We start from the raw sequence: 144,179 nt of genomic DNA, 5'->3' as shown, positions 1-144,179 counted from the left end.
CTATCAAGGCGGTCAGTTGAAACATTCACACCGAGCTCCAGCAGACAAGAGTCCTTTGTCTCACCCTTGTCATTCCACAGATATATAAACCCTTTTTCCTAGTTCCAACAGACCTCACTACCTCTGAGGATGCTTGCCACAGATGCAGGCGAAACGTCAGGAGAGAATGCCTCTAGACCATGGCCATATAGCCCGAAAAAACCTACAACAACCCAGAGATTTCGGCCATGAAAGCCTTCGACAATACATTCAACATTTTCTTATGACTTTATTTTCCAGGTCACCAGACTGGGCCACAGCAACATATGTCAGGGCACTGCTAATAATAATAATAATAATAATAATAATAATAATAATAATGTTGTTGTTGTTCATTCGTTCAGTCATCTCCGACTCTTCGTGACCTCATGGACCAGCCCACGCCAGAGCTCCCTGTCAGCCGTCACCACCCCCAGCTCCTTCAAGGTCATAATAATACCCTTAATATAATAATAATAATAATAATAATAATAATAATAATAATCAACACTTCCCTTTTGTCTTTCTTTCCTCCTCATTCCGTGTCTTGTTTCTTTGTTTCCTCCTTTTCCTTTTGTTTATTTACCTCCTTTCTCCTAAACTGGGACGCTATCTCTTCCCAAGATTGCAACTTTCTAGGATCCAGTCTTCCCAAAGTCTTTTACTCTTCTTTCCAATCCAGGTACTGTATCCCTGCAGACTGAATCGAAGCCATGTCGAAGATCTCTCGTGCAGCCAAAACCGTACAAAAGGTGGACCCTGGAAATGTCATCCGGGCCATCATCCGAGCGGGACAGGCCGTTCCGGGACCGCCTTTGGGACCTGTCCTTGGCCAGGTATGTGTGGAAGACAGCAAATATGCAAACGCATAATCATCATCATTATTATTATTATTATTATCATCAAACTGTTATGGAGCCCCTGTGCTGGCAGGACTAAAGACAAACAGGTCGCAGGTTCGAATCCGGAGAGAGCATGGATGAGCTCCCTCTATCAGCTCCAGCTCCTCATGTGGGGACATCAGAGAAGCGTCCCACAAGGATGGTAACACATCAAAAACATCTGGGCAACAACCTTGCAGACGGCCAATTCTCTCACTCCGGAAGCGATGTGCAGTTTCTCAAGTCGCTCCTGACATAACAAAAAAAAAAATCAAACTGCTTGGCGCAGTGGGTTAAACTTGTTGACCGAAAGGTCACAGTTTTGAATTTGAGCAGCTGTGTGAGCTCCTGTTGTTAGTCCCAGCTTCTGCCAACCTAGCAGTTTGAAAACATGCAAATGTGCCTAGAGCAATAGGTACTGCTTTGGTGGTAAAGTAACAGTGCTCCATGTAGTCATGCCGGCCACATGACCTTGGAGATGTCTATGGACAGTATGTGGAAAAATGAATAGTGGCAGTTAAACAGCACTGTGTCATTGTTTTATTGTTTGCTTTATGTTTTATTATTTGCTTATGAGTTTTACTGTGTATTGTATGTTGTTGTTGTTGGCGGCCTTGGCCTTTGTAAGCCGCATCGAGTCCTTCGGGAGATTTTGCGGGTTATAAATAAAGTTAATAATAATAATAATAATAGCATATTCTGAGGATTATTTCTGCATTGGATTTATTAAAATATTCCCATCCAAACCCAAGTAATGAAAGTGGAGGCATTATTTTTCATTCAACCCTCGTACTTTCTAGTTTCACGTAAAGCTGATTGTGGCAGTTGAATCATAAAAAAGAAAGACACCCTTGACATGTTCAGAGGCACTCTCTTTATTGCTTCACATATTCTGGGGCTGTAACCTTCTCGCTGATTCAAATACAAGTCCAACCTAATCTCAGTTGATTGGATTAGTCAAATTGTTGAGTTTCTCGTGTGATATTTGTTGAGAAACAGGCTTTTTTGGGGCAGTTTTGGAAACAGAAAAAGCTTGTTGCAGGACAGGAAAACAATGTCTGTTTCCTAGGCACCAGCATTGAAGTTTTGGACTTCTTCTACAGTGCAAAGTAGCGTATACGTTACCAGAGTGTTGTTTAGCTGTGCAAAACACAAATTCTGTAAATCAGAAGAGGGGAAAAATATCCTGAAAAGGAATGTACAAAATGCAAAGTGACACAAAGGGATTAGCATGATATACATTGTACGGCCCGAGATGGAGACCTGACTTGTTCTTTCAACCAATGTGATTTATAGTTGTTTTTTTTAATGTATCTCTACTTGATCATTGTTGGCTAACGTTGAAATAGCCAGAGTTTGGAAGAGTTTGCTTTAGTGCAGCGTTTCTCAACCTGGGGGTGAGTCGCCAAAGACCATCAGATACATATATTTCTAAGGCAGCAAATCACAGGAGCTGTCTTCATAGACCTGTCAGCAGCTTATGATACTGTGAACCACCGCCTCCTCCTGAGAAAAAAGTATAATATCACAAAGGACGACCACCTCACCCGCCTCATAGGAAACCTGCTACAAAACAGGAGCTTTTTTGTTGAGTTCCTGGGCCAGAGAAGCAGATGGCGGAAACAGAAGAACGGCCTGCCTCAGGGGAGCGTCCTTGCTCCATCCATGTTCAACATCTACACAAATGACCAGCCACTGCCAGAAGGGACAGAGAGATTAATCTATGCTGATGATTGTGCCATCACCGCTCAAGCAGGGAGCTTTGAGATGGTAGAACAGAAGCTTTCCGAAGCTCTAGGTGCTCTCACTGCCTATTACAGGGAAAACCAGCTGATCCCTGATCCATCTAAAACACAGACATGTGCTTTTCGTCTCAAGAACAGACAAGCATCCTGAGCTCTGAGGATGACCTGGGAAGGAATCCCACTGGAGCATTGCAGCGCACCCAAATACCTGGGAGTCACTCTGGACCGTGCTCTGACCTACAAGAAGCGCTGCCTGAACATCAAGCAAAAAGTGGGTGCCAGAAACAATATCATACGAAAGCTGACTGGCACAACTTGGGGATCACAACCAGACACAGTGAAGACATCTGCCCTTGCGCTCTGCTACTCTGCTGCTGAGTATGCATGCCCAATATGGAACACATCTCACCACACTAAAACAGTGGATGTGGCTCTTAATGAGACATGGCGCATTATCATGGGGTGTCTGCGACCTACACCACTGGAGAAATTACACTGTCTAGCCGGTATTGCACCACCTGACATCCGCCAGAAAGTAGCAGCCAATAGTGAAAGGACCAAGGCAGTGACATCTCCAGCTCATCCCCTGTTTGGATATCAGCCAGCACGTCAATGACTTGAATCTAGAAATAGTTTTCTAAGATCTACAGAGACACTCACTGGAACACCTCAGCAAGTGAGAGTCCAAAAGTGGCAGGCTCAAACCCAGAACCTCAAACAATGGCTGATACCAAATGAGAGACTCCCTCCTGGGCACACAGAGGACTGGTCGACTTGGAAGGCGCTGAACAGACTGCGCTCTGGCATCACGAGATGCAGAGCCAACCTTCAGAAATGGGGCCACAAAGTGGAATCCACGACATGCAAGTGTGGAGAAGAGCAAACCACTGACCACCTGCTGCGATGCAACCTGAGCCCTGCCACATGCACAACGGAGGACCTTCTTGGGACAACACCAGAAGCACTCCAAGTGGCCAGATACTGGTCATAGGACATTTAATCAACTACCAAGCTTGCAAACTTTGTTTATTTTTTATCTGTTTGTTTGTTTTGTTCTGTTAGAAATGTAATACAATGGACTGGTTGCCCTGATACGACAAATAAATAAATACATCATTGATGGGGTTCAGAACCATAGAATCATAGAGTTGGAAGAGATCTCATGGGCATTAGGATGGTTGAGAATGCTCTTTGATGGTAGGTGAACTATAAATCCCAGCAACTACAACCTCCAAATGTCAAGGTCTATTTCCCCTAAACTCCACCAGTATTCACAATAGGGCATATTACTGTATATGCTCGAGTATAAGCCGACCCGACTATAAGCCAAGGCACCTAATTTTACGACAAAAAACTGGGAAAACATATTGACTCGAGTATAAACCGAGGGTGGGAAATGCAGCCACTACTGGTAAATTTCAAAATAAAAATACATACCAATAAAATTACATTAATTGAGGCATCAGGAGGTGAAATGTTTTTGAATATTGACATAAAGCTGTAATTTGAGATAAGACTGCCCAACTCTGATTAAATCATTATTCTAACCTTCTTCAATGTAAATATACTTACGTATCTTTCCAACAGTAATAAAGAGAGTAAAATAATAAATGTAATAGTAATAATAATAAAGTAAAATAATGGAAATGCAATCATAACAGTAATAATAGAGTAAAATAATAAATGTAATAATAATCATAAATAGTGTAAAATAATAATAATACTAATAATAATAATAATAATAATAGGGTAACATACTGTATATGTAATAATAATAAAGTAAAATAATTTTATGTATTATTTTACTCTATTATTAATAACTAATAACTAAAAACAGAGTAAAATAATAAATAACCTTGACTCGGGTATAAGCCAAGGGGAGCTTTTTCAGCCTAAAAAGGGAGCTGAAAAACTAGGTTTATACTTGAGTATATACAGTAAGTATTAATGCCAAGTTTGGTCCAGATCCATCATTGTTTGAGTCCACAGTGCTCACCTCTGGATATAGGTGAACTACAACTCCCAAACTCAAGGTTAATGCCCATCAATCTCTTCCAGTATTTTCTGTTGGCCATGGGAGTTCTGTGTGCCAAGTTTGGTTCAATTCCATCATTGGTGGTGTTCAGAATGCTCTTTGATTGTAGGTGAACTATAGATCCATGCAACTACAACTTCCAAATGTCAAGGCCTATTTCCCCTAAACACCAGTATTCACAATTGGGCAAATGGAGTAATCATGCCAAGTTTGGTCCAGATCCATCATGGTTTGAGTCCACAGCGCTCTCTGGATATAGGTGAACTACAACTCCCAAACTCAAGGTCAATGCCCGCCAGACTCTTCTAGTGTTTTGTGTTGGTCATGGGAGTTCTGTGTGCCAAGTTTGTGCCAACCATCTGTGTGATGGTTCAATTCCATCATTAGTGGAGTTCAAAATGCTCTTTGATTGTAGGTGAACTATAAATCCCTGCAACTACATCTTCCAAGTGTCATGGTCTATTTCCCCTAAATTCCACCAGTGTTTACAATTGGGCATATTGAGTATTCATGCCAAGTGTGGTCCAGATCCATCATTGTTTGAGTCCATACTGCTCTCTGGATGTAGGTGAACGACAACTCCCAAACAAGATTAATGCCCACCAATCTCTTCCAGTATTTTCTGTTGGCCATGGGAGTTCTGTGTGCCAAGTTTGGTTCAATTCCATCATTGGTGGAGTTCAGAATGTTCTTTGATTGTAGGTGAACTACAATCAAAGCAACTACATCTTCCAAATGTCATGGTCTATTTCCCCTAAACACCAGTATTCACAATTGGGCAAATGGAGTATTCATGCCAAGTGTGGTCCAGATCCATCCACACTGCTCTCTGGATGTAGGTGAACTACAACTCCCAAACTCAATGTCAATGCCCACCAGACTCTTCTAGTGTTTTTTATTGGTCATGGGACTTCTGTGTGCCAAGTTTGGTTCAATTCCATCATTGGTGGGGTTCAGAATGCTCTTTGATTGTAGGTGAACTATAAATACCAGCAACTACAACTCCCAAACGACAAAATCAACCCTACCAGTATTCAAATTTGGGCATATCGGGTATTTGTGCCAAATTTGGTCCAGCGAATGAAAATACATCCTGCATATCAGATATTTACATTGCGATTCATTACAGTAGCAAAATTACAGTTCTGGAGTAGCAACAAAAATAATATTATGGTCGGGGGGTCACCACAACATGAGGAACTGTATTAAGGGGTCGCGGCATTAGGAAGGTTGAGAAACGCTGCTTTAATGTGCCTGGTGCCATTTCCTGCATTAGGAGCAATGATCTCGTAATACACATTGCTAACACGTCCATGAGGAGGGGCAACGGCCGACATATTCCAAACCAGCTCAGCTCTGATTTCTCCTTTTCCGATTCAACTGCTTTCCTTTTAACGCCCTTCTCTTGGATGCCAAGAGTGCCAGGCAGAGGTTCTGGATCAGAAAGGTGCTTCATGGTCCACTCCATAGAGACTTAAGCTGAATGTGCTGGGCCGTGCGCAACGCTCTGGAGGAACCGGGAGTTGCCGAATCGCGAGGGGAGGATTGCTGTGCATGTCCATGATGCCAACTTTGGGCTCTGACCGGGCAGTGGCTGTGGAGCTGATGGCATACGGGTTGCGTGTGGCAATGTGTTTCTCCCTCCTGAAGATGCCTGGGCGGGGATTTGACATGCAGTTGGTCGTCTGTGATGTGTCTGGCACATCCTTGAGGCGTGTGCCCAGGACATACTTCCCCTGCCGTTCCAATGTGTCTCTGGAGCTGCGGACTCTGTCTGTGGGTTGGTTTGTCTTTCTTGTGCCGCCGATGGTGCTGAAGCGCGGCGCAGCATTTCAAAGCGATGGCGAGGACGTTTTTCCCCATGAAGATGGAGGAGATGCGCTGGTCGCGGCAGAGGAGCAACAGCCCGCCACGGATGAAAATGGTGGCCACATTGACGCTGGCCAGGCTCAACAGCGGGTACAGCGTGTCCGGCTGCGGACCGCACACGCCCAGCTCATTCAGCGACACGCAAGGCAGGACGAGCAGCAGCCCGTAGCAGTAGAAGAAGGTCAAGCCTTCGGCCCACAAGGGCAACACCCGCCCTTGTGGTTCCCACAAGCTGGCCTGGATCTCCAGCACGTCCAGCAGGTCCAGCACCACCCAAAAGAGACGCCCACGGAGTTCATCTTTCTTCCGAAAACTAGCAGCAGCCTGGGCTACCAACTCGGCGGCTCCTAACACCGTGTAGAGCGCTGGGATGCATACGGAGAGCAGAAGGGTGAGGGTGCGCCGGGCCAAGGGGTCAGGCACCCGGACCTCCGTGGCGTAATGCTGGTAGATGAAGTAGAGCTTGATCTCCAAGGCAAAGGCGAAGAGGAACCACAGGACCATGGCATAGCCCCGCTGGGCCTGCCGGGCCTCGCCACCCACCCACGCCGTGGCGTAGCGCAGCGCCAGCAGGAAGAAGAGGTCCCCAGCCAGCGCCAAAGCTCCAACTCCTAACCGCCGGGCCCCAGCACTCTGCTCCACCAGGTAGACGTCCATGGCTCCCATGGTGCAGACGATGACCACGGCCACCACACAGGTGTGCGGGGGGTGAAGCTCCATGGCTCCCTTTGGAGAGAAAGGAGAGCATATACAGTCAGAATGGCACTAATAATAATAATAATAATAATAATAATAATAATAATAGTAATAATAATAATAGGGTTGTTGTAGGTTTTTTCGGGCTATATGGCCATGGTCTAGAGGCATTCTCTCCTGACGTTTTGCCTGCATCCATGGCAAGCATCCTCAGAGGTAGTGAGGTCTGTTGTAATGTATTTTTTAATTTTGGTGCTTTTAAGTGTCTTCTGCTGTGTTTTTCGGTGTTTTTATGAGTGATGGTCACTCGTTGGCCTGAGAGGTGTATTGTGTCCAAATTTGGTGTCAATTCCTCCAGTGGTTTTTGAGTTATATTAATCTCACAAACAAACATTACATTTTGATTTCTATAGATATTATTTTTATTTATTACGAGCCATCCCCTGCCACATGTTGCTGTGACCCAGTCTGTGTATATCTACTTTGTGAGTGTTATGTGTGTGTATATATTTGTGTATATGTGTGTTTGCGTAATATATATGTGGTTTTGTGCATGCCTTGTAGTGTATTTTTATTTTTTTGGCTTTTTAAGTCCCTTCTGCTATGTTTTTATGAGTGATGGTCACTCATTGGCCTGATAGGTGTCTTGCGTCCAAATTTGGTGTCAATTCATCCAATGGTTTTTGAGTTATGTTAATCCCACAAACGAACATTTGTAGATGCTCTCTGATTGTAGATGAACTATAAATCCCAGTTACTACAACTCCCAAATATCAAGGTCTATTTTCCTCAAACTCCATCTGTGTTCATATTTGGACATATGGAATATTCATGCCAAGTTTGGTCCAGATCCATCATTGCTTGAGTCCACAGTGCTCTCTGGGTGTAGGTGTACTACAAGTCCCTAATTCAAGATCAATGTCTACCAAACCCTTCCAGTATTTTCTTTTGGTCATGGGAGTCCTGGTCCAGATCCATCATTGCTTGAGTCCACAGTGCTCTCTGGATGTAGGTGAACCCTTCTAGTGTTTTCAGTTGGTCATGGGAGTCTTGTGGGCCACGTTTGGTTCAATTCCATCATTGGTGGAGTTCAGAATGCTCTTTGATAGTAGGCGAACTATACATCCCAGCAATTACAACTCCCAAATGACAAAATCAATTTTTTTTGAGTGAAGGACATACATTGGGTTGTTAGGTGTATCATGTCCAAATTTGGTGTCAATTCGTTCAGTGGTTTTTGAGTTATGTTAATCCCACAAACGAACATTACATATTGATTTATATATAAGATTATTCTGTTGTTGTTGTTGTTGTTTGTTTATATCGATTATTCTATTGTTGTTGTTGTTATGAGGTGTTAGTGAGGGTATGCCTGCAGCGATGCAGTGTGTTAAACCATTTTTAGGCTTTTTTTTTTGAAATGGGGGAGACAGGCAACAGGAGGTTAATGCTCCTCTTATGTCACTGGAAGGAGAAGCGCATCTGTTTCATTCCCATTCATCTGTCTCCTTTTTTTTTTGGAAAGGGGGCATGGGGGGGGGGGTCCCGTCCGGTTCCCGTTCAGGATTCTTTCCCTCCCCTCTTTGCCAAAGGAAGGCTCAGCGACCGTTCCTCCCCAAACAAAACTATGCCCACCCCACTTCTCCCAACACCCCCTCCCCTTTGCCCAGTACCTGCAGGGATCATCGGAGGGGGGCTTTGCTTCCTTGCGATGGTGGCTGGTGTGTCTGCCTCTCCAGACGGCGCAAGACGGAGATGGGGCCAGAGGATGGATGGAGGCAGAAAGAAAGGAGGAAGGGGCCCCCCGATGATGCTCCCTTTAGGAGGAGCATCCCTCTGAGTCATCATCCTCAACCCCCCCCCCCTTGTTTTTCCCTTTCCGAAGCCAGCAGGAAGGAGGAGGAGGAGGATGGATGGAAAGCTGCACACTTGTCTGATCTCTCTTTGAGTTTCTTCTTCTTCTCCCTCTGTCCAAATGGGGAAAAATAAGAGATTGTTCAATGTATCGTCGAAGGCTTTTACGGCTGGAAACACTGGGTTGTTGTGTGTTTTCTGGGCTGTCTGGCCAAGTTCCAGAAGCATTCTCTCCTGATGTTTGGCCCACATCTATAGCAAGCAACCTCAGAGGTTGTGAGGTCCCTCTGATGTTATTTGTATAACTGTGTATTTTACTTTCCTGTATTATATTTTGGGTTTGGCCTCATGTTAGCCGCCCCAAGTCCCCTTTGGGGAGATGGTGGCGGGGGGTGTAAATAAAGATGATGATGTATTGTCAAAGGCTTTCATGGCTGGAATCACTAGGTTCTTGTGGGTTTTTTCGGGCTATAGGGCCATGTTCTAGAGCAGTGGTTCTCAATCTTCCTAATGCCGTGACCCCTTAATACAGTCCCTCATGTTGTGGTGACCCCCCAACCATAACATTGTTTTTGTTGCTACTTCATAACATTTTACTACTGTTATAAATCATAATGTAAATACCAAATATGCAAGATATATTTTCATTCACTGGACCAAACTGGGCACAAATACCCAATACACCCAAATGTGAATGCTAGTGGGGTTGGGAGAGGATTGATTTTCTAATTTGGGAGTTGTAGTCGCTGGGCTTTATAGTTCACTTATAATGAAAGAGCATTCTGAACTCCACCAGCAATGTATTTGAACCTAATTTGCCACACAGAACTCCTTTCTTGTAGTTTTGCTACCTGGCTTGATAGCAGTCTGTGCAAAAGGGATTTAGGAACCTTAGTAGAGCACAAGAGGAATTTGAGCTAACAGTGTGATGTGGCAGCAAAAAAAGCCAATGCAATACTAGGCTGCATCAGTAGTAGAGTGGTGTATAAATTGACATAAGGTATAGTCCCACTCTATTCTGCATTGGTCAGACCTCACCTGGAATAAGGCTGTGTCTGGTTTTGGGCAAACGATTCAAGAAAGATATGAACAAAAGGTGTCCAGAGAAGGGCAACTAAAATGGTCAGAGGTCTGGAAATCAAGAAGCCCATATGAGGCAGCTGGGAATGTTTAGCTTGGAGAAAAGGAGGTGAAGACCTTTGTAGGTGAACCCCAGGGATCCACCAAGGAAAGCCACAGTGCAAACCAATGGGAAGGAAAGATTTAATTATCTACATTCTGGCTTGGTTTGGTTGACCGGCATCCTCAAAAATGTTTGTTTGTTTCCTTTCCAGAGAGGCATTGCTATCGGACAATTCTGCAAAGATTTCAATGAAAGGACCAAGGACATCAAAGAAGGGATCCCGCTGCCCACACGCATCACGGTGCGGGTAAGAAGAAATGTTTCACTACGGATTTGGTGGCAGAACATTGAACACATTGCGGGTGGCTTGTCTCGTTTCTAGACTTTCACCAGGAAATAAAGTAGCCTTCTTTTTTTAAAAAAGGACCTTAAAACCTGGCTCTTTTGCTGCGCCTTTGATGAGTAGGTATATAATCCTACATGATTGCTCAGTCTCAAAGTTCTGTCATTGGAGTATACGTCCCCCCCTCATGGGAAAGCTTGATTCCACAACTCCCGCTATAATGAGCCCTCCTCCATAAATTACCTGCTTCTCTCTTTTAATTAGTTGTAATCAGTTTGTCTTTTAATCATTACATGTAGCCCGCCCATTGTTACTGTGCTTGTGTATATTGTGATTTTTATATTGTTATGTATTCATGTTTTATGTAACTATGTTGTTATTGTTTATTGTTCGCGTTTTTGGTTGTGTTTTGGTTTTTCTTTATTGTAATTGTCATCTGGCCTCATGTAAGCCGCTCCGAGTCCCCATTGGGGAGATGGTGGCGGGGTATAAATAATGATTATTATTATTATTATTATTTGAATTCATTTATGATAAGATAAGCCTAATTTCCCCAAAATTAAGCCCCAGTTAATGGCTGTGAATTCCGGAGCAATCCACAACCCCAGTCCAAATGGCCTATGTTTGAAGACACAAAGTCTTCCTCTGGTGCGAAAGAACTGGTTTGAAGGCGCTTGAGACTTCTCAACATCATCCAGGTTGATCTGAACATGAAGCATAAGTCTCAAGGGTAAGAACCTCCGAATTGGTGCTGAGAGGTAACTTAATCAGGGGCTTTTAGAGCCAAGTCTCTCACGTTCATCTGATAGAAAGTTTGAAGGTGGAATGAAAAAGGAAACACTATCCTGCTCCAGGAAGAGGTGGAGCCAAACAATTGAGCTGAGGAAGCAGTATAACTGGTGCAAACAAGATTGATTAACAGCTATAAATAACCAATCAATCCAACTATACATTTACAGGGTAAAAAGGCAAAATCAGGCAGGATACAACAATTCAAATCTTGCAACTTACAGTTCTACATATAGGTGGCGCCACTCGTGCCGGCACAGTTAAGACCGTCAGACAGAGAGACACATTTACAGGTAGTACATCCATTGCAACAAACAACAGACATATCAAATTATATATTATTTGAAACACAAGATGAGTCCACAGCAAACAAGGTCACTCTGCTGGCTTTTGTATTGGATCACACATCGGACACTTCCCAAGTGTCTAGGACTGTGTCATGTATCGGCAAATAATGCGTGCAGATTCAAACAGGGTGGCCTTTTACAGCTGGCAGCTGGTTATTTTGTCAGCGCTGATTGTGTTTAAGTGCAGGCCAAGGTCTTTAGGCACTGCACCCAGTATGCCGATCATCTCTGGGACCACCTTGACTGGCTTGTGCCAGATTCTTTGCAGTTCAATCTTTACATCCTCGTATCGTGTCAGCTTTTCCAGTTGCTTCTCTTCAATCCTGCTGTCACCTGGGATTGCAACATCGACAATCCAAACTTTATTTTTTAACACAATCATGAGGTCAGGAGTATTGTGCTCCAAAACTCTCTCAGTCTGAATTTGGAAGTCCCAGAGTAGCTTGGCGTGTTCATTCCCTGTAACTTTTTCCGGCTTGTGATCCCACCAGTTCTTTGTCGCAGGCAGATGGTATTTGTGGCACAAGTTTCAGTGGATCATCTGAGCAATGGTGTTATGCCTCTGCTTGTAGTCTGTCTGCGCAATCTTCTTGCAACAGCTGAGGATGGGATCTTTCGTTTCGTCTGCTTCCTTGCAGAGTCTAGACTAGGGATCTGTCATCGACTTTTCAATTCTGGCTATTATTATTGGTGTTATTATTATTATTAATCTAACACACACACACATATGTATATGTATATATGATTAAATATAAATACATATTCCTAACCAAAAAAAATAAGACATCCCCCAAAATTAGCCCTAACATGTTTTTTGGAACAAAAATTAATATAAGACCTCAGTCTTATTTTCAGAGACGTATGTCTGTATCTATTATAAAGGACACCTAACAGTCTGAGTGCCCATCAGCCCTACACACACACACACACACACACACACAAAACCCCAGCAGAACAGACTTTAAAACCCAAAAAATACACAATATAAACATATACACTTGCATTCATATACATATACACATGCACACATTCATACACACACACACATGTATATATATATGCACACACATACAAAACCCCAGCAGAACTTTAAAACCCAAAAAATACACAATATATACATATACACATACATTCATATACATATACACATGCACACATTCATACACACACACACACGTGTATATATATATGCACACACACACGCAAAACCCCAGCAGAACAGATTTAAAAACCCCAAAAATACCCAATATATACATATACACATACATTCATATACATATACACATGCACACATTCATACACACACACACACATATATATGTGCACACACACACACAACCCCAACAACACAGACTTAAAAACCCAAAAAATACACAATATATACATATACACATACATTCATAAAGACATGCACACATTCATACACACGCACACATATATGCACACACACACACACACACAACCCCAGCAGAACAGACTTAAAAACCCCAAAAATACACAATTTATACATATACACATACATTCATACACATGCACACATTCACACACAGACATATGTGTATATATATATATATATATATGCAGAAACCCACACAAATATACACGCACATACATATATACATGCACACACATATACATATACACATGCATACACACATATATAGACAAGCACACACATATACACAATATGCATGTATACATATAAAGACACAAATACACAAATATATACACACACATATATACACCCATATATATATATATATATATATATATATATATATACACACACACACACATACAAACACACATATATAAGGTAAAGGTTGTCCCCTGACATTAAGTCCAGTCATGTCTGACTCTGGGGTGTGGTGCTCATCTCCATTTCTAAGCCGAAGAGCCGGCGTTGTCCGTAGACACTTCCAAGGTCATGTGGCCAGCATGACTGCATGGAGCACCGTTACCTTCCCGCCGGAGCGGTACCTATTGATCTACTCACATTTGCATGTTTTCGAACTGCTAGGTTGGCAGAAGCTAGGGCTGACAGCGGAAGCTCACGCCGCTCCCCGGAATCGAACCTGCAACCTTTCGATCAACAAGCTCAGCAGCTCAGTGCTTTAACCCACTGCACCACCAGGGGCTACCTGGGTTATACACACATATATACACACACATAAACTCATATATATACACACACACAAACTGGGCTACAGCAACGCGTGGCAGGGGACGGCTAGTAATTATATACATTCAATTGCTATTACTCATGATGGCTATATAACACCCTGATACTGAATCAGAGAAGGACACAACTTGAAGATATGCAACAACTACAACAAAATTTCCTCTTTTGTAGGAGTTACAGATAGGTCCGGAATCCCCCACAAAGATGGATGAATAGCCACAATATTTCTTACTGGCCTTTCCAAATCAATATCATTATTTGTGTAGAAAGAAAGCCAGCAGTTTTGTTCCTACAGTATACCTATCTGTCTTTCTTTTGCCAGCCGGACCGATCGTACGACATCCAAATAAACAAGCCAACGTCGAGCTATTTCCTGCTGGCAGCGGCCGGGATAGAGAAAGGAGCCACGAATCCAGGTAAGAGAGGGTTGGAGCCTTCTTTGGAAGAGAAAAATCCAGGTTATAAATACATATAATAAATTTATTGTTGAAGGCTTTCATGGCTGGAATCACTAGGTTCTTGTGGGTTTTTTTCGGGCTATAGGGCCATGTTCTGGAAGCATTTCTCCTGACGTTTCGCCTGCATCTATGGCAAGCATCCTCAGAGGTAGTGAGGTCTGTTGGAATTAGGACAATGGGTTTATATATCTGTGGAATGGCTGGGGTGGGGCAAGGAGCTCTTCCCTGCTGGAGCTAGGTATGAATGTTTCAACTGACCACCTTCATTAGCATTTGAAGGCCTGGCTGAGTCTGGGAAAATCCCCTGTTGAGAGGTGTTAAGATGTGCCTGGTTGTTTCCATCTTAACACCTCTCAACAGGGGATTTTCCCAGGCTCAGGCAGGCCTTCAAATGTTAATGAAGGGGGTCAGTTGAAACATTCACACCTAGCTCCAACAGACAAGAGTCCCTTGTCCCACCCTGGTCATTCCACAGATATATAAACCCATTGTCCTAATTCCAACAGACCTCACTACCTCTGAGGATGCTTGCCATAGATGCAGGCGAAACGTCAGGAGAGAATGCCTCTAGAACATGGCTCTATAGCCCGAAAAAACCCCACAAGAACCTACATATAATAAATATCGGCAGCCCCCAAGTTATCAACAATATTGGTTCTGTAGGTTTGTTTTTAAGTTGAATTTGTATGTAAGTCAGAACAGGTACATTTTTGACGTGTAACTCTAGCCAAGAAAATATGTATGTGTGTATATATACATATACATACACATGCACGCGCGCGCACGCACATACACACACATATATAAATAAAAATGTAATGTTCATTTGTGGGATTAACATAACTCAAAAACCATTGGACGAAGTGACACCAAATTTGGACACAAGACACCTTCACTCAAAAAACTGACTTTGTCATTTGGGAGTTGTAGTTGCTGGGATTTCTATTGAGAGGGAGGAAAAAAGCAAATTGCCCAATTCACACACAAAACGATCTCCAAAACTCTTTGATTCTATGATTCTATGTGTGTGAATGTTGAGTGAAAATGCAATTCCCCTTTTGTTTGTTTGTTAGCCATGTAATTGTACATCCAATATAGTTGCATAGAATCTGTATGTCTGTATGCCCAATGTTCTTTGTCTAAATGTTTTTCTGTAATCTGATGTACCCTCTCACACTGGAAATTGCAATGCTTTAAAGTTATTGAAAAGTCATTCATGACCATCACTAGGGTTAGATCAACTTCAGCCTTGCAGGGATTGGTTTGCCCTTCAAGATCTCTGGTTTTGCCCTACAGGGCATGAAGTGGCCGGGATGGTGACCCTGAAGCACCTCTACGAAATCGCCCTGGTGAAGTCTCAGGACCCGGCTTTCGTGCTGCGCGACATGCCCCTCGAGAAGGTCATCAAGTCACTCATTGGGAGCGCAAGGTCCATGGGCATCAAAGTGGTGAAAGAGTAAGTGCTGAGGAGTCTTGCAGATTGGGTAATAATAATAATAATAATACTTTATTATTATTATTGTTGTTATTATTATTGTTATTATTATTATTTGAAACACAACAAGATGAGTCCACAGCAGGCACTCTGCTGGCTGTAGTATTGGATCACACGTCGTACCCTTCCCAAGTGTCTATGACTGTGAGATGTATCAGCGAATAATGCGTGCAGATCCCATTAGGGTGGCCTTCTGCATCTGGCAGATGGTAATTTTGTCAGCGCCTATTGTGTTTAAGTGCAGGCCAAGGTCTTTAGGCACTGCACCCATTATTATTATTATTATCTATCTACTTTATTATTATTATTGTTATTATTATTTGAAACACAACAAGATGAGTCCACAGCAGGCACTCTGCTACCTGTAGTATTGGATCACACGTCGTACCCTTCCCAAGTGTCTATGACTATGAGATGTATCGGTGAATAATGCGTGCAGATCCCAGTAGGGTGGCCTTCAGCATCTGGCAGATGGTAATTTTGTCAGCGCCTATTGTGTTTAAGTGCAGGCCAAAGTCTTTAGGCACTGCACCCATTATTATTATCTATCTATCTATCTATCTATCTATCTATCTATCTATATAAAGACCTTTATTTTCATTACTTTATGTTTCAGATCACCAGACTGGGCCACAGCAACACGTGGCAGGAAACAGCTAGTTGTTGTTGTTGTTGTTGTTGTTATTATTATTGTATTGGTGCCTTAAGGACCCCAAAATATCAACATTCTACATTATCTTGGCCTGATATGTGGGTGCATTCATAGGGAAAGGTACTCTCTGTTACAGGTGGGCAGAAAAGTGGCAAGAGAAAAGTAGAAAATGGGAAACAAAGAAGTGGGTTTTACATAAAGCAAGCAGTTTGAATTCTCATTTATTATCTCTCTTCTTCCAACGTCCGAAGCCTCGATCCAGAGGAATACGGAGCTTTCCTGAAGCATCGCGAGGAAGTCTTGGCAGCCGAGGCCGAAGCAAGAGCGGCTGAGCTGGCGGCGGCTGGGAAGAAGAAATGAGTCCCTCGGCTTCGCGTTCTGCAATGCGGACCCCTGGAAAACATGGACCGTTGGCGGTTTCAGCTTGGGGCTTGTCCCCACTTCCTGTGTGCATCAGGAGATACAGTCTCTCTGGTTTAGTTTGCTGCAGAAGAAGGCAGGAGTTGCACAAAAGGAGAATGTCTGAAATGTTAGCTCTCACGTGAGGTTATGCCTCGTCCGAACCTTTTAATTAAAAACATTGGGTTGTAATTATCTCTGCATATGTGTTAGGCTTGTCTTTCCAATCTGATCAAGGCTTGGGGTGTTTGCATCTCTCCAAACAGTTGCCATCCCTGTTCTAAGAACTTTCTGTTCAGTGTGATTTATTTTTTTTTTTTGTCGTGTCAGAGCAACCAGTCCATTATATTACATTTCTAACAGAACAAAGCAAACAAACAGAAAAATACACAACTTGTGAGTTTGGTAGTTGGTTAAATGTCCTTTGACCAGTATCTGGCCACTTGGAGTGCCTCTGGTGTTACTGCAAGAAGGTCCTCCATTGTGCATGTGGCAGGGCTCAGGTTGCATTGCAGCAGGTGGTCAGTGGTTTGCTCTTCTCCACACTCGCATGTCGAGGATTCCACTTTGTAGCCCCATTTCTTAAGATTGGCTCTGCATCTCGTGGTGCCAGAGCGCAGTCTGTTCAATGCCTTCCAAGTCGCCCAGTCTTCTGTGTGCCCAGGAAGGAGTCTCTCATTTGGTCTCAGCCATTGATTGAGGTGCTGGGTTTGAGCCTGCCACTTTTGGACTCTCGCTTGCTGAGATGTTCCAGCGAGTGTCTCTGTAGATCTTAGGAAACTATGTCTAGATTTAAGTCGTTGGCGTGCTGGCTGATACCCAAACAGGGGATGAGCTGGAGATGTCTCTGCCTTGGTCCTTTCACTATTAGCTGCTACTTCCCGGCGGATGTCAGGTGGTGCAATACCTGCTAAGCAGTGTAATTTCTCCAGTGGTATAAGGCGCAGACACCCCGTGATAATGCGGCATGTCTCATCCACTGTTTTTGTGTGGTGAGATGTGTTCCACACTGGGCATGCATACTCAGCAGCAGAGTAGCATAGCGCAAGGCCAGATGTCTTCACTGTGTCTGGTTGTGATCCCCAGGTTGTGCCAGTCAGCTTTCGTATGATATTGTTTTTAGCACCCACTTTTTGCTTGATGTTCAGGCAGTGCTTCTTGTAGGTCAGAGCACGGCCCAGAATGACTCCCAGGTATTTGGGTGCGCTGCAATGCTCCAGTGGGATTCCTTCCCAGGTAATAATCCTCAAAGCTCGGGATGCTTCTCTGTTCTTGAGATGAAAGGCACATGTCTGTGTTTTGGATGGGTTGGGGATCAGCTGGTTTTCCCTGTAATAGGCAGTCAGAGCACCTAGAGCTTCGGAGAGCTTCTGTTCAACCATCTCAAAGCTCCCTGCTTGAGCGGTGATGGCACGATCATCAGCATAGATGAAACTCTCTGTCCCTTCTGGCAGTGGCTGGTCATTTGTGTAGATGTTGAACATGGATGGAGCAAGCACGCTCCCCTGAGGCAGGCCGTTCTTCTGTTTCCGCCATCTGCTTCTCTGGCCCTGGAACTCAACAAAGAAGCTCCTGTTTTATAGCAGGTTTCCTATGAGGCGGGTGAGGTGGTCGTCCTTTGTGATATTACACATTTTTCTCAGGAGGAGGCGGTAGTTCACAGTATCATAGGCTGCTGACAGGTCTATGAAGACAGTTCAGTGTGATGGAAATGTGTGTAGTACCAGAGAGTGGCCAGCAGGTGTCAGCCATGTGCTGTTTACTTTTCTATTCACCTTTTGAAAGGAAAATATCTAACCATCCATTCAACCTGCTCTCTTTTATACAATCAGTCCAAATAAAGCCCTATCTGTACTGCCATATAATGCAGTTTGAAACTGCATGTATATGGTCCGTGTAGCTACAGTGTACTTTAATTGCATTATAAGTTTACTCCAGCCATAGGATGTTATTTAAGTGCATTGAGCTGCATTATATGAGTCCAGACCAGCCATATAATGCACCTTGAGTGCATTGAACAGCATTATATGAGTCTACACTAGCTGTATAACACAGTTTAAGTGCATTGAGCACTTATATGAGTCTTCACTGGCTATATAATGCAGTTTAAGTGCATTGAACTGCACTGTATGAGTCTTCATGGCAATATAATGCAGTTAAGCATATTGAATTGTCATTCCACAGATATATAAACCCATTTTCCCTACTTCCAACAGACCTCACTACCTCTGAGGATGCTTGCCATAGATGCAGGCGAAATGTCAGGAGAAAAATTGCCTCCAGAACATGGCCATATAGCCCGGAAAAACCTACAGCAACCCATATTGAATTGTGCTACATTAGTCTACACTGGCCATATAATGCACTTTGAGTGCATTGAACTGCATTATATGAGTCTGCACTGGCCATATAATGCTGATTAAGTGCAATGAGCTGCATTATATGAGTCCAGACCAGCCATATAATGCAGTTTGAGTGCATTGAATTGCGTTATATGAGTCTACAGTAGCTATATAACACAGTTTAAGTGCATGGAGCACTTAGATGAGTCTTTATAGCAATATAATGTAGTTTAAACACATTGAATTGCATTACATGAGTCTGCACTGGCCATGTTATGCAGATTAAGTGCATTGAACTGCATTATTTAAGACTGCACTGGCCATGTTATGCAGATTAAGTGGATTGAACTGCGTTACATGAGTCTTCATGGCCATATAACACAGTTTAAATGCATTGAACTGCATTATATGAGTCTACATTGTCCATATAATGCAGTTTAAGCACATTGAATTGCATTACATGAGTCTACACTGGCCATATTATGCAGTTTAAGTGCATTGAATTGCATTACATTAGTCTGCACAGGCCATATTATGCAGATTAAATGCATTGAGCTGCATTATATGAGTCTACACTGGCCATATAATGCAGTTAAAGTGCATTGAATTGCATTATATGAGTCTACACTGGTCATATAATGCAGTTAAAGTGCATTGAATTGCATTATATGAGTCTACACTGGCCATATAATGCAGTTAAAGTGCATTGAATTGCATTACATTAGTCTGCACAGGCCATATTATGCAGATTAAATGCATTGAGCTGCATTATATGAGTCTACACTGGCCATATAATGCAGTTAAAGTGCATTGAATTGCATTATATGAGTCTACACTGGTCATATAATGCAGTTAAAGTGCATTGAATTGCATTATATGAGTCTACACTGGCCATATAATGCAGTTTAAGCGCGTTGAACTGCATTATATGAATCTACACTGGCCATATGATGCAGTTTAAGTGCATTGAACTGCATTATATGAGTACACTGGCCATAAAATACACTTAAAGTGTACTGAACTGCATTATGAGTCTTCATGGCCATATAACACAGTTTAAATGCATTGAACTGCACTATATGAGTCTACACTGACCATATAATGCAGTTTAAGCACATTGAATTGCATTATATGAGTCTACACTGGCCATATGATGCAGTTTAAGCACATTGAACTGCATTATATGAGTCTTCATGGCCATATTATGCAGTTTAAGTGCATTGAACTGCATTATATGAGTCTACACTGACCATATAATGCAATTTAAGTGTCATATGAGTCTATACTGGCCATATTATGCAGTTTAAATGCATTGAACTGCACTATATGAGTCTTCATGGCCATATAATACAGTTTAAATGCATTGAATTGCATTATATGAGTCTACACTGGCCATATAATGCAGTTTAAGCGCATTGAACTGTATTATATGAGTCTTCATGGCCATATAGTGCAGTTAAAGCGCATTGAATTGCATTACATGAGTCTACACTGACAATATAATGCGGTTTAAGTGTTATATGAGTCTACACTGGCCATATTATGCAGTTTAAATGCATTGAACTGCATTATATGAATCTTCATGGCCATATAACACAGTTTAAATGCATCGAATTGCATTATATGAGTCTACACTGGCCATATAATGCAGTTTAAGCGCATTGAATACATAGTTCCTCCTATACTCCCAATTCCTATTGCAAGAAGTAATATTAATGCATGTAAATGTAGCTATAGCTGAATAATATATATGGTAACATAGAGTAAAATAAAGCATGTTTAACATAGCCAGTGCACAATATAAGCTCATACAAAGCATGGCTGGTACAAAAAAAGTAACTTTTCCCCCAAATAGTTTGACTTGTGCCAAAAGGAGCTGAATAAGATGCCTTTCAGCCCCAAACCCGCCTCCTCATTTGAGCTCCAAGATGCAACTCTTGTCTAAAAAGGAACATTGATGCTCGGGATGCTGGTTGTATGGCGTTGCCGTGGCAACGGGATGCAGGGGAGGGAGAGGATGGTCCATGACGCCAGCCTGCTGTTGCCTAGCGACGGGCATCTTTCCCTTTTCAGGGTTTTTTTTTTCTTTTTTAGGCTTTTCCCCTATTTTGGCAGCAAAATCCAGAATGCAGCTCCGTCAGCCTTCACAGCCCCCCCTCCTCCCGTGAACATATACCCCACGCCACCAGTTTCTCTTAAAGGCGCAGGACTTTAAAAATCCTTTTGCTGGGTTCAGACTTGGGGTAGCGGCTACCCACAAATAGCCCTCATTTGTGCCCTCTTTATGGTACATCCACCCCTCCACCCCCCAAAAGCATCCGGTGGCTCATGCGTGGCCATATGTCGAATGAGCCATCCCGGGTCCCAGTCACCCCGAGTGATGAGGGAAAGGATGAGAAATAAAGGGGGCGATGGAGACTTTTAATAGACGCCATAAAGACAGAATTGGTCCATAAGGAAAGAGGGGGCAGATCCCAATATTGGGGGCCAAAACTTATTTGGTTGCTGCAGCAAGGACTGGGATGATGATGATGATGATGATGATGATGATGATGATGATGGCCAATATGTATATGTGTGTGTATATTATATATGTGTGTGTGTGTATAGAATCATAGAATCAAAGAGTTGGAAGAGACCTCATGGGCCATCCAGTCCAACCCCATTCTGCCAAGAAGCAGGAATATTGCATTCAAATCACCCCTGACAGATGGCCATCCAGCCTCTGCTTAAAAGCTTCCAAAGAAGGAGCCTCCATCACACTCCGGGGCGGAGAGTTCCACTGCTGAACGGCTCTCACAGTCAGGAAGTTCTTCCTCGTGTTCAGATGGAATCTCCTCTCTTGTAGTTTGAAGCCATTGTTCCGCGTCCTAGTCTCCAAGGAAGCAGAAAACAAGTATGTGTATGTGTATGTAGGTATGTATGTGTAGCAGTGTTTCTCAACCTGGGGGTCGGGACCCCTGAGGGGGTCGCGAAGGGGTGTCAGAGGGGTCACCAAAGACCATCAAAAAACACAATATTTTCTGTTGGTCATGGGGGTTCTATGTGGGACGTTTGGCCGAATTCTATCGTTGACATGATTCAGAATGCTCTTTCATTGTAAGTGAACTATAAATCCCAGCAACGACCAACTCCCAAATGTCGTCTATTTTCTCCAAACTCAATCAGTGTTCACATTTGGGCATATTGAGTATCCATGCCAAGTTTGATCCAGATCCATCATTGTTTGAGTCCACAGTGCTAACTGCATGCAGATGAACTACAACTCCCAAACTCAAGGTCAATGCCTACTAAACACTTCCAGTATTTTCTCTTGGTCATGGGAGTTCTGTGCGCCAAGTTTCGTTCAGTTCCATCATTGGTGGGGTTCAGAATGCTCATTGATTGTAGGTGAACTATCAGTCCCAGGAACTACAACTCCCAAATGACAAAATCAATGATCCCTCCAACCCCACCAGTATTGAAATTTGGCATATTGGGTAAGGTAAAGTAAAAGTTTTCCCCTGACATTAAGTCCAGTCGTGTCCAAGTCTGGGGGTTGGTGCTCAATTTCTAGGCCAAAGAGCTGGTGTTGTCCATAGACACCTCCAAGGCCGACATGACTGCATGGAGCTCCGTTATTGGGTATTTGTGTCAAATTTGGTCCAGTGAAGGAAAATACATCCTACATTATGATTCATAACAGTAACACAATTACCGTTAGGAAGTAGCAATGATAATAATTTTATGGTTGGGGGTCACCACAACATGAGGCACTGTATTAAGGGGTCGCGGCATTAGGAAGGTTGAGAAACACTGCCATAAAGAGAGAATTGTCCATAAGGAAAGAGGGGGCAGATCCCAAAATTGGGGGCCAAAACTTATTTGGATGCTGCAGCAAGGACTGGGATGATAATGTTGATGTTGATGATGATGATGGCCAATATGTATATGTGTGTGTATATTATATATATATGTGTGTGTATGTATATGTATATATATATGTATGTATGTGTAGTAAAGGTTTTCCCCTGGCATTAAGTTCAGTCATGTCCGACTCTGGAGGTTGGTGCTCATCTCCATTTCTAAGCCAAAGAGCCGGCGTTGTCCGTAGACACCTCCAAGGTCATATGGCCGGCATGACTCATTACCTTCCCGCCAGAGCGGTATCTATTGATCTACTCACATTTGCATGTTTTCGAACTTATTATAAATTATAAAGCCCTCCAAGGTCATTTATTTATTTATTTATTTATTTGCTATATTTGTATACCGCCGTTTCTCAGCCTAGCCGGCGACTCAACGCGGTTTACAACATAATATAACAATCAACAATATACAGTTAAAAGCATAAAAAACATAAAACACAGTTCATACATCAATACCAATCCAGTTCAACTCTTAACTAAAAACGTGATCCAGTTCGTCGTCCATGTTGCCAGTCCTTTAGTCAATTACCATTCTTTGCACTGTGTTAACCAAATGCCTGCTTAAACATCCAGGTCTTCAATCTTCTTCGGAATACCATCCATGAGGGGGCTGATCTTACCTCCAAGGGCAGGGCGTTCCATAGCCGCGGGGCCACCACAGAAAAGGCCCTGTCTCTCGTACCCGCCAGCCGCACCTGTGAAGCAGGCGGGATAGAAAGCAGGGCCTCCCCAGAAGATCTAAGGGTCCTGGCGGGCTGATAGGCTGAGATACGTTCGGATAGGTAAGTTGGGCCAGAACCGTTTAGGGCTTTAAAGGCCAATGCCAGCACTTTGAATTGAGCCCGGTAGCAAATTGGCAGCCAGTGGAGTTGGTGCAACAGGGGGGTTGTATGCTCCCTGTGCTCCACTCCCGTTAGTATCATGGCTGCCGAGCGTTGGACTAATTGGAGCTTCCGAGCTGTCTTCAAAGGCAACCCCGCGTAGAGAGCGTTGCAGTAGTCCAAACGGGATGTAACCAGAGCGTGGACTACCGTGGCCAAGTCAGACTTCCCAAGGTACGGGCGCAGCTGGCGCACGAGTTTTAACTGTGCAAATGCTCCCCTGGTCACCGCCGAAACCTGGGGATCCAGGCTCAGCGATGAGTCCAGGGTCACACCCAAGCTGCGAACCTGCATTTTCAGGGGGAGTGCGACCCCATCCAGCACAGGCTGTGACCCTATGCCCTGTTCGGCCTTGCGACTAACCAGGAGTACCTCTGTCTTGTCTGGATTCAATTTCAATTTGTTCGCCCCCATCCAAACCGTCACAGCGGTCAAGCACCGGTTCAGGACCTAGACAGCCTCCTTAGTGACAGGTGGGAAGGAGTGACAGTGTTGGACATCATCCGCGTACAGATGACATCGCACTCCGAAACTCCGGATGATCTCACTGGCCCTTGCTCAGGGTCAACCTAAGTCTGAAGTCACACAACAACAATCTTATCAGCCAAAACCAGGCCCACACTTCCCATTGAAATGCTAATATGTTTATATTTGTTAAAATTGTTCTTCATTTTAATTACTGTATTGTTTTAAGTGTTTTTTTTGCACTACAAATAAGATATGTGCAGTGTGCATAGGAATTGATTCATGTGTTTATCAAATTATAAACACATGAATTGAAGGACTGTGACCTGGCCCTCTGTTTAAAAAGTTTGTGGACCCCTGATATAAAATAATAATATCATAGTATTATTAAAATAATAATAAATAACCCAGTAATCCAGGTATTACCATCCTTCCTCTCTACGTTAGAATTATAAATAGGAATAATATAATAATAATATAATATAAAAGTTGGCAGAAGCTGAGGTTGGCAGAAGCTGGGGCTGACAGTGGGAGCTCATAGAATCCTAGAGTTGGAAGAGACTTCATGGGCCATCCAGTCCAACCCCATTCTGCCAAGAAGCAGGAATATTGCATTCAAAGCACCCCTGACAGATGGCCATCCAGCCTCTGTTTAAAAGCTTCCAAAGAAGGAGCCTCCACCACACTCCAGGGCAGAGAGTTCCACTGCTGAACAGCTCTCACAGTCAGGAAGTCCTTCCTCATGTTCACACCGCCCCCTGGATTCGATCCTGCGATCTTTAGGTCAACAAGATCAGCAGCTCAGTGGTTTAACCCACTGCGCCACTCGGGGGCCCATAATAATAAATAATAGTAACACAAAATAATAATAAATAATAATAACACAAAAACACAGTATGTCACAGCAAACGATAATAATAATATATTATTATTATTATCATTATTATTATAGAAATAAAAGTATTATTTTAACACAAAAACAGTATGTCACGGCGAACGATTTTATATATATCTATATATATATCTATATATCTATATATATATCTATATATCTATATATATATATATATCTAATATTATTATTATAGAAATATTATTTTTATACAAACACAAAAACACAGTATGTTACAGCAAACGATAATAATAATAATAATAATATATTATTATTATTATTTCTATAATATTATTATTATAGAAATAAAATTATTATTATTATCGTTTGCTGTGACATACTGTGTTTTTGTGTTAGTATAATAATAACAATAATATTTCTATAATAATAATATTAGATTATATATATATATATATTATTTCTATGATATTATTATTATAGAAATAAAATTATTATTAGTATTATTATTTTACTAACACAAAAACAGTATATCACAACAAACGATAATAATAATATATTATTATTATAGAAATAAAATTATTATTATTGTGATTTTACTAACACAAAAACACAATATGTCACAGCACATGATAATAATAATATATATTATATAGTATTATAGAAAAAATTATTATTATTTTACTAACACAAAAACACAGTATGTCATAGGAAATGATAATAACAATATTATTATATATTATATTTTATTATTATAGAAATAAAATTATTATTATTATTTTACTAACACATTATATATTATTATTATAGAAATAAAATTATTATTATTATTATTTTACTAACAAACACACAGTATGTCACAGGAAATAATAATAATAATAATAATATATAAATAAAATTATTATTATTATTATACTAACACAAAAACACAGTATGTCACAGCAAACAATAATAATAATAATAATAATAATATATATTACATATTATTGTTATTATTATTATAGAAATATTATTATAATACTAACACAAAAACACAGTATGTCACAGCAAACAATAATAATAATAATAATAATAATATATATTATTATTATTATAGAAATAAAATTATTATTATTATGATTTTACTAACACGAAAACAGTATGTCACAGCAAATAATAATAATAATAATATATTATTATAGAAAGAAAATTATTATCATTATTACTAACACAAAAATACAGTATGTCACAGCAAATGAAAATAATAATATTATATATTATATTTTATTATTATAGAAATAATATTATTATTATTTTACTATCACATATTATACTATTATTATTATTATTATTATTGGAATAAAATTATTATTATTATTATTATTATTATACTAACACAAAAACACAGTATGTCACAGCAAACGATAATAATAATATATATTATATATATTATTATTATTATAGAAATATTATTATTATTATACTAACACAAAAACACAGTATGTCACAGCAAACATAATAATAATAATATATTATAATAATATATATATTATTATATAATATATATAATAATAATAATATATTATTATTATAGAAATATTATTATTATTATTATTTTACTAACATATTATATATTATTATTATAGAAATAAAATTATTATTTTACTAACAAAAACACAGTATGTCACAGCAAACATAATAATAATAATATATTATAATAATATATATTATTATATAATATATAATAATAATAATAATATATTATTATTATAGAAATATTATTATTATTATTATTTTACTAACATTATATATTATTATTATAGAAATAAAATTATTATTATTACTTTACTAACAAAAACACAGTATGTCACAGCAAACAATTATATATATATAACAGAAATATTATTATTATTTTACTAACACAAAAACACAGTATGTCACAGCAAATGATAATAATAATTATATATATTTTATTATTATAGAAATAAAATTATTATTATTATTTTACTAACACAAAAACAGTATGTCACAGCAAACGATAATAATAATATATATTATATATTATTATTATTATAGAAATATTATTATTATTATACTAACACAAAAACACAGTATGTCACAGCAAACATAATAATAATAATAATAATATATAATAATAATATATATATTATTATATAATATATAATAATAATATATTATTATTATTATAGAAATATTATTATTATTATTATTTTACTAACATATTATATATTATTATTATAGAAATAAAATTATTATTATTTTACTAACAAAAACACAGTATGTCACAGCAAACAATTATATATATATATAATAGAAATATTATTATTATTATTTTACTAAGACAAAAACACTGCATGTCACAGCAAATGATAATAATAATTATATATATTTTATTATTATAGAAATAAAATTATTATTATTATTTTACTAACACAAAAACACAGTATGTCACAGCAAAATATTATTATTATTATTATTATTATTATTATTATTATTTCTGTTGCCTCCCACCCCAATTGAGAAATGCGTAACATTTTTGCTTCTATAAAAAGCCTCTTTTTTCCCTCGCCTTTTTTGCCCCCATGATCCTTTTGCTTTCTATTTTTTTCCTCTCCTGGACCATTTTGGCAAAAGAGACGGAGAAGCCGTGGGTGGGTGGCCATGGCAACGGCTGAGATATTCCTTTTTGACGGATGGTTACGTTCCTCCTTTGCACTCTTTTCAGCATCCCTCCCTCTTCTCCCTCCTTTCGCCGCGCAAACAGCAATATGGAAATAGATCAGGAATCGGTTTTGTAACCAAAGTTGGGGAGGTCACTGAGGAGTGAAGGCGAAGGCGATCGGCATTGATCGCGAGCGATTGAGTTTGATTCCAAGGGATCCTGTGCCTTTAAAAGTGCCGGACTTGGGTTCAAATCCCCGCTTGAGCGAATCACACTCTCTCAGCCACAGAAAAAACAACAACAGAAGCCAATGTTGTGTGTTACTTGGTTGTGCCACTAACATATATAATAGGAAGATGCCCCTGAGCATGTACAGAGTGCCTTTCTAACCCTGGTTTTCTCTTCAGAATGGAGTTGGGTTGGATGACCTTCGGGGGTCCCTTCCAGCTCTTGTATCAATAATAATAATAATAATAGACAATGATGGCGAAGTCTCCTTCTCTGGAGTTTTCTAAGCAGAGGCTGGATGGCCCTCTGTCGGGAGGGCTTTGATGGTGTCTTTTTGCCTGGCAGAATGGAGTTGGGTTGGATGACCTTCAGGGGTCCCTTCCAACTCTAGTATCAATAATAGGGCTGAGAGCGGCGGTTAACAAATGCAGCAAATAATAATAATAGTAGACAATGATGGCGAAGTCATCTTCCCTGGAGGTTTCTAAGCAGCGGCTGGATGGCCCTCTGTCGGGAGGGCTTTGATGGTGTCTTTTTGCCTGGCAGAATGGAGTTGGGTTGGATGACCTTCGGGAGTGCCTTCCAATTCTAGTATCAATAATAATAATAATAATAATAATAATAATAGACGATGATGACAAAGTATCCTCCTCTTAAGTTTTTTAAGCAGAGGATACATGGCCATCTGTCAGGAGGGCTTTGATGGTGTCTTCTTGCCTTGCAGAATGGAGTTGGGTTGGATGACCTTTGGAGGTCCCTTCCAACTCTAGTATCAATAATAATAATTGATGATGATGACAAAGTCTCCTTCTCTGGAGGTTTCTAAGCAGTGGCTAGATGGCCATCTGTTGGGAGAGTTTTGACTTCCTGCCTTGCAGAATGGAGTTGGGTTGGATGACCTTTGGAGGTCCCTTCCAACTCTAGTATCAATAATAATAATAATTGATGATGATGATGATGATGATGATGTCACCATCAAAGCCCTCCTGACAGATGGCCATCCAGCCTCTGCTTAGAAACCTCCAGAGTAGGAGACTTCACCACCACCACCACCACCATCATCATCTATTATTATTATTATTGATTCTAAAACTGAAAGGGAATCCCAAAGGCCATCCAACCCAACTCCATTCTGCCAGACAATAAGACACCATCAAATCCCTCCTGATAGATGGCCATCCAGCCTTCTTGCCTGGCAGAATGGAGTTGGGTTGGGTGACCTTTGGTGGTCCCTTCCAGCTCTAGTATCAATAATAATAATAGTAGTAGTAGTAGTAGGAGACAATGATGACAAACTCTCCTTCTCTGGAGTTTTCTAAGTATAGGCTGGATGGCCATCTGTTGGGAGGGCTTTGATTGTGTCTTTTTGCCTGGCAGAATGGAGTTGGGTTAGATGACCTTTGGAGGGCCCTTCCAACTCTAGTATCAATAATAATAATTGATGTTGATGACGAAGTCTCCTTCTCTAGGGTTTTCTAAGCAGAAGTTGGATGGCCATCTGTCAGGAAGGCTTTGATGGTGTCTTCTTGTATTGCAGAATGGAGTTTGGTTGGATGACCTTTGGAGGGCCCTTCCAACTAGTATCAATAATAATAATTGATGTTGACGAAGTCTCCTTCTCTGGAGGTTTCTAAGCAGAGGCTGGATGGCCATCTGTCAGGAGAGCTTTGATGGTGACTTCTTGCCTTGCAGAATGGAGTTGGGTTGGATGACCTTAGGAGGTCCCTTCCAACTCTAGTAACAATAATAATAGATGATGGTGATTACAAAGTCTCCTTCTCTGGCATTTTCTAAACAGAGGTTTGATGACCATCTGTCAGGAAGGCTTTGATGGTGTCTTCTTGCCTTGCAGAATGGAGTTGGGTTGGATGACCTTAGAAGGTCCCTTCCAACTCTAGTAACAATAATAATAATTGATGTTGATGACGAAGTCTCCTTCTCTGGGGTTTTCTAAGCAGAAGTTGGATGGCCATCTATCTGGAAGGCTTTGATGGTGTCTTCTTGCATTGCAGAATTGAGTTGGGTTGGATGACCTTTGGGGGTCTTTTCCAACTCTAGTAACAATAATAATAATTGATGTTGATGACGAAGTCTCCTTCTCTGGGGTTTTCTAAGCAGAAGTTGGATGGCCATCTATCTGGAAGGCTTTGATGGTGTCTTCTTGCATTGCAGAATTGAGTTGGGTTGGATGACCTTTGGGGGTCTTTTCCAACTCTAGTATCAGTAATAATAATTGATGATGATGATGATGATGATGATGTCGTCTCCTTGAGAGGTTTCTAAATATGGGCTGGATGGCCCTCTGTCAGGAGGGCTTTGATGGTGTCTTCTTGCCTGGCAGAATGGAGTTGGGTTGGATGACCTTAGAAGGTCCCTTCCAACTCTAGTAACAATAATAATAGATGATGATGATGACGAAGTCTCCTTCTCTGGAGTTTTCTAAGCAGAGGCTGGATGGCCCTCTGTTCAGAGGGCTTTGATGGTGTCTTCTTGCCTTGCAGAATGGAATTGGGTTGGATGACCTTAGGAGGTCCCTTCCAACTCTAGTAACAATAATAATAGATTATGTTGATGACAAAGTCTCCTTCTCTAGAGGTTTCTAAGCAGTGGCTAGATGGCCATCTGTCGGGAGAGCTTTGATGGTGTCTTCTTGCCTTGCAGAATGGAGTTGGGTTGGATGACCTTTGGAGGTCCCTTCCAACTCTAGTAACAATAATAATAGATGATAGTGATGACAAAGTCCCCTTCCAACTAGTATCAATAATAATAATTTATGATGTTGATGAAGTCTTCTCTGGAGGTTTCTAAGCAGAGGCTGGATGGCCATCTGTCGGGAGAGCTTTGATGGTGTCTTCTTGCCTGGCAGAATGGAGTTGGGTTGGATGACCTTAGAAGGTCCCTTCCAACTCTAGTAACAATAATAATAGATGATGGTGATTACAGAGTCTCCTTCTCTGGCATTTTCTAAGCAGAGGTTTGATGGCCATCTGTCAGGAAGGCTTTGATGGTGTCTTCTTGCCTTGCAGAATGGAGTTGGGTTGGATGACCTTAGGAGGTCCCTTCCAACTCTAGTAACAATAATAATAGATGATGGTGATGACAAAGTCTCCTTCTCTAGAGGTTTCTAAGCAGAGGCTGGATGTCCATCCGTCGGGAGGGCTTTGATGGTGTCTTCCTGCTTCGAAAAACAATGGGATCCTAGTTGTAGTTTCCCAACTATTGTCTCTTTGGATGCAAAATTGTCCTTCGAATCATGGCGTTGGGAAGAGACCTGGTGCGCCATCCAGTCCAACCCCAGCAGTAAAATCGCATTCAAAGCACCCCTGGCAGATGGCCATCCAGCCTCTATTTTTGTTACCTTTCTTCTGGTTGCGAAACGCATCTTCTTGGAGAGTTTTGTTGTGTTGGAGAGTCTATTTATTCTGATGCTGGCCCTGGCTAGGTGGCAGCATATAAATAGCTTGTTCCTTTGGGCTATTTAAAGCAACAGATGGAATAAAAGGCTGGAGCAAGGAGTGGGAGCTCGTTATGTAACAGGGCCGCGACCCCCAGGATGGAGATACTTCCTACGTTTGGAAGAAGAAGGCCATCTAGTCTGAGCTAAACCAGGTACAGGCAAACTTGGGCCCTCCAGGTGTTTTGGACTTCAACTCCCACAATTCCTAACAGCCTACCGGCTGTTAGGAATTGTGGGAGTTGAAGTCCAAAACACCTGGAGGGCCCAAGTTTGCCCTTACTAAAGCAGAGGGTGGCTGGCCATCTGTTGGGAAAGCTCGAATGGTGTCATCTTGCCTGGCAGACGGGGTTGCAATTGATTGCCCTTGTGGTCTCTGCCAATATGATTAAATAATAATAATAATAATAATAATAATAATAATAATAATGATGATGATGATGGTGATGCATGGCCATCTGTTGAGAGGGCTTTGATTGTATCTTCTTACATCCACGAATGGCGCTGGACAGGATGGCCCTTGGGGGTCCCTTCTAATAATAATAATAGCGGATGCTTCTCTGGATGCTTTTAAGCAGTGGCCGCATGGCCATCTGTCAGGAGGGCTTTGATTGTATCCTCTTACATACACAAATGGGGTTGGACTGGATGGCCCTTGGAGGTCCCTTCCAATAAGAATAATAGTTAATTATGATAATAACATCTGCTTCTTTGGATGCTTTTAAGCAGAGGCTGTATGGCCATCTGTCAGGAGGGCTTTGGTTATATCTTACATACACGAATAGCGCTGGACTGAATGGTTTTTTGGGGTCCCTTCCAACAACAACAACAACAACTGCTAATGATGCTGATAAAGTGTATCTCTGGATGCTTTTAAGCAGAGTCTGCATGGTCATCTGTTGGGAGGGCTTTGATTGTATCCTCTTGCATACACGAATGGGGCTGGACTGGATGGCCATTGGGGGTACCTTCCAATAATAATAATAATAATAATAGTTAATAATGATAATAACATCTACTTCTCTGGGTGCTTTTAAGCAGAGGCTGCATGGCCATCTGTCGGGAGGGCTTTGATTGTATCTTCTTACATACACTAATGGGGCTGGACTGGATGGCCATTGGGGGTCCCTTCCAATAACAATAATAATAGTGGAAGCTTCTCTGGATGCTTTTAAGTAGTGGCTGCATGGCCATCTGTCGGGAGGGCTTTGATTGTATCTTCTTACATACACAAATGGGGCTGGACTGGATGGCCATTGGCGGTACCTTCCAATAATAATAATAATAATAATAATAGTTAATAATAATAATTGTTAATAATGATGATAATGTCTACTTCTCTGGATGCTTTTAAGCAGAGGCCACGTGGCCATCTGTTGGGAAGGCTTAGATTAAATCTTCTTATGTACAAGAATGGGGCTGGACTGGATGGCCCTTGGGGGTCCCTTCCAATAAGAATAATAATAGTTAATAATGATGATAACGTGTACTTCTCTGGGTGCTTTTAAGCAGAGGCGGCATGGCCATCTGTCTGGAGGGCTTTGATTGTATCAAAGCCCTCCAAGAATGGGCCTGGACTGGATGGCCCTTGGGGGTCCCTTCCAACAATAATAGTAATAATAATAATAATAATAATAATAGTTAATAATGATGCTTTTAAGCAGAGACTACATGGTTTTGGTTGTGTCCTCTTGCATACACAAATGGGGCTGGACTAGATGTCCCTTGAGGGTTCATTCCAATAATAATAATAATAATAATAATTGTTAATGATGCTTTTAAGCAGAGGCTGCATGGCTTTGATTGTATCCTCTTGCATACACAAATGGGGCTGGACTAGATGGCCTTTGGGGGTCCCTTCCAATAATAATAATAATAATAATAATAATAATTGATAATAATAATAATAATAATTGTTAATAATGGTGCTTTCAAGCAGAGGCTGCATGACATTGATTGTATCCTCTTGCATACACAAATGGGGCTGGACTGGATGACCTTTGGGGGTACCTTCCAATAATAATCATAATAATCATAATAATCATAATTGCTAATAATAATAATAATTGTTAATAATGATGTTTTTAAGCAGAGGCTGCATGGCTTTGATTATATTCTCTTGCATACACGAACGGGGCTGGACTAGATTACCTTTGGGGGTCCCTTCCAATAATAATAATAATAATAATAATAATTGATAATAATAATAATAATAGATAATAATAATAATAATAATTGATCATAATAATAATAATAATAATAGATAATAATAATAATAATAATTGATCATAATAATAATTGTTAATAATATAAATGGTTAATAATTATGCTTTTAAGCAGAGGCTACATGGCTTTGATTATATCCTCTTGCATACACAAATGGGGCTGGACTGGATGGCCTTTGGGGGTCCCTTCCAATAATAATAATAATAATAATAATAATAATAATTGATGATGATAATAATAATAATAATAATAATAATAATTGTTAATAATGATGCTTTCAAGCAGAGGCTGCATGGCTTTGATTGTATCCTCTTGCATACACAAATAGGGCTGGACTAGATGGCCTTTGGGGATCCCTTCCAATAATAATAATAATAATAATAATAATTGTTAATAATGAAGTTTTTTAAGCAGATGCTGCATGGCTTTGTATCCTTTTGCATACACGAATGGGGATAGATTGGATGGCCCTTGGGGGATCCCTTCCAATAATAATAATAATAATAATAATTGATAATAATAATAATAATAATTGATGATAATAATAATAATAATTGTTAATAATAATAATAATAATAATTGTTAATAATGATGCTTTCAAGCAGAGGCTGCATGGCTTTGATTGTATCCTCTTGCATACACAAATAGGGCTGGACTAGATGGCCTTTGGGGATCCCTTCCAATAATAATAATAATAATAATAATAATAATAAAAATAATAATAATTGTTAATGATGTTTTTAAGCAGAGGCTGCATGGCTTTGGGATAATGATGTTTTTAAGCTTTGATTGTATCCTGTTGCATACACAAATGGGGCTGGACTGGATGGCCTTTGGGGGTCCCTTCCAATAATAATAATAATAATAATAATAATAATAAATTGTTATTAATTATATTTTAAGCAGATGCTGCATGGCTTTGTATCCTTTTGCATACACGAACAGGGCTGGACTAGATGGTCTTTGGGGGTCCCTTCGAATAATAATAATAATAATAATAATAATTGTTAATAATGATGTTTTTAAGCAGAGGCTGCATGGCTTTGATTGTATCCTTTTGCATACACGAACGGGGCTGGACTAGATTACCTTTGGGGGTCCCTTCCAATAATAATAATAATAATAATAATAATAATAATAATAAATAATTGTTATTAATTATATTTTAAGCAGATGCTGCATGGCTTTGTATCCTTTTGCATACACGAACAGGGCTGGACTAGATGGTCTTTGGGGGTTCCTTCCAATAATAATAATAATTGTAGTAATAATAATAATAATAATAATTGATAATAATAATAATAATAATAATAATAGTAATAATAATAATAGTTAATAATGATGCTTTTAAGCAGGGGCTGCATGGCTTTGATTGTATCCTCTTGCATACACGAATGGGGCTGGACTAGATGGCCTTTAGGGGGTCCCTTCCAATAATAATAATAATAATAATAATAATAATAATAATAATAATAAATAATTGTTATTAATTATATTTTAAACAGATGGTGCATGGCTTTGTATCCTTTTGCATGCACGAATGGGGCTGGACTGGATGACCTTTGGGGGATCCCTTCCAATAATAATAATAATAATAATAATAATAATAATTGATAATAATAATAATAATAATTGATCATAATAATAATAATAATAATAATAATAATTGTTAATAATGGTTCTTTCAAGCAGAGACTGCATGGCTTTGATTGTATCCTCTTGCATACACAAATGGGACTGGACTAGATGGCCTTTAGGGGGGGTCCCTTCCAATAATAATAACAATAATAATTAATAATAATAATAATTGATAATAATAATAATAATAATAATTGTTAATAATGATGCTTTCAAGCAGAGGCTGCATGGCTTTGATTGTATCCTCTTGCATACACAAATAGGGCTGGACTGGATGGCCTTTGGGGGTCCCTTCCAATAATAATAATAATAATAATAATAATAATTGTTATTAATTATATTTTAAGCAGATGCTGCATGGCTTTGTATCCTCTTGCATCCACGAATGGGGCTGGACTGGATGGCCCTTGGGGGTCCCTTCCGACCTATGGGCCACAGGTATGGGCCCAGAGTGGGCTCCTGGTGCCCCCCTCCCGGCTGCATCCCTTGCAGTCTCCCTGGCAATGGTGATGATGAGTGCCGGCGACGCTCTTGGCCGCCCCCACACTCTGCAGCAAAGGGACTGTGCATGATTACACAGGCAAAAGCCAAGCAGCGCATGTGTGCGCACACCAGGCTGGCTATATTTAGCCCCCGGGATGCTGTTTTTAGCTCCCTTTTTGATTCAGAACCCCAAAATTAGCAACAACGAAAAAGTGTGGGGGGAATGATGATGCCCAAGGAGGATGTGTTTGTGTTATTTTGGACCTGAGCAAAGAGTGGGAGGAAAGAGAGAAGGTGGGGAAGGAAATGGGGAGTGTGTGGGTGGGCTTCTTGGGGTCCCAATCCCCCTTCTCCCCACCCAAATGAATAAATAGAGGAGACTCACAAGAGTGTGTGTGTGTGTGTGCCACAAGGGCAGTGAGTCACTGTCACAATGCAAGGTGATTCACCCAGATGGAGGTCAAGCTGGGAGCAAGTGGGACTCCTTGTCTGGCCCCCTTTGCCTCTTGCCCCATAGGGTCCTAGGGTTGGAAGGGGACCTCCAAAGGATATCCAATCCACCACCCTTCAGCCAGGCAGGAAGACACCAGCAAAGCCCTCCTGACAGATGGCCATCAAGACTCCAAATTATAGAATCCTAGAGTTGGAAGGGGACCCTCAAAGGACATCCAATCCACCTCCTTCTGCCAGGCAGGAAGACACCAGCAAAGCCCTCCCGACAGATGGCCATCCAGCCTCCGAGTCATAGAATCCTAGAGTTGGAAGGGGACTCCCAAAGGACATCCAATCCGTCCCCCTTCTACCAGGCAGGAAGACAGCATCAAAGCCCTCCCAACAGATGGCCATCAAAACTCCGAATCATGGAATCCTAGACCTGGAAGGGGACCCCCTAAAGGTCATCCAGTCCACCCCCTTCTGCCAGGCAGGAAGACGCCATCAAAGCCCTCCTGACAGATGGCCATCCAGCCTCCAAATTATAGAATTCTAGGCCATCCAATCTACCCTTCTTCTACCAGGCATGAAGACAGCATCAAAGCCCTCCCGACAGATGGCCATCAAGACTCCAAATCATAGAATCCTAGGGTTGGAAGGGGACCCCCAAAGGACATCCAATCCACCTCCTGCCAGGCAGGAAGACACCATCAAAGCCCTCCTGACAGATGGCCATCCTGCCTCCAAATCATAGAATCCTAGGACATCCAATCCACCCTTCTTCTACCAGGCAGGAAGACAGCATCAAAGCCCTCCTGACAGATGGCCATCAAGACTCCAAATGATATAATTCTGGAGTTGGAATGGGACCCCCAAAGGACATCCAATCCGCCCTTCTTCTATCAGGTAGGAAGACAGCATCAAAGCCCTCCTGACAGATGGCCATCAAGACTCCGAATCATAAAATTCTATAGTTGGAATGGGATCCACAAAGGACATCCAATCCAACCCACTTCTGCCAGGCAGGAGGACACCATCAAAGCCCTCCTGACAAATGGCCATCAAGACTCCGAATTATAGAATTCTGGAGTTGGAAGGGGACCCCCAAAGGACATCCTATCCGCCCTTTTTCTATCAGGTAGGAAGACAGCATCAAAGCCCCCCTGACTGATGGCCATCAAGACTCCAAATTATAGAATTATGGAGTTGGAGTGGGACACCCAAAGGACATCCAATTCACCCTTCTTCTATCAGGTAGGAAGACAGCATCAAAGCCCTCCTGACAGATGGCCATCAAGACTCCGAATCATAAAATTCTATAGTTGGAATGGGACCCCCAAAGGACATTCAATCCACCCCCTTCTGCCAGGCAGGAAGACACTATCAAGGCCCTCCCAACAGATGGACATCCAGCCATCAAATCATAGAATCCTAGGCCATCCAATCCACCCTCCTTCTAACAGGCAGGAAGACAGCACGAAAGCCCTCCTGACAGATGGCCATCCATTCTCAAAATCATAGTATCCTAGGCCATCCAACCCACCCTCCTTCTACCAGGCAGGAAGACACCATCAAAGCCCTCCCGACAGATGGCCATCAAGACTCCGAATCATAGAATCCTAGAGTTGGAAGGGGACCCCCAAAGGACATCCAATCTGCCCCCCTTCTGCCAGGCAGGAAGACACCATCCAAGCCCTCCCGACAGATGGCCAGCTGTTGCTGTTGTTGTTGTTGTTATAGAATCCTAGAGTTGGAAGGGCCATCTAGTCCAGCCCTATTCTGCAATGCAGGGAGACACCATCTATGCCCTCCCGACAGATGGCTAGCTGCTGTTGTTGTTGTTGTTGTTACAGAATCCTAGAGTTGTAAGGGACCCCAAAGGCCATCTAGTCCAGCCCTCTTCTGCAATGCAGGGAGACACCATCAAAGTCCTCCCAACAGATGACCAGCTATTGTTGTTGTTATAGAATCCTAGAGTTCTAAGGGACCCCGAAGACCATCTAATCCAGCCCTATTCTGCAGCGCAGGGAGACAGCATCAAAGCCCTCCCGACAGATGGCCAGCTATTGTTGTTGTTGTTATAGAATCCTAGAGTTGTAAGGGACCCCAAAGGCCACCTAGTCCAGCCCTCTTCTGCAATGCAGGGAGACACCATCAAAGCCCTCCCGACAGATGACCAGCTGTTGTTGTTGTTATTATTATTATAGAATCCTAGAGTTGTAGGGGACCCCAAAGGTAATCTAGTCCAGCTCTATTCTGCAATGCGGTGGGCTACCATCAGAGCCCTCCCAGCCAGCTGTTGTTGTTGTTGTTGTTGTTGTTGTTGTTGTTGTTGTTGTTATAGAATCCTAGAGTTGGAAGGGGACCCCAAAGGCCTTCCAGTCTAACCCCATTCTTCCATCCATGTTGAGTGACCCTGATGCCAGGTTTGGGGGATTCTGTAGGAATTTCCTGCAATGCAACTGTATTATGACCATCGCAGTAGCAGTTTGAGGGTGTGATTGAAAAGGAAAGGAGGGAAATTGAGCAGGGAAGCACCGGAGACGAACCCACGGCGCATTTCCATATCCTCTTTTTAGTAACAGGAGGGCTATAAATAAGCTCCCTGGTTTGGGGGGTTTTCCCTGCCAGTCAGCCGGGAATTGCAAAGGGAATCCAGGGCAGCAAAGAGAGCCCAAAGCACACCGGAGATGGGCCCACAGCAAAGAAGATCCTGATTAGACTAATAGGATTCCCTTGTGACTGACTTTGTGCCATCCTATGGCCATCTATCAGGAGTGTTTGTATGGTGTCATCCTGCTTGGCGAAGAGATGGATGGGGTATCTTCATCCTCCAAGACCAATAATAATAATAGATAATAATGATTGTGGAATCTCCTTCGCTGGGGGTTCATAAGCAGTGGCAGGATGGCCATCTATCAGGAGTGTTTGGATGATGTCAAAGAGATGAATGGGGTCTCTTCATCCTCTAAGACCAATAATAATAATAGATAATAATAATGGTGGAGTCTCCTTCGCTGAGGGTTTATAAGCAGAGGCAGGATGGCCATCTATCAGGAGTGTTTGGGTGGTGTCAAAGAGATGGATGGGGTCTCTTCATCCTCTAAGACTAATAATAGATAGATAGATAGATAGATAGATAGATAATAATGATGGTGGAGTCTCCTTTGCTGGGGGTTTATAAGCAGAGGCAGGATGGCCATCTATCAGGAGTGTTTGGGTGGTGTCATCCTGCTTGACGAAGAGATGGATGGGGTCTCTTCATCCTCTAAGACCAATAATAATAATAATAATAATAATAATAATAATAATAATAGATAATAATGATGGTGGAGTCTCCTTCTCTGGGGGTTTATAAGCAGAGGCAGGTTGGCCATCTATCAGGAGTGTTTGGGTGGTATCATCCTTCTTGGCGAAGGGACTGGATGGGGTCTCTTCACCCTCTAAGACCAATAATAATAATAATAATAATAATAGATAATGATGATGATGGAGTCTCCTTCGCTAGGGGTTTATAAGCAGAGGCAGGATGGCCATCTATCAGGAGTGTTTGGGAGGTGTCATCCTGCTTGGCCGAAGGGACTGGATGGGGTCTCTTCACCCTCTAAGACCAATAATAATAATAATAATAATAATAATAATAATAATAGATAATAATGATTGTGGAATCTCCTTCGCTGGGGGTTCATAAGCAGTGGCAGGATGGCCATCTATCAGGAGTGTTTGGATGGTGTCAAAGAGATGGATGGGGTGTCTTCATCCTCTAAGACAAATAATAATAATAACAGATAATAGATAATAATAATGATGGTGGAGTCTCCTTCGCTGGGGGTTTCTAATCTGAAGGGACCCCCAAGCATCCACTATTATTATTGCTATTGGAAGAGACCCCCAAGGGTCATCCAGTCCAGCCCCATTTATGTAAGAGGATACAATCAAAGCCCTCCCAACAGATGGCCATACAGACTCTGCTTAAAAGTATCCAGAGAACCTTCAGCAGAGGAGACTCCACCATTATTATTATCTATTATTATTATTATTATTATTATTATTATTATTATTGGTCTTAGAGGATGAAGAGACCCCATCCATCTCTTCGCCAAGCAGGATGACACCATCCAAACAGTCCTGATAGATGGCCAGGATGCCTCTGCTTATAGACCCCCAGAGAAGGAGACTCTACCATCATTATTATCTATTATTATTATTATTGGTCTTAGAGGATGAAGAGACCCCATTCATCTCTTTGACACCATCCAAACACTCCTGATAGATGGCCATCCTGTCTCTGCTTATAAACCCCCAGCAAAGGAGACTCCACCATCATTATTATCTATTATTATTATTATTGGTCTTAGAGGATGAAGAGACCCCATCCATCTCTTCGCCAAGCAGGATGACACCATCCAAACAGTCCTGATAGATGGCCAGGATGCCTCTGCTTATAAACCCCCAGCAAAGGAGACTCTATCATCATTATTATCTATTATTATTATTGGTTTTAGAGGATGAAGAGACCCCATCCATCTCTTTGACACCATCCAAACACTCCTGATAGATGGCCATCCTGTCTCTGCTTATAAACCCCCAGCAAAGGAGACTTCACCATCATTATTAACTATTATTATTATTATTATTATTATTGGAAGGGACCCACAACAGCCATCTGAGGATGCTTCTTACTGCCTGGGAAAATCATCATCATCATCTTTAATTACTTATTAATCGGCCTCCATCCGAGATGCTCCAGGCGATTTACATAGCAGAAATTTTACAGGATAAAACACATACATACAAATATTAACATTAACATGGATCAAATGCTCTAGTAAATAGCCAGGTCTTAAGTGCTAGGATAAAATCCTTTGTTTTGGCAGTGTTAGCTGGCCCAGATTGCTGACCCTTTTGCTTTCGGCCCTCTCCCTGAATGCCCAGACATAGGAAACGTTGCATCAATGGCTGGCTTTCTCAGGATGGTTGGATTGCATAAACTGTCTGTCTGCATTGCAGGAAAAACGCTCCCATTGCATAACCGTGTCTACATCCCTCTTCCAGCTTCATTCCCTCCTTTTTCTCCTTCCTTTCTTCCCCTGTTTTCAATGCAAAGCACTCCTTCGATGCAAAGACTAATGCTGCCCCTCGAGATGTGTCCTCGGGGGTCTCTCCTTCCCGAAAATATACCAAAACGAGGGGCCTACGGTTTGCAAAACCCTCCTGCCGCTGTTTTCCTCCCACTCTCTTTGCCGCCTTCCCTTATATGGCATCAGAGATGGTGCCAAAGCCACGGCATTGTATTCAAGGTAAAGAAGAAAAGGGGAAGGAAAGCACCCCCAAATTGGAGACGCCTCTATTTTTGGCCCATGCTATTTATTCCTCCACCGATTATCTACCTATTTATGCAACCCAGAACTTTTGCAAGAGGGAAATCCTATATAAAGGCGAGCTGAGCTCCTGGTTTGTTTACTAAAGGAAGAGAAGAGATCGAAAAGTATGAATGGAACTCAATGAGAATATGGCTTCATTGTTGTCAAATCAGGATTGACCTAGAGCGACCCTAGGTGACCTCTTGGAAGCTCAGGTCAGCCATGGCTTCATTTACACAAACAATCAGCCGCTGACAGATGGGACAGAGAGTTTCATCTATGCTGATGATCGCGCCATCACCACCCATGCAGGAAGTTTTGAAATGGTTGAACAAATGCACTTACTGCCTGTTACAGGGAAAACCAGCTTGCTCAATCAGTGTTTAACATTTACACAAATAATCAGCCACTGACAGATGGGACAGAGAATTTCATCTATGCTGACGATCGCGCCATCACCGCCCAAGCAGGAAGCTTTGAAATGGTTGAACAGATGAAGCTTTAGGTTCTCTTACTGCCTGTTACAGAGAAAACCAGCTTTCTCCATCAGTGTTTAACATTTATTCCAACTATCAGCCACTGCTAGAAGGGACAGAGAGATTCATCTATGCTGACGATCGCGCCATCACAGCTCAAGCAGGGAGTTTTGAAATGGTTGAACAGAAGCTCTATGTGCTCTTATTGCCTGTTACAGGGAAAACCAACTTTCTCAATCAGTGTTTAACATTTACACAAACAATCTGCGACTGCTAGAAGGGATAGAGAGTTTAATCTATGCTGACGATCACGCCATCACCGCTCAATCAGGGAGCTTTGAAATTGTTGAACAGAAGCTCTCCGAAGCTCTTACTGCCTGTTACAGGGAAAACCAGCTTACTCCATCAGTGTTTAACATTTACACATTCAGCCACTGCCAGACAGGACAGAGTATTTCATCTATGCTGATGATCACGCCATCACCACTCAATCAGAGCTGACAAAATTACCACCTGTCAGCTGCAAAAGGCCACCTTACTGGGATCTGCACGCATTATTCACAAATGCATCACACAGTCCTAGACACTTGGGAAGTGTACGAGATGTGATCCAATACAACAGCCAGCAGAGTGTCTGCTGTGGACTCATCTTGTTGTGTTTATAATAATAATAATAATAATAATAATAATTGGTGGTGGTGGTGGTGGTGATGATAATTATCAGCAGATGAAATATACCCAGAAACTAGATTAACATTTGATCCCCCAAAATGAGTTTTGGCCAGTGCTGTTGTTGTTGTAATGGCATATGTTCTGTATCTCCAAAACTAGAGCTGATAGGGGAATCCTGGTGCCATTTTTTGGAATCAGCAGGCCAAATATACCCAGAAACAGGGCTAATATGATGGCCATGTATAGATGCATGAGAGGAAGTCATAGGGAGGAGGGAGCAAGCTTGTTTTTTGCTGCCCTGGAGACGTGGAACAATGGCTTCAAACTACAGGAAAGGAGATTCCACCTGAACATGAAGAAGAACTTCCTGACTGTGTGAGCTGTTCAGCAGTGGAACTCTCTGCCCCGGAGTGTGGTGGAGACTACTTCTTTGGAGGCTTTGAAACAGAGGCCATCTGTTGGGGTGGCTTTGAAAACAATTTCCCTGCTTTTTGGCAGAATGGGGTTGGACTGGGATTCTATGATTCTTTGATTTTCTATGTGGATTGGCCAGTGTTGTTATTATTGTTGTTCTAGATTACAGCATATGATTCTATGATTCTTTGATTCTATGGTCTATGGCTCTATATGTGTTGGCCAGTGATGTTGTTGTTGTTATAGCGTATGACATATGATTCTATAATTCTTTGATTCTATGATTCTATAACTCTTATGTGAGTTGGCCAGAGTTGTTATTGTTGTTGTTATAGTGTACAACATATGATTCTATGGTTCTATAGTCCTGTGACTCTTATGTGTGTTGGCCAGTGTTGTTATTGTTGTTATAGCGTACAACATTATTCTGTGATTCTATGATTCTATGACTGTGTATTGGCCAGTGTTGTTATTGTTGTTATAGCATACAACATATGATTCTATGATTCTATGGTCCTATGACTCTATGTGTGATGGCTAGTGTTGTTATTGTTATAGTGTAAGACATATGATTCTATGGTTCTATGACTATGTGTGTTCACCAGTGTTGCTATTTTTATACCGTATGACATATGGTTCTATGGTTCTATGACTATGTGTGTTGGCCAGTGTTGTTATTGTTGTTGTTATAGCATACGACATATGGTTCTATGATTCTGTGATTTTATGACTCTATATGTGTTGGCCAGTGGTGTTATTGTTGTTGTTATAGCTGTTCGCATATGGTTCTATGGTTCTATGGTTCTATGACTCTATGTGTGATGGCCAGTGTTGTTATTGTTGTTGATATAGTGTACGACATATGGTTCTATGATTCTATGACTTTATGTGTGTGTTGACCAGTGTTGTTATTGTTGTTGATATAGCATACAACATATGATTCTATGGTTCTATTGTTCTATGACTCTATGTGTGTTCGCCAGTGTTGCTATTTTTATAGTGTACGACATATGATTCTATGGTTCTATTGTTCTGTGACTCTATGTGTGTTGGGCAGTGTTGTTATTGTTGTAATAGTGTACGGCATGTGATTCTATGGTTCTATTGTTCTATGACTCTATGTGTTGGGCAGTGTTGTTATTGTTATAGTGTACGACATATTATTCTATGGTTCTATGACTCTATGTGTGTTCACTGGTGTTGCTATTTTTATAGCATACGGCATATGGTTCTATGGTTCTATGACTCTATGTGTGTCAACCAGTGTTGTTATTGTTGTTGTTATAGCGTACGACATATGATTCTATGCTTCTATGACTCTATGTGTGTCGGCCAGTGTTGTTATTGTTGTTGTTATAGTGTACGACATAGTCTATATTTCCAAAACGAAAGCCAAAAGGCTACAAACGCTGCCATTTTTGGAATCATCGTGTCAGATAGGCCCAGGAATAATTGAGTCCCCGAAATATATGTTGGGCAGTGTTATGAAAGAAAGGAAAAAATGGAGAGGGAAAAGAGCGGTGAGCAAAAATAGATGAACCTGGGCAATGACAAGCCTTGTTTTGTAAGAAGGAAGGGGAGAGAGGGGATCCCGGTGTGATGAGAGTGTATTTCTGTTCCTGGGAAGGAGGGGAGGGGAGACGCGGCTGCGTCCAGATCTGATAGGCCGCCTTCTCCTCTCTGCCGGCTTCATCATCTCCTTTCTTGGGCAGCCTCCTCCTCCTCGGCCCCCCTTTTCTCCTCCACGTCATTGGGATCCAGTGACGTCGGGTTCCCCCAAGCCCCAAAAAAGGGAGGGGAACCTCTCCCTCCATTGATCCGAAGCACATCTTCCCTCCCCGCTTTCCTTAACATGCCAGTGCCCACTCTTTCAGCAGCCTATAAAAGATGGGAGGCAAGCGTGGCTCTCCAACAGATCCAACCGGCATCCGAGAGAGACAGACAGAGAGACAAGAGAGGAAGAGCGAGGCGACGAAGGGAGACGGAGGAGCGCTAGTCGCCGGAGCCTTTGGCAGCCGAGATGTACCGGTCTACGAAAGGCGCCTCCAAGGCTCGGAGGGACCAGATCAACGCCGAGATCCGGAACCTGAAGGACCTGTTGCCCATCGCCGAAGGGGACAAGCTCCGGCTGTCCTACCTGCACATCATGTCCTTGGCCTGCATCTACACCCGCAAGTCCATCTTCTTCTCCAAAGGTGAGTTCAGAGGGTTAGGGATCCAGGGATTGGAGGGAAAGCGTCTTGAAAGTTGGGGAAAGATGCTCTCTGAGAAGCATCCTTCCTTTTGGACCCTCTACTTGGGATGAAGGTGCTCAACAGGTCTCTGCTCTCTCCATGGACCCGGAGACCGCTCTCCATGGTCCTGAAAAGACAGATCATGCTCCATGGACTGGAGACTGCTCTCCATGGTCCTGAAGGATAGGTCTCTCACTCACTCAATAGACTGGAGACTGCTCTCCATGGTCCTGAAGGGACAGGTCAAGGTACATGGACTGGAGACCATTCTCCATGGTCCTGAAGACACAGGTCTCTCTCCCCATGGACTGGAGACCGTTCTCCATGGTCCTGAAGGAACAGGTCATGCTCCATGGACCGGAGACAGGTCTCTTTCTCTCCCACTCACTCACTCCATAGACTGGAGACTGTTCTCCATGGTCTTGAAGAGACAGGTCTCTCTCCCCATGGACCAGAGACCATTCTCCATGGTTCTGAAGGGACAGGTCAAGGTCCATGGACTGGGGACTGCTTTCCATGGTCCTGAAGACACAGGTCTCTCTCCCCATAGGCTGGAGACCATTCTCCACGGTCCTGAAGGGACAGGTCAAGCTCCATGGACTGGACACTGCTCTCCAAGGTCCTGAAGACCCAGGCCTTTCTCCCCATGGACCACAGAGCATTCTCCATGGTCTTGAAGGGACAGGTCAAGCTCCATGGACCGGAGACTGCTCTCCATGGTTCTTAGGAGACAGGTCTCTCTCTCTCTCTCTCCCCCCCTCTCCATGGACCAGAAACTTCTCTCCATGGTCCTGAAGACACAGGTCTCTCTCCCCATAGGCTGGAGACCGTTCTCCACGGTCCTGAAGGGACAGGTCAAGCTCCATGGACCGGAGACTTCTCTCCATGGTCCTGAGGACACAAGTCTCTCTCCTCATGAACCGGAGACCATTCTCCATGGTCCTGAAGGGACAGGTCAAGCTCCATGGACTGGAGACCCGAGGATACAGGTCTCTCTCCACCTCCATGGACCGGACACTGCTCTCCATGGTCCTGAGGAGTCAGCCTCCTCTCCATTGACCAGAGACCACTCTCCATGGTCCTGAAGGGCAGCTATCCTTGCTCTCCATAGTCTTGAAACAGTTTCTTAACCTTAGTAAACTCTTTGGCTTCCAATGCTTACCTTTTCCTTCCCTCTTTCTCTTCCAGATACCACTGCGGAGAGCCTGGAGAGCCTACTCTCGCCCCAAGATTTGGAAGACTTCATGCAGACGCTGCCAGGCTTCCTTTTGGCTTTCACCGGAGAAGGGAAACTCATCTACGTCTCCGAGAACGTGTCCGAGCACCTGGGGCACTCCATGGTAAGGCTCTCCCGGGCACTTATATTGAAGGGGTTGTACAACTGTAAATTGTATACAAATGCAATGCATGCTCAATCGTAGAGTAAGGTGGCTGCTTCTCTGAGTAATGGCTACGAATGGTAGTTGGTTGTTCTTGGCTGACCGTTCCCTCTCCATCCACAGGTAGATTTGGTGGCCCAAGGAGACAGTGTCTACGATATTATCGACCCAGCGGATCACTTTGTGATGAGGAACCAGCTGGCATTGCCGTCCCCTGTTGATACCGGTAGGTTCTCTTTTGTAAACAAGAGATTTCAGGGAAAGGAGGAGAAGGAAATGTAGCCTTCGAAAGAGTCAAAATCAAGGAAGTGCTTGATGAAGAGTCCAATGGGACATATTGGAAGGGAAGGATGTCCACGTAAAGCTCAGTTCAGATTATTACTAGTATTAGTTTTGCTATTATTATCACTACTATTACTATTATTATTATTATTACTAGTATTTGTATCCGGATCACAATTAAAAACCATGCAGGGAAAGGAGAAGAGTTGAATAAGGATGTATTGGAGGGGAATGATGTCCATGTAGAGCTCAGTTCAGAGTTTTATTACTAGTATTAGTATATATTATTATTATTATATTACTTATATTACTATAGTAATATTAGTTTATTATTACTACTAATAGTATTAGTATTAATACCAGTATTAGTATATACTATTATTACTACTATATTATATTATTTATATTACTATAGTAATATTGATATATTACTAATAATATTATTTTTACTACCAGTGTTGGTATTAATACTAGTATTAGTATATACTATTATTATTATTACTACTACTAGTAGTAGTAGTAGTATTAATAATAGTATTAGTATGTACTAATATTATTACTAACATTATTATTAATAGCATTAGTATTAATACTAGTATTAGTATATGTTAATATTATTATTAATAGTATTAGTATTAATACTAGTATTAGTATATACTATTATTACTACTATATTATATATTTATATTACTATAGTAATATTAATATATTACTAATAATATTATTTTTACTACCAGTATTGGTATTAATACTAGCATTAGTATATGCTATTATTATTATTATTACTACTAGTACTATTAGTATTAATAATAGTATTAATATATACTAATATTATTGTTACTAACATTATTATTAATAGCAATAGCATTAATACTAGTATTAGTATATGCTAATATTATTATTAATAGCATTAGTATTAATACTAGTATTAGTATATACTATTATTACTATTGCATTATGTTATTTATATTACTATAGTAATATTGATATATTACTAATAATATTATTATTACCACTATTTGTATTAATACTAGTATTAGTATATACTATTATTATTATTACTAACCTTATTATCATTAATAGTATTAGTATTAATACTAGTATTAGTGTATGCTAATATTATTATTAATAGTATTAGTATGAATACTAGTATTAGTATATACTAATATACTATTAGTATTGCTATTACTACTACTATTAGTGTTATTATTATGGAGCCCCCAGTGGTGCAATGGGTCAAACCCTTGTGCCAGCTGAACTGCTGACCTGAAGACCTGAATGTCGGCGGTTTGATTCTGTGAAATGGGGTGAGCTCCCATCTGTCAGCTCCAGCTTCCCATGCGGGTTCATGAGAGAAGCCTCCCACGGGATGGTAATACATCCAGGCATCCCCTGGGTAACGTCCTTGCAGACGTCCAATTCTCTCGCACCAGAAGCGACTTGCAGTATACTCCCAATAAAAAAAAACGTTGTTGTTGTTGTTGTTGAATAAGAATGTTTTGGAAGGGAATGATGTCCATGTAGAGCTCAGTCCAAAGAGTGGTGAGCAAAAGTCCAAATTCACCGTGGAATAGACTAGGATGACTTGGAACACAATAAAGACTTATTGTTTAGGATCCAATTCCTTCACTTTAGGGTTCAAGGAAAAGGGTCTATAGGGGAAAAGTTCCTAGCTTGGTGTGCCTAGAACAGAAAGTGAGATAATAATAATAATAATAATAATAATAATATATTAATAATAATAATAACAATAATAATATATAATATAATATATAATAATAATAATATATAATAATAATATATAATAATAATAATAATAATAATAATATAATAATATAAAAAGTTAATAGAAGTGCTCCAGGAATAATATACCGACTATATACCTGACCTTTCAATATCCTTCTCTCTTTATCTAAACAGAACGGCTCTTCCGATGCCATTTCAACACTTCCAAAACCATACGGCGCCAAAGCGCTGGCAACAAGCTGGTCCTGATCTGCGGCAGGTTCCACCAGCCACCGTTGGGCTCTTACTGGTCCACGAACCCGGTCTTCACCGCCTTCTGCACCCCGTTGGACCCCAAACCCAGGATGGGCCAGAACTCCTTCTTCCTGTCTGCTTTCGAGAGCCGGCACACCAAAGACCTGGCCATCGTGGACATCTCTGAAAGGTAAGGAGAACATAGAAGACCTCTTCCTGGTCCAAATGGGGAAGCGGTTGACTGACCCACAGCCTGTATTGATGGTCTCTTTTCTCTGACCTTTCTCCAGTGTGGTTTTCCATTTGGGTTTTGAGAAAAGCGAGCTCTTTTGCAAGTCCTGGTACAGCCTGATCCACCCCGAAGACCTCAGCCACGCGTCTGCCCAGCATTACCGACTGTGTGAGTATCTTAGATCCCTCTTGGCAAGCCATCAACAACATATTTACAACATGGGAGGAATGCAATGGTCTAATGTTCGGTGCTTTTCCTTCTTCAGTGGGCGACACAAGCGAAACGCAGGCCGAAATGGTGATCCGGCTCCAAACCAAAGACGGCGTGAACTGGATATGGATCTATTCGCTGCTCCGTCTGGAGAACGCCGACGTCCCCATCACTTGCCACAACTATATCATCAGGTAAATAGGAAGAAACTTGTCTCTGATGTATTGCTATATCGAGCAACAGGTAGAACAGGCAAGATTTGGCTGTCAGGACTGTCTGGCTGTGGACAGAATTGTTTATTTACTATTTATTTACTTATATACCGGCCTTCTCACCCTTGGAGGGGACTCAAGGCATCTCACAAACTACGGCAATAATTCAATGCCAAATTCAAACTGTAACATAACAATAACACACAATACAGTAGAGCTTGCAGTCCTCAGCAATCCCTTTGCAGATAGTCATTCCAAGGGTGCCAAGGAGCCTAGAGGTTGCAACATCTTCGGCATCAAAGGTTAAGAAAACTAAGAGTTGGAGAGATAATACTGAATTACAGTAGAGTCTCGCTTATCCGACATAAATGAGTCGGCAGAACGTCGGATAAATGAAAATGTCGGATAATATGGAGTCTCCTACTGTTACCCATCCGACACGGCGCTAGACACCTTGAATACTAACAACAGGGACTCAAAGAGTTGAGGCAAGGCAACGCCTCAGGGCTAGATGGGCCCAGCAAGAAGTGCCCGGATGCGGAAGAGGAGCGTGGAAATCACAACAGGAAGGAGGGAGGACACTTCCACTTCCGGTCCTGCCTCTTTTCCCACTTTCCTCCCTCCTCCTCCTCCTCGTCTTGCCTTTTTCACTTATTGGGAATGGATCGAGAGTTGGATAATTCTCCTTTAGTGCTGGGGGGAAAGGGTTGGATAAGAACAGCAGATAAGACAGTTAGACCACACCTGGAATATTGTGTCCAATTCTGGGCACCACAATTGAAGAGAGGTATTGACAAGCTGGAAGGTGTCCAGAGGAGGGCGGCTAAAATAATCAAGAGTCTGGAGAACAGGCCCTATGAGGAGCGGCTCAAAGAGCTGGGCATGTTTAGCCTGAAGAAGAGAAGGCTGAGAGGAGACATGTGAGAGGAAGTCCTAGGGAGGAGGGAGCAAGCTTGTTTTCTGCTTCCCTGGAGACTAGGATGCAGAACAATGGCTTCAAACTACAAAAAAGGAGATTCCATCTGAACATTAGGAAGAACTTCCTGACTGTGAGAGCCGTTCAGCAGTGAAGTCTGTTATATAGAAATGGTACAGTATTTCTAGCAAAAGAAAAAGAGGATGAAAGAATCCATTCCACACTCTCCTGTGTGACTCAGTCCGAGTATCTGCCTATGTTGTATGGGATTATTTGACTAATCTATATTAGGAAGAACTTCCAAACTATAAGGAGAGCTGTTCAGCAGTGGAACTCTCTGCCTCGGACTGTGGTTGAGGCTCCTTCTTTGGAAGTTTTAATGTCCCTGGCAAGCCTGAGCTCGTTTTGTGCTTTAGCCTTGCAAACCTTCTCCCTACAAGAATTGGCTATTTGTTTGAATTCTTCTTTGGTGATTTCTCCCTTTTTCCACTTCTTGTGTATGTCTCTTTGGAGTCTCAGATTATTTGATTAATCTATATTAGGAAGAACTTCCCAACTATAAGGAGAGCTGTTCAGCAGTGGAACCCTCTGCACTGGAGTGTGGTGGAGGCTCCTCCTTGGGAAGCTTTTGAACAGAGGCTGGATGGCCATCTGTCGGGGGTGCTTTGAAAGCAATTTTCCTGTTTCTCAGCAGGGGGTTGGACTGGATGGCCCATGAGGTCTCTATGATGGAATGTCGGATTAGCGAATGTCGGATAAGCGAGACTCTACTTTATTATAAAACCGTAAAAAACATATATATTTCAATTATATAGTATTTCAAATTATTAAAACATATCGAACATAATCCACGAGGTCTCTTCCAACTCTATGATTTTATGACGGAATGTCGGATTAGCGAATGTCGGATAAGCGAGACTCTTACTTTATTATAAAACCATAAAAAATATATATATATTTCCATTGCATAGTCAGAAGTGTAGCACCAACTGAGCTTTATAAATGTTCAACCAATTGCTTTGGATAAGCATAGGAAATAGTGCCGAAGTCGGTACCTTTCTCACGATCCCGGCTTCCTTCTCTCTTCCCAGTGATGCCGAAGCCTGGTGCCTGAAGCAGCAACTTGCGGCCGAAGAGACCCAGGCAGCCTTTGCCCTCGGAAGCACGCCGGCCTTCTTGGAAGGCCTCCTTTCGCCAGGGCAACTCTCCAGCCCCGACCAAGTCTTCACCCCAGTGGCTGGCACCCCGACCAGTACCGTGACTGCTCCGTCTTTTGAGTTCGGCGGTCCCGAATGCCCTCCGACGTTCGCGGAGACCTCGTCCGCCCTGCCTCCTGAATCGACAGAGCCGGGAAATATCTCCTCCATGGAGGAGGCCCCTCCCGGCTCCACTCTGAGCCTCTTCGGCAAAGGCCCGGCCTTCAGCTACATCATCTACGACCAGACGGCAAGGCGGGACAACCGCAGGTCCAAGGACTTCGCTTGCACCCCTCCTTACACGCCGCATCAAGGGTCAGCCTTCTTATTCGGAACCCAAGACCCGTTTGTTTCCGGTCCAGCTCCGGTGATGACCGTCCCGGCGACAGTAGTGCCCACCACGACCACCACCACGTCCGAACTGTTCTTCCCCCAAGAACAATGCAGTGTTCTCTATGAGAAGTTACCGCCGACGCCGGACAGCCCCGGTAATGGGGACTGTACCGTGATGACTTTGCCCGAGATCCGGGGTCCCCTGTATATCGACGTGCCCATGGTACCCGAGGGGATCCTGACGCCCGAAGCCTCGCCCGTCAAGCAGGCCTTCTTCAGATATTCTGAACAGGAGAAGAGCGAGATCGAGCGCCTGGCGCGGCACATCGGCAGCCTGGCCGAAGCGTTCAGCTCCGCCAAGGAAACCCCCGCCCCGAGCGTCCCGTCCGGACTGAGCCTCAAGGACTGGAGGAGCGTAGACTTCTCCTCCTTGCTGGTCCTCCACAACCTCAACGACGATGACCTCCTCCTTGAAGAGGATGTCGATGACACCACCTTCGAGGCCCTCCTCCAAGACCTGTCCGCCTCTCTGTTCGAGAAAGGCGAGGCGGGCCTGCGGTGCCCACACCTCCACCCGTGCTGCAGCGGGAAAGTCGGTCCGGGCGCCGAAGAGGGCCACCACCCGGGGGCTTTGGCTCCCTCGCCCAGCCAAGTGGACCGGCCTCCTCCGGAAGAGCCGTGCTTTCTGGAAGAGCTGGCCTCCTACGAAACAGCCTTTGAGACACGTGCCTCAAACTCTCCCTGTGACGGGTTCGATGAGTTGTATCAACTCCAGAGCCACATGCCAGACGGCTTCCATGAAGGTGAGTCTGGGGGCCACGCTCCAAAAAGTGGGAATTCTTGGGCGTTGCATGCTGAAACTCCCGGGTTCTGGTAGCCCCATGGATGGGACTTAGGGGTCTCTCCAAACTCGGGTTGTATTCTCCTTCGCTGGAGGTTTCTAAGCAGAAGATGGATGGCCATCTGTTGGGAGGGTTTTGGGGTGTCATCCCTTAAGGCAGAATGGGGCTGGACTGGATGACCTTTGAGGGTCACTTCCAACTCCAGGATTCAATAGGTTCTGTTAGCCCCATGGATGGGACTTAGGGGTCTCTCCAAACTATGGGGTTGTGTTCTCCTTCACTGGCCATCTTTTGGGAAGGCTTTGGGGTGTCATCCCTTAAGGCAGAATGGGGTTGGACTGGATGACCTTTGAGGGTCACTTCCAACTCCAGGATTCAATAGGTTCTGTTAGCCCCATGGATGGGACTTAGGGGTCTCTCCAAACTCTGGGGTTGTGTTCTCCTTCGCTGGAGGTTTCTAAGCAGAGACTGGATGACCATCTGTTGGGAAGGCTTTGGGGTGTCATCCCTTAAGGTAGAATGGGGCTGGACTGGATGACCTTTAGGGATCCCTTCCAACTCCAGGATTCAATAAAATAATAATAATAATAATAATAATAATATATTATTATTATTATTATAATTATTATATATTATTATTAATAATAATAATAATAATAATAATAATAATAATAATTTGATCATAGTGATTATGATGATGGAGTCTCCTTCTCTAGGGATTTCAAAGCAGAGGCTAGATGGCCATCTGTCAAGAGGGTTTTGATGGTGTAATTCTTCAAGGCAGAATGGGGATGGACTGGATGACTTTTGAGGGTCACTTCAAACTCCAGGATTTAATAAAACAACAACAATTTGATAATACTGATTATGATGATGGAGTCTCTTTCTCTGGAGGTTTCTAAGCAGAGACTGGATGGCCATCTGTCAAGAGAGTTTTGATGGTGTAATTCTTCAAGGCAGAATGGGGCTGGACTGGATGGCCCTTTGGTGCCTCTTCCAACTCTAGGATTGAATAATAATAATAATAATAATAATAATAATAATAATAATAGCAACCTCATAATCATAATGAGGAAGGAAACTCTTTTGGAGGCTTTTAAACATAGACCGGATGGCCATCTGTTGGGAGGGCTTTGATGGTGCCTTCCTGCCTCAAGGGGGTTGGACAGGATAGCCTTTGGAGCCTCTTCCAACTCTAGGATTGAATAATAATAATAATAATAATAATAATAATAATAATCTATACTAATTATATTATTATTATACTTATGATAATAATAATAATTGTACTTATCTTGTTATCTAATAATAATAATAATAATAATAATAATAATAATCCCTCAGTTCTTGTGGGTTTTTTCGGGCTATATGGCCATGTTCTAGAGGCATTCTCTCCTGACATTTCGCCTGCACCTATGGCAAGCATCCTCACTACCTCTGAGGATGCTTGCCATAGATGCAGGCGAAACGTCAGGAGAGAATGCCTATAGACCATGGCCATATAGCCTGGAAAAACCTACAACAACCCAGTGATTCCGGCCATGAAAGCCTTCGACAATACATAGACTGGATGGCCATCTGTTGGGAGGGCTTTGATGGTGCCTTCCTGCTTGGCTCAATGGGATTGGACGAGATGGTCTTTGGGGTGTCTTCCAACTCTAAGATTCAACAACAACAACGATAATAATAGTAATAAGGGTGCCGTCATGTCATTCCTTTGCTTTTGAAATGTCATTCCTTTGCTTTGCTTTTGCCTTCCTTTCCACTCACCCTCCTTTTGCCTTTTTTTCTCTTTCTCTCCTTCTGCAGATGGAAGCGAAAGTGACCCTTCGTTCTGAAATAAGTCCGTGACTTACTTCTCTAAGTATGGCATATTGTCATATCCAGTGGACCTTCTTTTTTGTGTGTGTGTGTGCCGGAAAACAAAACTTCCAGAAGAAATGTATTTCCCCGCAGCTTTTATATATATATATATACATAAAGAAAAAGAAGAAAAAAACACCCCAAAATAATATATATATATGTATTTTGATTCTGAGACGTCGACGCTAGCTGAATCCGCAGCTACGCAGGGAAAGGACCATTGTGAAGTGGACTTTTGACACCTCTTAATTCGTATTCACTCGTAGTGAATCCTCTTGTATGTAATTTATTAAGAAATATCTAACCATTCGGGAGGGGAACCAACCTTGTGCCGAGAGGCTTCCGGCGGCTAATTCAACGCAGAGTTGGAGCGAAGCCGATGCGGAGCCGTTTTGGGCACATTTTCCCTTCCGCGAAACAAAAAAAGACCAAGAACGTGTAGGTGGTACATAGAACCTACTATAGTAAGGGCCCATGGCTGGTGATTGTGATACTTCATTTTAATATATATATATATAAGTATGTATATATATGCTCCTCTTTTGGCCAATTGCATTCCCAAAGTCCAAACCTCATATCGACCCTTTTTGTGGAAAGGGTTCGTGTCTTCCTGCTACTATTATTGGCCGGAATCCTATTATTATTATTATTATTATTATTATTATTATTATTTATTAATTTATTATGGGGACTTGGATCTTCATAATGAGAACTGGAACTGGGAATGTATTTGGTACATTTATAATGTATTTGTCATTCTGCTACTATTCTTGGTCGGAATCCTATTATTATTATTATTATTATTATTATTATTATGTCATTCTGCTACTATTCTTGGCTGGAATCCTATTATTATTATTATTATTATTATTACTATTATTATGTCATTCTGCTACTATTCTTGGCCGGAGTCCTATTATTATTATTATTATTAAATTTATTATGGGGATTTGGATCTTCATAATGAGAACTGGAACTGGGAATGTATTCGGTACATTTATAATGTATTTGTCATTCTGCTACTATTCTTGGCCGGAGTCCTATTATTATTATTATTATTATTATTAAATTTATTATGGGGACTTGGATCTTCATAATGAGAACTGGAACTGGGAATGTATTTGGTACATTTATAATGTATTTGCAATTCTACTATTCTTGGCCAGAATCCTATTATTATTATATGTTATTATTATTTTTTATATCATTTTACTTTATATTATTATTTTGTATTATTATTTTGTATTAATATTATTTATTTATTATGGGGCCTTGCATCTTTGTAATGAGAATTGGAACTGGGAATGGATACAGTACATTTATAATGTACTAATATTCTAATATTGGCCGGAATCCTATTATTATTATTATTATTATTATTATTATTATTATTATATTTTATTGTTGTTGTTATTTTAAATTATTTATTATTTATATTATTATTATTATTTTATATTATTATTTATTTATTATGTGGATCTTCATAATGAGAATTGGAACTGGGAATGTATTCAGTATGTTTATAATGTATTTGCCATTCTGCTACTATTATTGGCTGGAATCCTATTATTATCATCATGATTATTATTAGGACTTTACACCTTCATAATTGAAGTTCGGAAGTTTTATAATGTATTCAAACATTTATTAATGTATTCATTTTTCTGCCAATATTATTGGCCGGAATCATATTATTATTATTATTATTATTATTATTATTATTATTATTATTATTATCATTGCTTTTCTGCCGATATTATTGGCCAGAATCATATTATTATTATTAATATTATTGACAATAATAATACTGTGTCATCGAAGGATTTCATGTCCGGAATCACTGGTTTGCTGTGAGTTTTCTGGGCTGTCTGGTTATCTTCCAGAAGCATTCTCTCCTGACATTTGGCCCTATGCTTGGATTGTGTTGCATAGAGGATTCCAGCCAATATTATTAAGGAACGGCTTTGCTTCTTTTCCCCAAATCTACCTGAAATTCAGGGCAAGCCAAAAACAAATAAGTATATTAATGGACTTCCATTGTGGGATTACCCGCAGTAATATTGTTCTCTTATTTTTGCACTAACGAAATGACACTATTTATTGTACTTATCCTGGACGAACCCCCATTGAACAACACATACGATTGTATTCTTAGTCCCACTACCACCCATATGGGTCTTATATGGTCAATGTAGATCACTATAATGCAGTCGTGCATTACAGGGTCAGTGTAAAGCAGGCATGGGCCAATTTTGGCCCTCACTCCAAAGAGACATATACAAGAAGTGGAAAAAGGGAGAAATCACCAAAGAAGAATTCAAACAAATAGCCAACTCTTGTACGGAGAAGGTTTGCAAGGCTAAAGCACAAAACGAGCTCAGGCTTGCCAGGGACATTAGGAATTGTGGGAGTTGGAGTCCAAAACACTTGGAGAGCCAAAATTGGCCCATGCCTGGTGTACATCCATATATTGCGACAGATTTGCACTTTGGTGTTCCAATGTTGTAAACACATCAAACGACGACAACACCGCATTGATAATAATGTATATTTTGTAAACAAAAGCAACTATATATATGTGTGTGTGTTTGTATATATTTATATATATATATACATAAGAGTGGGTTTACTTTTTCATTCCAATGACGACTGTCTCTCGGCATTCATCGTGTCGTGCAAATCTCGGACCCGAAATGAGGTCTAACTGTGAACTATTTTTGGAATAATAAAAATTAAAAATTTCGAAAGGAACAGCAAAGAGAAATGTCTTTCTTGAAACACAAAAGGAACACCTCAGCAAGCGAGAGTCCAAAAGTGGCAGGCTAAAACTCAGAACAATCCATGGCTGATACTGAATGAGATTGCAAACATAAAAATTAACTGCATATCAATTTAATGCAGTTCGGTGCATTATAGGGTAGTGTAGGTACATATAATGTAGATCAGTGACAAGCATCCCGAGCTCTGAGGATTACCTGGGAAGGAATCCCACCGGAGCATTGCAGCACACCCAAATACCTGGGAGTCACCCTGGACTGTGCTCTGACTTACAAGAATCACTGCTTGAATATCAGGCAAAAAGTGGGTGCTGTAAACAATATCGTACGAAAACTGACTGGCACAACCTGGGGATCACAACTAGACACAGTGAAGGCATCTGCCCTTGCGCTATGCTACTCTGCTGCTGAGTATGCATGCCCAGTGTGGAACACATCTCACCATGCTAAAACAGTGGATGTGGCTCTTAATGAAACATGCCGCACTATCACAGGATGTCTACACCCAACACCGCTGGAGAAATTATACTGTTTAGCTGGTATTACACCACCTGACATCTGTCAGGAAGTATCAGCCAATAATGAAAGGATCAAACTATTGACATCTCTGGCCTATCCTCTGTTCGAATATCAGCCAGCACGCCAATGCCTTAAATTAAGAAATAGTTTTCTAAGATATACAGAGATACTTGCAGGAACACCTCAGCAAGCGAGAGTCCAAAAGTGGCAGGCTAAAACCCGGAACCTCAATCAGAAGACTGGGCAACTTGGAAGGCGCTGAACAGACTGCGCTCTGGCACCACGAGATGCAGAGCCAACCTTCAGAAATGGGACTACAAAGTGGAGTCCATGACATGTGAATGTGGAGAAGAGCAAACCACAGACCACCTACTACAATGCAACCTGAGCCCCACCACATGCGCAATGGAGGACCTTCTCAGAGCAGCGCCAGAGGCACTCCAAATGGCCAGCTTCTGGTCAAAAGACATTTAATATTATGCCAAATTTTTAAGTTTTCTGTTATTTTTAATACATTGCCATTGTACCCTTTGTTTGCTTCTAATACGATAAATACACATGCAGATTGGTGCATTATAATATCAGTGTAGGTCGATATAATGCATTTCAGAGCATTATAGGGTCAGCGTAGGTCCATTTCATGCAGTTTGGTGCATTGTAGACTAGTATTGGTACTTATAATGCAGATTGGTACATTATACAGTTAGTGTAGGTCAATATAATGCACTCTGGTGCATTATAAGGTCAGTGCAGGACAATATAATACATTTCAGAGCATTATAGGATCAGTGTAGGTTCTTATAATGCAGATCAGTGCATTATAGGGCCAACGTAGGTTGATATAATGCAGTTTGGAGCATTATAGACTCAGCATAGATCCTTATAATGCAGGTTAGTGCATTATAGGCTCAGCATAGGTCTTTACAATGCAGATAGGTGCATTATAGAGTCAGCGTAGGTCAATTTAATGCAGTTTGGTGCATTGTAGTGTAGTGTAGATACATATAATGCAAATTGGTGCATTAAAGGGTCAGCGTAGGTTGATGTAATGCAGTCTGGCGCATTATAGGCTCAGCATAGATCCTTATAATGCAGGTCAGTGCATTATAGGGTCAGTGTAGGTCCTTATAATGCAGATTGGTGTATTATAGGGTCAACGTAGGTAGTGTAGTGTAGATACGTATCATGCAGATTGGTACGTTATAGGGTCAGAGTAGGTTGATGTAACACAGTTTGGTGCATTATAGGCTCAGCATAAATCCTTATAATGCAGGTCAGTGCATTATAGGGTCGGTGTAGGCCTATTTAATGCAGTTCGGTGCATTGTAGGGTGGTATAGATACATATAATGCAGATCAGCGCATTATAGAATCAGTGTAGGTCGATATAATGCAGTTCGGAGCCTTATAGGGTCAGTGTAGGTCCATTTAATGCAGTTCAGTGCATTGTAGGGTAGTGTAGATACATATAATGCTGATCAGTGCATTATAGAATCAGTGTAGGTCGATATAATGCAGTTCGGAGCCTTATTGGGTCGGTGTAGGCCTATTTAATGCAGTTCAGTGCATTGTAGGGTAGTGTAGATACATATAATGCTGATCAGTGCATTATAGAATCCGTGTAGGTCGATATAATGCAGTTCGGAGCCTTATAGGGTCAGTGTAGGTCCATTTAATGCAGTTCAGTGTATTATAGGGCCAGTGTAGGTAGATATCATGCAATTCGGAACATTATAGGGTCAGCGTAGGTTCTTATAATGCAGATAGGTGCATTATAGAGTCAGTGTAGGTCCATTTAACGCAGTTCGGTGCATTGTAGCATAGTGTAAAAATATATCGTGCAGATCAGTGCATTATAGGGTCAGCGTAGGTCCTTATAATGCAGATCGGTGCATTATAGGGTCAGTGTAGGTCCTTATAATGCAGACTGGTGCATTATAGGGTCAGTGTAGGTCCTTATAATGTCGATTAGTACATTATAGAGTCAGTGTAGGTCCTTATAATGCAGATTGGTGCATTATAGGGCCAGTGTAGGTCCTTATAATGCTGAGCGGTGCCTTATAGGGTCAGTGTAGGTCCTTATAATGGAGATTGGTACATTATAGAGTCAGTGTAGGTCCATTTAATGGAGTTTGGTGCATTGCCGGGTAGTGTAGATACATACAATGCAAATCAGTGCCTTGTAGAGTCAGTGTAGTTCAATAGAATGCAGTTTGGAGCATAATAGGGTCAGTGTAGGTCCTTATAATGCAGATTGGTACATAATAGAGTCAGCGTAGGTCCATTTAATGCAGTTCGGTGCATTGTCGGGTAGTGTAGATACATGCAATGCAGATCAGTGCCTTATAGAGTCAGTGTAGGTCAATAGAATGCAGTTTGGAGAATAATAGGGTCAGTGTAGGTCCTTATAATGCAGATTGGTGCATTATAGCGTCAGCGTAGGTCCATTTAATGCAGTTCAGTGCATTGTCGGGTAGTGTAGATACATGCAATGCAGATCAGTACCTTATAGAATCAGTGTAGGTCAATAGAACGCAGTTTGGAGCATAATAGGGTCAGTGTAGGTCCTTATAATGCAGATTGGTGCATTATAGGTTCAGTGTAGGTCCTTATAATGCAAATTGGTGTATTATAGGATCAGCGTAAGTTCTTATGAGGCTGATTGGTGGATTGTAGGGTAGTGTCGATACATATAATGCAGTTCAGTGCATTATAGGGTCAGTGTAGAGCCATATAATAAAGCGTTTGGGTGCATTATAGGGCACCCATCACATTGTTTTCCTCTCTCTGATACCTGGGTGCCCTCTGCTGGGTTAGGAAAGGAAAACAAACCAGAAATTTAATGTCATTTTGGCGGGGAAATTGACAAAAGCGGAAGAAGAAGAACAAGGGGATTTCCTTTTTTCTTCTCTGCTCCAGCATGTTAGCCTGCTAAGAGCCATGGATAAGGTAAGGAGAGCAAAAATAATGTCAATTAATATTGGGGTTTCCTTTTATGGGTCTCATTTGGAGAGAAAAGTGGAATAAAATAATAATAATAATAATAATAATAATAATATTTTGAAGTCGAAAGAATAGTCTGCATACTAGGAATGCATCTACACAGTAGAATTAAACCAGTTTGACAGCACTTTCACTGCTATGACTTAATTGGGGTTAACAGTAGACCCTAGGATTGGGGGGCAACCTCCTTCTTTGGAGGTTTGTTAAGCAGAGGCTGGATGGCCCTCTGTTGGGGGAGCTTGGATTGTGCCTTCATAGCAGAATGGGGTTGGGATGGATGCCCTTTGGGGTTCCCTCCCAACTCTAGTGTAATCTAGACTGCCTGGGAATCGAGTGGAGGTTCCCTCTCTGGAGGTTTGTTAAGCAGAATCTGGATGGCCATCTGTTGGGAGGGTTTTGATGGTGTCTTCTTGCATGACATCAATTGGGTTGGGCTAGATGACCTTTGGGGTTCCCTCCCAACTCTACTCCTAACTCCCAAATCCAGACTGCCTGGGAGTCTGGTGGAGTCTCCCTCTCTGGAGGTTTTGACCAGAATCTGGATGGCCATCTGTTGGGAGGGTTTTGATGCTGTCTTCCTGCATGATATCAATGGGGTTAGGCTGGGTGACCTTTGGGGATCCCTCCCAAATCTAGTGTTTTGAAGCAGAATCTGGATGGCCATTTGTCGAGAGGGTGTTGATGGTGTCTCCCTGCATGACATCAATGAGGTTGGGCTAGATGACTTTTGGGGTTCCCTCCCAACTCTACTCCTAACTCCCAAATCGAGACTGCCTGGGAGTCTGGTGGAGTCTCCCTCTATGGAGGTTTTGAAGCAGAATCTGGAAGGCCATCTGTTGGGAGGGTTTTGATGGTGTCTTCCTGCATGATTGGGGTGGATGAACTTTGGGGTTCCTTCTCAACTACTGTAATCCAGACTGCCTGGGAGTCGGGTGGAGTCTCCCTCTCTGGAGGTTTGTTAGGCACAATCTGGACGCCCATCTGTCAGGAGGGTTTTGGTGGTGTCTTCCTGCATGACATCAATGGGGTTGGGCTCCATAACCTTTAGGATTCCTTCCCAACTCTAGTGTAATCCAGACTGCCTGGGAGTCGGGTGGAGTCTCCCTCTCTGGAGGTTTTGAAGCAGAATCTGAATGGCCATCTGTTGGGAGGGTTTCGATGGTGTCTTCCTGCATGATATCAATGGGGTTAGGCTGGATGAACTTTGGGATTCCTTCCCAACTCTACTGTAATCCACTGCCTGGGAGTCTGGTGGAGTCTCCCTCTCTGGAGGTCTTGAAGCAGAATCTCGATGGCCATCTGTTGGGAGGGTTTTGATGGTGTCTTCCTGCCCAACTCTATGTTTTGAAGCAGAATCTGGATGGCCATCTTTTAGGAGCATTTTGATGGTGTCTTCCTGCATGATATCAATGGGGTTAGGCTGGAGGACCTTTGGGGTTCCTTCCCAACTCTACTGTAATCCAGACTGCCTGGGAGTCTGGTAGAGTCTCCTTCTCTGGAGGTTTGTTAAGCAGAATCTGGATGGCCATCTGTCGGGAGGGTTTTGATGGTGTCTTCCTGCATGACATCAATGGGGTTGGGCTCCATAACCTTTAGGATTCCTTCCCAACTCTAGTGTAATCCAGACTGCCTGGGAGTCGGGTGGAGTCTCCTTCTCTGGAGATTTGTTAAGTAGAATCTGGATGGCCATCTGTCGGGAGGGTTTTCATGGTGTCTTCCTGTGTGATATCAACGGGGTTGGGCTGGATGACCTTTGGGGTTCCTTCCCAACTCTTCTGTAATCCATTGCCTGGGAGTCGAGTGGAATCTCCCTCTCTGGAAGTCTTGAAGCAGAATCTGGATGGCCATCTGTTGGGAGGGTTTTGATGGTGTCTTCCTGCATGATAAGGCTGGATGAACTTTGGAGATGCCTCCCAACTCTACTGTAATCCAAACTGCCTGGAGGTCGAGTGGTCTCCCTCTCTGGAGGTTTGTTAAGCAGAATCTGGATGGCCATCTGTTGGGAGGGCTTTGATGGTGTCTTCCTGCATGATAGGGCTGGATGAACTTTGGAGATGCCTCCCAACTCTACTGTAATCCAAACTGCCTGGAGGTCGAGTGGAGTCTCCCTCTCTGGAGGTTTGTTAAGCAGAATCTGGATGGCCATCTGTTGGGAGGGTTTTGATGGTGTCTTCCTGCATGATATCAATGGGGTTAGGCTGGAGGACCTTTGTGGTTCCTTCCCAACTTTATGTTTTGAAGCAGAACCTGGATGGCCATCTGTTGGGAGGGTTTTGATGGTGTCTTCCTGCATGATATCAATGGGGTTGGTCTAGATGACCTTTGGGGTTCCCTCCTAACTCTAGTGTAATCCACTGCCTGGGAGTCTGGTGGAGTTTCCCTCTCCGGAGATCTTGAAGCAGAATCTGGATGGCCATCTGCCGGGAGGGTTTTGATGGTGTCTTCCATCAAAACCTTCCATGATATCAATGGGGTTGGGCTGGAGGACCTTTGGAGATGCCTCCCAACTCTACTATAATCCAGACTGCCTGGAGGTCGAGTGGAGTCTCCCTCTCTGAAGGTTTTGAAGCAGAATCTGGATGGCCATCTGTTGGGAGGGTTTTGATAGTGTCTTCCTGCATGATTGGGCTGGATGAACTTTGGAGATCCTTCCCAACTCTAGTGTCATCCAGACTGCCTGGAAGTCTGGTAGAGTCTCCTTCTCTGGAGGTTTTGAAGCAGAATGGATGGCCATCTGCCGGGAGGGTTTTGATGGTGTCTTCCATCAAAACCTTCCATGATATCAATGGGGTTGGGCTGGATGACCTTTGGGGTTCCCTCCCAACTCTACTATAATCCAGACTGCCTGGGAGTCAGGTAGAGTCTCCCTCTCTGGATGTTTGTTAAGCAGAATCTGGATGGTCATCTGTTGGGAGGTCTTTGATGGTGTCTTCCTGAATGATAAGGCTGGATGAACTTTGGAGATCCCTAGGCTTTTGTTTACCTTTCTGTGCTGCAACTGCATTACATTCTAGTATGCAGACGCCCCCTAGTGGGGGAATGGCTGCATTGCAGCCTCAGCCAGGGAACTACATTTCCCAGAAAGCTACAAAGAGGTTGCCATGGCAGTTAACGCGAGAGGAGGTCCAGAGCAGGCAGGTGAATGGATGGAGAGGTGAAGCAGAGTGCATTGAGGAGGATGAGCCCTTCCCAGCCACAAAGGTAGCTGCCCTTCCCAGCCATTGGAGCTCATAGAGGTCAAGCATCCTTCATTCCCCCCAAAATACCCCCCAAATAATAGGATTTGTAGTTTGCTGGGGCCCCAAGGGGAAGGCTAAGGTCATAGAGGGGAAGCTACAGCTCCCATTATTCCATTGCATGGAGCCATGGCAGCTCAAGGGGAGGGTCAAACTGCATTATTATTATTAGTAGTAGTATTATTATTATGAATGCCCTTGCATTAGCAAATGGACTAATTTAGCAAATCCCTAAATATTTGGAATGCATATAATGTAATTATTTTAAGAATATTTTGCAAAGTCTTGGTTCAATGCTTGCAAAAATATAATAATGTATATATATAATATTTTATGTGTATATATATAATATAATATAATATAATATAATATTATATTATATTATATTATATTATGTGTATATATCAAGTGCAAATGGACTAATAAGCACCCATTTGCACTTGATATATTTTGCAAAGTCTTGATATGTTTTGCAAAGTCTTGGTTCGATTCCTGCAAAAATATAATAATGTATATATATAATATTTTATGTGTATATATAATATAATATTATTATATTATATTATTATATTATATTATATTGTGTGTTACTTACTTACTTACTTAAGTAAGTAACACACAATATAATATAATATAATATAATAATATAATATAATATATGCCTGCAAAATAATATAATATTATTATATTATATTATATTATATTATATTATATTATATTATATTATATTTATTATATTGTGTGTATATATCAAGTGCAAATGGACTAATAAGCACCCATCCCTAAATATTTGGAATGCATATCATGTAATTATTTGAACAATATTTTGCAAAGTCTTGGTTCAATGCCTGCAAAAATATAATAATGTATATATGTAATATTTTATGTGTATATTATATTATATTATATTATATTATATTATATTATATTGTGTGTATATTGGAATGCATATCATGTAATTATTTTAAGAATGTTTTGCAAAGTCTTGGTTCAATGCCTGCAAAAATATAATAATGTATATATGTAATACTTTATGTGTGTGTGTGTGTGTGTATATATATATATTACTATATTGTGTGTATATATCATGTGTATATACGTAAAGGTAAAGGTTGTCCTCTGACATTAAGTCCGACTCTGGGAGTTGGTGCTCATCTCCACTTCTAAGCCAAAGAGCTGGCGTTTTCCATAGACACCTCCAAGGTCATGTGGCCAGCATGACTGCATGGAATGCTGTTATCTTCCCGCCGGAGCGGTACCTATTGATCTACTCATATTTGCATGTTTTTGAACTGCTAGGTTGGCAGAAGCTGGGGCTGACAGCAGAAGCTCTATGTATATGTATATATCATGTATATGTATATGTATATTGTGTAAAGGTAAAGGTTGTCCTCTGACATTAAGTCCGACTCTGGGGGTTGGTGCTCATCTCCACTTCTAAGCCAAAGAGCCGGCGTTATCCATAGACACCTCCAAGGTCATGTGGCCAGCATGACTGCATGGAATGCTGTTTTTTTCCCGCCGGAGCGGTACCTATTGAGCTACTCACATTTGCATGTTTTTGATCTGCTAGGTTGGCAGAAGCTGGGGCTAACAGTGGAAGCTCACTCTGCTCTCCGGGCTCAAACCTGCAAGCTTTCGGTCAACAAGCTTAATTTTATGTGTGTATATATAATAAATAATACTGTATATAGTGTTTGTGTGTATATAATGTGTATAATATATATATATATATACACACACATACATACACACACATACAATACATATACATACAATATAATATATACATATAGCATTGTATATGTGTATATATATTCGAATATAATATATATACTGTGTGTATATATAATATATACACATATACAATACATTTGCATATATACACACGTTTCTCTCTTTCACCCTCCATTCATGCCTCTTCAAATTCTGCAGCACTGCTGGTCACAGCTGACCTCCAGCTGGAGCGCTCAAGGGCCAGGGCTTCCCAGTTCTCAGTGTCTATGCCAGAGTTTTTAAGGTTTTATATACATATAATGTGTGTGTGTATATATATATATGTCGTCTGTATATAGATATAAAACTTTGAGATATTCAACACAGAGAGGGTAATTTGTAAATACTCCTAAAACATTTTAATGCTAATTTCTAAACCAATTGCAATGGATATTTTGTCAATGAGAGTTTAGCAACCGTTTCCCATTTTCCCCGCAGTGCCTGGCAAATTTTGGAGCAAGAGCTGGAACTGAGGTTTTTCTCACCTTTGCCCTTGCGTTCGATCTTATCTATGTTGTATTTACTCTGTTTTTACTCTTTTTTCTGCAAAAATCCAGTTTTTCCTCTTGGGTAACCCTTTCCTGCCTATGTATTGTCGAAGGCTTTCATGGCCGGAATCGATGGGTCGTTGTAGGTTTTCTTGGGCGATATGGCCATGTTCTAGCGGCATTCTCTCCTGACGTTTCGCCTGCATCTATGGCAAGCATCGCTTGCCATAGATGCAGGCAAAACGTCAGGAGAGAATGCCGCTAGAACATGGCCATATCGCCCAAGAAAACCTACAACAACCCTTTGCTGCCTGCTTTGGACTACAATATTTACAGTGAAAATTAAGAGGTTTGAATCCCTATTTGAAATATAAATTAATCTTATATTAATTCTAATGTGTTAATATTAATATATAACTATTAGCCGTCCCCTGCCATGCGTTGCTGTGGCCCACATGGGGGTTCTGTGTGGGAAGTTTGGCCCAATTCTATCGTTGGTGGGGTTCAGAATGCTCTGTGATTGTAGGTGAACTATAAATCCCAGCAACTACAACTCCCAAATGTCAAGATTCTATTTCCTCCAAACTCCACCAGTGTTCACATTTGGGCATTTGGAGTATTTGTGTGGAGTTTGATCCAGATCCATCATTGTTTGAGTCCACAGTGATCACTGGATGTAGGTGAACTACAACTCCCAAACCAAAGGACACTGCCCACCAAACCCTTCCAGTATTTTCTGTTGTGCCAAGTTTGGTTCAATTCAATTGTTGGTGGGGTTCAGAATGCTCTTTGATTGTAGGTGAACTATAAATCCCGGCAACTACAACTCCCAAATGTCAAGATTCTATTTCCCCCAAACTCCACCAGTGTTCACATTTGGGCAGATTGAGTCTTCGTGTAGAGTGTGGTCCAGATCCATCATTGTTTGAGTCCACAGTGGATGTAGGTGAACTACAACTCCCAAACCAAAGGACACTGCCCACCAAACCCTTCCAGTATTTTCTGTCGGTCGTGGGAAAACGGTGTACCAAGTTTGGTTCAATTCCATTGTTGGTGGGGTTCAGAATGCTCTTTGACTGTAGGTGAACTATAAATCCCAGCAACTACAACTCCCAAATGTCAAGATTCTATTTTCCCCAAACTCCACCAGTGTTCACATATGGGCATATTGAGTATTTGTGCCAAGTTTGGTCCAGATCCATCCTTGTTTGAGTCCACAGTGATCTCTGGATGTAGGTGAACTACAACTCCCAAACCAAAGGACACTGCCCACCAAACCCTTCCAGTATTTTCTGTTACATTTTTATTTATATAGGTAATGCTTAGCATTTTAATCATTCATATATATATGTATTTATGCATATGTATATAGCAAAATGCTGGGAGTTGTAGTCCAAAAGTTACCTTTCTCGAGTCTTCCTTCCTTGGCTTGACTGCTTTCTTCTAGATCCATGGGGATCCCTTGCTGTTTGACAACTTTTCTTTCCGAAGTCGGACTTGGCAGACGCTCCCTAACGTCTGAGATGGATCTAAGCCCAGGTTGCTCAATTATTTTTGAATATTTTGGTTCTCTCTTTCCAGGTGGAGCTGGCATTTGACAGGAGAAGAGGGGAACTCCCCGCCGCTGCAACAAAGGTGCCTCTCTTTGCCTCTTTCTTAGGGGCAAAAGTCCCTTTTCCGCCCCGTTTATTTATGGCTCCCCAAACAAGACCCAAGGATTCGTAAGTAGAAAATATTCATAATAATACATTATTATATTATTATTATTATTATTATTATTATTATTATTATTCTACTTGAGAAGGGGAGATGAGTGTCGTATTTCAAGGCAAGAGATATATTATTATTATTACTATTATTATCTATTATTATTATTATGCTTGATAAGGGGAGGAGAGTGTTGTGTTTCCAGGCAAGAGATATATTATTATTATTATTATTATTATTATTATTATTATTATTATTATTTATTATGCTTGAGAGGGGGAGAAGAGTGTTGTATTTCAAGGCAAGAGATATATTATTATTACTATTATTATCTATTATTATTATTAGTATTATGTTTGAGAAGGGGAGAAGAGTGTTGTGTTTCACAGCAAGTAAAGGTAAAGGTTTTCCCTGCCATTAAGTCCACAATAATAATAATGACGTTGGGTCATTGGTCACAACAACAACAACCACAACAACAACAATAAGGTAAAAGTAGGTAAAGGTTTTCCCCTGACATCATTATTATTATTATTATTATTATTATTATTTTACTTGTATGTGCTTCTGTAATCTGCCCCGAGTCCTTCTGGTAGATGGTGGCAGGGTAGTATAAATAAAGCTATTATTATTATTATTATTATTATTATTATTATTATTATTTTGCTTCAAGGAGGAGAGGTCTGTTGTGTTTTGAGGGCAAGAAATACAATGTATAATAATAATAATAATAATAATAATAATAATAATAATGTGTCGGTAAAATAATAATAATAATAATAAACAAACAACAGCAACGTTTTTGCTTGTGGAGGGGAGAAGTTTTGTGTTTTGAGGGCAAGGAATACAATGTTTAATAATAATAGTAATAATAATAATGATGATGTGTCGGTAAAATAATATTAATAATAATATTAAACAAACAACAACAATAACAACAATGTTTTGCTTGTGGAGGGAAGAAGTCTGTTTTGTTCTGATGGCAAGGAATTCAATGTTTAATAATAATAATAATAATAATAATAATGTGTCAGTAAAATATTATTATTATTAATAATAATAATAATAATAATAATAATAATAATAATAATAATGTATCGGTAAAATAATATTAATAATAATAATAATAATGTGTCAGTAAAATAATATTAATAGTAATAGTAATAATAATAATAATAATAATAATGTATCGGTAAAATAATATTAATAATAATAATAATAATGTGTCAGTAAAATAATATTAATAGTAATAGTAATAATAATAATAATAATAATAATGTATCAGTAAAATAATATTAATAATAATATTAAACAAACAACAACAATAACAACAATGTTTTTGCTTGTGGAGGGAAGAAGTCTGTTGTGTTCTGAGGGCAAGGAATACAATGTGGGAGAGCCGGCTTTGTCCATAGACACCTCCAAGGTCGTGCAACCGGCATGACTGAATGCAGCACCGTTACCTTCCTGCTGGATAAACTAATAAACTAATAATAATAATAATAATAATAATAATAATAATAATAATGTTTTTGCTTGTGGAGGAGAGAAGTCTGTTGTGTTTTGAGGACACCCGAAGGCCTGCAAATATGTTTTGGCTTCCTTTTTCTTCCCGTGAAGCGTTCTGAATGGGGGCCATTGTGCAAGCCTCCCTTTGCATTGACGTCGTCTTGCTTTTCGGTGTGTGCCTCTGCCTAGGTGTGTCCGCTTTTGAATTCCTTTAATCTGATCATATCCGGAGGGGTTTGTTTTTATAATTAATTCTGCATCGCCGATTTGGGGGAATTGCTTGAGCTCAAACTTGGAACTGCAAAGGATTGAATTGCTGGTTTTTCTTTTCTCTTTTTTTGCAAAAACACGTCTGAAAAACTAGATTTTCCTGTCCAGAGAGATGAGGCTTCGGTGCTTCTTTTTTCCTTCCTTTCAAGTTTGAACCATTCAAGCGAAAAATCGCCTTCAGGCAAACACCTGATCTTCTGAGTTGTGAGTTTTCCAGGCTGTATGGCCATGAAGCACTCTCTCCTGACGTTTCGCCTCCATCTATGGCAGGCATCCTCAGAGGTTGTCAGGTCTTATATTTTATTTTAATTATTTTTTTGAATGTTGTTGTTTAATGTTTGAACAGTTAGGTAATAATAATAATAATAATAATAGGATTGTTGTAGGTTTTTTTCAGGCTATATGGCCATGTTCCAGAAGCACTCTCTCCTGACGTTTTGCCTCCATCTATGGCAGGCATCCTCAGAGGTTGTCAGGTCTTATATTTTATTTTAATTATTTCTAAACTGACTTTTTCGAAGGTTGTCGTTTAATGTTTCAACAGTTAGGTAATAATAATAATAATAATAATAATAATAATAATAATTGGGTTGTTGTATTTTATTTTAATTATTTTCAAACTGACTTTTTCAAAGGTTGTCGTTTAATGTTTGAACAGTTAGGTAATAATAATAATAATAATAATAATAATAATAATAGGGTTGTTGTAGGGTTTTTTGGGGCTATATGGCCATGTTCTAGAAGCATTCTCTCCTGACGTTTCGCCTCCATCTATGGCAGGCATCCTCAGAAGTTGTGAGGTCTTATATTTTATTTTAATTATTTCTAAACTGACTTTTTCGAAGGTTGTCGTTTAATGTTTCAACAGTTAGGTAATAATAATAATAATAATAATAATAATAATAGGGTAGTAGTTTTTTTTGGGCTATATGGCCATGCTCCAGAAGCACTCTCTCCCGACGTTTCGCTTGCATTTATGGCAGGCATCCTCAGAGGTTTCAGGTGAACTACAACTCCCTAGAAATCAAGGTCATTTCCCTCCCAAAACTTTCGGTATTTTTTGTTGGTCATGGGAGTTCTGTGTGCCAAATGTGGTTCAGGTCCATTGTCAGTGGAGGTCACAGTGCTCTGTCTGGATACAGGGTGAACTACAACTTCCATCATGTCGAGTCAGTCTCCCAAACTCCTCCAATATGTTCAGTTGCTAATCATTTCCGCTCTGTTTGTTGTGAGCCATAGAAAAGAGTAGGAAAGGGTTATGGAAGAGGCAGTGGGCGGGATCATGCAAATTACACACCAATGGAGAGAGTTAGAAGCACTGGGATGTCTGTGGTGGAGGAAACACATATAATCTAGAATGAATAATCTGCAATGTCATTGGAGTGAGGGCCTTTGGTGGCTCCTCATAGGTGGAGATCATAGCTGTTTGTGAAAGTGGGCACTCCAACCACACACACACACACACACATATATATATTCACTTTTATTATGTGTATAGATTGTAAATAAAACCCCATGTTTTCTCTCCCAAACTCCCAGGTTCCATTGTGTGGGCATTATCTTCTTCCTGCTTGGTTTGGGGACTCTCCTTCCATGGAACTTCTTCATCACAGCCATTCCGGTGGGTCTGGAGGATGGCCATCTGTCAGGAGGGATCAGATTGTATCTTCCTTAATAGCAGAATGGGGTTGGACTCAATGGCCCTTGGGTTCTCTTCTAGACCTATGATTCTATGACAGATATATCAAAGTATATAGTGCATCTGTTTACCGATCTATAGCTGGATGGCCATCTGTCAAGAGGGATCAGATCATGTCCCCCTAAATGACAGAATGGGGTTGGACTGAATGGCCATTGTGGGTCCCTTCCAACTCTAGGATTCTGTCATAACAATAATTACCTTTCATAATAATGAGGATGATGATGTAGTCTCGTTCTCTGGAGGTTTTTTTTAGTAGAGGCTGAATGGCTATCTGTTGGGAGGGATTGGACTGTGACTTCCTGCATGGCAAAAGAGGGTTGAACTGGATGGTATTTGGGGGTACCTTCAAACGTTACTATTGTTGTTGTTGTTGTTGTTGTTGTTATTATTATTATTATTATTATTATTATTATATTAAGCAGAGGCTGTATGGCCATCTGTCTGGAATGATCGGATTGTGACTTCCTGCATGGCAAAAGAGGGTTGAACTGGATGGCATTTGGGGGTCCCTTCAAACATTACAATTATTATTATGGCCATCTGTCAGGAGGGATCGGATTGTGACTTCCTTCACGGCAGAAGAAGGATGAACTGGATGGTTTTTGGGTGTCTCTTCAAACGTTATTATTGCTGTTATTATTATGATGACCATCTGTCAGGAGAGATCAGATTGTGTCTTCCAGAAAGGGGTTGGACTATATGATCTCTGGGATGTGCCCCCCTTCTAAAACATTATTATTATTATTATTATTATTATTATTATTATTATTATTGTGGCCATCTTTCTGGAGGGATTGGATTGTGACTTCCTTCATGGCAGAAGAAGGATGAACTGGATGGCATTTGGGGGTCCCTTCAAACATAATAATAATAATTATTATTATTATTATGGCCATCTGTCGGGAGGGATCGGATTGTGTCTTCCAGAAAGGGGTTGGACTGTATGATCTCTGGGATGTGCCCTACGTTCTAAAACATTATTATTATTATTATTATTATTATTATTATTACGGCCATCTGTCTGGAGGGATCGGATTGTGACTTCTTCACGGCAGAAGAAGGATGAACTGGATGGCTCTTGGGGGTCCCTTCAAACATTACAATTATTATTACGGCCATCTGTCGGGAGGGATCGGATTGTGACTTCCTTCACGGCAGAAGAAGGATGAACTGGATGGCTCTTGGGGGTCCCTTCAAACATTACAATTATTATTATGGCCATCTGTCGGGAGGGATCGGATTGTGACTTCCTTCACGGCAGAAGAAGGATGAACTGGATGGCTCTTGGGGGTCCCTTCAAACATTACAATTATTATGGCCATCTGTCGGGAGGGATCGGATTGTGACTTCCTTCACGGCAGAACGGATGAACTGGATGGCTCTTGGGGGTCCCTTCAAACATTACAATTATTATTGTGGCCATCTGTCGGGAGGGATTGGATTGTGACTTCCTTCATTGCAGAAGAGGGTCGAACTGGGTGGCTCTTGGGGGTCCCTACAAACATTACAATTATTATGATGGCCATCTGTCGGGAGGGATCGGATTGTGACTTCCTTCACGGCAGAAGAAGGATGAACTGGATGGTTTTTGGGTGTCTCTTCAAATGTTATTATTGCTGTTATTATTATGATGGCCATCTGTCAGGAGGGATCGGATTGTGACTTCCTTCATGGCAGAAGAAGGATGAACTGGATGGTTTTTGGGGGTCTCTTCAAATGTTATTATTGCTGTTATTATTATGATGGCCATCTGTCGGGAGGGATCGGATTGTGTCTTCCAGAAAGAGGTTGGACTCTATGATCTCTGGGGTGCCCCCCCCCCCCCAGTTCTAAAAACATGCCACTCTCTCACCAGTATTTCCAGTCGCGTCTGACGGCAAGGAACTGCTCGGCTGTTGTGGACGATGGGAACCGGACGGGGCCGGGATTGGAACCCGCTTCCCTTTGCAGCGACGACTTCAACTTCAGCAACTGGTTGGCCCTTCTCTCTCAGCTGCCTTTGCTGCTCTTCACCCTCCTGAACTCGCTCCTCTATCAATGGTAAGGCAGGCATCTATCTATCTATATAAAAATGGAAAGGGTGTCCAACGGGACAGCAAAACGCGAACACCCCCCCGACGTAAACTCACCAAATTTGCCGTGCACATACCTCAACCCACAAGGTATGCACAACACTCATCAAAATTCCAAACAACATTTCAACAAAGGAAAGGAAGGAAAGAAGGAAGGAAGGAAGGAAGGAAGGAAGGAAGGAAAGGAAGGAAGGAAGGAAAGGAAGGAAGGAAGGAAGGAGGGGGAGGGAGGGAGGGAGGGAGGGAGGGAGGGAGGAAGGAAGGAAGGAAGGAAGGAAGGAAGGAAGGAAGGAAGGAAGGAAAGGAAGGAAGGAAGGAAGGAAGGAAGGAAGGAAGGAAAGGAAGGAAGGAAGGAAGGAAGGAAGGAGGGGGAGGGAGGGAGGGAGGGAGGGAGGGAGGGAGGGAGGAAGGAAGGAAGGAAGGAAGGAAGGAAGGAAGGAAGGAAAGGAAGGAAGGGAGGAAGGAAGGAAGGAAGGAGAGGGAGGGAGGGAGGAAGGAAAGGAAGGAAAGAAGGAAGGAAGGAAAGGAAGGAAGGAAGGAAGGAAGGAAGGAAGGAGAGGGAGGGAGGGAGGGAGGGAGGGAGGGAGGGAGGGAGGGAGGAAGGAAGGAAAGGAAGGAAGGAAGGAAGGAAAGGAAGGAAGGAAGGAAGGAAGGAAGGAAGGAAGGAAGGAAGGAAGGAAGGGAAGGAAGGAAGGAAGGAAGGAAGGAAGGAAGGAAAGGAAGGAAGGAAGGAAGGAGGGAAGGAAAGGAAGGAAGGAAAGGAAGGAAAGGAAGGAAGGAAGGAAGGAAGGAAAGGAAGGAAGGAAGGAAGGAAGGAAGGAAGGAAGGAAGGAAAGGAAGGAAGGAAGGAAGGAAAGGAAGGAAAGGAAAGGAAGGAAGGAAAGGAAGGAAGGAAAGGAAGGAAAGGGAGGGAGGGAGGGAGGGAAGTTGAGAAGGTATATGAAAGAAGAAAGGTAAGAAAGAATACAGAGAGAGAAGGAGGATGGGAAAGAAGGGAGAAAGGAAGGAAGGAGGAAAGGAAAGAAAGATAGAAAAGAAGAAGAAAGGGAAGGGGAAGGGAAGGTGTCAAAAGGAAGGAAGGAAGGAAGGAAGGGGAAGAGAGGAAAAAGCAAAGGAAGAAGAGAAAGGGAGGGAAGAAAGAAAGAAAGAAAAGGAAGACTGGAAGCCAAGAGGGAAGGAAGGAAGGAAGGAAAGAGATAGAGAGGGAAGAAAGGAGAGAAAGAGGAAGGAAAATAAAAAGGGAGGAGGAGGAAGGAAAGAGGAAGAGAAGGAAGGAGGAGAGAAGGAAAGAAAAAGGGAAGGGAGGAAAGACGGAGCAAAGGAAGAAGAGAAAGAAGGAGAGAAAGAGAGAGGGAAGGAAAGAAATAAAGAGAAGGAAGGATGGGAGCAAAAAGCTAAGGAAGGAAGTAAGAAAGGAAAGAAGAAAAGGAAATGAAGGAAGGAGAGAAAGAGGGAGAGAAGGTTGGCCACAGCAATGTGTGGAGGGTAAAGCTAGTCTATCAATATATCAATAGAAATCTAAATCAATCTATCAATGTAAAAGTGAACTAATCTATTGATGCCTGTTGTCAATCTAAACCAGCATCCCGGACGCAGTGCGGATCCTGGGCAGCCTCTTGGGGATCCTGCTCCTCTTCGTCCTGACGGCGGTCCTGGTCCAGACGGAGGTCTCGCCCCAGAGCTTCTTCTCCCTCACCATGGCCAGCGTCTGGCTCATCAACTGTGAGTCTCTGCATTGGAAGGGGGCCCCCAGAAGCCATCCAGTCCAACCCCCCTACTCCTCTGAGCATGCCCAGAGTGCATTCCCTTGCCCAACACAGAATCATAGGGATCTATGTTGAAACAGATGTTCCTGGAAGACCACCCAGTCCAAACCTCATTCTTCCAGGCAGGAAAAGCACATCTAATCACCTCTCAACAAAAGTTCGCTCTAGGCACTGCCAGGCCATTATATGCTAATCAAGGTGGTCAGTTGAAACATTCACACCTGGCTCCAGCAGACAAGAGTTCTTTGTCCCACCCTGGTCATTCCACAGATATATAAACCCTTTTTCCTAGTTCCAACAGACCTCACCACCTCTGAGGATGCTTGCCATATATGCAGGCGAAATGTCAGGAGAGAATGCCTCTAGACAATGGCCATATAGCCCGAAAAAACGTACAACAACCGAGGAAAAGGACAATCAAAGCACTCCCAGCAGATAGCCGTCCAATCTCTGCTTCAAAACCTGTAGAGAATGAGACTCCACAGTCACTATGATCAAGGATTATTATTTATTATCATTGTCATCAGCAATTAATATTATTATCATCAATTATTATTATTATCATCAATTATTATTATCATCATTTATTATTATTATCATCAATTATTATTATCATCAATTATTATTATTATCATCAATTTTATTATCAATTATCTATTATTATTATCAACTATTTATCATCCTTATCAAATATTATTATTATTATCATCATCAATTATTACTATCAATTATCTATTATTATCAATTATTCTTGTGTTGTTGTTGTTGTTGTTATTATTATTATTGTTATTATTATTATTATTATAGAATCTTAGAGTTAGAAGAGACCACAAGGGCTATCCAGCCCAAACCTCATTCTTCCAGGCAGGAAAAGCACAAGCAAAGCACTCCCAGCAGATAGCCATCCAACCTCTGCTTCAAAACCTGTAGAGAAGGAGACTCCACCGTCATTATGATCAAGGATTATTATTTATTATCATCATAAAATATTATTTTTATTATCTATTATTATTATTATCATCAATTCTTATTATCAATTATCTATTATCTATTATTATTATTATTATTATTATTATCATCAATTATTATTGTGTTGTTATTATTATAGAATCCTACAGTTAAACGAGACCACAAGGGCTATCCAGTCCAAATCCCATTCTGCTAGCAGCAAAAGCACAATCAAAGCACTCCCAGCAGATAGCTGCCCAACCTCTGCTTTAAAACTTGTAGAGAAGGAGACTCAGCTGTCATTATGATCAAGGATTATTATTTATTATCATCATGTATTATTATTATTATTATTATTATTATTATTATTATTATTAACATATGTTATTATCATCATCAATTATTATTATCAATTATCTATTATTATTATTATTATTATTGTGATATTATTATTATTATTATTATTATTATTATTATTATTATTATTATAGAATCCTAGAGTTAGAAGAGACCACAAGGGCTATCCAGTCCAAACCCTTTTTCTGCCATAAACGAAGACCACCATCAAAGCCCTCCCAGCAGATGGCCATCTAACCTTTGCTTCAAGACCTCTAGAACAGGAGACTATTATCATAATCAGTATGATCAAATTGTTGTTATTTGTTAGTATTTATTTATCTATTTATCTATTTTATCATAATATATATAATATATATATATATATATAATATATTATAAATAATAATATTTATCTATTATTACCATTATTATTGTTGTTGTTGTTATTTGTTAGGATTTATTTATCTATTTATCTATTCAATCATATATATATATATATATATATATATATATATATATTACCATTATTATTATTATTATTATTATTATTATTATTATTTGATTGACTCTTGGACTTAAACGTGATGTCAGAGGTCATCCAGTCCAACCACATTCTGCCACGCAGGAAGAACACAATCAAAGCAGCCCTGACAGATGGCCATCCAGCCTCTGTTTAATAATATCAGTATTACCATTATTATTGTTATTATTATTATTATTATTATTTGATTGACTCCTGGACTTAAACGTGACGTCAGAGGTCATCCAGTCCAACCACATTCTGCCACGCAGGAAGAACACAATCAAATCACTCCTGACAGATGGCCATCCAGTCTCTGTTTAACAATAGAAGTAATAATAATAATAATAATAGAATTCTAGAGTTGGAAGCGACTCCAAGGGCCATCCAAACCCTCCCGATAGATAACCATGCAGACTTTTTATCATATATATATATATATATATAATATATTATAAATAATAATATTTATCTATTATTACATAATAATATTTATCTATTATTGCCATTATTATTATTATTATTGTTATTATTTGATTGACTCCTGGACTTAGACATGACGTCAGAGGTCATCCAGTCCAACCCCATTCTGCCAGGCAGGAAGAGCACAATCAAATCACTCCTGACAGATGGCCATCCAGTCACTGTTTAACAATAAAAGTAATAATAATAATAATAATAATAATAATAATAATAGAATTCTAGAGTTGGAAGCGACTCCAAGGGCCATCCAAACCCTCCCAATAGATAACCATGCAGCCTTTTTATCATATATATTATATATATATAATATATATAAAAAATATATTATAAATAATAATATTTATCTATTATTGCCATTATTATTATTATTATTGTTATTATTTGATTGACTCCTGGACTTAGACATGACGTCAGAGGTCATCCAGTCCAACCCCATTCTGCCAGGCAGGAAGAGCACAATCAAATCACTCCTGACAGATGGCCATCCAGTCTCTGTTTAATAATATTAGTAATAATAATAATAGAATTCTAGAGTTGGAAGTGACTCCAAGGGCCATCCAAACCCTCCCAATAGATAACCATGCAGCCTTTTTATCATATATATTATATATATATATAATATATAAAAAATATATTATAAATAATAATATTTATCTATTATTACATAATAATATTTATCTATTATTGCCATTATTATTATTATTATTGTTATTATTTGATTGACTCCTGGACTTAGACATGACGTCAGAGGTCATCCAGTCCAACCCCATTCTGCCAGGCAGGAAGAACACAATCAAATCACTCCTGACAGATGGCCATCCAGTCACTGTTTAACAATAAAAGTAATAATAATAATAATAATAATAATAGAATTCTAGAGTTGGAAGCGACTCCAAGGGCCATCCAAACCTTCCCAATAGATGGCCATGCAGCCTCTGCTTAGAAACCTCCAGAGAAGATGACTCCGTGACGTTAGAGGTCATGCAGTTCAACCCCATTCTGCCCGGCAGAAAGAGCACAATCAAATCACTCCTGACAGATGGCCATCCAGTCTCTGTTTAATAATATTAGTAATAATAATAATAGAATTCTAGAGTTGGAAGCGACTCCAAGGGCCATCCGAACCCTCCCGATAGATAGCCATGCAGCCTCTGCTTAAAAACCTCCAGAAAATATGACTATTATTCTCAATAATGATAATGGTAGAATCCTGGAGTTAGAGGGGACCCCAGAGGCCATCCAGTCCAGTCCTCCCATGCAGGAAAGCACCATCCGAACCCTCCCGACAGATGGCCGTGCAACCTCTGCTTTGAAAGATGGGTCCTCCCAAGCCACCAAAAACTGCTTTTGGGTGCCATATTTTGGAGTGGTGTATAATAATAATAATAATAATAATAATAATAATAATAATGCGGAGCTTACTGTCTCTTTGGTCAGCGTTCTGTGCCGTCCTGCAAGGCAGCCTCTTTGGGCAACTGGGGAGCTTCCCGCAAGGCTACAGCACCCTCTTCCTGAGCGGACAAGGAATGGCCGGGACCTTCGCGGCCGTGGCTATGCTGCTTTCCATGGCCAGTGAGTATCTTCGTATATAGCTGCTTTTGGGAGTTGTAGTTCGGCGAAGACCTTGCGGAAACTACAACTCCCATTTTGAAAATTGGGGAATCGTTCCTCGATACTGACGTTTTGTTTTGTCTTTCCAGGCGGAGCGGACGCCCAGACCTCTGCTTTGAGTTACTTCATCACTCCTTGCGTCGGGACCCTGGTCTCCATTGCCTGCTACCTCTTGCTGCCCCACAAGGTACTTTGGAAAACTAGAGGGTTTCCGTCAGAGTCACCTCCTCCTCTTGCAGTCCCTCTAGGGCTCTGTGATATGATAATAATGTAATATTATGATAATATTTACTTATTTCTTATATAATAATAATAATAATAATAATAATTGGCAGAAGCTGGGGCTGACAGTTGGAGCTCACTCTGCTTGCTGGGTTTGATACTGGGTTTGATAGGGCTCTGTGATATGATAATAATGTAATATTATGATAATATTTACTTATTTCCTATATAATAATAATAATAATAATAATAATAATAATAATTGGCAGAAGCTGGGGCTGACAGCGGGAGCTCACTCTGCTCGCTGGGTTTGATCCTGCGACCTTTAAGTCAACAAGACTTAACTGCTTTAACTAACTGCGCCACTGGGGCAACCAATAATAATAATAATAATACCCTTAAAATAATAATAATAATAATAATAATAATAATAATACCCTTAAAATAATAATAATAATAATAATAATAATAATAATAATAATAATAATATCCTCCTCTTGCAGTCCCTCTAGGGCTCTGTGATATGAATATAATATAAACGGATTATGATCATATTTATTTATTTCCTATATTTATACCCTGCCCTTCTCCCCCCGAAAGGGGACTCAGGGCAGCCATAATAATAATAATAATAATAATAATAATAATAATAATAATAATAATATCCTCCTCTTGCAGTCCCTCTAGGGCTCTGTGATATGAATATAATATAAACGGATTATGATAATATTTACTTATTTCCTATATTTATACCCTGCTCTTATCCCCCCGAAAGGGGACTCAGGGCAGCCTTAATAATAATAATAATAATAATAATAATAATAATAATAATATCCTCCTCTTGCAGTCCCTCTAGGGCTCTGTGATTTGAATATAATATAAACGGATTATGACAATATTTATTTATTTCCTATATTTATACCCCGCCCTTCTCCCCCCGAAAGGGGACTCAGGGTGGCCTTAATAATAATAATAATAATAATAATAATAATAATAATAATAATGATAATAAATATCCTTGCATGACTGAATGAGGTTGGAGTGTATGGTCCTTGCATCTCTCCTGGTTTTGTCTCTGAGCCAAAGGTCAGCAGGTAATAAAACATGACTGTCCACACCCTGATGCCGAAGTAACTATATATCCCATTATCCCTGGATGAAAGCTGGGAAAGACCAGGTGGTGGCAGCCATTGTAGTTGTCACCAGCTTGCCTTCTTTGCAGGATTTTGCTCGCTATTATCTGGAGAAAAAGCCCTTGGAAGAGCCGGGATATGAGCCGGAGACCAAGGCTGGACTTCTTGTCCCCGGTGAGTGTTGTTGTTGTGTTCTTAGAGCACTAAGTGCTTAATAATAAGAAGAATAAGAATAAGAATAATATATTAATAATTATTATAATTATAATTATATATTAATGTATTATTTTATATTAATATAATAATAATATATTAATAATGATTATAATTATATATTAATGTATTATTATTTTATATTAACATAATAATAATATATTGATAATAATAATTATAATTATATATTAAAGTATTATTATTTTATATTCATATAATAATAATATATTAATAATTATTATAATTATATATTAATGTATTATTCTTTTATATTAATATAATAATAGTAATATATTAATAATTATTATAATTATATATTAATGTATTATTATTTTATATTAATATAATAATAATATATTAATAATTATTATAATTATATATTAATGTATTATTATTTTATATTAATATTATAATAATAAAATATTAATAATTGTTATAATTATATATTAATGTATTATTGTTGTTGTTGTTCATTCGTTCAGTCGTCTCTGACTCTTTGTGACCTCATGGACCAGCCCACGCCAGAGCTCCCTGTCGGCCGTCACCACCCCCAGCTCCTTCAAGGTCGGTCCAGTCACTCCAAAGATGCCATCCATCCATCTTAATAATAATAATAATAATAATAATAATAATAATATATTAATAGTTATTATAATTATATATTAATGAATTATTATTTTATATTAATGTATAATAATAATAATAATAATAATAATAATAATGTGCTTTATTTCTCCAGAGGATGGACCCGCCATCATTCAAGAGACCACCGATAGGGAGTTGTTGAACTTGAGCAACGGGAATAATAATGTCGCCTCTCCGGGGCCGGAAGATACGGCAGCTCCTGCTTTGATCGCAAACGGGAGCCCCAGGGTGGCCGTGGTGACCCCAAAACCCTCTGTCCTCGGGGTGCTCAGGAAGGTAGGAACCTTTAGTATGGGAAACATAGTGCGTTCGTTGAAGGTTTCACACACGCACACACACACAAGCGAGAGTGGGCACCATGGGAGTGGAGGGGGAGGCTTGCCGCATGGAGCCCCTTCTCTTTCCCTGCTCTGCCAGGAGGGCGGTCTCCTCCTCCTCCTCCTTTCCCTGTTGGAAGAGGCTGGCAGGTGGGGGACAGACTTTCTGTAGACCCTTCTTTCTTTTTTAACTCTTTCCTTTCTGTCTGACCTGCTGGCCTGTCTCCGGCAACACAAGCACACATTTCACACACACATACACACACACAGGAGGTAGCTGCCTCTGCCACACTCCACCCAAAAGGAGTCCTTTCCCTTCTTTCCTCCCTCCCTTTCTTTCCTTTTCTTCCTTCCCCTTCCTTTCCTCCCTTCCTCCTTCCTTCCTGTCCCTCCCTCCTTCCTTCTCCTTCCTTTCCTTCTCCTTCCCTTCCTTCCTGTCCCTCCTTTCTTCTTCCTTTCCTTCTTTTCCTTCCTCCCTCCCTTCCTTTCATCCTTCTTTCCTTTTCTTCATTTCCTTCCCCTTCATTTCCTTCCCTCCCTCCTTTCTTTCTCTCCCTCCTTCTTGTCCCTCCTTCTTTCTTTTCCTTCTTTTCCTTCCTCCGTGCCTTCCTTTCCTCCTTCTTTCCCTCTCTTCATTTCCTTCCCCTTCATTTCCTTCCCTCCCTCCTTTCTTCACCCCCTCCTTCCTGTCCCTCCTTCCTTTCCTTCTTGCCCTCCCTCCCTTCCTTCCTGTCCCTCTTTTCTTCTTCTTTTCCTCCCTCCCTCCCTTTCCTCCTTCTTTCCCTTCCTTCATTTCCTTCCCCTTCATTCCCTTCCCTTCCTCCTTCCTGTCCCTCCCTCCTTCCTTCTACTTCCTTTCCTTCTTTCCCTCCTTCCCTTCCTTCCTGTCCCCCTTTCTTCTTCTTTTCCTCCCTCCCTCCCTTTCCTCCTTCTTTCCCTTTCTTCATTTCCTTCCCCTTCATTCCCTTCCCTTCCTCCTTTCTTCACCCCTTTCTTCACCCCTTCCTTCCTTCCTTCCTTCCTTCCTTCCTTCCTTCCCGTCCCTCCTTCTTTCTTTTCCTTCCCTTCTTTCCCTCCTTCCCTTCCTTCCTGTCCCTCCTTTCTTCTTCCTTTCCTTCTTTTCCTTCCTCCCTCCCTCCCTTTCCTCCTTCTTTCCCTCTGTTCATTTCCTTCCCCTTCATTTCCTTTCCTCCCTCCTTTCTTCACCCCCTCCTTCCTGTCACTCCTTCTTTCTTTTCCTTCTTTTCCTTTCTCCCTCCTTCTTTCCCTCTCTTCATTTCCTTCCCCTTCATTTCCTTCCCTCCCTCCTTTATTCATCCCCTCCTTCCTTCTCCTTCCTTTCCTTCCTTCCTGTCCCTCCTTCTTTCTTTTCCTTCTCTTCTTTTCCCTCCTTCCTTCCTTCTTCCTTTCCTTCTTTCTATGCAAGATATAAATACAATATTTTATATATTGGGATATAGATTACTATATAATATGTTACTAATATATATAATATTACTATATAATACAAATTAAATGGAAGGGACAGTCAAGAAGCAACGAGGGAAAGAAGGAAGGAATGAAGGAGGGAAAAGGGGAAGGAAGGAAGGAGACAAGGAGGGAGGGAAAGAAGAAAGGAAAGAAAGAAAAAAAGATAGAGAAACAAGGAAGGAGAGAAGGAAATAAAAAACTGAAAGGAAAAAGAGAGGGAAAGAAGGAGAGAAGGAATGAAAGACAGGGAAGGAAGGAAGGAAGGAAGGAAGGAAGGAAGGAAGGAAGGAAGGAGGGAGAGAAGGAAGGAGGAAGAGAAGGAAGGAGGGAGGGAAAGAAGAAAGGAAAGAAAGAAAGATAGAGAAGCAAGGAAGGAGAGAAGGAAATAAAAAAGTGAAAGGAAAAAGAGAGGGAAAGAAGGAGAGAAGGAATGAAAGACGGAAGGAAGGAAGGAAGGAAGGAAAGAAGAAAGGAAAGAAAGAAAGAAAAAAGATAGAGAAGCAAGGAAGGAGAGAAGGAAATAAAAAAGTGAAAGGAAAAAGAGAGGGAAAGAAGGAGAGAAGGAATGAAAGACAGGGAAGGAAGGAAGGAAGGAAGGAAGGAAGGAAGGAAGGAAGGAAGGAGAGAAGGAAGGAGGGAGGGAAAGAAGAAAGGAAAGAAAGAAAGAAAGAAAGAAAGAAAGAAAGAAAAGCAAGGAAGGAGAGAAGGAAATAAAAAAGTGAAAGGAAAAAGAGAGGGAAAGAAGGAGAGAAGGAATGAAAGACGGACGGAAGGAAGGAAGGAAGGAAGGAAGGAAGGAAGGAAGGAAGGAAAGAAAGAAAAAAAGATAGAGAAGCAAGGAAGGAGAGACGGAAATGAAAAAGTGAAAGGAAAAAGAGAGGGAAAGAAGGAGAGAAGGAACAAAAGACGGAAGGAAGGAAGGAAAGAAGGAAGGAGAGAAGAAGGAAGGAAGGATGCAACCAAAGAGCAAACCCTTATTTATACCCCGCCACCATCTCCCCAACGGGGACTTGGGACGGCTTCCATGAGGCCAAGCCCAGCAATGCATTACAATACAATAAAATCAAAACACAAAACAGCAACATAATAAAGTAAATAAATCATAAGAATACACTAAACCATATAAAATAATACAACAAAATAAAAAAATAAAAAAAAATGATGAGACCAAACTGGAAAGGTGGAATCGAAATAAATATTATTATAATGTTATTATTATTACTAGTGGAGTCTGGGGAAAATAGTCCTTGACATTTTGGGAGTTGTAGTTGCTGGGATTTATAGTTCACCTACAATCAGAGAGCATTCTGAACTCCACCAATTATGGAATTGGGCCAAACTTGGCACACAGAACTCCCATGGCCAACAGAAAATACTGGAAGGGTTTGGTGGGCATTGACCTTGAGTTTGGGAGTTGTAGTTCGCCTTCATCCAGAGAGCATTGTGGACTCAAGCAATGATAGATCTGGACCAGACTTGGTATGGATACTCAATATGCCCAAATGTGAAAACTGTTGGAGTGTGGGGAAAATAAACCTTGACATTTGGAAGTTGTAGTTGCTGGGATTTATAGATCACCTACAATCATAACAGCATTCTGAACCCCACCAACGATTGAATTGGGCCAAACTTGGCACACAGAACTTCCCTGGCCAACAGAAAATACTTACTGGAGTGGTTTGGTGGGCATTGACCTTGAGTTTTGGAGTTGTAGTTCGCCTTCATCCAGAGACCATTGTGGACTCAAACAATGATGGATGTGGACTAAACTTGGCACGAATACTCAATATGACCAAACGTGAACACTAGTGTAGTCTGGGGAAAATAGTCCTTGACATTTTGGGAGTTGTAGTTGCTGGGATTTATAGTTCACCTACAATCAAAGAGCATTCTGAACTCAACCAACGATTGAATTGGGCCAAACTTGGCACACAGAACTCCCATGACCAACAGAAAATACTGGAGGGGTTTGATGGACATTGACCTTGAGTTTGGGAGTTGTAGTTTGCCTACATCCAGAGACCATTGTGGACTCAAACAATGATGGATGTGGACTAAACTTCACCCTCTAGGGGTCCCAACCCCCAGGTTGAGAACCACTGTCTTAGAGGGTTGGGAAAGGCAGGGCCAGAAGAGACGGGTGGCGGAGGAAGTCTTGCTGGTCTTAACTGGTCTTAACTGGTCTTGTCTTCCAGATCTGGCAGCTGGCCCTCTGCATCGTCATGGTCTTCTCGGTCACTCTGTCCGTGTTTCCTGCCATTACGGCCGGCGTTGCCAGCACCTCTGCCAACGAGACCTGGAGTGAGTTCCAAAGTGGACATTTGGTGGAAGAGAAAAGGGAACAGGGCCACGAGTTTGGAGGTCCTACAGAGATGGACCATAGATAGAGGTCCTACAGAGATGGACCATAGATAGAGATCCTACAGAGATGGACCATAGATAGAGGTCCTACAGAGATGGACCATAGATAGAGGTCCTACAGAGGTGGACCATAGATAGAGGTCCTACAGAGATGGACCATAGATAGAGGTCCTACAGAGATGGACCAGAGAGTGAAGAGAGCGCTGACTGGAAACAGCCAGGAAGGAAATGATTTCTGTGATTCTTTGATTCCATTGTTTCAGATGGAGAACATATGATGCGTCTTAGTATCATATGATGTGATACATATGATGCGTCATAGTAATATATCCCAAAGCATTGACGAACAGTTCGGGTGCCTTTAGGGTGTTGAGATCCATCCACATACATTTTGCTTCACCCAGTTTTTCTGCCTTTTGTCTCTTCTTTCAGTCAAGTTCTTCACTCCCGTCTGCTGCTTCCTTCTCTTCAACATCATGGACTGGCTGGGACGCAGCGCCACCTCCTATTTCCTCTGGGTATTATTATTATTATTATTATTATTATTATTATTATTATTATTATATCAACCATTGTGAACTCCTCCTCTCTATAAAATGATGACAAAAATTCAGAAAAAAATTTAAAAAGTATTATCATATTATTATTATTATTATTATTATTATTATTATTATTATATCAACCATTTTGAATTCCTCTATAAAATGATGACAAAAATTCAGAAAAAATAAAAAAATATTATCATTTATTATTATTATTATTATTATTATTATATCAACCATTTTGAACTCCTCTATAAAATGATGACAAAAATTCAGAAAAAAATTAATAAAAAGTATTATCATTATATTCTTTTTATTATTTTACTATTATTTATATTATTATTATATCAACCCTTGTGAACTCCTCTCTATAAAATGATAACAAAAATTCAGAAATAAATAAAAAAAATAATTATCATTACATTATTTTTATTACTTTACTATTTTTTATTATTATTATTATTATTATTATTATTATATCAACCATATAAAATGATGACAAAAAGTATTATTATATTATGTTTATTATTTTACTATTATTTTACTATTTTATTATTATTTTATATTATATTTATTATTATTATATCAACCATTTTGAACTCCTCTCTATAAAATCATGACAAAAAATCAGGAAAAAATAAATAATAAGTATTATCATTTTATTATTTTTATTATTTTATATTATTATTATTATTATTATTATTTCAACCATTTTGAACTCCTCCTCTAAAAAATGATAACAAAAATTCAGAAAAAATAAATAAAAAGGATTATCATTATATTATTATTATTTTACTATTATTATATTATTATTATTATATCAACCATTGTGAACTCCTCTCTATAAAATGATAACAAAAATTCAGAAAAAAATAAATAAAAACTATTATTATATAATTATATTATTTTACTATTATTTTATATTATTATTATTATTATTATTATTATTATTATTATATCAACCATTTTGAACTCCTCCTCTCTATAAAATGATGACAAAAATTCAGAAAAAAATAAAAAATATTATCATTATATTATTCTTTTATTATTATTTTATATTATTATTTTTATATCAACCATTGTGAACTCCTCCTCTCTATAAAATGATGACAAAAAATTCAGAAAAAAATAAATAAAAAGTCTTATCATTATATTATTATTTTACTATTATTTTATATTTTTATTATTATTATATCAACCATTATGAACGCCTCTAGAAAATGACAAAAAACATAAAAAATTAAAAAGTATTATTATATTATTTAATATTATTATTATTAATAATTATTATTATATCGACCGTTATGAACTCTCTTTATAGAATGACAAAAATTCAGAAAAAAATAAATAAAAAGTATTATCAGTATATTATTAATATATTATTATTATTATTATTATTATTATTATTATTAATCTTTTTGTGCTTGTGCTTCCCTCCCTCCTTCTGCAGCCGGAGCGCTTCCTGCCCCTCTTGCCGGGCGCGGTGGGCCTTCGCCTGCTCTTCGTGCCGCTCCTCCTCCTTTGCAACATCCCGCATCGTGCCCATCTGCCCACCCTTTTCCGGCAGGACGCCTGGTTCGTCCTCTTCATGGTGGTCTTCTCCCTCTCCAACGGCTACTTCGTCTCCCTCTCCATGTGCCTGGCCCCCAAGTGAGTTGGAAGGGGTCCCCAAAGCCCATCCAGTCCAACCCCAGTCTGCCATGCAGAGATATCACCATCATCATCGTTATATTTATTCATACCATTGAATTCTAGAGTTGAAACACACTGCCCACCACCCAAGTCAAGGCTTTCATTCAGGGACCATTTCATCCTAGATTGTATGTGTTTCCTCCACCACAGACATCCCAGTCTAAACATGTCCAAGAGCCCTGCCAATGTCCTCCACCAACAACACACTGCCCACCACCCAAATCAAGGCTTTCATTCAGGGACCATTTCATCCTAGATTGTATGTGTTTCCTCCACCACGGACATCCCAGTCTAAACATGTCCAAGAGCCCTGCCAATGTCCTCCACCAACAACACACTGCCCACCACCCAAATCAAGGCTTTCATTCAGGGACCATTTCATCCTAGATTGTTTGTGTTTCCTCCACCACAGACATCCCAATGTAAACATGGGCCATCCAGTCCAACCCTCCAAAGGCCATCCAGTCCAACCCTAGTCTGCCTTGCAGATATATTATTATTATTATTATTATTATTATTATTATTATTATATTTATTTGTCATAGGATCCTAGTTGAAAGGGACCTCCAAAGGCCATCCAGTCCAACCCTAGTCTGCCTTGCAGATTTATTATTATTATTATTATTATTATTATTAATATCCTAGAATCCTAGAGTTGAAAGGGACCTCCAAAGGCCATCCAGTCCAACCCTAGTCTGCCTTGAAGATATATTATTATTATTATTATTATTATTATTATTAATATCCTAGAATCCTAGAGTTGAAAGGGACCTCCAAAGGCCATCCAGTCCAACCCTAGTCGGCCTGTGAAGATATATTATTATTATTATTATTATTATTATTTATATCCTAGAATCCTAGAGTTGAAAGGGACCTCCAAAGGCCATCCAGTCCAACCCTAGTCGGCCTTGAAGATATATTATTATTATTATTATTATTATTATTATTATTTGTCATAGGATCCTAGTTGAAAGGGACCTCCAAAGGCCATCCAGTCCAACCCTAGTCTGCCTTGCAGATATATTATTATTATTATTATTATTATTATTATTATTATTTGTCATAGGATCCTAGTTGAAAGGGACCTCCAAAGGCCATCCAGTCCAACCCTAGTCTGCCTTGCAGATATATTATTATTATTATTATTATTATTATTATTATTATTTGTCATAGGATCCTAGTTGAAAGGGCCCTCCAAAGGCCATCCAGTCCAACCCTAGTCTGCCATGCAGATATATTATTATTATTATTATTATTATTATTATTTATCATAGGATCCTAGAGTTGAAAGGGACCTCCAAAGGCCATCCAGTCCAACCCTAGTCTGCCTTGCAGATATATTATTATTATTATTATTATTATTATTATTATTATTTGTCATAGGATCCTAGTTGAAAGGGCCCTCCAAAGGCCATCCAGTCCAACCCTTGTCTACCTTGCAGATATATTATTATTATTATTATTATTATTATTATTATTATTATTATTTGTCATAGGATCCTAGTTGAAAGGGACCTCCAAAGGCCATCTAGTCCAACCCTAGTCTGCCATGCAGATATATTATTATTATTATTATTATTATTATTATTTGTCATAGGATCCTAGTTGAAAGGGACCTCCAAAGGCCATCCAGTCCAACCCTTGTCTGCCTTGCAGATATATTATTATTATTATTATTATTATTTGTCATAGGATCCTAGTTGAAAGGGACCTCCAAAGGCCATCCAGTCCAACCCTAGTCTGCCTTGCAGATTTATTATTATTATTATTATTATTATTATTTGTCATAGGATCCTAGTTGAAAGGGCTCTCCAAAGGCCATCCAGTCCAACCCTTGTCTGCCTTGCAGATATATTATTATTATTATTATTATTATTATTATTATTTGTCATAGGATCCTAGAGTTGAAAGGGCCCTCCAAAGGCCATCCAGTCCAACCCTAGTCTGCCTTGCAGATATATTATTATTATTATTATTATTATTATTATTATTATTTGTCATAGGATCCTAGTTGAAAGGGACCTCCAAAGGCCATCCAGTCCAACCCTAGTCTGCCTTGCAGATATATTATTATTATTATTATTATTATTATTATTATTATTTGTCATAGGATCCTAGTTGAAAGGGCCCTCCAAAGGCCATCCAGTCCAACCCTTGTCTGCCTTGCAGATATATTATTATTATTATTATTATTATTATTATTATTTGTCATAGGATCCTAGTTGAAAGGGACCTCCAAAGGCCATTCAGTCCAACCCTAGTCGGCCATGCAGATATATTATTATTATTATTATTATTATTATTATTATTATTATTTATATCCTAGAGTTGAAAGGTACCTGCAAAGGCCATCTAGTCCAACCCTAGTCTGCCTTGCAGATATATTATTATTATTATTATTTATATAATAGAATCCTAGAGTTGAAAGGGGCCCTCCAAAGGCCATCTAGTCCAACCCTAGTCTGCCATTCAGATATATTATTATTATTATTATTATTATTTATATCCTAGAGTTGAAAGGTACCTGCAAAGGCCATCTAGTCCAACCCTAGTCTGCCGTGCAGATATATTATTATTTATATCATAGAATCCTAGAGTTGCTAGGGACCTCCAAAGGCCATCCAGTCCAACCCCCTGCCATTCAGATATTATTTATATTATATTAATATTTATTTATATCATAGAATCATAGAGTTGAGAGAGACCTCATGGGCCATCCAGTCCAACCCCATTAGAAAAAAAATTATAATGTTTACAGTTACTAAGAAAGATATAGCATATGGGGCAATGAATGTAGATTAAGGGATTATTATTATTATTATTATTATAGAGGTTATTATTATTATTATTATTATTATTATTATTAACAGACATCTCCCTCTGAAACAAGAGAATCATAGAAACAATGGCTTCAAACTACATGAAAGGAGATTCCATCTGAACATTAGGAAGAACTTTCTGACTGTGAGAGCCGTTCATCAGTGGAACTCTCTGCCTCGGAGTGTGGTGGAGACACCTTCTTTGGAGGTTTTTAAACAGAGGCTGGATGGCCATCTGTCGGGAGTGCTTTGAATGCAATTTTCCTGCTTCTTAGCAGAATGGAGTTGGACTGGATGGCCCACGAGGTCTCGTCTTTCTCTATGATTCTATGGTTCACCTCGGAGAGTGAAGAGAGCGCTGACTGGAAACAGCCAGGAAGGAAATGATTTCTATGATTCGATTGCCTCTGCTTAAAAACTTCCAGAGAAGGAGACTCCATCGGACTCCCAGGCGGTCTGTAATTCGATAATATAGTTTTGGAAGGGGCCCTTCAAAGGCCATCCAGTCCAACCCCTTTTTCATGTTCATTTTGTCTGCTTCTTCTTCAGGCAGGTGAAGCCGCACGAGAGCGAACTGGCGGGGGCCATGATGACCTTTTTCCTGGCCTTGGGACTCTCCTGCGGAGCCGCCATGTCCTTCGTCCTTAAAGCCTTGCTTTGATGCTTTGGTCAACGGAACCGAGTGGCGGGTTCGAGGAGGCGCTGGGAGCCGTATCCCCGGATCCTGCTCCGTTCACAGAAACCAATTGGATTTGCTTCCGTGAGAAGCGGTCTGTTCCATCTGGAGGCATCGGGCAGTCTCTACATGGCTGCCGTCCCCTCTAGAATTGCTGCCTGAGGCGACTGCCTCACAATAGACCCCGATTCATCTTGGAGAGTGAAGAGAGCGCTGACTGGAAACAACCAGGAAGGAAATATATATGTATTTGTACATTGGTCCATTTGCGCTACCATTTTCCTCAGGAGTTTGAATGCCATTTCTGGACCTGCTATATGTAGCAAAAAAAAAAAGGGAATTATTTTGCAATAGAAACACGTTTTGCTGCAATTTCCGTTGTATTAACGCACAGTTTCTTCCTGGGAATGTAGTTCTTGGAGAAATCCCTATGATTTTATTTTGTCCAAATGTCCAGATCCATTTCCTTCTCTCCCTGTATTGCTTTGTATCTATCTATACATATATTGGGCTTCTTTCGTTGTTGTTCGAACCTACGTATTTCGGCATTTGTTTTTGGTCTCTCGACAATAACAACAACAATAATAATTAACATAAATCTCCAAAATAGGGGAAGGCAATTTGATTCCTGAATATTATTATTATTATTATTATTATTATTATTATTATTACTACTACTACTACTATTAACATAAAACTTTAGCTGAACAAGGGATATTTACTTTGATGAGATTTATGGTGTGTGTATGTGTATATGTATATGTATGTGTATACATATAGGAGCGACTTGAGATATATATATATATATATATATATATATATATATATCGGCCGTCTACAAGGATGTTGCTCTCAGGGGACGCCTGGATGTTTTCGATGTTTTACCATCCTTGTGGGAGGCTTCTGTCATGTCCCCCGCATGGGGAGCTGGAGCTGACGGAGGGAGCTCACCCGCACTCTCCCTGGATTCGAACCTCCTTATATATCGGCCGCATACAAGGACGTTGCTCAGGGGACGCCCGGATGTTTTCGATGTTTTACCATCCTTGTGGGAGGCTTCTCTCATGTCCCCCGTATGGGGAGCTGGAGCTGACGGAGGGAGCTCACCCGCACTCTCCCCGGATTCGAACCTCCTTATATATCGGCCATCTACAAGGACGTTGCTTAGGGGATGCCCGGATGTTTTCGATGTTTTACCATCCTTGTGGGAGGCTTCTCTCATGTCCCCACATGAGGAGCTGGAGCTGACGGAGGGAGCTCACCCGCACTCTCCCCGGATTCGAACCTCCTTATATATCAGCCGCATACAAGGACGTTGCTCAGGGGACGCCCGGATGTGTTCGATGTTTTATCATCCTTGTGGGAGGCTTCTCTCATGTCCCCCGTATGGGGAGCTGGAGCTGACGGAGGGAGCTCACCCGCATTCTACCCAGATTCGAACCTCCGACCTGTCGGTCTTCAGTCTTCTTTCTCTATGATTCTATGGTTCACTTCAGAGAGTGAAGAGAGTGCTGACTGGAAACAGCCAGGAAGGAAATGATTTCTATAATTCTGTTTCCCTTGTTTCAGATGGAGATGTCTGTTAATAATAATAATAATAATAATAATAATAAATATAGTATATTATATTATTATTATCCGAATCAAGGGATAATCATAATATCCAGGAATGTAGCTGCCTAGATTGTGTGTGTGGAGTGTGGTGGAGGCTCTTTCTTTGGAGGCTTTGGAACAGAGGCTGGATGGCCATCTGTCGGGAGTGATTTGAATGCGATTTTCCTGCTTTTTGGCAGAATGGGGTTAGACTGGATGGGCCACGAGGTCTCTTCTTTCTCTATGATTCTATGGTTCACTTCAGAAAGTGAAGAGAGCGCTGACTGGAAACAGCCAGGAAGGAAATGATTTCTATGATTCTATGTTTCCCTTGTTTCAGATGGAGATGTCTGTTAATAATAATAATAATAATAATAATAATAACAATAATAATAATAATAATAACAATCCCTTATCCTACATTCACTGCACCATATGCTATGGTTCCCTTTCGAGAGTGAAGAGAGCGCTGACTGGAAACAGCCAGGAAGGAAATGATTTCTATGTTTCCCTTGTTTCAGATGGAGATATCTGTTAATAATAATAATAATAATAATAATAATAATAATAATCCCTTACCCTACATTCACTGCACCATATGCTATGGTTCACTTCAGAGAGTGAAGAGAGCGCTGACTGGAAACAGCCAGGAAGGAAATTATTTCTATGATTCTATAATTTCATTGTTTCAGATGGAGATGTCTGTTACTAATAACAATAACAATAACAATACCTTTCCCTACATTCACTGCCCCATATGCTATATTTTTTAAATAATTGTAAACAATAGATTTTTTTACATTCTTAAGTAATAAAAGTTACTATAATAATAATAATAATAATAATAATATCCAGGAATCATTGGCACACAAAGAGAGTCTGATGCAGTCCAATTTTTCCCATCTGGAATACATTGGGAACGATGGGAGCTGGAGTCCATAGGCCTAGAGAGACATAGTTTCTGCTTAATTGTACTTCAGTTCATTAGGGGAAGATGATGGAAGGCCAACCTATGTGACCCTTATTATTACTTATGTTTTGACCCACCTCTGATGTTTGTTTATTTGTTTGTATACCGACGTCCTACCCTTTAATGAAAAGGGCTGTTGTAAATAAATGTTGTTATTCCTGTTGTTATGTGGGAAGAACTAGATCGGAGGGAATAATGGGTGTCGCATTCTCAATCCTTCACTTTTTGATGCCATTTCTGAGCCGCTCTTCTGCGCACAATGACAATAGAGTATATTCTATAGATCAGGTTTCCGATTGAATGTATATAATTGTATTTTTTTTTCAAAAAAAGGGAATGTAGCTGCCTAGATTGTGTGTGTGGAGTGTGGTGGAGGCTCTTTCTTTGGGGGTCTCTTCCAACTCTATGACTCTATTATTCACCTTTGAGAGTGAAGAGAGCGCTGACTGGAAACAGCCAAGAAGGAAATGATATCTATGGTTCTATGATTTCCTTGTTTCAGATGGAGATGTCTGTTAATAATAATAATAATAATCCCTTACCCTACATTCACTGCACCATATGCTATGGTTCACTTCAGAGAGTGAAGAGAGCGCTGACTGGAAACAGCCAGCAAGGAAATGATTTCTATGGTTCTATGTTTCCTTTGTTTCAGATAGAATGTCTGTTAATAATAATAATAATCCCTTGTCCTACATTCACTGCACCATATGCTATGGTTCACTTCAGAGAGTGAAGAGAGCGCTGACTGGAAACAGCCAGGAAGGAAATAATCTCTGTGATCCGCCCTGAGTCGCCTGAGGGCTGAGAAGTAAATAAATAAATAAAGTGTCATGGAAACCTTACTTTACTTACTTCTTACTTACTTCTTACTTCTTACTTAATCCTCCAGGGTGGGTCCATAGGTGACTATGGAGCCCTATTCTTGATTTGCACCATAGAGAGGGCATTGGTTTCCAGGTGGAAGGCGTTTGACTTGACGCCCCTTCCTTTTGGCACGTTTCTCTCTTTCACTCTCCATTCGTGCTTCTTCAAATTCTGCAGCACTGCTGGTCACAGCTGACCTCCAGCTGGAGCTCTTCCAGGCCAGGGCTTCCCAGTTCTCAGTGTCTATGCCAGAGTTGGCTTTGAGCCCATCTTTAAATCTCTTTTCCTGCCCACCAACATTCAGTTTTCCGTTCTTGAGTTCGGAATAGAGTAACTGCTTTGGGAGACGGCGGTCAGGCATCCGGACAACGTGGCCGGTCCAGCAAAGTTGATGGCGGAGGACCATCGCTTCAATGCTGGTGGTCTTTGCTTCTTCCAGCACGCTAACGTTTGTCCACCTGTCTTCCCCTAGTTTGGAAGAAGTCAGCAATGCTATCAGCCAACAAAAAAATAACAAAGCCAGTGGACCTGATGGGATCCCTGCTGAAATCTTTAAAGAGGGAGGACCTGAGCTGACATTTGTCCGCTTGCCTTCCCAAGAAATTTGCAGGATTTTCCAGAGGCAGCACTGATGGAATCATTCCAGGAGTTGCATGTGACGTCTGTAGACAGTCCATGTTTCGCAGGCGTATAGCAGGGTTAGGAGGACAATAGCTTTATAAACAAGCACCTTGGTATCCCTACGGATGTCCCGGTCCTCTTGGGTGGGACATCCCTGTCTCTTCCGACTCTATGATTCTATTATTCACCTTGGAGAGTGAAGAGAGTGCTGACTGGAAACAACCAGGAAGGAAATGATTTTGCAGGCATATAGCTGGGTTGGGAGGACAATAGCTTTATAAACAAGCACCTTGGTATCCCAACGGATGTCCCGGTCCTCTTGGCAGGGGGTCTTTTCCAACTCTATGATTTTATTATTCACCTTGGAGAGTGAAGAGAGCGCTGACTTGGAAACAGCCAGAAAGAAAATGATTTCTATGATCCGCCCTGAGTCGCCTGAGGGCTGAGAAGGGCTGTATTTACACATACAATAAATGAATAATGTGTCGTGGAAACCCTCCTTGTGCGAGTCACACTCTCTCAGCCTCAAATTGAAGGGTGTTTTTTTTTTAATTAGTTGCTTCTAAAAGTGACATATGTACTGTACTTTGAATTGATGGCCATTGCTTTTGGAAGGATTATAGTTGACCTAGTATATTTTCTTTCCAATAAAGTGCTTTTTTATTTTAATACATGATTCAGTCTGTTTTGTTGTGTTTGCATTTGTTCAATGCCTGAAACTTTAGATATTTATTATTATTATTATTATTATTATTATTATTATATTCTTTGAAAATCATTTCCTGCATTTTGCAAAGAAAGATCTAGAAATCTATTATTATTATTATTATTATTATTATTATTTTCTTTGAAAATCATTTCCTGCATTTTGCAAAAAGGAGATCTAGAGATCTATTATTATTATTTAGATTATTATTGTTATTATTATTATTATATTCTTTGAAAATCATTTCCTGCATTTTGCAAAAAAGATCTAGAGATTTATTATTATTATTATTATTATTATTATTATTATTATTATATTCTTTGAAAATCATGTCCTGCATTTTGCAAAAAAGAGATCTAGAGATCTATTATTATTATTATTATTATTCTTTGAAAATCATTTCCTGCATTTTGAAAAAAAGATCTAGAGATCTATTATTATTATTATTATTATTATTATTATTATTATATTCTTTGAAAATCATTTCCTGCGTTTTGCAAAAAAGATCTAGAGATTTATTATTATTATTATTATTATTCTTTGAAAATCATTTCCTGCATTTTGAAAAAAAAGATCTAGATATTTATTATTATTATTATTATTATTATTATATTCTTTGAAAATCATTTCCTGAATTTAGCAAAAAAGAGATCAAGAGATCTATTATTATTATTTAGATTATTATTATTATTATTATTATTATTATTATATTCTTTGAAAATCATCTCCTGCGTTTTGCAAAAAAGGTCTAAAGATCTATTATTATTATTTAGATTATTATTATTATTATTATTTGAAAATCATTTACTGCATTTTGCAAAAAAGATCTATTTATTATTATTATTATTATTATTATTATATTCTTTGAAAATCATTTACTGCATTTTGCAAAAAAGATCTATTTATTATTATTATTATTATTATTATTATTATTATTATATTCTTTGAAAATCATTTCCTGCATTTTGCAAAAAAGAAATCTAGAGATCTATTATTATTATTATTATTATTATTATTAATATTCTTTGAAAATCATTTCCTGCATTTTGCAAAGAAAGATCTAGAAATCTATTATTATTATTATTATTATTATTATTATTATATTCTTTGAAAATCATTTCCTGCATTTTGCAAAAAAGATCTAGAGATTTTATTATTATTATTATTATTTTCTTTGAAAATCATTTCCTGCATTTTGCAAAAAAGATCTAGAGATCTATTATTATTATTTAGATTATTATTATTATTATTATTATTATTATTATATTCTTTGAAAATCATTTCCTGCATTTTGCAAAAAAGAGATCTAGAGATCTATTATTATTATTATTATTATTATTATTATATTATTATTATTATTTGAAAATCATTTCCTGCATTTTGCAAAAAAGAGATCTAGAGATCTATTATTATTATTATTATTATTATTATTATATTCTTTGAAAATCATGTCCTGCATTTTGCAAAAAAGAGATCTAGAGATCTATTATTATTATTTAGATTATTATTATTATTATTATTATTATTATTATTATATTCTTTGAAAATCATCTCCTGCATTTTGCAAAAAAAAAAAGATCTAGAGATTTTTTATTATTATTATTATTATTATTATTATTATTATTATTATTATATTCTTTGAAAATCATTTCCTGCATTTTGCAAAACAGATCTAGAGATTTATTATTATTATTATTATTATTATTATTATTATTATTATTATTATTATTATATTCTTTGAAAATCATGTCCTGCATCTTGCAAAAAAGATCTAGAGATTTATTATTATTATTATTATTATTATTATTATTATATTTTTAAAAATCATTTCCTGCATTTTGCAAAAAAGATCTAGAGATTTATTATTATTATTTAGATTATTATTATTATTATATTCTTTGAAAATCATCTCCTGCATTTTGCAAAAAAAAAAGATCTAGAGATTTTTTATTATTATTATTATTATTATTTAGATTATTATTATTATTATTATTATTATTATTATTATTATTATTATTATTATTATTATTATTATTATTATTATATTCTTTGAAAATCATTTCCTGCATTTTGCAAAAAAGAGATCCAGACCCGACGAGGATGGGATTCGAACCCACGCGTGCAGAGCACAATGGATTAGCAGTCCATCGCCTTAACCACTCGGCCACCTCGTCTTCCGAGGCAGAGCCGCCTCTTCCACCTGGTCTATAGTTACACAATCTAATCTTTGCCGCGAAGTGTCCTTTCGGCCAGAGAGGGCGCCAGAGAGACAGAGGGAAAAAAAAATTGCTCGCTTCTTATGCGCATGCGCACTGGTTCCCCTCCCACCTGCTCTAATCTTATCTTCTTGCGGTGCGTCTTTCTTGCCACAGAGGGCGCCAGAGCGCGTTTTCCTCGCCTCCTCGCGCGCGCGTGCGCATTGCCTCTCTTTTCCACCTTGCCGTCGTTAACAATCTGCTTGCAATGCTTCCTCTGACCAGAGAGGGCGGCAGAGAGCGAGAGAGTGATTGTGCTATGCTAATAATATAAAATATTGGCAGGGCGGGCGGCCAATGGGAGGCTCGAAGGAGTTGAGGCGGGACAAAGCTAGGCAGCACTGACTGAGACAAAAAACTGCGCATGCGTGCGTTTTCCCGCCCAACATCTTGTTCTAAACTCCCCACACCTGCACTCTAACCAATGGCCGCGCGCCTTTCTATGATTGGCAGGGCGGGCGGCCAATGGGAGGCTCGAAGGAGTTGAGGCGGGACAAAGCTAGGCAGCACTGACTGAGACAAAAAACTGCGCATGCGTGCGTTTTCCTGCCCAACATCTTGTTCTAAACTCCCCACACCTGCACTCTAACCAATGGCCGCGCGCCTTTCTATGATTGGCAGGGCGCGCGGCCAATGGGAGGCTCGAAGGAGTTGAGGCGGTTACAAAGCTAGGCAGCACTGACTGAGACAAAAACTGCGCATGCGTGCATTTTCCCGCCCAACATCTTGTTCTAAACTCCCCACACCTGCACTCTAACCAATGGCTGCGCGCCTTTCTATGATTGGCAGGGCGGGCGGTCAATGAGAGGGTTGGAAATGGGACAAAGCATATAGGCATGAGGTATATAAGCGCTACCTGAGGTAAAAAGCGAGGGAGCGCGTTCTGAGAGGAAACCTCTTTTTTCACTCCATTATAGGTACCATTTTAGAATAAGGATATACTTGAATTCCAAACAAAGGAGTGAAATAGGAGATAGAAATAGAAAATAGTTTTAAAAAGGCCAATTTCAGGGGGAAATATGGAATTATTTCCACCAACAACCACCTTGAATAGATTCTGAGGAAAAACGGAAGAGATTAAGCCAGAAAAATAAGCTTATTCTCCACAGGGGGGAAATGGGAAATAAATAGATTAATGTGGAAAAAATAGAAGGAAAAGCTGAAGGGATTTTTAAAAATGGAAATTGGGACAAAATAGGATGTGGGAAATCTGAAAACCTGGCTTTTCCGATATACCTTTGGAGAGTGACTATACATTATTATTATTATTATTATTAACTTTATTTGTACCCCGCTAACATCTCCTGAAACGTACGGCAAGGCTGCATCCTCTCACCCAACCTTTTTAACGTGTATGCAGAACACATCATGCGAGGATGTGCGGAGCTTGATGAATGCAAGGCTGGGGTGAAAATTGCTGGAAGAAACATTAACAACCTCAGATATGCAGATGACACCACTCTCATGGCCGAAAGCGAGGAGGAGCTGAGGAGCCTTCTAAACAAGGTGAAAGAAGAAAGCGCAAAAGCTGGGTTGCAGCTAAACATCAAAAAAACCAAGATTATGGCAACAAGAATGATTGACAACTGGGAAATAGAGGGAGAAAACGTGGAGGCCGTGACAGACTCTGTATTTCTAGGTGCAAAGATGAGTGCAGATGCAGACTGTGGCCAGGAAATCAGAAGACGCTTCCTTCTTGGGAGGAGAGCAATGTCCAGTCTCGATAAAATAGTAAAGAGTAGAGACATCAGACTGGCAACAAAGATCCATTGCCTAGTCAAAGCCATGGTATTCCCTGTAGTCACCTACGGATGTGAGAGCTGGACCTTAGGGAAGGCTGAGCGAAGGAAGATCGATGCTTTTGAACTCTGGTGTTGGAGGAAAGTGCTGAGAGTGCCTTGGACTGCGAGAAGATCCAACCAGTCCATCCTCCAGGAAATAAAGCCCGGCTGCTCACTGGAGGGAAGGAGACTAGAGACAAAGTGGAATTCCTTTGGCCACATCATGAGGAGACAGCAAAGCCTAGAGAAGACAAGTATGCCGTGGAAAGTGGAAGGTAAAAGGAAGAGGGGCCGACCAAGGGCAAGATGGATGGATGGCATCCTTGAAGTGACTGGGCTCACCTTGAAGGAGCTGGGGGTGGTGACGGCCGACAGGGAGCTCTGGCGTGGGCTGGTCCATGAGGTCACAAAGAGTCGGAGATGACTGAACGAATGAACAACAACAACAACATCTCCCGACGGACTCGGTGCGGCTTACAAAGGCCAAGGCCCTCAATAAAACAACAGCATAACAAATACAACAATAAAACTCATAAAGCAAACCAATAAACATTAAAGCAATAACAGTAAAACATTAAAACAATAACATCATGACACATTTAAAAACTAAGGGCCGGGCCAAATGTAATGAATAAAATTAAAAGTGCTGGACGTGACAGGTGAAATGTAAGGATTTTAGGGTAGGTGCGATGTGCAGGCAATCTTAAATCTCTAATAAAGTGTGTTTGGGACATGATGCTGGGAGTTTCCTATTCTGGAAAGGCACACTGGAACAGCCAGGTCTTCAAGCTCTTCCTAAAGGCTGCCAACATTGGGGCTTGTCTGATGTCCTTGGGGGGAGAGTTCCAGAGTCGGAGGGCTACCACAGAGAAGGCCCTGTCCCTCGTCCCCACCAAACGCGCTTGCGACGCAGGTGGGATCATGAGCAGGGCCTCTCCAGAGGAATGGAGGGATCGTGTTGGTTCATATACAGAGATGCGGTCATGCAGGTAGTTGGGTCCCAAACCGTTTAGGGCTTTGTAGGTGAGCACCTGCACCTTGAATTGTGACCGGAAAATGAACGGCAGCCAATGGAGCTCCTTAAACAGGAGGGTTGACCCATTTTTGTTGCCCCTATGATGCATTTCCCCCCATTCTAAACTTACCCCACTGTTTTATTTTCTTGGGCTCCCTTCATTTTCATATTTTCTATTCCTACCTCACTCAGGGTTCCATTGTTTTATCTTGTCCATTTGGCCTGCCCATCCTGTTTGATTCTATGTTGTGTGAATTCGTTTAATTATTTCATTTTGTTATTCTAATTTATTTTCTGATGCATTTTAGGGTTATTTTTTGTATTCTGTATTTTACTGTGTTGTATTGTATTTTTAAATACAATGTTAGCCGTCCCGAGTCCCCTTTGGGGAGATGGTTGTGGGGTATAAATAAAGATTATTATTATTGACACAAAAGCACAGCATGTCACAGCAAACGAGATCTATATGCTGTATTTCGTATCACAAAATCACAAGTTGAACACTTCCCAAGCGTCTAGGACTGTGTGATGTATTTCCGAATGATACGCGCAGATCCAAGTCAGGTGGCCTTTTGCAGTTGACAGATCATGATTTTGTTGATGTTTATTGTTTCCAAATGCCAGCTGAGATCTCTTGGCATGGCACCCAGTGCGCCAATGACCACTGGGACCACCTGTACTGGTTTATGCCAGAGTCTTTGCAGTTCGGTTTTGAGGTATTGATAGCAGCTGAGTTTTTCCTGTTGTTTTTCCTCAATGTGACTGTCACCTGGTATGGCGACATCAATAATAATAATAATTATAATTATTATTATTTGAAACAACAAGATGAGTCCACAGCAGACACTCTGCTGGCTGTTGTATTGGATCACACGTCAGACACTTCCCAAGTGTCTAGGACTACGTGATGTATCGGTGAATAATGCGTGCAGATCCCAGTAAGGTGGCCTTCTGCAGCTGGCAAATGATAAATTTGTCAGCGCCGATTGTGTTTAAGTGCAGGCCAAGGTGTTGAGGCACTGCACCCAGTGTGCCAATCACCACTGGGTCCACCTTTACTGGTTTATTATTATTATTATTATTATTATTATTATTATTATTATTATTTCTTCCTCTGGAGGAAAAGTGGAGATAGTGCGAAAAGACAGAAGAAAAGGGTGAAGAACAAGGGAGAAGAGCATCTGGAAATAGGATGTGTGTGTGTGTGTATAGAGATAGATATGTAAGATTTGGGAATTTCTTCCTGTGAAGAAAAAGTGGAAATATCTTTCATACATATCCTATTTCCAGGTGCTTTTCTCCATTCTTCACCTTTCTTCTTTTCACTATATATATATATATATATATATATATATATATATATATATAAAGTTTTGGTGCCTCAGAGGAAATGTTTGTCAGGAAGGAAATGGAAAAGAAAGGAAATCCATTTCCCATGATGATGATAACAATAATAATAATGAAGAAAAATGAACAACAATGGAGAAAAGCACCTGGAAATAGTATATGTGTGATATATATATATGTGTGTGTGTGTGTGTGTGTTGGAAATAGTATATGTCTGTGATATATATGTGTGTGATATATAGTATATGTGTGAGATATATATATATATATATATATATTGGAAATAGTATATGTATGTGATATATATGTGTGTGATATATAGTATATGTGTGTGATATATCACATACACATACTATTTCCAGGTGTTTTTCTCCATTGTTGTTCATTTTTCTTCATTATTATTGTTATCATCATTATGGGAAATGGATTTCCTTTCATTTCCATTTCCTTCCTGACAAACATTTCCATTTCCTTCCTGACAAACATAAATATATATATATTGGAACCAATAGACCTCACTACCTCTGAGAATGCTTGCCATAGATGCAGGTGAAACATCAGGAGAAAATGCCTCTAAAACATGGCCATATAGCCTGGAAAAACCTACAACAACCCAGTGATTCCGGCCATGAAAACCTTCAACAATATAAAGAATAATAATATTATTGAGGACTTTCATGGCTGAAATAATTGAGTTGTTATGAGTTTTTTGGCCTGTATGACCAATGTGTTCCAGGAGCATTCTCTCCTAACATTTGGTCTTCTTTTGCTAAGATGCTAATGGCATCTTCAGAGGTTCTGCTGGAAATGAGGCAAGTGGAGTGTATATTATATATCTGTGGAATGTTGTCCAGGGTGTTTGAAGTATGTTTGAATGTTGCAATAGCAAGTTTGAATAGCCCTGAGTAAACATGAAGCTGCAAAGTCAATCAGTGAGGGTGTCTGCATAGAGGTAGCCTGGCTTTTGTTACCTGGAGGCATCTTCTATTTGGGAGGTGTCCAGACAACATACAGTAAAGGCCCAGTTAGCACCTCCCAAACAGAGGATGCAACCAGGTGATGTATGCAATGTTTCAAAGGGAGGAAGTGGCAGAACCAAAGTTAAATTGGAAGCCATGTCTATTAATGTAGTCCATGATTGCATTTCTCTCCTTTTTGTGCCACCACAGTACCAGGTTGACTGTATTCTTTATGTATTTGAGTACAGTTCCAAGATGCTCTTCCTATATGCTTCCACAAGCCATATATTCCTCATTCTGGACTTGTGTGTGATGATATTTTGTTTCAATTCTTGAAACAGTGTTTCTTGCATCCTCTCTCATCAGAAAAATCATGCGACCTTCCTTCATGACCCACTGCCAGGACCATTCGAAGTGAATTGAAGAAGCCATCAAAGGTAGACACTCACCTGTTCCAACTCATGCTTGGGCAGGTCTTTTGTTCCTCTTGTACATTGTGGGGCTGGGCTTTTGCTTTCCCTGCTTATCACTTGTCGGGAAGGTTATTTCCAATGTATCATATGTTTGCAGTTTAGGAGTCTCAGAAGTTGTCTATGCAGAAGATGTTCCTGGGCCTAGGCATGGGATATTATAAATGTTTTTGTGATAGACAGATTGAAAAGAAATGCCATGTTTTGGATTTTGAGCTGAGCTTTGTGTTATTGTGTATGAGATTAATACTACCATGTTGGTGTTCTGGTCTTTTCCTTTCTCGGAGCCTTTAGTGAGTCAAATTTGAACTGTGTCCCCGTCCACTTTAATACTGATTGTCTTTATGGGAGAGACTAAATACAAAATAGTTTGCAATGTTTTGTACTGCAAGAGCATTTTCTGCTTTCCCCATTGATAACGGTAACATTCTGCCCAATTTGTGGCGTATCTAAATTTTTGATGTATCTCATTTTGTAGCAAAATGGGAAAGAGGCAAAAGGTATATTTTTTGAAACATTGTGCTCTATTATGAAACAAAATTACATGAGATACACAATGCATCCCCAATGTAGCAGGATGTTTGCTTAAAACAGGGGTCCTGAAACTTTTTAAACAGAGGGTCAGGTCTTAGTCCCGCAAACTGTTGGAGGGCTGGATTATGATTTGAAAAAAGCATGGATGAATTCCTATGCACACCGTACATATCTTATTTGTATTGCAAAAAACACTTAAAAACAATACAATAATTAAAATGAAGAACAATTTTAACAAATATATACTTATGAGTTTTTCAATGGGAAGTGTGGGCCTGCTTTTGGCTGATGAAATAGGGTTGTTGTTGTTGTTGTTGTATGCTTTCAAGTCATTTCTGACTTAGGTTGACCCTGAGCGAGGGCCGGGTAAATGACCTTGGAGGGCTGTATCCGGCCCTCGGGCGTTAGTTTGAGGACCCCTGGCTTAAAAGTTACTTTAACATGCATTTTCCCCCAAATTTACAATTCCAGCTCCGTGGAGCCTTTATGGGGTCCCTGCTAGCAATTCCAGGAATTCTTTAAGGGTTATCTGCTAGCATTTTAGGCCTCTTTAGGGGGTCTCTCTGGCATTCCTAGGCCTCTTTAGGGGGTCCCTGCTTGCAATCCCAGGCCTCTTTATGGGATCTCCACTGGCATTTCCAGGCATTGTTTAAGCGGTCTCTGCTGGCATTTCCAGGCCTCTTTATGGGGTCCCTGCTGGCATTTCCAGGCCTCTTTATGGGGTCTCTAATAACATTCCTAGGTGTCTTTATTGAGTCCCTTCTTGCCATCCAGGACCTCTTTATGGGGTCCCTGCTGACATTTCCAGGTCTCTTTATGGGGTCCCAGCTTGCAATCCCAGGCCTCTTTATGGGGTCCCCGCTGGCTTTTCCAGGCCTCTTTATGGGATCCTGGCATGCAATCCCAAGCCTCTTCATGGGGTCCCTGCTTGTAATCCCAGGACTCTTCATGGGTTCCCTGCTGGCAGTCCTAGTCTTCTTCAAGGGGTCCCAAGTCCTTCCACAGCACCTGTTTGCAATTAAGCACCCATCTTCCTGGCTGCTGGAAGGAAAGGCAGAGAATCAGTGCAGGGAACCCTCTCTTGCCTGGAGGGGTGCAGAGTTTCTGCATCCTCTCTGGCCAGAAGAGTCAGGCAACCTTCCTGCGTGACCCAGCTCCAGGACTACTCTCTCTCGGCCAGGTGAAGAAGACATCAAAGGTAGGCATCCACCTGTTCCAACTCATGCTTGGACAGGTTTTTTAAATTCCTTTTCTGCCTTGTGGTCATTGTTCCTTTCCAAGCCTTTCAGATGTGGGGAAGGTTCTTCTAATGTGTAGCATAGCTGTTGAAATTAGTGTCGCAGAGGTTGTCTAAGCTGAAAATGTTCTTTGTTTATTGAATGAGTCTTGTAGGCATGTTCTCTTGCATCATGCATGAAGAAGGTTCTTTGAATGCTTCTGTGAACTTCCAAAGTTTTCTTAGGAACAGTGCATCTTGGCGATGCTTGAATTGGATGGGTGGGTGAGCAGAGTGTCAGCAAAGGTCCATAACTGCATTGCGATGTTATGCTTTATATCTGCCCCAAACCAAGAGGGAGATCTAATTTGTGAGCAGAGGCATTGTGTCACTGTTGTTGTCTTTCAAGTCTGGGATGGTTCTTTCCAATGTGCGGTGTGGCTGTTGAAATTAAGTCTCAATGTGCGGTGTGGCTGTTGAAATTAGGTCTCTGATAATATTCCTTGGTTTTTGGATGAGTCTTGTGGGCATGTTCTGATGCATCATGCATGAACAAAGGTCTTTGGCAGGCTTCTTTGGTTAGAATTTCGATAGTACATTCTCCATTATTATACCTCGCCAACATCAATGTTCTGAGCTCACTGAAGTAAACACAGAGGGTGGGTGTCATTAATACATAAAAATGAAGAAGAGTTAAAACCTGGCTCTTTGAGCAAGCATTTGCAGATGCAGTGTAACTGACTAATTTAGATCTATGGAACGATTAGATGATGCAACGGGACAACTATTTTAGTAATGAGACGCTGAGGACTTGTGTTTTATGGTTTTATTGTTTTTACCGCTTTTATATGCACTATATTATATGTCAGTGTTTTTAAACTATTTTATGTGTTGGAGGCATTGATTGCCGATTGTAAACCGCCTCGAGTCACCTTCGGGCTGAGAGTGGTGGTATATAAAGATGGTAATAAATAAATAAAAAATAAGAGTCGTGCTTTATTTCATTCTCTCGTCACACAAAGAGTGTTCAACATGAAACCACAGAATTAAAGGGGAAGGATTGCCAATTGTAAACCGTCTCGAGTCACCTTTGGGGGTTAGAGAGGTGGTATATAAAGATGGTAATAAATAAATAAATGATAAATAAATAAGAGTCGTGCTTTATTTCATTCTCTCGTCACACAAAGAGTGTTCAACATGAAACCACAGAATTGAAGGGGCAGGATTGCCAATTGTAAACCGTCTCGAGTCACCTTCGGGCTGAGAGAGTCTGTATATAGATGGTAATAAATAATAAATAAGAGTCGTGCTTTATTTCATTCTGTCGTCACACAAAGAGTGTTCAACGTGAAACCGCAGAATTGAAGGGGCAGAATTGCCGATTGTAAATCGCCTCGAGTCACCTTTGGGGGTTAGAGAGGCGGTATATAAAGATGGTAATAAATAAATAAATGATAAATAAATAAGAGTCGTGCTTTATTTCATTCTCTTGTCACACAAAGAGTGTTCAACGTGAAACTGCAGGATTGCCGATTGTAAACCGCCTCAAGTCACCTTTGGGCTGAGAGAAACAGTATATAAATATGGTAATAAATAAATAAATAAATAGAGAAGACTTGTGCTTTATTTCATTCTCTCGTCACACAAAGAGTGTTCAATGTGAAACCGCAGAATTGAAGGGGCAGGGAATTGTAAAGATTGTAAACTGACATGTGTATTATGAGATAGTGTATGCATTTGTTCTTGTTGATGTAAATGACCATTGTCAATGACAGTGAGAATGATATTTGTGTTGGTTCTTTCTGCATTTATATACCCTACAAATGTCCCAGTTTGGCAGACCCGATTAATCCTTTGTTGTTCCACTCTGTTGTATGATTAATACCTAAATATGGGGGAAATGCACTTTATTTCTCTCTCTGTGCCATCCGAAAATAAAGGCTTTGTTCTCCTTTGCTCTTGATCTGTGGCAATGGGAGTAGGAGGGTCCTTCCTCCAACCAAGTGGTAGGACGTTGTTCAGGGCCTGTTTGGCCCATTTGACACATTTTAAATGTTGCTCAGGACTTGATGAGGGCATATTTTGCCCATTGGTGTCTTTTAAAAGTTGTTCCGGGCCTGTTTAGTGTTGTTTCACGCCTTTTTGAGGTTTCATTCTGTGTTCTGTCATCTTTATTATCATTATTATGGTCATATTGCTATAGCATTATTATTAGTAGTAGTATTAGTATTATTAGCATTATTATTATGGCAATGCAAAAATGTCATTATTATTGTTATTTTTACAATTGCAAATGTGCCGACTATTATTATTTTTATTACTACTACTATTATGGGAAATGTGCCAAAATCATTTTTGTTATCATTATTTTTATTGTGACATAGTCCTTGGCCTCTTCATGGGGTCTCTGTTTGCATTTTCAGTCCTCTTTATGGGGTCACTGCTGGCATTTCCGGGCCTCTTTATGGGGTCCTTGCTTTCAACTCTAGGCCTCTTCAAGGGGTCCCAAGTCCTTCCACAGCATCTGCTGGCATTTAAGCATCCATCTTCCTGGCCGTTGGGAGGAAAGCCAGAGACTCCGTGCAAGGAACCCTCTCTGGCTTGAAGGGGTGCAAGCATTTCTGCATCAACTCTGACCGGAAGAGTCATACAGCCTTCCGGCGTGACCCAGCACCAGGACCACTCTCTCTCAGCCAGGTGGAGAAGACGTCAAAGGTAGGCACCCACCTGTTCCAACTCATGTTTGGTCAGGATTTTATTCCTTTTTGTGCTGTGTGGTCATTGTTGTTCCTTTCCAAGCCTTACTGATGTGGAAAAAGTTCTTTCTAATATGTAGCATTGCTGTCGAAGCAAGGTCTCAGAGGTTGTCTAAGCTGAAAATGTTCCTTGTTTATTGAATGAGTCTTGTATCATATTTCTACACCTCCTTATGGCATCCCTGCTGGGATGGATGACTAGATCTCTTTATGGGGTTTCTGCAGACATTTCTAGGCTCCTTTATGGGGTCCCTAATAGCATTCCTAGGTGTCTTTATTGAGTCCCTGCTTGCCATCCAGGACCTCTTTGTGGGGTCCCTGCTGGCATTTCCAGGCCTCTTTATGGGGTCCCTGTTTGCAATCTCGGGCCTCTTTATGGGTTCCTCGCTGGCATTTCCAGGCCTCTTTATAGGGTCCCGGCTTGTAATCCCAAGCCTTTTCTTGGGGTCCTTACTTGTAATCCCAGGACTCTTCTTGGGGTCCCTACTTGTAATCCCAGGACTCTTCATGGGGTCCCTGCTGGCAGTCCTAGGCTTCTTCAAAGGATCCCAAGTCCTTCCACAGCACCTGCTTGCATTTAAGCATCCATCTTCCTGGCTGTTGGGAGGAAAGCCAGAGAGTCCGTGCAGGGAACCCTCTCTGACTTGGAGGGGTGCAGCATTTCTGCATCAACTCTGACCGGAAGAGTCATGCAACCTTCCGGCGTGACCCAGCTCCAGAACCACTCTCTCTCAGCCAGGTGGAGAAGATGTCAAAGGTAGGCACCCACCTGTTCCAACTCATGTTTGGTCAGGTTTTTATTCCTTTTGTGCTTTGTGGTCATTGTTGTTCCTTTCCAAACCTTACTGATGTGGAAAAGGTTTTTTCTAATATGTAGCATTGCTGTTGAAACGAGGACTCAGAGGTTGTCTAAGCTGAAAATGTTCCTTGTTTATTGAATGAGTCTTGTAGGCATGTTCTCTTGCATCATGCATGAAGAAGGTTCTTTGAATGCTTCTGTGAACTTCCAAGGTTTTCTTAGGAACAGTGCATCTTGGCGATGCTTGAATTGGATGGGTGGGTGAGCAGAGTGTCAGCAAAGGTACATAATTGCATTGCAATGTTATGCTATATATCTGCCCAAAAACCAAGAGGGTGATCTCATTTGGGGGCAGAGGCATTGTGTCACTGTTTCTAAGTCTGGGACGGTTCTTTCCAATGTGCTGGCTGTTTTAGCTGAAAATGTTCCTTGGTTTTGAATGAGTCTTGTGGACATCATCTCATGAATCACCCATTAAGAAGGGTCTTTTGCAGACTTCTTTGGTTAGAATTTTGATAGTCCTTTCTCCGTTATTATACCCCACCAACGTATCTTCAACACTGTTCTGAGCTCACTGAAGTAAACACAGAGGATGGGTGCCATTAATGCATAAAACCAAAGAAGAGTCGTGCTTTGTTTCACTGTCTCTTCACACAAAGAGTATTTAACGTGGAACTGTAGGGGTGGGATATTGTAAACATTGAAAACTGACATGGGTATTATGGGATAGTGTATGCATTGACTCTTTTAGATGTGAATGACCATTGTCGAAGGCAGTGGGAATAATTCGTTCTTTCTGCATTTATATATACCCTACAAATGTCCCTATTTGGCAGGGACAGACCTGATTAATCCTTTGTTGTTCCACCCTGTTATGTCATTAATATCTAAATAAGCAAAAAATGTGCTTTATTTCACGCTCTATGCCACCTGCCATCAAGAGTTGGATTTCTTCTCCTTTGCTCTTGATTTGTGTCAAAGGGAGTAGGGGTGTCCTTCCTCCAACTTAGTACCTTCCAAATTTCTCAGCCCATCTACATCCTATGTATATGGCTCTGTTGGATCTTGCCTCAGCCTACTGGTAGTTTTCTAAACCTTTCAGTTCAGGTACAAGTTGTTTCCAATGTATAGTGTGATGTAGAAATGAGGTTTCAGAGCGTGTCTAAGCAGAAGATAGTCCTTATTTTTTGAATGAGTGTTTTGGGTCTGTTTCATGTGCCATTCATTTAGAAGAGTCTTTGTCAGCCTTCGTAAACATAATTGGTATTCTTGTTGGAAGCAGTGCATTGGAATGGATGGGTGGCCAGAGGGCCAGATAAGGGAAATGATTGTGTGGTTGTGTTGGGGACTGAAATCTGGCTACAAAGTGAGAGGCGAGGCGGCCTCCTTGAGAGGAAAGGCAGCCCCTTTGCCTGGGAGGTTCGGCGTTTAGGCATCTGCTCTCAGCGGAAAAGCCTGCTACCTCCCTGCATGAACCCAGCGGCAGAACCGCTCTCTTTCAGCCAGGTGAAGAAGATGTCAAAGGTAGGTACCCACCTGTTCCAACTCATGTTTGGGCAGGTATTTCATTCCTTTTCTGGATTGTGGTCACTGTTGTTGCATTGGGGGGGGGGGTACTGCAAACCTTGAAAACAGATATGTTTATTATGGAATAGCGTATGCTTGTCCTCTTGTTGATGTAAATGACCATTGTGGTCTCTTTCCTGGTCTCTTTATGGGGTCCCTGCTTGCAACCCTATGCCTCTTTATGGCGTCCTTGCTTGCCATCCCAGGCCTCTTTATGGGGACCCAGCGGGCATTTCCAGCCCTCTTTATGGGGTTCCTCCTAGCATTTTCAGAACTTATTGTCTGGTCCCTGCTGGCATTCCTAACTCTCTTTATGGGGTCCATGAGTGGCAATCTGAGGCCTCTTTATTGAGTCACTGCTGGCTTTTCCAGACCTCTTTATGGGGTCCCTGTTGAGATTTCCAGGCCTCTTTATGAGGTTCCTGCTGGCATTTCTAGACCTCTTTATGGGGTCCTTGCTGGGACTTCCAATCCTCTTTATGAGGTCCTTGCTGGGATTTCCAGGCCTCTTTATGGGGTCACTACTGTCTTTTCCAGACCTTTTTATGGGGTCCCTGCTGGCATTTCCATGCTTCTTTATGGGGTCCATGCTGGCAATCTGAGGCCTCTTTATGGGGTTGCTGCTGGCTTTTCCAGACCTCTTTATGGGGTCCCTCTTGAGATTTCCAGACCATTTTATGGGTCCCTGCTGACATTTCCAGCCCTCTTTATGAGGTCACTATCTTTTCCATACCTCTTAATGGAGTCCATGCTGCCAATCTGAGGCCTCTTTATGGGGTCGCTGCTGGCTTTTCCAGGCCTCTTTATGGGATCCCTGCTGGCAATCTGAGGCCTCTTTATAGAGTTGCTGCTATCTTTTCCAGGCCTCTTTATGGAGTCCATGCTGGCAATCTGAGGCCTCTTTATCTGGTCACTTCTGGGTTTTCCAAACCTCTTTATGGGCTGCTGGCAGTCTGAGGCCTCTTTATGGGCTCGCTGCTGGCATTTCCATGTCTCTTCATGAGGTCCTGGCTTGCAATCCTATGCCTCTTTATGGGGTCCTAAGTACTTCCACAGCACCTACTTGTAAAGCCAAACTAGACTTTAGGGGGGTCAACTCCAAGGAGAGATGACCCTTAGTTCCCACCAAAGAGGGAACGCTACCTTGGCAAGCCTTCAGAGAAGCCTGATTCCAGCAATTTTATTTAATATTAATAATTGAAATTAGACCCTTGCCGAAGCGAAGAAAAGGCATCGAGGTGTTTATTAGCGATTCAGCTGAGATCGGATGCAAGTGGGAATAATTCCACCACAAGCATGCAGGAGCACAGTGATACAGGCATATTTATAGGCAAAATACAGGAAAACATTTCAAATTTTTTTCCACCCGCCCTTCTCCACTCGGCTTCTCTCTGATTGGTTAGGCATTGTTTTGGCCAGCAAAGGTTGATTTCATGATGAAAGGTTTTCCTGCCTTAGATCTGATAAGGTGTGTCTTCTGATGGATTTTGAGAAGGGAACAAACAGGGACCCCAGGGGGTCAGCCTTGTCCCTTTGTGATTCAATCAAAATGTCCAAAGAAAACTTCCCTGCCTGCCAGACAAAGCAAACAAGAGGATCCTCAGTTCTTGTGGGTTTTTTCGGGCTATATGGCCATGTTCTAGAGGCATTTCTCCCGACGTTTCGCCTGCATCTATGGCAAGCATCCTCAGAGGTGAGGTCTGCTGGAGCTGGGAAAAAGGGGTTTATATCACAGATATATAAAAAACCCACAAGAACTGAGTGATTCCGGCCATGAAAGCCTTCGACAATACATTAAACAAGAGGATGTTTCAACTTGCTATTGTTCATTCAAAATGGTTTCGAGGAAGCTTGGCTCTCCCTCAGACATTTTTAACAGTCCTTGGTCACATTTTTCTGGGGCAAAGAGCAAAGGGAAGTGGGGTAAAAGATATTTCATAGCAAGATACATACATTCAAATCATAAGCATTTCATGGCAACAAAACCCCATCTTTGTCCCACATCCCAAGTATATTTAATAAAAGGATTAATTTTCATGAAGAAGCCTCAAGTCCAATGTTTTAAAAGATCTTTGAGGAAAGTTCATGAGGGAGATAGTATATACTGAAGTCCAGTGAGACTATGGGAATCTCCTAGTTCCACATAGTCTGGAGTCTATGAGTTGACATTTTTCTTCTCAAGTGGCAGTCTGGTTCCATGCCTTGTTGTGTAGTCTGGTGCCCTTGCCCTTTGCAGAACTATAAGTCACTATCCCTTATTTTGGGGGAGGGGGGGTGCTCGATGTCATTTGCACTTAAACATCCATCTTCCTGGCTGTTAGGAGGAAAGCCAGAGAATCAGTGCAGGGGACCCTCTCTTGCCTGTTTAGCATTGTTTGGATCCTGTTTGGCCCATTTCATGCCTTTTAGAGGTTTCATTCTGTGTTCCTCCTGTCATCTTTATTATCATCATTATTATGGCCATTGTGACACCATTATTATTATTACCAACATCATCATTATTATTATGGCCAATGTGCCAATGTCATTATTATTATGGCCAATGTGCCAAAGTCATTATTATTATTATTATTATTATTATTATTATTACTGTTATGGCCAATGCACCATTGTCAATATTGTTACTATTATTATTATTATTATTATTATTATTATTATTATAGCCAATGTGCCAATGTCATTATTAGTTGTATTGTGGTGAATGTACCATCATCATCATCATCATCATTATTATGGCCAATGTGCCAACGTCATTATTATTGTTATAATAATAATATATAATAACAAACCTTTATTTGTACCCAGCTACCATCTCCCGAAGGACTTGGTGCGGCTTACAAGAGGCCGAGCCCAAATACCACAATAACAACAACAACAAAATCAACACAGTAACTCAAAAAACAAAAAACAAAGCAATAACATTAACAACACCCAATGACGCAATTAAAAACAGTGGCCGGGCCACTGTTTCAATTAAAATTAAAATTAAAATTGTTATTATTGTTATTAATATTATTATTAGGGCAAATGTACCAATGACATCATCATCATTATTATGGCCAAAGTGACATTATTATTATTATTATTATTATTATTATTATGGCAAATGTGTCAATGACATTATTATTATTATTATTATTATTTTTATGGCCAAAGTGCCAAGATTATTACTATTATTATTATTATGGCCAATGAGCCAATATAATTATTACTATTATTATGGCTAATGGCCAATGTCATTATTACTATTATTATTATTATTGTGGTCAATGAGTCAATGTAATTATTAGTATTATTATCATTATGGCCAATATGCCAACGTCAATATTATTATTATCATCATCATTATTATTATAGCCAGTGCTAATGACATTATTATTATTATTATTATTATGGCCAAAGTGACATTATTATTATTATTATTATTATGGCCAAAGTGACATTATTATTATTATTATTTTATTTTTATTATTATTATGGCCAATGCACCAATGACATTATTATTATTACTGTTATGGCCAAAGTGCCAACATTATTATTATTATTATTATTATTATTATTATTATTATTATGGCCAATGTGCCAACATTGTTGTTCTTAGTAGTCTTGTGGCCAATGTACTAACATCATCATCATTATTATGGCCAATGTGCCAATGTCATTATTACTGTTATTATTATTAACATTTTTATGGCAAATGTGCCAATGACATTATTATTATTATTATTATTATTATTATTATTATTATGGCCAATGCACCAATGTCATTATTATTATTACTGTTATGGCCAATGCGCCATTGTCAATATTGTTATTTTATTATGGCCAGAGTACCAACATCATCATTATTGTTGCCAAAATGCCATTATTATTACCATTATTATTATTATGACAAAAGTGCCAAAATTATTATTATTATTATTATTATTATTATTTTGGCCAAAGTGCCAACGTCGTTATTCTTAGTAGTCTTGTGGCCAATGTAGCAACATCATCATCATTATTATGGCCAATGTGCCAATGTCATTATTATTGTTATTATTATTATTAATATTATTATGGCAAATGTGCCAATGACATCCTTATTATTATTATTATTATTATTATTATTATGGCCAATGCACCAATGTCATTATTATTATTGTTATCATTATTATTACTGTTATGGCCAATGCGCCATTGTTAATATTGTTATTATTTGTATTATTATGGCCAAAGTGCCAACATTATTATTATTATTATTATTGCCCAAATGCCATTATTATTATTATCATTATTATTATTATGACCAAAGTACAAATAATAATAATAATAATAATTATTATTATTATTATGGCCAAAGTGCCAACATCACTATAATAATTATTATTATGGCCAAAGTGCCAGCATTATTATTATTATTTTTATTATTATTATGGCCAATGTGCCAACGTTGTTATTATTAGTAGTCTTGTGGCCAATGTACCAACATTATCATCATTATTATTATGGCCAATGTGCCAATGTCATTATTATTATTATTATTATGGCAAACATGCCAATGACATTATTATTATTATTATTATTATTATTATTATTATTGTGAAAGTGACAACATTATTATTATTATTATTATTATTATTATTATTATTATTATGGCCAAAGTGCCAATGTCAATATTATGGCTAATGTGCCAAGATTATTAGTATTATTATTATGGCTAATGGCCAATGTCATTATTACTATTATTATTATTGTGGTCAATGAGTCAATGTAATTATTAGTATCATTATCATTATGGCCAATATGCCAACATCAATATTATTATTATTATTATTATCATCATCATTATGGCCAATGTGCCAACATAATTATTATTACTATTATTGTTATGGCCAATGTGCCAATGCCATTATTATCCCTGTGTTGTCGAAGGCTTTTATTATCCTTATTATTACTATGGCAAATTTGCCATTATTATTATTATTATTATTATTATTATTGTGGCCAAAGTGGCCTCAATATTATTATTATCATCATCAATATGGACAGTGTGCCAGAACCATTATTATTAATATTACTATTAATGGCCTTTCTGCATATTATTATTAGTATGGCAAATGTGCCAATGTCATTATTATTATTGTTATTATTATTAATAATAATAATAATGTTACCATTATATCGGAGCCCCTGGTGGCGCACTGGGTTAAAATGCTGAGCTGCTGAACTTGCTTACTGAAAGGTCGCTGATTCAAATCCAGGGAGCAGCGTGAGCTCCTGCTGTTAGCTCCAGCTTCTGCCAACCTAGCAGTTCAAAAACATGCAAATGTGAGTAGATTAATAGGTACCAATCCGGCGGGAAGGTAAATGGCACTCCATGCAGTCATGCAGGCCACATGACCTTGGAGGCGTCTATGGACAACGCCGGCTCTCCAGCTTAGAAATGGAGATGAGCACCAATCCCTAGTGTTGGACAAGACTGGACTTAATGTCAGGGGAAACCTTTACCTAACTTTACCTTAGAATTATTATAATGATTATTATTATTGTGGTCATTGACCATCATCGTCATCATTATGGCCAAAGTGACATTATTATTACTATTATTATTATTTTGGCTAAAGTGCCATTATTATTATTATTATTATTATTATTATGGCCAATGTGCCAACATCATCATCATCATCATCATTATTATTATGGCCAATGTGCCAATGTCATTATTATTGTTATTATTATTAATATTTTTATGGCAAAAGTACCAGTGACATTATTATTATTATTATTATTATTATAGCCAAAGTGACAACATTATTATTATAATTATTATTATTTAGGCCAAAGTGGCAATGTCAGTATTATTATTATTATATATTAATATTATTATATATTAATATTAATATTATTATATGTCCAATGAGCCAAGATTATTACTATTATTATTATTATGGCCAATGAGCCAATATAATAATTATTCCGATTATTATTATGGCTAATGACCAATGTAATTATTACTATTATTATTATTATTGTGGTCAATGAGCCAATGTAATAATTCGTATTAATATCATTATGGCCAAAGTGCCAATGTCAATATTATTATTATTATCATCGTCATTATGGCCTATGTGCCAACATAATTATTATTACTATTAATTGTTATGTCCAATGTGCCAATGTCATTATTATCCTTGTGTTGTCAAAGGCTTTTATTATCCTTCATATTATTACTATGGCAAATGTACCATTATTATTATTATTAATATTATTATTGCCAAAGTGGCCTCAATATTATTATTATTATCATCAATATGGACGGTGTGCCAGAACCATTATTATTAATATTATTATTTCTATTATGGCAAATGTGCCAGAATAGTAATTGTTATCATTATTTTTATTGTAACATAATCCCTGGCCTCTTCATGGGGTCTCTGCTGGCATTTTTAGGCCTCTTTATGGGGTCCTTGCTAGTATTCCTACATCTCCGTATGGTGTCCCTGCTGGGATGACTAGGTCTCTTTATGGGGTTCCTGCAGGCATTTCTGGGCTCCTTTATGGGGTCCCTAATAGCATTCCTAGGTGTCTTTACTGAGTCATTCTTATTATCAGTATTACTATGGCCAAACTGCCACCATTATTATTATTGTTATGGCCAATGCGGCAACGTCAATATTATTATTTTTATTATTATGGCCGATGTGCCAACATTATTATTATTATTATTATTATTATTATTATTATTATTATCATGGCCAAAGTGCCATCAATATTATTATTATCAATGTACCAAAGCCATTATTATTATTATTATTATTATTACTATTACTATGGCAAATGGGCAAAAATCATTTTAATTATAATTATTTAAATTGTAACATAATCCCTGGCCTCTTCATGGGGTCTCTGCTGGCATTTTTAGGCCTCTTTATGGGGTCCCTGCTTGCAATCCCAGGCCTCTTCATGAGGTCCCTGCTAGTATTCCTACACCTCCTTGTGGCGTTCCTGCTGAGATGACCAGGCCTCTTCATGGGGTCCCTGCTAGTATTCCTACACCTCCTTGTGGCGTTCCTGCTGAGATGACCAGGCCTCTTTATGGGGTCCCTGCTAGTATTCCTACACCTCCTTGTGGCGTTCCTGCTGAGATAACCAGGCCTCTTCATGAGGTCCTTGCTTGCAATCCCAGGCCTCTTCATGAAGTTCCTGCTAGTATTCCTACACCTCCTTGTGGTGTTCCTGCTGAGATGACCAGGCCTCTTTATGGGGTCCCTGCTAGTATTCCTACACCTCCTTGTGGTGTTCCTGCTGAGATGACCAGGCCTCTTTATGGGGTCCCTGCTAGTATTCCTACACCTCCTTGTGGTGTTCCTGCTGAGATGACCAGGCCTCTTTATGGGGTCCCTGCTAGTATTCCTACACCTCCTTGTGGCGTTCCTGCTGAGATGACCAGGCCTCTTCATGAGGTCCCTGCTAGTATTCCTACACCTCCTTGTGGCATTCCTGCTGAGATGACCAGGCCTCTTTATGGGGTCCCTGCTTGCAATCCCAGGCCTCTTCATGAGGTCCCTGCTAGTATTCCTACACCTCCTTGTGGCATTCCTGCTGAGATGACCAGGCCTCTTTATGGGGTCCCTGCTTGCAATCCCAGGCCTCTTCATGGGGTCCCTGCTAGTATTCCTACACCTCCTTGTGGCGTTCCTGCTGAGATGACCAGGCCTCTTTATGGGGTCCCTGCTTGCAATCCCAGGCCTCTTCATGGGGTCCCTGCTAGTATTCCTACACCTCCTTGTGGCGTTCCTGCTGAGATGACCAGGCCTCTTTATGGGGTCCCTGCTTGCAATCCCAGGCCTCTTCATGAGGTCCCTGCTAGTATTCCTACACCTCCTTGTGGCATTCCTGCTGAGATGACCAGGCCTCTTTATGGGGTCCCTGCTTGCAATCCCAGGCCTCTTCATGGGGTCCCTGCTAGTATTCCTACACCTCCTTGTGGCATTCCTGCTGAGATGACCAGGCCTCTTTATGGGGTCCCTGCTTGCAATCCCAGGCCTCTTTATGGGGTCCCTGCTAGTATTCCTACACCTCCTTGTGGCGTTCCTGCTGAGATGACCAGGCCTCTTTATGGGGTCCCTGCTTGCAATCCCAGGCCTCTTCATGAGGTCCCTGCTAGTATTCCTACACCTCCTTGTGGCATTCCTGCTGAGATGACCAGGCCTCTTTATGGGGTCCCTGCTTGCAATCCCAGGCCTCTTCATGGGGTCCCTGCTAGTATTCCTACACCTCCTTGTGGCGTTCCTGCTGAGATGACCAGGCCTCTTTATGGGGTCCCTGCTTGCAATCCCAGGCCTCTTCATGAGGTCCCTGCTAGTATTCCTACACCTCCTTGTGGCGTTCCTGCTGAGATGACCAGGCCTCTTTATGGGGTCCCTGCTTGCAATCCCAGGCCTCTTCATGGGGTCCCTGCTAGTATTCCTACACCTCCTTGTGGCGTTCCTGCTGAGATGACCAGGCCTCTTTATGGGGTCCCTGCTTGCAATCCCAGGCCTCTTCATGAGGTCCCTGCTAGTATTCCTACACCTCCTTGTGGCATTCCTGCTGAGATGACCAGGCCTCTTTATGGGGTCCCTGCTTGCAATCCCAGGCCTCTTCATGGGGTCCCTGCTAGTATTCCTACACCTCCTTGTGGCGTTCCTGCTGAGATGACCAGGCCTCTTTATGGGGTCCCTGCTTGCAATCCCAGGCCTCTTCATGAGGTCCCTGCTAGTATTCCTACACCTCCTTGTGGCGTTCCTGCTGAGATGACCAGGCCTCTTTATGGGGTCCCTGCTTGCAATCCCAGGCCTCTTCATGAGGTCCCTGCTAGTATTCCTACACCTCCTTGTGGCGTTCCTGCTGAGACGACCAGGCCTCTTTATGGGGTCCCTGCTTGCAATCCCAGGCCTCTTCATGGGGTCCCTGCTAGTATTCCTACACCTCTTTGTGGCGTTCCTGCTGAGATGACCAGGCCTCTTTATGGGGTCCCTGCTTGCAATCCCAGGCCTCTTCATGGGGTCCCTGCTAGTATTCCTACACCTCCTTGTGGCGTTCCTGCTGAGATGACCAGGCCTCTTCATGAGGTCCCTGCTAGTATTCCTACACCTCCTTGTGGTGTTCCTGCTGAGATGACCAGGGCTCTTTATGGGGTCCCTGCTTGCAATCCCAGGCCTCTTCATGGGGTCCCTGCTAGTATTCCTACACCTCCTTGTGGCGTTCCTGCTGAGATGACCAGGCCTCTTCATGAGGTCCCTGCTAGTATTCCTACACCTCCTTGTGGCGTTCCTGCTGAGATGACCAGGCCTCTTTATGGGGTCCCTGCTAGTATTCCTACACCTCCTTGTGGCGTTCCTGCTGAGATGACCAGGCCTCTTTATGGGGTCCCTGCTAGTATTCCTACACCTCCTTGTGGCGTTCCTGCTGAGATGACCAGGCCTCTTCATGGGGTCCCTGCTAGTATTCCTACACCTCCTTGTGGCGTTCCTGCTGAGATGACCAGGCCTCTTCATGAGGTCCCTGCTAGTATTCCTACACCTCCTTGTGGCGTTCCTGCTGAGATGACCAGGGCTCTTTATGGGGTCCCTGCTTGCAATCCCAGGCCTCTTCATGGGGTCCCTGCTAGTATTCCTACACCTCCTTGTGGCGTTCCTGCTGAGATGACCAGGGCTCTTTATGGGGTCCCTGCTTGCAATCCCAGGCCTCTTCATGAGGTCCCTGCTAGTATTCCTACACCTCCTTGTGGCGTTCCTGCTGAGATGACCAGGCCTCTTTATGGGGTCCCTGCTAGTATTCCTACACCTCCTTGTGGCGTTCCTGCTGAGATGACCAGGCCTCTTTATGGGGTCCCTGCTTGCAATCCCAGGCCTCTTCATGAAGTCCCTGCTAGTATTCCTACACCTCCTTGTGGCGTTCCTGCTGAGATGACGAGGCCCCTTTATGGGGTCCTTGCTTGCAATCCCAGGCCTCTTCATGGGGTCTCTGCTAGTATTCCTACACCTCCTTGTGGCGTTCCTGCTGAGATGACCAGGCCTCTTTATGGGGTCCCTGCTTGCAATCCCAGGCCTCTTCATGAGGTCCCTGCTAGTATTCCTACACCTCCTTGTGGCGTTCCTGCTGAGATGACCAGGCCTCTTTATGGGGTCCCTGCTAGTATTCCTACACCTCCTTGTGGCGTTCCTGCTGAGATGACCAGGCCTCTTTATGGGGTCCCTGCTAGTATTCCTACACCTCCTTGTGGCGTTCCTGCTGAGATGACCAGGCCTCTTTATGGGGTCCCTGCTTGCAATCCCAGGCCTCTTCATGAAGTCCCTGCTAGTATTCCTACACCTCCTTGTGGCGTTCCTGCTGAGATGACGAGGCCCCTTTATGGGGTCCTTGCTTGCAATCCCAGGCCTCTTCATGGGGTCCCTGCTAGTATTCCTACACCTCCTTGTGGCGTTCCTGCTGAGATGACCAGGCCTCTTCATGGGGTCCCTGCTAGTATTCCTACACCTCCTTGTGGCGTTCCTGCTGAGATGACCAGGCCTCTTTATGGGGTCCTTGCTTGCAATCCCAGGCCTCTTCATGGGGTCCCTGCTAGTATTCCTACACCTCCTTGTGGCGTTCCTGCTGAGATGACCAGGCCTCTTCATGAGGTCCCTGCTTGCAATCCCAGGCCTCTTCATGAGGTCCCTGCTAGTATTCCTACACCTCCTTGTGGCGTTCCTGCTGAGATGACCAGGCCTCTTCATGGGGTCCCTGCTTGCAATCCCAGGCCTCTTCATGGGGTCCCTGCTAGTATTCCTACACCTCCTTGTGGCGTTCCTGCTGAGATGACCAGGCCTCTTTATGGGGTCCCTGCTAGTATTCCTACACCTCCTTGTGGCGTTCCTGCTGAGATGACCAGGCCTCTTCATGAGGTCCCTGCTAGTATTCCTACACCTCCTTGTGGCGTTCCTGCTGAGATGACCAGGGCTCTTTATGGGGTCCCTGCTTGCAATCCCAGGCCTCTTCATGGGGTCTCTGCTAGTATTTCTACACCTCCTTGTGGCGTTCCTGCTGAGATGACCAGGCCTCTTTATGGGGTCCCTGCTAGTATTCCTACACCTCCTTGTGGCGTTCCTGCTGAGATGACCAGGCCTCTTTATGGGGTCCCTGCTTGCAATCCCAGGCCTCTTCATGGGGTCCCTGCTAGTATTCCTACACCTCCTTGTGGCGTTCCTGCTGAGATGACCAGGCCTCTTCATGGGGTCCCTGCTAGTATTCCTACACCTCCTTGTGGCGTTCCTGCTGAGATGACCAGGCCTCTTTATGGGGTCCCTGCTAGTATTCCTACACCTCCTTGTGGCGTTCCTGCTGAGATGACCAGGCCTCTTCATGAGGTCCCTGCTAGTATTCCTACACCTCCTTGTGGCGTTCCTGCTGAGATGACCAGGGCTCTTTATGGGGTCCCTGCTTGCAATCCCAGGCCTCTTCATGGGGTCCCTGCTAGTATTCCTACACCTCCTTGTGGCGTTCCTGCTGAGATGACCAGGCCTCTTCATGGGGTGCCTGCTAGTATTCCTACACCTCCTTGTGGCGTTCCTGCTGAGATGACCAGGCCTCTTTATGGGGTCCCTGCTAGTATTCCTACACCTCCTTGTGGCGTTCCTGCTGAGATGACCAGGCCTCTTCATGAGGTCCCTGCTAGTATTCCTACACCTCCTTGTGGCGTTCCTGCTGAGATGACCAGGGCTCTTTATGGGGTCCCTGCTTGCAATCCCAGGCCTCTTCATGAAGTCCCTGCTAGTATTCCTACACCTCCTTGTGGCGTTCCTGCTGAGATGACGAGGCCCCTTTATGGGGTCCTTGCTTGCAATCCCAGGCCTCTTCATGGGGTCTCTGCTAGTATTCCTACACCTCCTTGTGGCGTTCCTGCTGAGATGACCAGGCCTCTTTATGGGGTCCCTGCTTGCAATCCCAGGCCTCTTCATGAGGTCCCTGCTAGTATTCCTACACCTCCTTGTGGCGTTCCTGCTGAGATGACCAGGCCTCTTTATGGGGTCCCTGCTTGCAATCCCAGGCCTCTTCATGGGGTCCCTGCTAGTATTCCTACACCTCCTTGTGGCGTTCCTGCTGAGATGACCAGGCCTCTTTATGGGGTCCCTGCTTGCAAAGCCCAGGCCTCTTCATGGGGTCCCTGCTAGTATTCCTACACCTCCTTGTGGCGTTCCTGCTGAGATGACCAGGCCTCTTTATGGGGTCCCTGCTTGCAATCCCAGGCCTCTTCATGAGGTCCCTGCTAGTATTCCTACACCTCCTTGTGGCGTTCCTGCTGAGATGACCAGGCCTCTTTATGGGGTCCCTGCTTGCAATCCCAGGCCTCTTCATGGGGTCCCTGCTAGTATTCCTACACCTCCTTGTGGCGTTCCTGCTGAGATGACCAGGCCTCTTTATGGGGTCCCTGCTTGCAAAGCCCAGGCCTCTTCATGGGGTCCCTGCTAGTATTCCTACACCTCCTTGTGGCGTTCCTGCTGAGATGACCAGGCCTCTTTATGGGGTCCCTGCTTGCAATCCCAGGCCTCTTCATGAGGTCCCTGCTAGTATTCCTACACCTCCTTGTGGCGTTCCTGCTGAGATGACCAGGCCTCTTTATGGGGTCCCTGCTTGCAATCCCAGGCCTCTTCATGGGGTCCCTGCTAGTATTCCTACACCTCCTTGTGGCGTTCCTGCTGAGATGACCAGGCCTCTTTATGGGGTCCCTGCTTGCAATCCCAGGCCTCTTCATGGGGTCCCTGCTAGTATTCCTACACCTCCTTGTGGCGTTCCTGCTGAGATGATCAGGCCTCTTTATGGGGTCCCTGCTTGCAATCCCAGGCCTCTTCATGGGGTCCCTGCTAGTATTCCTACACCTCCTTGTGGCGTTCCTGCTGAGATGATCAGGCCTCTTTATGAGGTCCCTGCTTGCAATCCCAGGCCCTGCTAGTATTCCTAAACCTCCTTGTGGCGTTCCTGCTGAGATGACCAGCCCTATTCATGAGGTCCCTGCTAGTATTCCTACACCTCCTTGTGGCGTTCCTGCTGAGATGACCAGGCCTCTTTATGGGGTCCCTGCTTGCAATCCCAGGCCTCTTCATGAGGTCCCTGCTAATATTCCTACACCTCCTTGTGGCGTTCCTGCTGAGATGATCAGGCCTCTTTATGAGGTCCCTGCTTGCAATCCCAGGCCCTGCTAGTATTCCTACACCTCCTTGTGGCGTTCCTGCTGAGATGACTAGGCCTATTCATGGGGTCCCTGCTAGTATTCCTACACCTCCTTGTGGCGTTCCTGCTGAGATGACCAGGCCTCTTTATGGGGTCCCTGCTTGCAATCCCAGGCCTCTTCATGGGGTCCCTGCTAGTATTCCTACACCTCCTTGTGGCGTTCCTGCTGAGATGACCAGGCCTCTTTATGGGGTCCCTGCTTGCAATCCCAGGCCTCTTTATGGGGTCCCTGGTAGTATTCCTACACCTCCTTGTGGCGTTCCTGCTGAGATGACCAGGCCTCTTTATGGGGTCCCTGCTTGCAATCCCAGGCCTCTTCATGGGGTCCCTGCTAGTATTCCTACACCTCCTTGTGGCGTTCCTGCTGAGATGACCAGGCCTCTTTATGGGGTCCCTGCTTGCAATCCCAGGCCTCTTCATGCTGAGATGACCAGGCCTCTTTATGGGGTCCCTGCAGGCATATCTAGGCTCCTTCCTGGGGCCCCTGATGGCATTCCTAGGCGTCTTTTTTGGGTTCCTGCTTGCCATCCAGGACCTCTTTATGGGGTCGCCGCAATGAAGCATCCCTCTTCCTGATTGTTGGGAGGAAGGCAAAGAGTCTGTGTCCCTAAATGCAGGGGATCCTCTCTTGCCTGAAGCGGTGCAGCCTTTCTGCATCCTCTCTGACCGCAAGAATCATGCAACCTTCCTGTATGAGCCCAGGACCAGGACCACACTCTCTCAACCAGGTGAAGAAGACATCAAAGGTAGGCACCCACCTGTCCCAACTCATGCTTGGGCAGGTATTTTATTCCTTTTCCACATTGTGATCACTGTTGTTGCATTGTGGGGGGGGGGGGGGTGGTACTACAAAATTTGAAAGCAGATATATGTATTGTGGGATAGTGTATGCATTTGCTCTTGTTGATGTGAATTGTCAATGGTAGTGGGAATAATAATCCTGTTGCTTCATTCTGCATTTATATAAGCGAGAAATGTCCCAGTTTGGCAGGGACAGCCCTGATTAATCCTCTCTTGTTCCAGTTTAGGTGCCATTCATACCTAAATTGGGCAAAATTAGCAATGTTCAGGGTCCGTTTCGCCCATCTGGTGCCTTCTAACAGTTATTGAGCTCTTGTTTAGAGTTGTTCAGGGAGTGTTTTACCCTTTTGGTACATTTAAAAGTTGTTCAGGGCCTGTATAGCCATCTAGGATGTTAAGATCTGCTGGGGAGGCCCTGCTCTCAACTCCCGTCTACGTCACAAATATGTTTGGCAGGGACGAGAAACAGGGCCTTCTCAGTGGTGGCCCCTCCGGCTATAGAACGACCTTCCTAGGGACATTAGATCAGCCCCCTCCCTTCTGACTTTCCGGGAAAAAAAAGTAAAAACCTGACTATTTGAAAAGGCAGTGTAATTAGACATAGGATTATGGAACAATAGGACTGTGAGAGTGGATTATGTTTTTTATCTAGGAGACGAAATGATTGTTTTTACTACTGTCAATGTTTTTAATTGATGTGTTAATGCTTTTTAATGTTTATGATGTTGTTGGCAATGAATTGTTGCCTTGTGAACCACCTCAAGTCGCCTACAGGCTGAGAGGGGTGGTATACAAATATAGCAAATAAATAAAATAAATATAGCGTTGTCAAGGGGCTGTTTTGCCCATTTGGTAACTTTTGTTGTTGTTGTTGTTCATTCGTTCAGTCGTCTCCGACTCTTCGTGACCTCATGGACCAGCCTACGCCAGATCTCCCTGTCGGCCGTTACCACCCCCAGCTCCCTCAAGGTCAGTCCAGTCACTTCAAGGATGCCATCCATCCATCTTGCCCTTGGTCGGCCCCTCTTCCTTTTGCCTTCCACTTTCCCCAGCATCATTGTCTTCTCTAGGCTTTCCTGTCTCCTCATGATGTGGCCAAAGTACTTCAACTTTGTCTCTAGTATCTTTCCCTCCAGTGAGCAGTCGGGCTTTATTTCCTGGAGGATGGACTGGTTGGATCTTCTCGCAGTCCAAGGGACTCTCAGCACTTTCCTCCAACACCACAGCTCAAAAGCATCGATCTTCCTTCGCTCAGCCTTCCCTAAGGTCCAGCTCTCACATCCGTAGGTTACTACAGGGAATACCATGGCTTTGACTAGGCGGATCTTTGTTGCCAGTCTGATGTCTCTACTCTTCACTATTTTATCGAGACTGAACATTGCTCTCCTCCCAAGAAGTAAGCGTCTTCTGATTTCCTGGCTACAGTCTGCATCTGCAGTAATCTTTGCACCTAGAAATACAAAGTCTGTCACGGCCTCCACGGTTTCTCCCTCTATTTTCCAGTTGTCAATCATTCTTGTTGCCATAATCTTGGTTTTTTTGACGTTTAGCTGCAACCCAGCTTTTGCGCTTTCTTCTTTCACCTTGATTAGAAGGCTCCTCAGCTCCTCCTCGCTTTCGGCCATCAGAGTGGTGTCATCTGCATATCTGAGGTTGTTAATGTTTCTTCCAGCAATTTTCACCCCAGCTTTGCATTCATCCAGCCCCGCACATCGCATGATGTGTTCTGCATACAAGTTAAAAAGGTTGGGTGAGAGTATGCAGCCTTGCCGTACGCCTTTCCCAATCTTGAACCAGTCTGTTGTTCCGTGGTCAGTTCTGACTGTGGCTCCTTGGTCCTTGTACAGATTCCTCAGGAGAGAGACAAGGTGGCTTGGTATGCCCATCCCACTAAGAACTTGCCACAATTTATTATGATCCACACAGTCAAAGGCTTTAGAATAGTCAATGAAGCAGAAGTAGATGTTTTTCTGAAACTCCCTGCCTTTCTCCATTATCCAGCGGATATTGGCAATCTGGTCTCTGGTTCCTCTGCCTTTTCTAAACCCAGCTTGAACATCTGGCAACTCTCGCTCCATGTATTGCTGGAGTCTTCCTTGCAGGATCTTGAGCATTACCTTACTGGCATGAGAAATAAGGGCCACTGTACGGAAGTTTGAGCAGTCTTTCGCATTTCCCTTTTTTGGTATGGGGATATAAGTTGATTTTTTCCAGTCTGATGGCCATTCTTGTGTTTTCCATATTTGCTGGCAAATGGCATGCATCACCTTGACAGCATCATCTTTTAAGATTTTAAACAGTTCAGCTGGGATCCCATCATCTCCTGCTGCCTTGTTGTTAGCAATGCTTCTTAAGGCCCATTCAACCTCACTCCTCAGGATGTCTGGTTCTAATTCATTCACCACACCGTCAAAGCTATCCTCGATATTGTTATCCTTCCTATACAGATCTTCTGTATAGTCTCGCCACCTTCTCTTGATCTCTTCAGCTTCTGTTAGGTCCCTGCCATCTTTGTTTCTTATCATACCAATTTTTGCCTGAAATTTACCTCCAATGTTTCTAATTTTCTGGAAGAGGTCTCTTGTCCTTCCTATTCTGTTGTCTTCTTCCACTTCCATGCATTGCTTATTTAAAAATAGTTCCTTATCTCTTCTGGCTAACCTCTGGAATTGCGCATTTAACTGGGCATATCTCCCCTTTTCACTGTTTCCTTTTGCTTTCCTCCTTTCTTGGGCTACTTCCAGTGTCTCAGCAGACAACCATTTTGCCTTCTTGGTTTTCTTTTTCTTTGGAACGTACTTTGTTGCCGCCTCCTGAACAATGTTGCGGACTTCTGTCCATAGTTCTTCTGGGACTCTGTTTACTAAATCTAGTCCTTCAAATCTGTTCTTCACTTCCACTGTATATTCGCTAGGAATGTTAGTGAGATCATATCTAACTGGTCTGTGTATTTTCCCTGAACTCTTTAGTTTTATTCTAAATTGGGCAATAAGAAGTTCGTGATCTGAGCTACAGTCAGCCCCAGGTCTTGTTTTCACCGACTGGATGGATGTCCGCCACCTTTGACTGCAAAGAATGTAGTCAATCTGATTTCGGTGTTGACCATCTGGTGAGGTCCATGTATAAAGCCGTCTTTTAGGTTGTTGGAAGAGAGTATTCGTTATACACAGCGAGTTTTCCTGGCAAAATTCTATCAACCTGCGTCCCGCTTCATTTTGTTCTCCCAGACCATGCTTGCCTGTGATCCCAGTTGTCATTTGACTTCCCACCTTGGCATTCCAGTCTCCTGTAATGAAAATAATGTCTCTTTTTGGTGTATTATCCAGTAGTTCCTGCAGATCCTCATAGAACTGATCTACTTCTGCTTCTTCAGCAGCTGTGGTTGGGGCGTATATTTGGATCACTGTGATGTTGAAAGGCTTTCCTTGCACTCGAATTGAGATCATTCTGTCATTTTTTGGGTTGTATCCAAGCACCGCTTTAGCGAATTTCTTATTAATTATGAAGGCTACTCCATTTCTTCGATGTTCCTCTTGTCCGCAGTAGTAGATCTGGTGGTCATCTGATGTGAAGTGGCCCATTCCAGTCCATTTCAGTTCGCTGATCCCCAGAATGTCTATCTTTAGTCTTGACATCTCACCAATAACAACATCCAATTTGCCCTGGCTCATAGATCTTACATTCCAGGTCCCTATGGTGTGTTGATCTTTAGAGCATCGGATTCGTCGTTCGCCTCCAGTACCGTCGGCCGCTAGCCTTCCTTTCGGCTTTGAGCTAGCTGCGTCATCACATCTGGGGCTAGTTGAACTTATCCTCTGCTCCTCCCCAGTAGCATTTTGGCCATCTTCCGACCTGGGAGTCCCATCTTCCAATGGCATACCGACATATCTCTGGTTGTACTGGTCCATTTAGTTTTCTTGGCAAGGATACTGGGGTGGTTTGCCGTTGCCTTCCCCAGGGATCACGCTTGGTCTGACCTCTCTGCCACGACCGTCCCGTCTTGGGTGGCCCTTCACGGTTTCGCTCATGACATCATTGAGGTGCTCAAGCTCCAGCGCCCCGACAAGGCGGCGATCCTTTGTTTAGGGCCTCCTTAGTGTGTGCCAGGGCCTGTTTTGCCCATTTAGTGCCTTTTAGAGGTTGCTTAGAGCCTCTTTAATGTGTGCCAGAGCCCGCTTTGCCTATTTTCTCCTGTATTTTTCCCTCTTCCCTTCTTTCTTGCTTTCCTCCTTTGCTGGGAAATATAGTATAGTGTTGCTGTTTTCCACAATGTCCACATGATGGCAGCACAGAGACGCCCTCCACAGCTCAAGGGTGCACTTCCCTACCTGACCACTTGATGGCAGCAAAGTATTGCAGATAAAAAGGAAGTGCAAATAATCCTGTGTCCGCAAGAGGGCAGCAAAGGGAATGCCCATATCATTTATTTATATTATTTGTCGTGTCAGGACAACCAGTCCATTATATTACATTTCTAACAGAACAAAGCAAACAAACAGAGAAAATACAAAATTTGTGAGTTTGGTAGTTGATTAGATGTCCTTTGACCAGTATCTGGCCACTTGGAGTGCTTCTGGTGTTGCTGCAAGAAGGTCCTCCATTGCGCATGTGGCGGGGCTCAGGGTGCATTGCAGCAGGTGGTCTGTGGTTTGCTCTTCTCCGCACTCGCATGGCGAGGATTCCACTTTGAAGCCCCATTTCTGAAGGTTGGCTCTGCATCTCGTGGTGCCAGAGCGCAGTCTGTTCAGCGCCTTCCAAGTCGCCCAGTCCTCTGTGTGCCCAGGAGGGAGTCTCTCATTTGGTATCAGCCATTGATTGAGGCTCTGGGTTTGAGCCTGCCACTTTTGGACTCTCGCATGCTGAGGTGTTCCAGTGAGTGTCTCTGTAGATCTTAGAAAACTATGTCTTGATTTAAGTCGCTGACATGCTGGCTGATACCCAAACAGGGGGTGAGCTGGAGATGTCTCTGCCTTGGTCCTTTCACTATTGGTTGCTACTTCCCGGTGGATGTCAGGTAGTGCAATACCGGCTAAGCAGTGTAATTTCTCCAGTGGTGTAGGGCGCAGACACCCCGTGATAATGCGGCATGTCTCATTAAGAGCCACACCCACTGTTGAGATGTGTTCCACACTGGGCATGCGTACTCAGCAACAGAGTAGCATAGCGCAAGGGCAGATGTCTTCACTGTGTCTGGTTGTGATCCCCAGGTTGTGCCAGTCGGCTTTCGTATGATATTGTTTTTAGCACCCACTTTTTACTTGATGTTCAGGCAGTGCTTCTTGTAGGTCAGAGCATGGTCCAGAGTGACTCCCAGGGATTTGGGTGCGCTGCAATGCTCCAGTGGGATTCCTTCCCAGGTAATTCTCAGAGCTTGGGATGCTTGTCTGTTCTTAAGGTGAAAAGCACGTGTCTGTGTTTAAGATGGATTAGGGATCAGCTGGTTTTCCCTGTAAAAAAGCTCGAAGGTGCACTTCCCTAACTGGCCACTTGATGGCAGCAAAGGATTACAAATCAGAATCTCAAGGCAAGTGCAAATATTCCTATGTCCGCAAGAGGGCGGCAAAGGTAATGGCCATTAGGGCTTAACCTGCGATATCTTGAAAGATGATGCTGTCAAGGTGTCATAGAATCATAGAATCCTATTGTTGGAAGAGACCTCATGGGCCATCCAGTCCAACCCCCTGCCAAGAAGCAGGAATATTGCATTCAAAGCACTCCTGACAGATGGCCATCCAGCCTCTGTTTCAAAGCTTCCAAAGAAGGAGCCTCCACCACACTCCGGGGCAGAGAGTTCCACCGCTGAACGGCTCTCACAGTCAGGAAGTTCTTCCTCATGTTCAGATGGAATCTCCTTTCTTGGAGTTTGAAGCCATTGTTCCACCATTGTGTCAAGGAGATGCATGCCATATGCCAGTATATGGCCATCTAGCCTGTGCTTAGAAACCTCCAGAGAAGGAGACTTTACTGGACTCCCAGGCAGTCTATATTACACTATAGAATGGGAAGAGACCCCAGGGGTGCTCCAACCCAACCCTATTCTGCCATTCAGAAAAACACAATCAAAGCCCTCCCAACAGGTGACCATCCAATCTTGTCCTTAAAAGAGAAATGTGATGATGATGATGATTATTATTATTAGAGTTGGAAGAGACTATTTAGCCCAGCATTTCTCAACCTGGGGGTCAGGATCCCGGGGGGGGGGGTGAGGGTCAAAAGACCATAGGAAAACACAGTATTTTCTATTGGTCATGGGGGTTGTGTGGGATGTTTGGCCCAATTCTGTCATTGGTGGGGTTCAGAATGCTCTTTAATTGTAGGTGAACTATAAATCCCAGCAACTACAACTCTCAAATGTCAAGGTCTGTTTCCCCCAAACTCCACCAGTGTTCACATTTGGGCATATTGAGGATTTCTGCCAAATTTGGTCCAGACCCATAATTGTTTGATTCCACAGTGCTCTCTGGGTGTAGGTGATCTACAACTCGCAAAACTCAAGGTCAATGCCCACCAAACCCTTCCAGTATTTTCTGTGGGCTGTGGGAGTTGTGTGTGCCAAGTTTGATTCAATTCCATCGTTGGTGGAGTTCAGAATGCTCTTTGATTGCAGGTGAACTATAAATCCCAGCAACTACAACTCCCAAATGACAAAATCAATCCCCACCAACTCCACCAGTATTCACATTTGGGCCAAATTTGGTCCAGTGAATGAAAATACATCCTGTAGATATTTACATTATGATTCATAACATGATGTTATGGTTGGGGGTCACCACAACATGAGGAACTGTCTTAAGGGGTTGTGGCATTAGGAAGATTGAGAAATACTTTTTTTTGTTGTGTCAGGAGCCACTTGAGAAACTGCAAGTCGCTTCTGGTATGAGACAATTCTGGTGTGAGAGAACTTAACAATCTAATGTTGCTGCAGTGCTTTTCTCCTGCCAGAGAGGGCGCCAGAGAGAGTTCTTTTCCTCGCCTCCGCGCGCATGCGCATTGCTTTTCTTTTCTTCGCTCGATAATGTAATGTTGCTGCAGTGCTTCCTCTTGCCAGAGAGGGCGCCAGAGAGCGTTCTTTTCCTCGCCTCCGCGCGCATGCGCATTGATTTTCTTTTCTTTGCTCGATAATGTAATGTTGCTGCAGTGCTTCCTCTTGCCAGAGAGGGCGCCAGAGAGCGTTCTTTTCCTCGCCTCCGCGCGCATGCGCATTGCTTTTCTTTTACATTGCTCGATATAATGTTGCTGCAGTGCTTCCTCTTGCCAGAGTGGGCGCCAGAGAGCGCTTTCTTCTTCGCCTCCGCGCGCATGCGCATTGCTTTTCTTTTACTTTGCTCGATAATGTAATGTTGCTGCAGTGCTTTTCTCCTGCCAGAGAGGGCGCCAGAGAGCGGTCTTTTCCTGGCCTCCGCGCGCATGCGCATTGCTTGTCTTTTCTTTGCTCGATAATGTAATGTTGCTGCAGTGCTTCCTCTTGCCAGAGAGGGCGCCAGAGAGCGGTCTTTTCCTCGCCTCCGCGCGCATGCGCATTGCTTTTCTTTTGCTCCACATGTAATGTTGCTGCCTGCAGTGCTTTTCTCCTGCCAGAGAGGGCGTCAGAGAGAAAGATTGTTGCTCGTCACCGCGCACGCGCACTGACGCGGAAAGTCGCTTTCCACCTTGCCCTATAGGTAATGATCTAATGTTGATGTGGTGCGCTCTTCCTGCCAGAGAGGGCGCCAGAGAGAGAGAGAAAAAGAGTGATTCGTCTCCGACTGCGCATGCGTTGTAGCTCACATTTCCCCAGTCTAAGCAAAGCTTTGCAGAGAGCCAGCTGGGAGAGCATTGCCATGCCAAGGCTGGCATGTGGGAAGGACTTCCCTCTGAATTTGGACTTGTGAGTTGGTCTGCTCATGACACTGCCTTTGCTTTGCAAAAGGGGGAGAAGGATAGCCAGACTGATGGGCCAGGTTTAAGGACTCCATAGCCCATAATCCCTTTCCTGCTTGTGCCCATGCACTGCTCCTGCTTCCAGGCATTGGTGGCTGCCTTGGCTTTGGTGGCTGGCTTGCAGCTGCTATATCTAGCCCTGCTTTCGGGCCTCCATGGGCAAGATCAACGCTCCCGCTACGCCGAACTCTTCCAGGGCCGCCGGGCAGTGCATCACGATGGGCACAAAGAGCGGCTCAAGCGGGTCCTGGCCAGTGGTGGCCTCTTGGACGCCAGCGGTCAATACCGCATCTACCGGGACATGCTGCGGGGCGATTGGGATGGCCAGCGGAGCCCGGACGTGGTGCTGGTCACTCACACCAGCTTGGGCAACCTGCACCATGCCCAGCGCCTGGCCGAGCGGTGGCAGGGTCCCTTCTCGGTTGCCGTTTTCGCCCCCGGCGCGGCCGAGGTCCGCTTGGCCACTGCCACGATCTACGCCATCGCCGCCCTTTGCTCGCCCCTTCGGCAATTGATCCGGCTGCATTTGGTGTGCCACGCAAACCAGGTGGCCACTTTCCCTGAATCGGGAGCCGGGGATTTTGCCCGCCTTCAGACCTGCGGGGACGTCTTCGCCAAGCTGGCGCGGATAGGCTCCCATTGGCACAACTACGGCGCCAACGCATCGTACCCCAACAACTTGCTGCGGAACGTGGCAAAGAAGGCCGTGGGCGACCAGTGGGCTCTAGTCGTAGACATGGATATGGTGCCCAGTGAAGGTCTGCGAGAGGCCTTCCTGGCCTTGCAGAACGAGGTGGCGACGCCAGGGGTCTTTGTGGTGCCGGCCTTCGAGATCCGCCACACACGCCGCATCCCCGGCACCAAGGCGGAGCTGCTGCGGCTCTACCAGGTGGGCGAGACCCGGCCCTTCTACGAGGAACTCTGCCCCCGCTGCCAGGCCCCCACCAACTATTCCCGGTGGGTCAACCTCCCGGCCGGAGGACCCCTCCACGTGGCCTACGATGTGGAGTGGAGGGACCCCTGGGAACCCTTCTACATTGGACCCCCATCAGTGCCGCCGTACGACGAGCGGTTTAAACAGTATGGCTTCAACCGCATCAGCCAGGTAAAGCGTCCATTTCATTTGCAGGCAGCTACAGGTCATCACTCAGAATAATATACCGTTTCCCCAAAAATAAGACAGTGTCGTATCTTAATTTTTGATCTCAAAGATGCACTAGGTCTTATTTTCAGGGGATGACTTATTTTTCCATGAAGAAGAACGCACATTTGTTGGTGAAAAAAAATGAACATTTATTATATCACTCAGAATAATATACCATTTTACCAAAAATAAGACAGTGTTGTATCTTAATTTTTGATGCACTAGGTCTTATTTTCAGGGGATGACTTATTTTTCCATGAAGAAGAACGCTAATTTATTGGTTGAAAAAAAAAGAATATTTATTATATCACTCAGAATAATATACCGTTTTCCCCGAAAATAAGACAGTGTCGTATCTTAATTTTTGATGCACTAGGTCTTATTTTCAGGGAATGACTTATTTTTCCATAAAAAAGAACACACATTTATTGGTTGAAAAAAAAGAATATTTATTATATCACTCAGAATAATATATCATTTTCCCAAAAATAAGACAGTGTCATATCTTAATTTTTGATGCACTAGGTCTTATTTTCAGGGGGTGACTTATTTTTCCATGAAGAAGAACGCACATTTATTGGTTGAAAAAAAATATTTATTATATCACTCAGAATAATATACCGTTTTCCCCAAAATAAGACAGTGTCGTATCTTAATTTTTGATGCACTAGGTCTTATTTTCAGGGAGTGACTTATTTTTCCATAAAAAAGAACACACATTTATTGGTTGAAAAAAAGAACATTTATTATATCACTCAGAATAATATACCGTTTTCCCAAAAATAAGACAGTGTCGTATCTTAATTTTTGATGCACTGGGTCTTATTTTCAGGGAATGACTTATTTTTCCATAAAAAAGAACACGCATTTATTGGTTGAAAAAAAAGAATATTTATTATATCACTCAGAATAATATACCGTTTTCCCAAAAATAAGACAGTGTCGTATCTTAATTTTTTATTGCTCTAGGTCTTATTTTCAAGGGATGACTTACTTTTCCATGAAGACGAACGCACATTTATCGGTCGAAAAAAATGAACATTTATCACTATTTATTATATAGTTGTCACTATATAATAAATATACTGGCCCTCATACACAGGGCCACAAAAAATAAGGGCTGTAAAGTACCTGGCTCTCACACATTGTCTGGAGACTGTAACCATCATCCACAGCAGTTCCTGAACCATTGTACAGCAGGGATGGTATTACAGCGTCCCGCCACCAAGGGGAGCATGCTTCCAAACAAAAACTTTGCTAGGTCTTACTTTCGGGGGAGGCCTTATAGTTTGCAATTCAGGGAAACCTTTACAATGTCTTATTTTCAGAGGATGCCTTATTTTTGGAGAAACAGGGTACTTACTTAGGTGATCCCTCATAGTCTGAGGACGACGGCTTTCCAAGTGTAGTGTCTTGGAGGTGGATACATAGGTGACTGTAGAGCCCTATTCTTGACTCGCATGTTCTTCCACAGTGAGGACATCGGTTTCCAGGTGGAAGGCGGGCACAATTAGTATTGGCTTGATGCGCCTTCCTCTTGGCACCTTTCTCCCTTTTGCCCTCCATTCCTGCCTCTTCAAATTCCGCAGCACTGCTGGTCACAGCTGACCTCCAATTAGAGCACTCAGTGCCAGCACTTCCCAGTTCGTTTTTGGTGTCTCTGCCACAGTTTATAAGGTTGGCTTTAAGCCCATCTTTAAATCTCTTTTCCTCTCCACCAACATTCTGTTTTCTGGGTTGTTGTAGGTTTTTTCGGGCTATATGGCCATGTTCTAGAGGCATTCTCTCCTGACGTTTCGCCTGCATCTATGGCAAGAATCCTCAGAGGTAGTGAGGTCTGTTGGAACTAGGAAAATGGGTTTATATATCTGTGGAATGACCAGGGTGGGACAAAGGACTCTTGTCTGTTGGAGCTAGGTGTGAATGCTTCAACTGACCACCTTGATTAGCATTTGATGGCCTGGCAGTGCCTGGAGCAAACTTTTGTTGAGAGGTGATTAGATGTCTCTGATTGTTTCCTCTCTCTTGTTTTTCTGTTGTAATTCTTGAGTTTTTAAATACTGTTAGCCAGATTTTGTTCATTTTCATGGTTTCATCCTTTCTGTTGAAATTGTCCACATGCTTGTGGATTTCAGTGGCTTCTCTGTGTAGTCTGACATGTTGGTTGTGAGAGTGGTCCAGCATTTCTGTGTTCTCCAGGTTGGTTCATCAGGCGCTCTGCTATGGCTGACTTCTCTGGTTGAAGTACTCTGCAGTGCCTTTCATGTTCCTTGATTCTTGGTCATTCCACAGATATATAAACCCATTTTCCTAGTTCCAACAGACCTCACTACCTCTGAGGATGCTTGCCATAGATTCAGGCGAAACGTCAGGAGAGAATGCCTCTAGAACATGGCCATATAGCTCGAAAAAACCTACAACAACCCAGTGATTCCGGCCGTGAAAGCCTTCGACAATTCTGTTTTCTATTCTTGAGTTGGGAGTAGAGTAACTGCTTTGGGAGATGGTGATTGGGCATTCAAACAATGGCATTCAGTCCAGTTGAGTTGATTGCCTAGGACCATCACTTCAATGCTGGTGGTCTTTGCTTCTTCCAGCACGCTGACATTTGTCCGCCTGTCTTCCCAAGAGATTTGCAGGATTTTTCAGAGGAATCGTTCCAGGAGTTGAGTGTGACATCTGTAGACAATCCACGTTTCGCAGGCATATAACAGGGTTGGGAGGACCTCATGGGCCACCCAGTCCAACCCCCTGCCAAGAAGCAGGAATATTGCATTCAAATCACCCCTGACAGATGGCCATCTAGCCTCTGTTTAAAAGCTTCCAAGGAAGGAGCCTCCAGCACACTCCAGAGCAGAGAGTTCCACTGCTGAACGGCTCTCACAGTCAGGAAGTTCTTTCTTGTAGTTTGAAGCCATTGTTCCGCGTCCTAGTGTCCAGGGAAGGAGAAAACAAGCTTGCTCCCTCCTCCCTGAGGCTTCCTCTCACATATTTATACATGGCTGTCATATCTCCTCTCAGCCTTTTCTTCTTCAGGCTAAACATGCCCAGCTCCTTAAGCCGCTCCTCATATGGCTTGTTCTCCAGACCCTTGATCATTTTAGTCGCCCTCCTCTGGACAAGATGAATGAAGATGGTGTGCAGAAGTCATTGATACTGTGTATATGTTTAACTGTTAGAATATGTTTGTGTTGGTAACAGTAGCTGAAACTAGAGTTAACTGGTTGTATCCACGGTAGCGTTGCCAAGGAGACCAGGCAGGAGAGTGAGAAGTGGGCGGAGCCAAGCAAGAAAATGTTATCTGCATCTTTGAAAAGAGTTAGTTGAGGGTTGGCAGTTGAGAGTTTAGAGTTGGAGTTTGGAGTTAGCAGTTGAGAGAGGAGAGTGGAGAGTGGAGAGCAGTGTGAGTATAGCCAGAGTTTTCTTCAGTCTAGGAAGGCTGAAGGGAGAAACCTAAATAGTTTCTTTAGTCAGAGAGGACTAAAGGAAGCTTGTTTAGATCACTAGTCAGGGAAGGACTGGGGATCTGGGATTTGATCAGGAAAGGATCAAATTGGAAGGCTATTCACATTAGGAAACATTGTTTAATAAAGTGCTTCACCTCAGTAAAAGACAATCACAAGTTGTGTCATTTAGAAGAGTGAACTGTATTGCAAACCAAGTTACATTCAAAGTTCTATAAGTTATCCCAAGTTATTTAACAGCCTGCAACCATACGCTTTGTACAAAATAAACTTATTAACTTTTGTTGAAGACCGTGTCATCTCCATTAATCTGCGTCAGGGGAGCCAGTTCTCATCGGCGATACCTCACATTCGTGGCAGTTACCTTAATCTACAAGTAATAATTGGCCTCCCCTACAAGAAATTCTTATCAACAATTGAGGCCTGAGATTAATTACATCCATAATCATCCACACCTGAATAATTGGTGGCAGAATTTAAGAACAGTCTGTGCAATTGGTGTCAGAGGGTGGGTTCTTTAAAGTTAAAAACCCTATACCCTGTCTGTTGTTGGAATAGCACCTTCGCAATTGGCACAATTGTACAACTGGTGCATGCAGACTTTGCAGATGGAAAATAGAGCTGGGGCAATAACACATCCCTATTTGACACCTGATTCCACCTTAAATGGGTCAGAATAATAATAATGATGATGATGATGATGTCATGGCTAGATGACTGAGGCCCAGCGGCTCCAGGGTTGTTGTGATGGTACTAATGGAGGAGAAAGGCATTTAAAACACTTTGGAGGATGTGCTATTGTAACTTCTTGATGTTGTTTTCTACCCCAAAAAAGGCTTGTGAGCTGCATGTGGCGGGCTTCCACTTCTCGGTCCTGAGTGACGCCTTCCTGGTCCACAAGGGCTTCAAAGTGTCTGGCGAGTTCCACCCACAAAAGGACGCCGAAAACCAGCGCAACAAAGGGCTCTTCCGGCAATTCAAGCAGGATCTGAAGGTCCGGTACCCCTCTTCGCCCCGACGGTGCTGACTCTGTATCTCCAATAAGTCACAAAGAACGATATGCCTCTGCTGATGGACTGTGCGGGAAGGAAAGCCTTGACCGAAAGGCTTCCACTCAGGATCAGGATGTAAATCAGGCAGGGAATGATATAGGGTTTGGACTGCTCCAAATAGGTTCGTTGCTGCTAGAAGGCTTTGGGACTGGGAAGAAGGTGTATGTTGTCTTATGCTGAGTCCATTTGGCCCCTTGTGGTCAACGGTCTCTCTCCAGGAAAGCAAATCCCAGGAGATGGACTCCTACAAAGGTTAAGGCCTAGTTCTGGAGGAAATAACCCATATGGTCAAGGTTGTTTTCAACACATAGTCACAATGCTAGCATATGTGTTTGTGTGTGTACACAGTAGAGTCTCGCTTATCCAACGTAAACAGGCCAACCTAAAAGGAGGGTGTCAGATAAGAGAGTTGGATAAGATGGAATGTTGGATAAGCATAGGTCGGATAAGTGGGAGTACTGTACACACACACACACACACAGAGTGTGTATGTATGCACACATTTTCTTTGTGGCTCTTTTATTCCTTTCTCCAGCTCCATCATATGCCTTTCCCCCTCTTCTTTCCTTCCTTTCTTCCTTCCCTTCCTTTTTTAATTCCCTCCCTTCCTTCGTCCTTTCTTTCTTCTTTCCTTTCCTTCCCTCCCTCCCCTTTTTGCTTTTCTTTTCTCTTAGAATCATAGAATCAAAGAGTTGGAAGAGACCTCATGGGCCATACAGTCCAACCCCATTCTGCCAAGAAGCAGGAATAATGCATTCAAATCACCCCTGACAGATGGCCATCCAGGCTCTGCTTAAAAGCTTCCAAAGAAGGAGCCTCCACCACACTCCGGGGCAGAGAGTTCCACTGCTGAACGGCTCTCACAGTCAGGAAGTTCTTCCTAATGTTCAGATGGAATCTCCTCTCTTGTAGTTTGAAGCCATTGTTCTGCGTCCTAGTCTCCAAGGAAGCAGAAAACAAGCTTGCTCCCTCCTCCCTGTGGCTTCCTCTCACATATTTATACATGGCTATCATATCCCCTCTCAGCCTTCTCTTCTTCACGCTAAACATGCCCAGCTCCTTAAGCCGCTCCTCATAGGGCTTGTTCTCCAGACCCTTGATCATTTTAGTCGCCCTCCTCTGGACACATTCCACTTGTCAATATCTCTCTTCAATTGTGGTGCCCAGAATTGGACACAATATTCCAGATGTGGTCTAACCAAAGCGGAATAGAGCATGGGGAGCATGACTTCCCTAGATCTAGACACTATGCTCCTCTTGATGCAGGCCAAAATCCCATTGGCTTTTTTGCCGCCACATCACATTGTTGGCTCTTCCTTCCTTCCCTTTTTCTTTCTCCCCATCCTTTCTATCACCCTTCCTTTCTTTATCTTCCCTTCTCCATCCCTTCCCTTCCTTATCCCTTCCCTTCCTCATTCCTTCCCTTCCTCATCCCTAGTTTCTCCTTCTTGTCTTCCCATATATCTTTTTTCTTTCTCTTCCTTCCTTCCGTCCTTTTTCTTTCTTCCCTCCTCCCTTCTTTTCTTTCCCCTTTCCTCCTCCCTTTCTTTGTTTTCTTTCCTTCTGCTCTTTTTTCTCTTTAATTCAAACTCCCTTAATTATTTTAATATGGATCCTGAGGAGTATGTTTCATATGAATGGTTGTATGTTTTTTATGGTTTAAAATTGTATTGCTTCTATTGTTGGGTCTCTTTTTAATAGATATAGCAAAATAGGAATAATAATAATAATAATAATAATAATAAGTGCCAGGTTTGGTCCAGATCCATCAAGCCATGTAGGTACAAACCTTGAAGTGACTGGCTTGACCTTGAAGGAGCTGGGGATGGTGACGGCCGACAGGGAGCTCTGGTGTGGGCTGGTCCATGAGGTCACGAAGAGTTGGAAGCGACTAAACGAATAAACAACAACAACACTTACGTCATTGTATTCATAGAGTCTCAACCTGTTCTCAACCTGAGTAAAATGTATAATATCACCAAGGACGACCACCTCACCCGCCTCATAGGAAACCTGCTACAAAACAGGAGCTTTTTTGTTGAGTTCCAGGGCCAGAGAAGCAGATGGCGGAAACAGAAGAACGGCCTGCCTCAGGGGAGCGTGCTTGCTCCATCCATGTTCAACATCTACACAAATGACCAGCCACTGCCAGAAGGGATAGAGAGTTTCATCTATGCTGACGATCGTGCCATCACCGCTCAAGCAAGGAACTTTCCAATGGTTGAACAGAAGCTCTTCAAAGCTCTAGGTACCCTTATTGCCTATTACAGGGAAACCCAGCTAATTCCTAACACAACTAAACTGAAGACGTGTGCTTTTCGCCTTAAGAACAGACAAACATCTTGAGCTTTGAGGATTACCTGGGAAGGAATCCCACTGGAGCATAACTGGGAGTTACTCTGGGTTGGACTCAGACTTACAAGAAGCACTGCCTGACTATTCAGCAAAAAGTGGATGCTAGAAATAATATCATACGAAAGCTGACTGGCACAACCTGAGGATCACAACCAGACACAGTGAAGACATCTGCCCTTCCACTTTGCTACTCTGCTGAATATGCATGCCCAATGTGGAATACATCCACATGTGTGTGGATTGCAGTGGCTTCTCTGTGTAGTCTGACATGGTGATTGTGAGTGTGGTCCAGCATTTCTATGTTCTCAAATAATATGCTGTGTCCAGGCTGGTTCATCTGGTGCTCTGCTATGGCTGACTTCTCTGGTTGAATTCGTCTGCGGGGGGATTCCAGAGAGGCAACAATCAGGGCCAGCTAACACCTCCCAACAAAGGATTCCCAAAGGCAGGAAGCAGCCAGGCTTTGAAGCTGCAAGGCCATTCACTGCTAATCAAGGTGGCCAATTGCAACATTCACACTGGACTCCAACAGACAAGAGTTATTTCTCCCACCCTCCACAGATATACAAACCTAGGATTCCCACGGGCAGGAAGCAGCCATGCTTTGAAGCTGCAAGGCCATTCAGTGCTAATCAAGGTGGCCAATTGCAACATTCACACTGGACTCCAACAGACAAGAGTTCTTTCTCCCACCCTCCACAGATATACAAACCTAGGATTCCCATGGGCAGGAAGCAGCCATGCTTTGAGGCTGCAAGGCCATTCAGTGCTAATCAAAGTGGCGAATTGCAACATTCACACTTGCCTCCAACAGACAAGAGTTCCTTCTCCCACCCTCCACAGATATACAAACCTAGGATTCCCACAGGCAGGAAGCAGCCAGGCTTTGAAGCTGCAAGGCCATTCAGTGCTAATCAAGGTGGCCAATTGCAACATTCACACTGGACTCCAACAGACAAGAGTTCTTTCTCCCACCCTCCACAGATATACAAACCTTACTTGCCTCGTTTCCAACAAACCTCACAACCTCTGAGGATGCCTACCATAGATGTGGGTGAAACGTCAGGAGAGAATGCTTCTGGAACATGGCCAGACAGCCCAGAAAACTTAGCAGCCCTATTATTATTATTATTATTATTATTATTGATGAGTCCTTGTGGTCTTTCAGAACTTTATGTTTCTAACACATTGTTTCTATTATCAGAATTATTATTTAAGAGCTATTTATTATATTATTATTATTATTATTATTGATTTATTACTAGAATATCCCTTGTGGTGCCTTCCAAATGTGATTCTATAATTATATAGAATTTCTATGGCTTGAGAGCATTTCTTTCCTATTTTTTAATTACTTGGGGTCCGACTGGATGCCCTCTAGGGACCCTCCCCATCCCATTTCCCCCGGATATGCTTTTGGACTCCAATTCCCAGAAGCCTCTGTCGCGTCCTGAGAGGCGGGGCCTGCTAAGCCACGCCCCTCCGTTCAGGAGTTTCCAACCCCTCCCCTCTTCCGAGAAGAGATGCCAAGGAGTTCGCCTGATGACGCTCTATCCTTTGTTTATCTATGAGCAGGCTCTGTGAGAGGCGTCTCCTAGAACGTCTCCCACAGGCTCAATGTCCTGCGGCTTTGCTCTCTGGCTCCCTCGAGTGGCCGCGCCCCAACATTGCAGCGTGAGTTTCCTCCATTCATTTGAACTTTCCTCCAATTTCTCAATTTTTATTCCTTTTTAAATGTTTTTAATTCGGCCTCCTCCAACCCTGACTCAATATTGTTATTGTTTTAATCAGTTATAACAATATTTATGTTGTTATTAATATTATTTATTTATTTTTATTTGTCGTGTCAGGACAACCAGACATATTATATTACATTTCTAAAAGAACAAAGCAAACAAACAGAAAAAATACAAAATGTATGAGTTTGGTAGTTGATTAAATGTCCTTTGACCACTATCTGGCCACTTTGAGTGCCTCTGGTGTTGCTGCAAGAAGGTCCTCCATGGTGCATGTGGCTGGGCTCAGGTGGCATTGCAGCAGGTGGTCAGTGGTTTGCTCTTCTCCACACTCGCATGTCGTGGATTCCACTTTGTGGCCCCATTTCTTAAGGTTGGCTCTGCATCTCGTGGTACCAGAGCGCAGTCTGTTCAGCACCTTCCAAGTCGCCCAGTCTTCTGTGTGCCCAGGGGGGAGTCTCTCATCTGGTATCAGCCATGGATTGAGGTGCTGGGTTTGGGCCTGCCACTTTTGGACTCTCGCTTGCTGGGGTGTTCCAGCGAGTGTCTCTGTAGATCTAAGAAAACTATTTCTTGATTTAAGTCGTTGACATGCTGGCTGATGCCCAAACGGGATGAGCTGGAGATGTCACTGCCTTGGTCCTTTCACTATTGGCTGCTACTTCCCGGCGGATGTCAGGTGGTGCAATACCGGCTAAGCAGTGTAATTTCTCCAGTGGTGTAGGGCGCAGACACCCCGTGATAATGCGGCATGTCTCATTAAGAGCCACATCCACTGTTTTAATGTGGTGAGATGTGTTCCACACTGGGCATGCGTACTCAGCAGCAGAGTAGCACAGCGCAAGGGCAGATGTCTTCACTGTATCTGGTTGTGATCCCCAGGTTGTGCCAGTCAGCTTTCGTATGATATTGTTTCTAGCGCCCACTTTTTGCTTGATGTTCAGGCAGTGCTTCTTGTAGGTCAGAGCACGGTCCAGAGTGACTCCCAGGTATTTGGGTGTGCTGCAATGCTCCAGTGGGATTCCTTCCCAGGTGATCTTCAAGGCTCGGGATGCTTCTCTGTTCTTAAGGTGAAAGGCACATGTCTGTGTTTTAGTTGGATTAGGGATCAGCTGGTTTTCCCTGTAGTAGGCAGTAAGAGCACC

At 41.7% G+C, this 144,179-nt stretch overlaps 5 protein-coding genes and 1 non-coding gene across 8 annotated transcripts in view; 4 read left to right on the top strand and 2 right to left on the bottom strand.

Moving 5' to 3' along the window:
* MRPL11 (mitochondrial ribosomal protein L11) overlaps positions 1-17,081 on the top strand; it is an 18,452-nt gene extending 1,371 nt beyond the window's left edge. Inside the window, exons 2-6 of one of the 2 annotated variants that reach the window (XM_060758386.2) lie at positions 701-854; positions 10,433-10,528; positions 14,205-14,298; positions 15,637-15,796; positions 16,739-17,081. In XM_060758386.2, coding sequence (XP_060614369.1) covers positions 732-854; positions 10,433-10,528; positions 14,205-14,298; positions 15,637-15,796; positions 16,739-16,847 — 582 coding nt within the window. In that variant the 5' untranslated portion in view covers positions 701-731 and the 3' untranslated portion in view covers positions 16,848-17,081. The remainder of the gene's footprint in view (positions 1-700; positions 855-10,432; positions 10,529-14,204; positions 14,299-15,636; positions 15,797-16,738) is intronic. The other variant, XM_060758387.2, reaches the window with a different exon arrangement.
* LOC132764518 (transmembrane protein 121-like) lies at positions 5,633-9,083 on the bottom strand. Its single transcript, XM_060758549.2, has 2 exons — positions 8,918-9,083; positions 5,633-7,274 (listed from the first exon to the last, which is right to left on the bottom strand). The coding sequence occupies exon 2, from the start codon at positions 7,266-7,268 to the stop codon at positions 6,132-6,134; it is 1,137 nt and encodes a 378-aa protein (XP_060614532.2). The 5' UTR covers positions 7,269-7,274; positions 8,918-9,083; the 3' UTR covers positions 5,633-6,131.
* A 27,494-nt stretch (positions 17,082-44,575) lies between the features above and the next one.
* NPAS4 (neuronal PAS domain protein 4) lies at positions 44,576-55,915 on the top strand. Its single transcript, XM_060758389.2, has 8 exons — positions 44,576-45,575; positions 46,803-46,954; positions 47,117-47,219; positions 49,196-49,445; positions 49,546-49,655; positions 49,753-49,891; positions 51,917-53,157; positions 55,006-55,915. Exons 1-8 carry the CDS (start codon positions 45,401-45,403, stop codon positions 55,032-55,034), a joined length of 2,199 nt encoding a protein of 732 aa, XP_060614372.2. The 5' UTR covers positions 44,576-45,400; the 3' UTR covers positions 55,035-55,915.
* Positions 55,916-64,464: 8,549 nt separating this feature from the next.
* SLC29A2 (solute carrier family 29 member 2) lies at positions 64,465-92,651 on the top strand. Of its 2 annotated transcripts, none has more exons than XM_060758392.2 (13): positions 64,465-64,558; positions 68,439-68,492; positions 71,883-71,964; positions 73,901-74,085; positions 75,700-75,839; positions 79,611-79,745; positions 79,874-79,971; positions 81,229-81,313; positions 82,092-82,273; positions 85,980-86,085; positions 86,578-86,663; positions 88,138-88,337; positions 91,748-92,651. In XM_060758392.2, the coding sequence occupies exons 1-13, from the start codon at positions 64,500-64,502 to the stop codon at positions 91,857-91,859; spliced, it is 1,524 nt and encodes a 507-aa protein (XP_060614375.2). In that variant the 5' UTR covers positions 64,465-64,499; the 3' UTR covers positions 91,860-92,651. The 2 variants fall into 2 exon arrangements, with proteins under 2 accessions (XP_060614375.2, XP_060614376.2); XM_060758393.2 differs by having other exon boundaries at positions 64,520-64,558; positions 68,439-68,578; positions 91,748-92,649.
* A 6,072-nt stretch (positions 92,652-98,723) lies between these two features.
* TRNAS-GCU (transfer RNA serine (anticodon GCU)) lies at positions 98,724-98,805 on the bottom strand. Its single transcript has one exon. It is a non-coding gene; the product is annotated as a tRNA-Ser (tRNA).
* A 34,303-nt stretch (positions 98,806-133,108) lies between these two features.
* B4GAT1 (beta-1,4-glucuronyltransferase 1) lies at positions 133,109-139,699 on the top strand. The gene is made up of 2 exons (XM_060758394.2): positions 133,109-134,388; positions 138,727-139,699. The coding sequence occupies exons 1-2, from the start codon at positions 133,348-133,350 to the stop codon at positions 138,916-138,918; spliced, it is 1,233 nt and encodes a 410-aa protein (XP_060614377.2). The 5' UTR covers positions 133,109-133,347; the 3' UTR covers positions 138,919-139,699.
* Positions 139,700-144,179: the final 4,480 nt, after the last annotated feature.

This window comes from Anolis sagrei, chromosome 12, assembly GCF_037176765.1.
Source record: "Anolis sagrei isolate rAnoSag1 chromosome 12, rAnoSag1.mat, whole genome shotgun sequence".
NCBI classification, from domain to species: Eukaryota; Metazoa; Chordata; class Lepidosauria; order Squamata; family Dactyloidae; genus Anolis; species Anolis sagrei.
The sequence above is the reverse complement of the archived record's forward strand: the minus strand, read 5'-3'. Positions and strand labels throughout refer to the sequence as shown.

Coding starts and splice junctions, on each gene's coding strand:
- LOC132764518 (XM_060758549.2), bottom strand. CDS start 7,268: ATGGAGCTTCACCCCCCGCACACCTGTGTGGTGGCCGTGGTCATCGTC.
- NPAS4 (XM_060758389.2), top strand. CDS start 45,401: ATGTACCGGTCTACGAAAGGCGCCTCCAAGGCTCGGAGGGACCAGATC. Junction 45,576..46,802: donor GTCCATCTTCTTCTCCAAAG/GTGAGTTCAGAG, acceptor TTTCTCTTCCAG/ATACCACTGCGGAGAGCCTG. Junction 49,656..49,752: donor TGCCCAGCATTACCGACTGT/GTGAGTATCTTA, acceptor TTCCTTCTTCAG/TGGGCGACACAAGCGAAACG.
- SLC29A2 (XM_060758392.2), top strand. CDS start 64,500: ATGGATGGAGAGGTGAAGCAGAGTGCATTGAGGAGGATGAGCCCTTCC. Junction 68,493..71,882: donor TCCCCGCCGCTGCAACAAAG/GTGCCTCTCTTT, acceptor CCAAACTCCCAG/GTTCCATTGTGTGGGCATTA. Junction 79,746..79,873: donor TATGCTGCTTTCCATGGCCA/GTGAGTATCTTC, acceptor TTGTCTTTCCAG/GCGGAGCGGACGCCCAGACC.
- B4GAT1 (XM_060758394.2), top strand. CDS start 133,348: ATGCACTGCTCCTGCTTCCAGGCATTGGTGGCTGCCTTGGCTTTGGTG. Junction 134,389..138,726: donor GCTTCAACCGCATCAGCCAG/GTAAAGCGTCCA, acceptor ACCCCAAAAAAG/GCTTGTGAGCTGCATGTGGC.